Source organism: Tauraco erythrolophus, chromosome 28, assembly GCF_009769465.1.
Source record: "Tauraco erythrolophus isolate bTauEry1 chromosome 28, bTauEry1.pri, whole genome shotgun sequence".
Taxonomy (NCBI): Eukaryota; Metazoa; Chordata; class Aves; order Musophagiformes; family Musophagidae; genus Tauraco; species Tauraco erythrolophus.
The window spans coordinates 1,220,341-1,349,226 of NC_141492.1; the positions used below are offsets into that span (position 1 = coordinate 1,220,341).

The window sequence follows — 128,886 nt, forward strand, 5'->3', positions numbered from 1 at the left end:
GCCCACCTCTCAAGCTTGTCCAAATCCCTCTGGATGGCATCCCTTCCCTCCAGCTTGTCATAGAATCATAGAATCACAGAATGGCACAGGCTGGAAGGGACCTCAGAGATCATCTAATCCAACCTCCCTGTCATGGGCAGCGACGCCTCTCAACTAGACCAGGCTACTCAAGGCTCCGTCCAACCTGGCCTTGAACACCTCCAGGGAGGGGCATCCACAACTTCTCTGGGCAATTTATTCCAAAGTCTCACCACCCTCGTACTGAAGAATTTCTTCCTAAGATCTAATCTAAATCCAGATGTCCTTATCTAGGTGTCCTTAGACCAGACATGTGAGTGGACAGAGCCTGGCTGGAGGGGATGCTGAGCACCGTGCTGCAGGGAGAAGGCTGCGGAGCAGCTCATCTCCTGCTCTTCTGCCCACTCATGCACCCGTGTTGCCATTTTTTAATAATTCCATCACCACTTTCAATAGCTGTTACTACCAGAGCCCGCAGGCTCCTGCCTCCGGTCCTCGCTGGCTGCGCACGCAAGCGAACGCCGGCACGCTGCCATTTCCCGTGCGTGTCTCTGCATCTACCTGCCCCGTCCCGGGGCGCGTTTCGTTACTTTGTGCCTTTTTGCCAAGAAATACCAGACTGGTGTCGTAGATGATCATGGGAACGAATTCAGTCTGTGCCGAACTCTGCTGGCGTGATCACAGACAGCTACGTCCTGCCCCGAAATACGGCACGGGCTGCCAAAATCGGAGTGAAAATGAGGTGGTTTGGTTTCTTCAGGAGGGAAAAGAGAAAGGTCCGTAGTCAGAACAAGCCTTGGTATTCACATCGCCATGTGATGTTGGTGAGGAAACAACATAAAAACCAGGGCAGTGCTCCAGACGGAATGATTGCTTAACTCGGGAGCCACCCGGATGGTCGTACTTGTCCAAGTCCCCTGAAAGGCCTTCCTCCAGCCAGGTGGGCAGGAGCTCGCTTTCGTTCCAGGTTCATTCTTGAATCTTCTGCTCTGTCATTCATTAAAAAATTCCACCTAAGCTCGTACTAACCATGGCAAGTAGGTGATTGCAGCCTGGCTTTTCCAGGACATTTGCTTTCTTCTGGTGATGGCAGGGAGCTGTGAACGAGCATCACGCCTAAAGACGGGCCTTTTTGGCACCAAAGAGCCACAGCTCCATAATTTCCTCCTAGATCTAGCCTAACCCCATGGATTCAGAGACGCTGCCTTGGATTTACACTGGCAGCGCTCCTCCTCGCCTGCAACCCGACGTCTCGAGCGAAGTGTCTGCAGTTCAGCAAAGCCCTTGCAGGCTGCGGGCGTTAACGGCGACCCGTGAGCACAAAGCACGGCGGCGTCTCTCCTCTTAGTGCCACACGGACGGGCCCTGCGCGAGCTCCCGGCCGCGGGTGCCGAAAGCGGAGCGACGCTCCTGGGGAGCTTTTGTGTTCGAGCTATGGAGGGGAGGGGAAATTTAATGGCTTGGCTGCGGACCGTCAGCCCGGCTCCAGCATGGCCGAGCGGGGTGCTGGCGTCACGGGCTCCGGGTGCTCGGTGGTGTGGGGTCAGCAGAAGCTGGATTTATGGAGAGGGAGGGGATACTCAGCCAGCCACAGCCGCGGGTTTCTTGTAGTTTGGTCACGGCTGCGGGGAGCCTCAAGCCTGATTTTAAATAAAAGTCTTATTCTGTGCTGTTTAAGCAGGACAGAGCTGAGGAACAAATGACCAGCAGGGACGTTTTGGGAAAGGACTAGAAAAAATTAAAGATCATGAGCTTTGATGGCTTCTAATTTAGCCCAGGAGGACGGGAGCCGAGAGCCCTACGGCTCCTACAGACCAGCAAACAGGGTGGATGTAAACAGCGATTTATTTGCCTCGTTGCAGCCGAGTTGCCTGCACTGGACAAAACCTGGTCTGCAGGATGACGTTAAGGGTGGGGAGCAAAAAGGAGAGAAAACTGAATAATTAAGAATGTGGCTTTGGGAAAGGGAGTTTGCTGCTATTTGGAGGCCTAAGTGGTTTGGTTCTTGCTACTATTACATAATGCATTTCATTTGGCATGACTTTATCCAAGCGGGGAGAGGGAAAGCTGGAGCAGAAGGGAACTGCACTCAGAAACCACCTCCCCAGGTCCCAGCCTTTTCTGCGCTGCTTTTAATTAATAGCGTAGTTTGGAGACCAGCTAAAGTTTGGGAGAAGGAAAGTCAACACCAGAGCTTCCAAACCTCAGCGAGATGACACAACACATCTGCCAGGATCCCAGCGAGAGCCTGACAGGGGCAAGCAGCACGGAGCAGGCAGTCCTGGGCTTGGCAAGGGGGATTTTTCGTAAGAAAGCAGAAGCCAAACCTCTCCAGCTTCCCTTCACTGTCACAAAGAAACTGAGACGTACGTGGTGTGAGGCAGGGAGGAGAGAACAGACAAGCCTGGCCCGTATGAAACATTAGCCCTTGGTTTCTGAACTCTGCTGAATTTTGACTTGGGAATTTCTTGTCTGATAACCAAGTGAGAAATGGGGAACCAGTGGAGGAGGCACTGGGAAACTGGGAAACCCCAGCCGAGAGTCTAAGGGGGGGCGAGGGGGGTTAGGAAGTTCCTGCTATTTTTGCTGTCGCTGCAGTACTTTCTGCTGTACTTCATACTTTTATGACCCTCCTAACCCTGAAAACCCAAAGCCTGCCTGGCACATCTCCTCCCCACGCCGGCACAGCCGGTGCTGGGGCTGAGCCTCCCCGCTGCCGTCCCGCGGCCCGGCAGCTCCCGGCGCAGCCGCCGAGGGCTGTGAGCATCCGCCCACCATGGCAGAGGGATGCGAAGGCACTTCTCTACACACGGTCTGATTGCTTTGGAAATGGCTGCCCAGTGTCCCTGGGGCTTCGCAGTGTTATTAATGGTGTCAGGACAACCCGGAGCCCTGGGGAAGGTGCTAAAAGCGGCAGGATCTGCTCTCCGGCCGGGTGCCATCGTCCCAGAGAGACCGGCTGCTGCGAGGAGCAGGGGAAGAGCCCCCCACACGGGGCAGCTCCGGCAGCAGAGCCCTCTCGCTCCCAGTGCCCTGTGGTGGTTGCAGGGTGCCCGATTGGAGCAGAGGGAAGTGGCTCCTTCTTTGGGTGAGATTTGGAAAGGGAGGAGCTGGGCTGCATCTTCAGAGCCCACGGTGCCAGCACGGGGGGACCGAACCTCATCGGATAAAGGCACTAACGAACAGGCCTCTGCTCTCCTGCAGGAACGTCAAATGGAAGATTTGTGATTGTTGGGATGTTATTCCCAGGCTGTTCCAGCACTCCACACCCAAAGCTTCGCTTTCCCCTGAATCTGCTTTTGCCTCAGTTTCCCCTGACATGGCTGTTCCAGACTGATAGAGCAGCAACCCCCAGCAGCGGCTCTGCAAGGGACAAACATCGCGGCCGCTTCCCCCATTCCCAACTGGCCCTTCCAAGGACAGTTCGTTTGAAATGTCGTGTTCAAACACAATCGCCTACTTGTATTCTCCTCGGAGGTACAAACAGCTGTAAATCTTCAAAGAGAATAATGATTAGCCCGAAGCGACGCTGGGCTGTGAGAAAACGGATCATGGAACAATTACTGCAAGCAGCCGAGACTAAAAGCAGCATTTAATGAGATCCGACATCTTCTGTTCCCGCTGACCTGAATGCTGCTCCTTCTGCCAGGCAAAGGGAGCGAAAACCTCGGAGGTTTGTAAATCGGAGTATTTAGGTCACACGTGGATTAGAGTGTGATCAGATTGGCTTTAATGTAGAACTGCTCTGAATACCTCTAGATCGTACAGCGCTGGGGGATCGATGCTCCCGACGGCTTTTAGCGAGGGGACGAGGTGAGCTCGGCGAAAGTCTCTCTCTCCGGCAGCACCGCGGTGTTTCGTGCCGGCAGCACGGCGGGTTACGGGTGTTACCCACCCGTGTGTGATCCCAGCTGAGAGCGGCACAGCTGGGAGCCCTGCGGGCGGGATCGCTGCCTGCAGCCCGTCCCTGCGCCGTGCTCATCCCTGCTCAGCCACGGACGTCACGGTGCAGGGGGAGATGTGGGGCAGAAGGGCCTTTCCGCACCCTCTCTGTTCCCTCTTTGGCTCTCATTTCATTTAAGAGCACATCTGCACAGCTCTCGACTGGCCACAGATGTGTTTGACGTGGTGTTTTCTGCCCCTGCCAGCCTGAGCTCTTGTCCTGGTGCTGAGTGGCCCAAGCACCGGCCAGTCCTGCAGGGACCAGGACTGGAGGGCAGGACCATGGCTGCTCCTTGTCCTGCTCAGCTCTGCCAAGCTGCAGCCTGTCCCCAGCATGATTCCTCCGTCGCCACTGGGAAAGATTATGAGACAACCCAGACCTTGAACTCGATTTGGACACTGCTGCCAGGTGGGTCTGTGTCTGGCACGGCCACTGCTCTGTCCCTCGGTGGCCACCTGGCCAGCTCTGGCTCAGGGCTGGAGAGCCAGAGGTGACATGGGAGAGTGTTTCTCTGACGTCTGTGATCACCTTTGCCATCCTCAGCTGGACAAATGTGCCTGCAGGTGGTTAAGCTGATGCTTGGTCTGCATCATCATGCTCCTGAAGACCCCGTGGTGGTGTGTCCTCCCAGCCTGGTCCATGGGCAGGATGTCCCCTTGCCTTTAAACAAAGACCCATAGTGTTTCTGTCTTGCCGTCCCACCAGGCTCGCCCACGGCTTAAAGCCTAGGGTAAGAGTCAGAAGAAGGTCCTCAAAGATGCTGCAAGCTGTGATTCCTTAAACCAGAGGCTGGCCTGAGATGGTACCTGTCCCGCAGAGCTCCTGTCTGCTCCCTCTCCAGTTCCACGCCATGGCAAACCCTCGCCCTGGGAGAGGAGAGAAAAGATGCCCTCAGCTGTGTTTTCCTGGCTAACCAAATCACCAAAGCTATGGGCAAGGGCCCAGCTCTGGGTTCTTGCAGCAGTTCTCTGCTCTCAGGTGCTTTCCATTAGCTGAACAGAGCAGAGCCCCGACCTGTGAGCAGCCAGCCTGGGCATCACACCGGGGCAGCAGAGCCCGTCCAGGTACCAGCTGTGGGTATGGACTTGTGCAGAGGATGCTCCATCTCTCTCGCTGGCTCCCTCCGACATGGGCAGCATTACCCAACCCCACTGCAATGCCGGTGGTGTGAAGCCACAGGAACATCCAGAATGTTCCAGGCTTTCAATTAGCTGCACCTCCCCAAGGAGACCGCTCAGCTCAACATATCTAAAATCTCCCGTGGTGATAGATAGGATTTGAGTGGAGAAGCACAGCTGGCAAAGAGAAGACGTCTCTTCGTTTCCTGTAACTTCCCGAGTGCTTCTTAATAACGCTGGTGCTCGTAAAGGTCTGTGGCTCTTGCAGTCACGCAGAGAGATGATCTCCCGGGCTGACGCTGATGTGTTGCTACCTCGGGGTAAGGAGGCAGCAGCTGTGTTTCAGCACACAGACATTGCACAACCGTTCGGGATGGGAAGAGCTGATGTATGCTGGATCCAACTGAATGAGGAATTTTGGGTCAGCAGAATAGCGTTGTCAACGCTGGGACATGGCCAGGTTGCTATGGGGACACCTGTGCCTTAAGGCTTTTGATCGTGCGAGGAATCAGGATGCTCTTTCACCTGATTTCCCTGAGAAATCGTGTTTCTGGGATCCTCTCTTCCAGCCACCCGCCCCGCTCCCCCCTCCGATCGCGTCTCAGCCCAATGGTAACCTCCAGCCACATCCAAGAGAAGGGTGGAGGGCTCCGAGACCTGGAGCACCTACAACAAGCCCGTGCAACGCCTGGCCTGAGCGCCACGAGCATCTCCAGCAGGTATTTGGTGCCAGCAGCTGCCAGGCAGCGCATCGGGGCTCAGCCGGCGGCGTGGGGGGCACTCACTTCTATAGCCCCGGATCAGCAGCACCCACTGCCACCCACAGCTCTGCAAGGAACGATGCCAGTGTGGAGGTGATGGGGCTCTTGCTGGGGCAGGGACTGACCTCCAGAGCTGTCCCTGCCCAGGGGAGCTGGGCTTAACAGACAGCATAGAATCATAGAACCATGGAATGGTTTGGGTTGGAAGGGACCTCAGAGATCATCCAGTTCCAACCCCCCCCCGCCATGGGCAGGGACACCCTCCACTCCACCAGGTTGCCCAAAGCCTCATCCAGCCTGGCCTTGAACATTTCCAGGGATGGGGCAGCCACAGCTTCTCTGGGCAACCTACTCCAGTGCCTCACCACCCTCAGAGGGAACAATTTCTTCCTTAGATCCCATCGAAATCTCCCCTCTTTCAGTTTAAAGCCATTGCCCCGTGTCCTGTCACTACACACTCTTGTCCAAAGCCCCTCTCCAGCTTTCCTGTAGCCCCTTTAGGCACTGGAAGGTGCTGGAAGGTCTCCCCAGAGCCTTCTCTTCTCCAGGCTGAACAGCCCCAACTCTCCCAGCCTGTCTCCAGAGCAGAGGTGCTCCAGCCCTTGGATCATCTTCGTGGCCTCCTCTGGACCCGCTCCAACAGCTCCATGTTGGGAATCCCAGAGCTGAGCGCAGCACTGCAGGGGGGGTCTCGCGAGAGCAGAGCAGAGGGGCAGAATCCAAATTCCTGTCTTTCAAAGCAGGTCAAGAGCCAAAACCTGGCTACGGGAGGGCTTGGAGGATAAACACGTCAAGGGCTGGAAGGGTGTTTTTGATTCCCAGGCCTTGGGAACCAGGGCAGGTGAGTCTGGTGGAGCCAGGGATGAAATGTGGGGGCAAGACCTGCAGGCAGCCCAGTGATCCGGTGGGTTTGGGCCGAGATCCGGGGCAGCAGGAAACCCACTCGCACAGCCGGCTCGAGATCCACCTCCCCTTGTACCCGCAGCAAGAGGAACCAGAGTTGGGCTGGGGCTGTGGTAGAGCAGAGGCTCTGGGAAGAAGGAGAATTGCGTGGAGAAAAGGAAAATTCATCCTCAGAACTAACCTGTGCCAAAAATAATCGGTGACTAATTTTATGTCGTTATGATTGCCTTTTAACTGTGCCTTATTAAAGGCAGGGAGAAAGGAGATGATGTCCTGGTGGGAGGATAAGTGAGCGTTGCCATGGAAGTGAGGGGATGCTGCAGCACAACTTGGTCCGTCTGGACCACAAACCACAAAGCCACAGCAGAGCCTCGGGGGCGGCCAGTGTGCTGTGGCCAGAGACGTGTCCGTGTGAATCCAAGGCGAGCTGACAGCCTGGGCAGTCAGAGAAGATGGATTTGCGTTATCAAGCCAAAGCCAGAAGTCAATATTTAGCCTGGACATGGAACCCAGCCCTGGAGCAGCCGAGCCCCTGTCCATCACGCTGCTGCTCCATTGCCCTCCCGAGCTCTTCCACCAGCAGCTTTCTCTCTGCCTGTTCTCACAGCCAGATCGTGTTTTCCCCTCTTCTCTGAGCTAACCCTGTCCCAGAGACACTTTTATCAGTCTCAGGGCAAGGGAGAAGCTGGGATTTGAGGGGTTCATGGGATTAGGAAAGAATTTACTGCTGGGAATCTCTTTCCTCCGTCTGCCTGGGATAAATTGTCGGCTGGAGATGGAGGCATTGCTGCTTGGTGGAGAACTGCTCAGAGCTAAACATGTGGAGGCAAGAACACTTCAGGTCCCTCCCCACTGCGGGAACTGGGTGTTGAAAGGTCCTGGAAAGGGTGGGGAGGGCTCTCTGTCCTGCGGCCCCGCGCCGGGACGAAGAGGGAGGGTGTTTTGCCTGGGCTCTGTGCGTGCAGACACTGTCCGTTCAACCCCCAGGTTCTTCCCTGGGAGGACCGACTCGCTGATGGGAGGCAGGAGCAGACTTTCGAATCTGCAAGCACCACAGGAAACATGATTAACTGGGGGGAGATGGGAATTTTATTCGGCCTGTTTATGATTTGCTGCTTTCATTATGTCCCTGTAGAGCAAACGCGCCTTGCCAAGTTAACAGCCCTGACCTTACTGGAGCAGGAATAAAACTGAGAAAACTTCCCTTGGCATGTGCGCCCGCAGCCCTGGCACGGCGTGGGGGGCTTTGCTTGCAGCTCCATCCCTTCCTCCATCTGCCTTCAGCTTCTGCGGTGCATTATTTATACCGCGGGAAGGTTGACAGCGTGCTGGGTCCTGTCTCTGCCAAAGAGGGGAAATCCCTGCCCTGGAAAGCAGACAACTGCTCTTGAGTTCATTTGCTGCATGATCCTAAAGCAGGACCATGACTCGATCCCACCAGGTGTCCAGAGCCCTGGAAGAAGGCTGAGTCCCCTCTGGGAGGCCAATGCCTTACTCCTCCTTTAAATCTTGCGATCAAAGACCTTTCACACCTCTGCTAAAGAAAAATACCGATATTGCAGATGTGAAACATCACGATTTTGGGGTGTTTTTTAAAATCTGAAGCCTTTCAGAAGTCCCTCTTCATAGGAGAGGTGTCCCTGAAAAAGGACACCTCCAAGACAGGCTGCACCACGTCCGCCGGGGACAGGAGCTTCTGTCCAAGGCTGAACCTGCTCGTGCTGAGCTGAGGGCTCAGCAACGTTGGCTGGGCAGGGCCAGAGCCTGATGGTCCTTTTCGGCTCCCCAAAAGAGAGAAGCTTCATCTCCTCACTACCTCCTGCAGCAATGACCACATCCCTCCCTGCCTCCCCAAGAGGTGCCGGTGGCTGCGGCGGGGACCCGGCTGCAGGAGCAGGTACCGCAGGGAAATCGGAGGGGTTGGAGCGAAGGACCTGCTCTAAACACTGGCAAAAAGTGGTTTTTCACCCGGATTGTCCAAGCACTGCTGGTCCAAGGGGATTGCTGCTCCGCTCTCCTGCATCACCTTCTTAATCGCACCTGGCGGGTTTCTGATCTGCCCCTCTGCATCCCCGGCACCCGTCAGTCCCGCCGCTGGCTCGGAGACCCCGGCTCGGGGAGCAAACAGCCCCTTCTCCCCTCTTTGTGCTCTCTGCAGAGGGACGAGCCGCGTCCCCCTGCACCCCACGTTTCCAGCTTCAGCCTCTGCTTTCCGTGCCTGGGGCTAAACTGCCTTTTCTGGGGCTGAAGCGCGGGTGCTCCGGCTCCCGGTGATTGGGTGCTATTTTGCTCCGGCACGGTTCGGCAGCTGTTGCTGTATATTACCCCGGAGAGCCGGAGCCAGCCGGGGGGCTGGAGGCAAGGCGGTGGCGGTGGTCGAGCCCCAGGTATGACTTTCTGTGGCTTTTAACCCTTTCAGTTGGATGCAGGACAGCCCACGGGCAGTGCCCACGAGGCAGCGGTCAGCCTGCTGCCGGCCAGCGGCAGACCGGGGGCCACGGGGCGCGTCCCGGTGCTGCCATGCGAGCGCACACAGGGAGAGCTGGGCAGGCGAGGGGACTATTTTTGGAAGTTTCTTTGATGTGAGTCAGCGATAGAGGCAACCTCGGGAGCTCGTGGGGGAAAAGTCCTGGCGATGGCAGAGAGGAGCCAGTTATTCACTGTCTGTAGTTTTGTGCGTTTACGAGAAAATCGGGGGTGTGGAGTGTGGCTGTGCGGGAGCGGGAGCGCGGGCAGCGCCGGGGAGGGGATGGACAGGTCGAGCAGTCGTATGGGAGGTCTCCTGTGCAGGGGTCAGTGTGAGCCAAGGGCTGGAGCTGGGATCTGGGGCTCTGGGTGATCAGCCTGCCATGAGCAAGCCATCCCTGGCATCAGTGGCCATCCCTGGCATCAGTGGCCATCCCTGGCATGCTTGACCTAGCAGTGGCTGTGCATCGGCGCTGGAGCTGATCCGATAGGAACCAGCCCCAGGAAACCTGGTCCTGCAGGCGACACAACGCATCCTGGCTGGGCCTGAGGATCTCAAGTGGGCTGTAGAGCCCCAAAATGCCTCCCTCCAGGGCACAGGCCCCCATCTCCTGTCCAGGGGGAACAGACCCGAACACGGAGCTGGTCATCTCATGGGAGTGAGTTAACACCCATTGGTGCCAGGGAGAGGGTGGCTGCCTGCCCGGCCACGGCACAGCCGTCGTGGAGCCCTGCAGCCATTGCAGCAAAGCCTGGAAACTGGAAACATGCCCAGGGGCTGGAGGTGGTTTGGGCTCCTCTGTCCGGGCAAAGCCAAAGGGAAGGAGGCATGGGGACAGCCTGGCACCCCGCGACGGGGAGCTGAGCTCAGCCAGGGACCTCAGCGAGGACGTGGCAGGACAGCCATGTGCTGTGGGGCACTACTGCCCGCTGACCGCCCAGCGTTCATTTTATCCCTCTCGGTTTACTGAAAGTTCCTTGAAGTGACATGGCAGCAGGTCCCCAGGAGGTTTTGGAGAAAGACTTGGGATGCCCTGAGGCCACCGACAAGCTGCCTGGGTGGGCAGAGAGTGCTTAGAGGTGGCCAAGGAAGGACGGGAGAAAAGGTACCTTGGCTCACCATGAGCACTCAGGAGGTGCCGGCCGTGGCACTGGTGCTGGAGTGGTGGAGTGGAGTGGTGCTGGAGGCCTGGCAGGGAGGACTCAGCCGCAGAGATGGCTCTTTGTGGTGCGGTGAAATCACGGGGCGATCTCGGACATCGAGGGGCACCTGCACGGTGCTGACCCCGCACGGACACCGGCCGTGGCCGCAGCCAAGAGGAACGGACGCTCGTGCCCTCCTCTTGCGCTCATCGTTGCTCAAAAAAAGCGTGTGTAACTGTGTAGCTCAAAAACACAACAAGCACTTGGAGGAAAAACTCTGTAAGGAAAAATTCTCCATCTTTGTGCTTTCCTTGGGGCTGGGAACCCCTCAGCCAACGCAAGCGTCCTGGGCAGCTCCCTCACTTCCAGCAGAGAAAGGACCAGACTTGCCATCACTAAACAAAACCAAATACTTTTTTTTTTTGCTTTCCTGTTGAAAGCCAAGACCTTTCAGGACGCCATTCCCAGCCAAAAACTTTCCTCTAATTTATTTGTTTTGCTTCCAAGATCGTGTCTTAGATTTCTTCCTGGGAACTGGTATTTTTTCTCAGCGTTCATTCTTCTACTGGGGAAAAATAAAGAAAATACAGCTCAAAGGAGGCAGAAATTCCTCCTTCTGGTGAGGGCTTGCAAGGATGTGGCAGCCAGGGCTGCGCTTGGAGGTGCCGAGAGGGCTGAGGCCACATGGTGTTGGGTCCATGTTGGGGCATCGTCACTCCCAGAGCTCACCCCAGACCCGGGGGCAGAGGAGCCCTCGGGGAGCCGAAGGAGCCCAGCACACTCCCCAGCCCTTCGTTGCGTCGAACTGCTGCGGAACCCCGGGGACCCTCTGGTTTTCTCTCCCACTTCACATCTGGAAAAGCCCCAAGAGTCACCCCGGAGCTTTGCGGTCCTCTGGGGTGCCTTGCAGTCGCCTTTGAGCTCTGGTTGCCCCAAGGGCCCTTGGCAGGGAGGTCACCATCCCCCTGGGCTGCAGCTCCCCAGGAATATCCAGGATGGTGCCGCTCTGGAGCTCTGCAGCCCCTGACGTGCACGGTGATGCTCTTACACCCCAACCTTTCCAGCTGCTACCACGATGGCTGGGGGCTTCCAAAAACCTCTCTCCACGGGTGACCTACTGCGCTGATGGGGGAACCGTGGCCATAATGTCCCGGTTCTGTGAGCAGGAGGACCGTGTTCCCCCAGCCCCTGGGGATTCCCACCTCTCCGAATTGGCTGCCTAACAGACCGCGCTGTGCTTGTCGTTAACAGATGCTGACGTGCCTGTGAGCAGCGACGGGGAGAACGGCAGAGCCCATGTAAGTGTGCGGCATCCCAGGGCTGGGGGGCTGCCGGGGAGCGTCCCGCGCCGGGGCGGGGGCTGCACAGGTGCTGTCCCACGGCGGCGCCCAGCGCAGGAGGGCTCTGCGGGGCGTTGCACCACGTCCGTCCCAGGGCAGCCGAAGGCCACGGTCTTCAGCTGTCACTGTCACTGATCCGTGCCGGTGGTCAGCTCTCCCTCATGGCACGGATCTGGTGCTGCTGTCACAGGCCGGCAGCCACCCCGTCCCCAGCAGCACCGAGCCCAGACCCTGACACGTGCCCTCCCTCCCCTCCCAGCCCACTGACCCCACGGACGAGCATGCCCCGGCTCCGACCCGCTGCCCTCAGTAGATCTATGCGGCCGTGCTCACCCGGGCTGGGCACAAATCCAGCCCCGAGAGCTTCTCTGGGGTGGGCTCGCTCCAGCGCAGCCCGGGGGCAGCAGCCACCAGCCCCCCCGTGTGCGCCGGGGCCGCACCCCGACGCCTGCGCTGCAGCATGGAGCCAGCTAGTGGCTAAATCCATCTTAGCAGACACAAAAAATAAAACCCCAGCGTGGTTTTAAGGCTGCTGATGCAGATACACGCACCGGGGTTACGTGCTCGAGGAGCCGGGCACGGGCCGGGTGGGTGCTGCTCGGGGCCCGCCGCAGCATCGGCTCAGCCCCGGGAGACCCGGGTGCTGGGAGCTCCGTGTTCTGGGAGGGGGCACGCACGCAGCCATGACCCCCGTGCTGCTTGTTTTCTCCGTGGGGCTGAGCGATGCTCTTGCCCCCGCGGCCACGCTCGTGCCCGTCCCCACAGGGGCTAGAGGAGGCGAGGACCCAGCTTGGCGTCTCTGAGCGGGATCCAGACGAGCTCGAGCTGAGCATGCCAGAGCCAGCGCCGCTCGGCGTGGACAAGAAGGCGGCGGAGAAGCGGGTGGAGAAGGTGGGAGCCAAAGGCAGCGCTGCCGGGCCTCCAGGTAGGCGTGCAGGAGAGTCCTCCTCTGCCCTGAAATGGCCAGCCTTGCCCCGGGTGGCCACAGAGACAGAGACCCTGTCCTGGGTCCCCAGCAGCAATGGGACAAGCTCTGCTCCCTACGGTCTCCCAGGAGCTCAGCGGCATGGAGATGGGGCTTCTCATCCACCTGCCAAATCCCGCTCCTCCTTTTCCTCCTCCCCCTCCTCCTCCTCCTGCTCCTTCTCACAGGCAGAGGTTTTCCTTGCTTGAGCCCTGGATGCTGTAGCATCATCATGGCCCCAGCACCTCGGACTCAGCCCCTATGACACTCCTTTTCCCCATCCCTGCAGTGCAAACACCTTCCTCCGCGCCCCCAGCTCAGAGCCCTTTGACACTTCCCAGCCCTCCCCAGTAAAGCTGTTTTCCTTGGGGTTCCACAGTCCCCAAGAGCCTCCCTGTGCAGAGGAAGGTGGAGCCCCCCAGCCTGGACCCCGCGGAGGAGCCGCTCCTCTGGGAAGGGCTCACTCTCAACAAATGCATCCTGGTGGCCTCCATCGTTGCCTTGCTCAGCGTCACCTTCCAGGTTCTCCAAGGTGAGCCGGGAGGCAGATGGAGGGGGATGAGGTGGCCAGACCCTGCTGCCACCTCCTGCCTCCTCCTGCCTCCTATTCCCTTCTCTCTTCCAGCTCCGTGCTCCAGGGAGGGAATCAGCCACGGCAGGCAGGACCCTTCGCCACCTCCCCTTCATGGTGGGTTCAGATGCTCTGGGCTGCCCCGATCCCCCAGATCCAGCCTGAGACATGTCCTAGGGTGGGGTGCTCCTGGGACCACACATCTGGGACACCACACGCCAACAGCCTCATGCCCTGCTGACACTGACCTATCCCTCTGCCCTCTCAGAGATGGTCAGCGCCGAGGAGGAGGAGGTCCAAGAAGTGGTGACAGCCCAGCCTGCCCAGCCAGAGGGCAGCATGTTCCAGGACGATGATGGTGATGACGATGATGACGATGACGGTGATGATGACGGCGATGCTGACGACAACCTGGTACGAGTCCGGGATGGGGGGAGAAACAGCATCCTCAGGGCACATCCCATGGTGGAGAGCATCTCATCTCCAGGGGGAGGGATGGAAAGGGGTCCTGGTCACTTGGGCTGTGTCATCAGTGCCTGGTCCTCTCCGTCCTCCCCCCAGGCAGAGCCCTGGATCTTCAAGAAGTGGTTCGGCCGCTCAACACCAGAGGACAGGGATGAAGAGCCCACAGATGTCTCTGAGGTACCACTGGCTGCAACGGAGGTAAAGAAGAGCCAAGAGAAGAAGCTGGAGAAGGAGGAGAAGAAAGAGGAGAAGAAAGAGGGTAAGAAGGAGGAGAAGAAAGAGGAGAAGAAGGAGGAGAAGAAGGAGGAGAAGAAGGAGGAGAAGAAGGACAAGAAAGAGGACAAGAAAGAGGAGAAGACCCGAGAGAGCCGTGCTGCACAGGTGGAGCGGAGCAGCCGGAGGGAAGCGCGAGCCAAGGACAGGGTGCTGAGGGACAAACCTGGCAGAGCCCCCAGGGCCCCCCGGGAACCGGAGCAGCAGCCCCAGAAGAAACGGGGCCGGGAGGGGAAGGAGAGACGGCGGGAGCGGGACGAGCCCAGGAAGGAGGGCTGGAAGGACCGTCCTGGCAGGGCTGTCGGTGGCAGGGAGAGCCCGAAGCGGGACTGGCGGCAGCAGAAGGGCAGGAAGCCCTGGGAGCCGGTGGCCACCCCAGGTAAGGATGGCACCGCCAGGCCCAGGGAGGGCAAGAGGCGCGACTGAGGCCGGGGCGACCGAGGGGCTCGATGATGCTGATCCAGGGGGGTCCAACCCCACCACTGCCCCCAAGGAGGGCACCCTGCCGCTCCCTGCCTGCGCTCAGAGACACCCCTGGGCTGGCAGCGTGGGCAGCGCAGACAGTGCTCCCGGATCTCCGAGGTGCAGCAGAACAGCCCGGGAGCCTGGCACGAGCCTCCCCGGGGATTTTGGGCCCCCCTGGATTAGATGCACAAAGGCAAACCGAAAGGACCAGGGGAAGGAGCTTCTCTTCTCCATCCCCACCCGAAATCTCTCGTGCAGTTCATTTTCACTCGTGGTCCCCGAGGCATCGGAGCGGCGCCGGGGGCACCGTGACCCCAGCGAACAGAGTTTGTCTCCAGACTGTGTAGCTCTTAAATTCAGTTAATTGTTTTATTCAAAGCAAATCAAGAAAGTAAGGTATTCTGGGTTAACGAAGCCAGGCTGCCGCTGTCCTCGGAGGGACGTCCGGGGAACGACAACCCCGACCCCGCTGGGCCCTGGTGCCATCGTCACAGGCTGGCACGGAGCTCGCTGGTAACAAAACCGGGCTGGAGAGCCCATCACCCGGGAGTCCCTTCGGGCCTTGCCTTCACAGAGTCGCTTTTAGGAACGAAACACAAGTGCAATATCGCGCAGCGCTGCAGCAACTACAGGAGACGTTCACAGCCCCAACCCACGGCAGGTTTAAGCATTTGCTAAATCAATAGAAGTTAAAATAAACTATTTCCATTTTTAATAAGGTATTAAATTGAATGTTTTAAAAGAAAAACAAACAAAAAAAAATGTGTCGTCCCTGGTTATGTTTGTGTGTTCTCTGTGCCTCCCTCCTCCCCGGTGTGCAGGGGCTCACGACTAACCCGGGTCCCCATGTGGGCTGGGGGCCAGGGCTGATGTGTGCCAACGTCCAGCTGTGCCCCTGCCACCCCCGTGGGGACACTGCGGTCCCAGCACCGGTGGGGGCTGCAGCCAGGATGAGCCCAGGGGCTGCTTTCCAGGGGTTTGGACCCTGCGGCAGCCCCGGCGGGTCCCACCGAGGGCCGGGCTCGGCTGGGAAGATGATCTGGGGCCAGCGGGGACGCGGAGCAGGTGCTTTGGCAGCCGCTTGCACCCGCTCCCATTAATGGTGTGAGCAGCCCAGGAGGTGTAATGGGATCGCCCCCATCTCTCAGCCCTTGCCCCCCGGCTCTGGCAGCGTCCCGGGAGCAGGGTCAGTGTGGGGCGATGCCGACGTGACCCAGCAGGGAGCCCCGAGCCACGGCCAGCGGCTCTCCATGGCCCCCGGCTGACACGGGGGCAGGTCCCTGGATAAAGGCTGGGCCCCGCGAGGGGATTTTGCCTCTTGTTCTGCTTTGGCAGGTGGAGCCGCGTGGCCGGGGGGGGCCAGGGATGGGCCATGGGCTGGGAAACGGCCAGAGGATGCTGCAATTTGGGGGGGGCTTGGAGGACGCAACAACCGCCCTGCCCAGCCGCTGCAGGAGCAGAAGGCAAGGGATAAATAAGCGTCGTCCTGGCCAGATCTGCCAAGCCTTGCTCTCCCGCCGCGGCCCCGCGGTGCCCGTTTCCCACCCCAAACCTGCTGCAGGTCGGAGCCACGCTGCAGCACGGCCCCACGGCCACCTCCGGCATCCCCGGCATCAGGAGCGGGTGCAGGGAAACGCCACAGGGACTGGCACAGCTACAGACGAACCCAGAATCAGAGCGACGCTAACGAGCCGAACCGTGCGGAAAGGACACGCGGGGAGCTCCCGTCTCAGCGAGAAGTGCCCGCTCCCGAGCTGCGAGGGCAAAATGGGGAGGGGGGGAAGAAAAGGAGAGCGAGCAGGGAGGCAGGCGGGGGGCCTCTACCGACAGCCACACTCCTCTGCCACCATGTTGGGGAACTTGCGGACCTCCAGCCCATCCGCAGAGAGGCTGATGATGAGCTGGTCCGAGTAGCGGACGGGCACGCAGCAGGGAGCCCGCTGGAGGGGCGAGCCCCGCTCCTGCATGCCCAGCAGCAGCACCGTGTGCGAGTAGTAGCTGGCGACGCGGGTGGAGAGGGGCAGCTTGCAGGGCCCCTCGCAGTTGTTGGCGGCGTAGACGGTGGGCATGACGATGAACTTGCGGTCGTGCAGGTCGATGGTCAGCTCCTGCAGGCGGCAGTGGGCCTGGTGCCGCGCGCTGCGGTTCTGCCGCAGCACCTTCCTCCGCTCCTGCCAGCGCACCCGCACCGTCTGCAACGCCTTCAGCAGCAGCAGCGTGTGCAGCTTCCCCGAGCCAGGCGGCCGCTCGCCGGCTTGACCCTCACCCGGCCCTGGTGGGTAGTAGCAGAAGCTCAGGAGATGCTGGAAAAGCCCCATGTTGGCTTGGAAAGCCGGGATGTCCCTCAGCTCCTGGATCACCGCCTGCAGCTTGCCCATCAGCAGCTGCAGCACGGTCCCTTCCGGCTGCCAGTCCCCCAAGTGCTGCTCCAGCATCACTCCGCTGTCCTGGGGGAAAAGCAGCACCGAGGGCTCCTCCGACTGCACCAGACGCTCCAGCGCCGCCTCCTCCGACAAGTTGAGCAGCTGGTGAGGGAGAGTCTCCATCACCTGGAAGTCCAGCCAGTGGTGGGAGCTGGGCTGGGTGGGCAGCTCGCTGGAGGGGCTCAGGACCTGGCGGATGAACTGGGTCAGGATGCCCAGGAACTGGCTGCTGCCGCCGGGCACTGGGGATGAAGCGTTGGCCTGGCTCGGGGTGGTGGGGGACAGCAGCTCTTCGGTCCCAGCCTGGGGTGGGCTGCGAGGAGAACACAGGGAGGGTCATGGGGTCCTCTTGTACCCCAAGGCTCCCACCAGGCCCTGCCCCACATCCTCCCGCCATGGTCCCAGGGCAGAAGGGCTGGGGCTGCCCCTCTCCCCTCCCTGGCTCCCAGCCCCTGGGTTTTTCCACGGCTGCGGTGAAGGTCACGGACCTGAGCTGCGGGTACGGAGCCACATCCACCATCCCGTCGGCAGAAAGGTAGGAAGAAGGAGCCAAAGCTGTCTCCTCCTCCTGCCGCGACTTGGCCAGCAGAAGCAGCACGGGGGTCATCCTGGTGAAGCACTTGTCATCGGAGCCAAAAAGGAGCTGCTGGGTCTCCGTCGGGGACAGGGGCGCGCCTGGTGGGGAGAGGAGCCGTGAGGACGGTGGTCCGGGGTCTCCCACAGCCCCTCATCACAGATAGACCCGAAAGGATCCCAAATGCCCGAGTCAGGACTCAGAGGGCACAGGCACCACCGTCCCCCACCGCCGTGGCCTTCCCGCATCCCTACCTCCCTCTCCGCGCCGCCGGATGCCCAGCGAAGCCTGGAAGCGGAGCTGCTCGCTGCTGCGGGTGACGGATGCCACGGCGGCTCCCAGGACCAGGTACCGCGTGTCCCTGGCGAGGCAGAGCCCCTGCGCGGGGGCAGAAGACGCAGGGACACGGGTGAGGCATCGCAGCGGGGGGGACACGCAGATGACACCCCCCCCCCAGCTGTGGTCCCCGCTGTCGAGGGTCCCCCAGTCCGCGGCGGCCCAAGGGGCAGCGACACGGGATGGCGGGGACCGGGGAGCACCGGGAGCAGGGCGGGCGGGGGGTTCACTGCCCGCCCCGGAGCTGCTGCGGGAGCCGCGGGGTGCAGGGGGGCCCGCGGGACCCCCGGGTGGGCAGAGAGCCCTGAGCGCGCCCGGCCCCCCCCAGATCCCCGGAGCCCGGCCCGGGCTGTGCCCCCCGGGCGGTCCCGCGGGCCCTGCCGGGAGCCGGGGACGGGGCAACAGCACCATCTTCAGGCACTGCCCAGCCCGGGGAGGGGGCAGAGGGGCAGAGGGGCTGGGCGGGGGGGAAGGGGCTGGACGGGGCAAAGGGGCTGGGGGGGGTAAAGGGGCTGGAGGGTGGTGGCAAGGGGGCTGGGGGGCGGCAAAGAGGCTGGAAGGGGGCAAAGGGGCTGGAGGGGGGGGGCAAAGGGGCTGGAAGGGGGGGCAAAGGGGCTGAGGGGGCAAAGGGGCTGGAAGGGGGCAGAGGGGCTGAGGGGGGTGGCAGAGGGGCTGGAGGGGGGCAAGGGAGCTGAGGGGGGCAAAGGGGCTGAGGGTAGCAAAGGGGCTGGAAGGGGGTGGCACAGGGGCTGGAGGGGTGGCAAAGGGGCTGGAGGGGGGCAAAGGGGCTGGGGGGGAACAGCGAAGGGGCTGGGCCAGCAGAGCCGACACCCCCCTCCACCCTTCCCTGCTTGCACTCAGGCCGGACCCCCCCGGCCGTGGCCACCCACCTGCTCCCGTGCCAGCCCGGTGCCGGTGACCAGCAGCTGCTCGCGGTGCCCGGGCCCCCCCGGCCCCTCTCGGCTGCCCAGGTAGAAGAGCAGCGCGGCGAAGCGCAGCTCTCCCAGCGACCGGCCCACCTCCGCCTGGAAAACCAGCTTGAACCACAGCCTGGCCTGGGCTCCCCACCTCACTGCGAAGGAGAAGACAAGGGGTCAGTGGCCCCTCCGGGGGCCAAGGGGTCCCAGGGGGTGGTGGGTGAGGAAGGGCTTCAGGGTCGAGAACTGGTCCCAAGTGGTGGCCAGAGCATCTGGGATGGGAGCTGACGGGGGGAGGAACACGGCAAATCCCCATCCTTGGTTTCGAGGAGGGGGTCAGCGGAGCAAACCCTGCAGCCCCGGCGAGTGGGGGGGCTGCCTCACTCCCAGAGCGGCTCTGGCAAATTTTCGTGGGCAGATCCCCATGGAAATCTCTTCTCCCGCGGCAGCTCGGGGACATTGTGGCCGCTGCGTCGCAGCCAGCGGTGCTGCCCGGGCACGAGCCGCATCCCTGGCTGCCCATACTGGTGAGTTCAGCTGAAAACCCAAAATTCAGGAGAGGAGGAAGAGATTTCAAGGAGAGAGGAACAACCGTGACCCTCTTGCTGCACAGGATGAACGCCGAGGGCTCGGCCAGGGTGCCCTCCCGCGCCGCGGTGCCGGACGGAGGGGTTCACACCGCGGGTTGTGCGTCAGGCTGAAGCTGCGCGGGGCGGCACCGAGCGTGAGATCGGCGTGTGCTGCAGCCGACTGCGAGCGGCCGGGCTCACGCCACAGCAGGAGCAGCCAGGGCCGCTCGACTGACCCTCTCCTCTCTTTTCCCGATCCGTCGGGATGGGGTCCTGACCCGCATCATTAAGGCAGACAGTGAGAAACGCTCGGAGTCTCGAAAGCAGAGCAGGAGCCACCGAGACCGCGGCAGGCAGGGACACAAGCTGTCAGCAGCACTAAAGCTTCTTAAAAACGTACCCAGAAAGACATTTTACTGCACCACTTTGCTAATGTTGAAAGGAACCCAACCCTGCAAATTAAATTCCGTGTTTAAATCTCTGATTTAGGTCAAGAAAACAGCATCAGCCTCCCCAAGCCCCGTCCTTGTCCTGCTCCGCTCAGCCTCGGCACAGGGATTTCACACCAACCTTCCTCCAGATGCAGCACGAGGAAGCGGTCCTGCCCCGGCTCCACCACGTGCGCGTGGATGTGCTTCAGGGGATGGAGACCAGCCCCTGCCTCCTCGGCCGGGCAAAGCCCAAAGGTCTCAAGATGGCTTTCGTCCCAGCTGGTGCGTTGTCTCAACAGCTTGATGAAGGCACTTTCATAGTGGGTGAGAACACCCACAACTTCCAGGTGCGTGGGGGTCAGCCCGTCCTGGTCCATTTTCACCCTGCACACGGGCCCCTCCAGCCCCCCCAGCGGCCACGGGTGCAAGCTGGAGCTGGACCAGCCCATGTCCCCATCCTCAGCCTTTCCCTGGAAGCACTTTGCACCTGGGTCAGGCTTAGGAAGGAGGTGAGGAGCAGTCATCATCCTGGATCTTGTCGCTGAGCTGCGTCTCATTCTTTCCTGTAAACTTGCATTTTCTCTCTTTCTCTCTTCCGCTTCAAGTCCCAGCTCCTCCGGCGGGCTCAGCTCCAGCCGGTTAACTGGGGAAGCCCTTTCCTCCACGCTCCCCTTTCTCGGAAGTGCTGCAGAGGGGAGCAACAGCACCAGGCAGGGCAAAAGCACCCTAAGAGCAGCCTTCATCTTCCCACTTCAGCTGCTCCCAACGCAGTCGCTCGAGCCGCTCACAAGCATCTCCAAACACTGGGGCGGAAGGGGCGGACGGCGTCTCCCTTTTAAAAACCGGTGGCCTTGAGTTGACAACGCACAACACACCTCCCTTGAGAAACTCAAAGGCTGTCATGCTGGAGAGGAGGGAGGGATGTTTCAAAGCAACTTTTTTTGTTCTATTTTTGGGTTTGCATCTAGTATTGGAAATGTAAAAAAAAAAAATAAAGCTGTTTCCCTTACTCGTAGGGACGTACGTCCTTGAATTCAGATGTTTTCTAAAGGAGGATGGACGTCTAGACTTGGATCTTCATGGGGACTGGCACATACTATTCCCATCAGCAGTGAAACACCAGGAGGGAAGAATTAGCCAGACTAGGAGGAGGGGGATAGAGACAGATAAGGGGCAGAAACTAAGTAAATGTGTGGAAAGCCTCCCCCCTCGGCTGGCACCTCGCACGCTGCAGCACGGAGAGACTGTTCTTAACACATCTCCGGAGCCCCAGGCTGCTCCAGCCCGAGGAGGAGGATCTCAGGGGGTGCAGCGGCAGCCTGATGACTTTAAACACGTAAGAGTTGGCTTTGAAAGTCTCACAACACACATATCCTAAGAGCTTTTCCCTCTACAAGATGCCAATACTCACTGTAACGCTTGGAATTACCAATGCCTCCTACCTACTCCACCCCAGAGAAACCTGCCCCCCACCCAAGCTATCTCTGTTTTTTGGCAGTGGAAAAGTACCTGCAAAACCAGTTCCAACACACACTCAGACCCGTCTCTGGGCTTCCAAGACTTTGCAGTTCGGAGCTCAGGATCTGGCTACAGCACATCATGAACGGACTGTGCACCCGAGCCGGAGCGGGACGGGGGCACCACACGAAGGTCGGCGAACGCCTACCTCTCCTCTACAGGAGCTGTGGCAAAGGACCCGCACCTGGCAAAGCGGAGACCCACACAAGCCGACGTGGGCACCGGGCCCCAACGGTGCTGCTGGCATGGTGGCGAAGCCAGCGAGGGCTGGCCGCTGTGCCCGGCCCTCGCGTCTGCGCGGCTCGCGGTGGGACCCGTGTCAGGCCAGCAGAAGAGGCGAAGGCTTCGATTCCTCCAGCAAAGGGGCATGTAGCTGCCGGGCCCCATGGGCCATGGAACGAGCTGGGCAGTGGCCAAGAGCGAGCCCGGCTCAGCCAGCCCAGCCTCTGGCAATGCCGTTACCCGCCCGGCACCCTGGCATCCCGTGCCGAGACATCCCAGTTCAGTGAAATGAATCCTGGGAAGGACAGAGAGGAGAAAGCTCAGAACTACTTTTACTTTTTAATAGGAACCAAACGATTGTTTGAAGGAAACCTTTCCTATAAATAAAACCAGAGAGGGCTAAAGCTTGCCAAAACCAGTCTGCTAGTGGGAGGATCCACACAACAACAATCCTACGTGACAGCAGGTGCTTCATAACAGCACAGACATTTAATGAATTATAATAAAAAGCTGAGATTTAGTATCACTGCAGTTTTGGTAATTTGACCAAACATTTCCAGAGATCTCTGGCTCTGCCACCGACGCTTTGTCTGGCGCGAAGAGCCCAGCGAGCAGCGGGCAGGAGCAGCTGTGTGCCAGGGAAGGACGGTTTGCCTCTCTGGAATTGTCAATGAAATCCTGTCCGGTGCTTTTCCATGGCTCCCGAGCAGCAGGCCAGCCCCATTTCCTCAGCAGAGACGTTTCCAGCTTTGAGCTGGCAACACCTGAGCTGCAGTACAGTGCTCTGGCACCGGGAGGAGAAAGGTTTCCAAACACAGCAGAGTGATGCTCTTGCTCCGAGGGCTGGAGCACCTCTGCTCTGGAGACAGGCTGGGAGAGTTGGGGCTGTTCAGCCTGGAGAAGAGAAGGCTCTGGGGAGACCTTCCAGCACCTTCCAGTGCCTAAAGGGGCTGCAGGAAAGCTGGAGAGGGGCTTTGGACAAGGGTGTGTAGTGACAGGACACGGGGCAATGGCTTTAAACTGAAAGAGGGGAGATTTCGATGGGATCTAAGGAAGAAATTCTTCCCTCTGAGGGTGATGAGGCACCAGAATATGTTGCCCAGAGAAGTTGTGGCTGCCCCATCCCTGGCAGTGTTCCAGGCCAGGTTGGATGAGGCTTTGGGCAACCTGGTGTAGTGGAGGGTGTCCCTGCTCATGGAGGGGGTTTGGAACTAGATGATGTCTGAGGTCCCTTCCAACCCAAACCATTCCATGATTCTATGATTCTCTTCTGATTGCAACCGTAATTCAGCAGGAAAACCAAACCAAACTGGATTTAGAAAATCCTGCTTGCCCTCCATTCTACCCACTGCTGTGATTCCTGGGGCTGCAGTCACAGAATTCCTTCCGTGTGTCTCCGACATCTCCCCAGCACCAAACGAACAGCTTAAGAACTTCGGTCAAACAGCAACTGAGGAAGCGGCTGGGAATTCACGGGACACGTGTCAAGCAGCCTGCGCACGGGCAATATGTTAAGCCAGCACGGCTGGGCTGAGGTTGAGGCAGCTGTTCAGTCAGAAGTAGGTGAGGCACCGAGAGATTTCCAATTCTCTGCCTCCTCTTTGGAGAATTTGCAAAACTAAACCAGATTGGGAATGTTTTATGTATCTCAGAGCTAAAAAAAGCAAACGCACGGCAACATTTTTAACCAAAGCACAGGAAAACAGAGAGAAAGGAAAACTGAAAACCTTTTAATGAACCTACAGGATTGAGTCACATTCCCAGGCATACAAACCAAATATTCCTCTGAACCAGCTGTGAGCTGCGTATAAAAAGACAGGAGCTAGAGGAGTCCAACAGGACCGAGTCCAGGAGGGGCTTCAGTTGGAGGGAGGCGGAGGGGGGATAGTGCCTGGCCCCTCCGTGGGGAGGGGGGGTCTCATCATGGGTGGCAGAGGGGCAGGAGGGGGTACACCGGGTGCTGGTGGCAACTGAGGCGGCACTGGAGGAGGTGGCACTGGTCCGGAGGGAGGCATAGGAGGCAGAGTCATGCCTCCCGGGGGAGGCGGCGGCATGGAGTCCGGCAGAGGCGGCCTCGGGGGCAAACCGTTCATCAGCGGGGGTGGCGGGGGCCGCTTCACGGTTGGCGGCCCTGGAGGCAGGTTTGGGGGAGCTGGGGGCTTCTCCATCTTGAAGTGGAATTGAAGGAAGAACTGGGGAAGGGAGAAGAGGAAAGTGAAGAGAAGGAGACAATGAATCCTCAGGACAACTCTGCGCCGTCGCACAAGACGGCTGCTCTGTCCGTGCTCTCTGCCTCCAGGAACACAGCTCGGATCTCTCCTGACCTGCTACCTTCCCAGCTCTGGCAGCACCCATGACTGGCACCAGTACTGGCCAGTAACTCCTCTAAGCCTGTTGTAAACACTAAGCTACCCGTGGCGGGGTCAGTACCCCCACTGTGCCTTCATCCCCTGCTCCCACACGCGATGCCCAGTGAGCACATCCTCGCCACAGGCAGCTGCGAGCAGGGAACACGCGGCGAGGAGCCACGGCGAGGGCCCGGCGTCGTGCTGCTGCCAGCACCTGAGGACTCTGCCTCTCCGGTGAAACCCTCACAAAGACCACAAAGACCTCTCTGACAGCTGCCTTGAAGGAATGGAGATTTTGGCAGCAGAGCCAGCGCAGAGAGCATGGATGTGCACTCTCCCTGCATTGCCGTTCCCCGCGAACGGCTCTTCCCTCCTGCTCCCTCTGTAACCCTGACGAAAGACGGTGCAGTGCTCCAGCTACCTGTTTGGTCTCCCTGTTCCAGTGGGTCCAAAACTTCCCTTCTGCTTTGTCGATTTCTCTGCTTGGCACCTGCAAGAAGAACGAACAAGGAGTTATTATTGGCACCACCAGATCAGCTCGAGGGCCGTTTTTAGCACCAGAGCCTGCAAGATAAGCACAGTTGTTCCAGGCCTTTGAGACGCGCTAGTCTCGGATGTTACTGGATAGATACGGGGGCAGGAAAGAATTAAGTTGCCTCCCTACTGGTCAAGGACAAGTGTCCTGGCAAAAAACCTTCTCTTAACATCTGCACGAAGGCTGAGGAGCAAAGCCCAGCAGGCTCCTTTCTGCGCCAGGCACTGGGAATTCAATGGCTCCCCAGAGCTCAGCACACAGCCTAGTTTCCGTGCCAGAGTCCTCCACCAGTTCTCAGCAGGGTTTAATGACTTCCAGTCATGTCTTCTTGCCTCCCCTTTCCACTCCATTAACCCCTGAAGGCTCGAACGGGAGTCCGTAATGATGCTCACTGGGAATTAATGTCTTGGAGAACATGGGAAGGGAACTTTCCCAATAACCAGTTAACCCCAGCTCCTACCTTGAAAGCTATGGTTTCGTAGGGCTCCGCTGCCATCAGAAGGTACTGCCAGCGCCGGTCAGGGGGCTCGATCCTTTGCTCGTAGGCCGACATGAACCGGTGACGGGGCATGATGCTTTCTGCAATCTCCGGGTAGTCGATCTGCGGGGTGTTTATGGCGGCATTAAGGAGAACATCCCCTTTTCCCTCCCCCTTCGTACAGCACAAACCCCTCAACTATGAAGCGTATCGAGAGATCAGCTCCGAAGAAAACTTGGAGCCACCGGAGGAAACAGCTTGTCAGCTGCCATCATGGATTTGCTTGACACAATCAGCAGCAGAGGAATGGCAAGGTAAGGCCTTTTTTTTTAAAAAAAATGTATTTATTTCATGAATCCTGCAAAGAACTGCACGTTTAGCGGCACTTTTACTGTGATAACCCAAACACCAGGAATATTAACAGTGCCCTACCTGGAAGAGAAGGCTCTGCTGGCCTGTTTCTGGATCTCTCTGCTTGGTCACTGTGAAGAAAGAGAAGCTCAGTACATGGCAGAGCAGGATGAGAGCAACATTATTTGTGCCCTAGGAAACACACAAAGCTTCCAACAACAAAGGACTGCATTCTTTTCCTCCCATTTATCAAACAAAATGCCACATTGTCTTTAATGGAAGTTACTCGGGATCTCCACGGAAATCCAGGGGCCGTGGGGCAGACACTGCCCCGCAGAACACAGCTGGCAGATAAAGAAGCCAAGCTGCACACTGAAGGCCAGAACAACACAACGAGGAGCTCAGAGGAGAGACTCGAGCAACGAGTGGTTTATGGGCATCAGTGAAAGATGGCACAGCAGGACGAAAGGAGGAGCGAGACTGAAACAATGTCATCATCTCCGGCGTGACGACTAAGGGCTGAAAGACTCAGACGCACCAATCCATGATTAAAATGGTTCTCACTCGACTGCCAGCAAGAAAGAGATGTTCCATGTAATTCAAACAACAAAGGACATCACGAGATAAGCCCAGATCTGCTCAAAAGTCTGATGACTAATGCCCACCCACAGCTCTGCACGTCAGGCAAGCTCCAGCAGGCACCAGGTGGCCCCACGACAGACACCCCGACATACCCTTGTAACCCGGTCGTCCGATTTTCACAAATTTCTTCACTTCCACTTTGACTTTTTCTGGTGCGGGCTGGGCAGGAGCTTCCTTTGCCTCCTTGGCGGCTCGACGGGCCCTGGATGAGTTGGAAACATGCCAAACTGGAAAGGTTAGCCATACCTGTTTCTAAAGGATCCACTGGGAGCAGTTTAGGTCCCTCTGCACAGAACACTCCGTGCCTCACAGAAAGCATGCCAGGAAAACCTGCTCTTTCTCTTCCACAAGCACCACTACGGGCTGGTTGTATCCACGCCTTCCCCTGACCAAAGGCTGTCACCTCAATTATCCATCCACCCCCCAGATGACCTTGGTGCCCGTCTCCACAGACGGATTTGAGAAGACTTACTTCTTGAAATAAAAAAGAAAAAAGCCCACAAGTTAAGTCATCTGAACCAAAGCAAAATGGATTTCTTAAAATTAAACTTAAAAACTTCTCCCAGCCTGTACTCACAAAACCAGATCCTTTTAACTCGACTCAGTTTGCTCTTAAGACTCTCTCCCTTCCTTCAGAAATCCCACAACTTTTGAACTTGAGCTCAAAACGGAGCTTCTCAGCAGCATTTTTTGGAGCAGACCGAGTCTGTACCTGCTGGCTGGTGCCAGGCTGTTCACTAGGAAACACACACAGCCCAAGAATATTCACGTGCCGCGATATGACAGAGGTCAAGATGCACAGATGCACACCACCACCATCGTTTGGAAGTGCTGGGGTAACAAAGAACAAAGCTGGAAGGACTTACAGGTTGGTCTGGTGCTTCTTGCCCTGGGTATGTGCCAAGTAGCTTCCCTGAAATCAAACCCAAGGCAGAAGGAAGTTGAGTGAAGACAGAACTGCTCCTACACGGACAGAGCCCTGTCACAGAGAAGACTATGTCGCACGTTGACAAGGGTATTTGAAACCTCAGCAGAGAGGAATCTTCCTCAAAAAGAAGGAATATTTTTGAGAAGAAATTTTTGAGGAACATTCCTGCTGAACTGCCACAAGCTCCACACGCACCAGTCACTGGCCCCCCGTCCCCTCCTCAGCAGCCAGCCACCAGCACCCCCCAGTTCTCCTGCCTGAAGCTGCCAACATCCGAAAAACCTGCTGCCGGGGCGGGCACAGCGGGGCGGCTCACCTCGTTGTTGTGCAGCGTCAGGCACAGCTTGCACTCATACGAGCCCAGGTGGTTCTTCATGAAGTACGGGTCCTGGGGGGAACGGGCAACAGGTCACAGCAAATTCCAACCCTAACCATTCCATGATTCCCTGGCTCTGCTCTGGGACTGCGAGAATTCCAACCCCAACCATTCCATGACTCCCTGGCTCTGCTCTGGGACTACAAGAGCAGAAACGACAGCAGCTTTGTGACTCCTCTCCCTGAGGAGACTAAACACGCAGCACAAGTTGGCGACTGAACTGCTGGGGAGCAGCACAGGGGAAAGGGACATGGGGGTTCTGGTGGACAGCAGGATGGCCATGAGCCAGCAATGTGCCCTGGTGGCCAAGAAGGCCAATGGCATCCTGGGGTGTATTAGAAGGGGTGTGGTGAGTAGGTCGAGAGAGGTTCTCCTCCCCCTCTACTCTGCCCTGGTGAGGCCGCATCTGCAATATTGTGTCCAGTTCTGGGCCCCCCAGTTCAAGAAGGACAGGGAACTGCTGGAGAGAGTCCAGCGCAGGGCCACGATGATGATGAAGGGAGTGGAGCATCTCCCTTCTGAGGAAAGGCTGAGGGAGCTGGGGCTCTTTAGCTTGGAGAAGAGGAGACTGAGGGGGGACCTCATGAATGTTTATAAATATGGAAAGGCTGACTGTCATGAGGATGGAGCCAGGCTCTTCTCAGTGGCATCCAATGATAGGACAAGGGGAAATGGATCTAAGCTGGAACACAGGAGATTCCGCTTAAACATGAGGAAGAACTTCTTCCCAGTGAGGGGAACAGAACACTGGAACAGGCTGCCCAGAGAGGTTGTGGAGTCTCCTTCTCTGGAGATGTTCCAAACCCGCCTGGACGCGTTCTTGTGTGATCTGATCTAGGTGGTCCTGCTCCAGCAGGGGGGTTGGACTCGATGATCCTTTGAGGTTCCTCCCAGTCCCTGACATGCTGGGATTCTGTGCGCAGCTCCCTGAATCGCGGGCGCCTCTCTGCTCAGCCCTGCCACAAACTCACCTGACTCCCACGTTCCCAGGAACAGAAACGTTCTGTTCCAGCCCACAGCTCCCCACTAAATCCCCGTTATTTCCCTCAGGCAAAGCTCCAGACCCATCCCCACGACAGCCTGTGGGGCAGGTTCCAGGCGCCCTGCCCTCCCTGCGTGGCGGGGCCGGGCTCACCTTGTTGATGTCAATGGTTTCCAGAGCCAGCTGCCGGAGCCTCTCCCGGCGGTCCCGGTTGCTCTCAGAGGCAGAGGCTACGCCCCCGCTTCCAGTTTTACCTCCAGGACGATGCTGAAAATCCATGATGGGAGCTTCTGTGTTGCAGTTACTTACGGAGAAAGAAAGAGCCTGGAAAAATGGAGGGAAGCAACGGGAGTGGTCACCAACGTGTCTCCTTGCCCGGGGACACCCCACGATCCAGACCCGCCAGTGGGGACAAGCCGGGCACCACCGCCAGGCTCTGGACACCCCCACATGACGCCGTTTCAGTCTCGTGCCACTGACTTGGCACGTCGAGTGTCACAAAATGATCCCAAATAACATGGCACCCCGCCCCCATCCCGAGCCCTTCCCCTCCCTCAGCCTCTTCTCCCCAGACACTTGTTCCTCCCCAGCACGCACAGCCCCACCAGCACATGCCCACCCCCCCAGGCCCGGAGCCCCTCTCCACCACCTGGAGCAGCACTGCCTCCCACCCCAACATGTCCCCCGAGCCATCCCCATGCTCCCTCAAACCCTGCACAGCCCCCCCACACACTGTCCCCCACCCCCGGGGGAGGTCCCAGAGGCCCCCCCCCTCACACACGAACCCCCCCGCGAGGGTAAGACCTTTGCAGACAGACCAGGGAGACCCTCAGCCCCTCGGTAAGGGTCACAGTCCCCCCTAAATGCTCCCCACACGGGTCACAGCCCCCCCAGACACCCCCAGCGAGAGTCACAGCCCCCCCCAAGCGCCCCCCAACACCTCAGCAAGGGTCAAACCCCCCCCAAACACCCCCAGTGAGAATCACAGCCCCCCCTAATCCCCCCAAACACCCCCAGTGAGAATCACAGCCCCCCCCAACCCCCCCAAACACCCCCAGTGAGAATCACAGCCCCCCCAACCCCCCCAAACACCCCCAGTGAGAATCACGGCCCCCCCAACCCCCCCAGTGAGAATCACAGCCCCCCTCACCCCCCCAGCGCCCACAGCCCCCCCCAAACACCCCCACACGCCCCTCCACACGGCTCCCCCCCCCTCAGGGACACTCAGGGCCCCACAGGTCCGTCCCCCGCCCCCCCCCCCAACAAGGCCCAGACCCCCCGGCCCCCCCCGGCCGTACCGCCGCGCTCGGGCCCGCTCCTCGCTGCCGCGCATGCGCGCTGCCCCCTACCCCCCCCCCCCCCCCGACTTCCGGCTTCCGGCGCGAGCGCTTCCGGGCGGGCGGGGCCGGGGCCGGGGCCGGGGCGATGGCGCGGCCGTAGCGGGGCGGGGGTCGGGCCGCGCCATGCGGTACAACGAGCGGGAGCTGCTGTCCCTCGCCCGGCAGCCCGCCGAGAAGGCGGCGGAGGTCCGGATGAGGGCGCCGAAGAAGGGCAGCGGTGAGGGGGGCGGGGGGGACTGGGGGACAGGGGCTGGAGGGACTCGGGCAGAGGGACTGGAGGGACTGAGGGAGAGGGACTGGGACTGGGACTGGGAGAACTGGGGGAGAGGGACTGGGACTGGGAGAACTGGGGGAGAGGGACTGGGACTGGGAGAATTGGGGGAGAGGGACTGGGACTGGGAGAATTGGGGAAGAGGGACTGGGACTGGGAGAATTGGGGGAGAGGGACTGGGACTGGGAGAATTGGGGGAGAGGGACTGGGACTGGGAGAACTGGGGGAGAGGGACTGGGAGAACTGGGGGAGAGGGACTGGGAGAACTGGGGGAGAGGGACTGGGAGAACTGGGGGAGAGGGACTGGGAGAATTGGGGGAGAGGGACTGGGACTGGGAGAACTGGGGGAGAGGGACTGGGAGAACTGGGGGAGAGGGACTGGGAGAACTGGGGGAGAGGGACTGGGAGAACTGGGGACAGGGGTGACTGGAGGGACTGGGGGAGAGGGACTGGGAGAACTGGGGGAGGGGAACTGGAGGGACTGGGGGAGAAGGACTGGAGGGACTGGGGGAGAGGGACTGGGAGAACTGGAGACAGGGGTGACTGGAGGGACTGGGGGAGAGGGACTGGGAGAACTGGGGGAGAGGGACTGGGAGAACTGGGGGAGAGGGACTGGGAGAACTGGGGGAGGGGGACTGGAGGGACTGGGGGAGAGGGACTGGGAGAACTGGGGGAGGTGGACTGGAGGGACTGGGGGAGAGGGACTGGGAGAGCTGGGGGAGAGGGACTGGGAGAACTGGGGGAGAGGGACTGGGAGAACTGGGGGAGAGGGACTGGGAGAACTGGGGGAGAGGGACTGGGAGAACTGGGGGAGAGGGACTGGGAGGACTAGGGGAGAGGGACTGGGAGAACTAGGGGAGAAGGACTGGAGTGACTGGGGGAGAGGGACTGGGAGAACTGGGGACAGGGGTGACTGGAGGGACTGGGGGAGAAGGACTGGAAGAACTGGGCACCCTGGGGCACAGGGGTTGTGCTACTGGAGAATCAGGACTGGGAAACTGGGGGTAGGACCAGGGCAGGACTGGGAATACTGGGCAAAGGGGGTCAGGACTGGCTGAACTGCGTGGCCAGGACTGGGAGGACTGGTGTGTATGACTGGGGAGGACAAGTGGTGGCATCTGGTCCAGGGTCAGGCCCGGAGCGGAGTTCTGTGGCAGGACTGGAGAAGGGGGGACAGTGGGGCTGGGGGGGGCCCACGGGGAGCGGAGGTTGGAGGAAGTGGCCCTTTTCCTGGAATCTCCGGGAAATTTCTGCGCGAAGCCGCCGTTGGGTGTGAGAGGAGCTCCCGCTGTGTGGCGGCCTTGGGCACGGGCCGGAGTGACGGGACACGGGGCAACGGCGTGGAACGGAAAGAGGGGAGATTTCCATGGGATCTAAGGAAGAAATTCTTCCCTCAGAGGGTGGGGAGGCACTGGCACAGGTTGCCCAGAGAAGCTGTGGCTGCCCCATCCCTGGCAGTGTTCAAGGCCAGGTTGGATGGGGCTTTGGGCAACCTGGTGTAGTGGAAGGTGTCCCTGCCCGTGGCAGGGGGGTTGGAACTGGATGGTCTCTGAGGTCCCTCCCAGCCCAACCCATTCCATGGCAGTGACACGGTGCCACATCAGTTCTGCATCAGTTTGGTGGAAGCGGCACCATGCTGGGCACTGGCAGGGGTGGAAGGGGCTTCCCTCTGCCGCCCCCGTGCCCGCTGGCCTGGCCCTTCCACCCACCTCAACAGTTGTCTTCTTTGCAGCGTTGAAGAAACGTCTCGTGAAGCTTGTTGTCAACTTCCTCTTCTACTTCCGGACGGATGAGACGGAGGTACGGCACCTGTGGTGGTGGTGACGATGATGGTGGTGGTGGTGACGATGATGGTGGCGATGGTGGTGGTGATGATGATGATGGTGGTGGTGGTGTTACGTAACCCTTGCTCCAAAGCTGCACCAGGGAGAGCCTGGAATGTTTGTAGGACTGGGCCGTATCATGCCAAACTGGGAGGGGAAGCTTCTGTAGTGCTCTGCTGGGAAAAGAATTGGCTGTTCCCTCTGGTTTTATGCCTGGAATTTCGCTCACGTGCGAAGCCCGTGGTCACGGGAGGTTTGGGGCCAGCCCTGTCACTGTCGTTACTCTGGGCGTGTGGAAGCCCTGTTTGGGTCCGGGAAGAGAGGAACGAGGGGTGAGATCTCCGGGTTCTGGTTCTGGTTTTGCTGCTGCTGGGATCCGGTGGGTTTTCATGAATCCCTGGATAAGTGTTGCTCAGGATTCCCTTGTTGGAGAGTGAACACAAAACCAATCTCAGTAATAGGTGTGGCGAACGGCGCTGGGTGCCCACTGGTGCTGCAGGCAAAGGGGCCGGAAAGCTTTTAGTGGCATTGCCAGACTCGGCCCACTATAAACCATTGACTCTGATAATCCCTCTTTCCAGGAACATCCCTGTTTCCAGGAACACCGTCTTCTCCTCCTGTGGAAGTGCAGTCACTGACGGCTGTGTTGCCAGAGCTGCAGCCGCAGGTCCCTGGGTGGGGCTGAGGCGCCGGGCAGCCGCCCTGGCACGTGTTTGCTGGGGTGGCACAGGGCTCTGAGCGCCCGGTGCATCCCCCGTGCTGCCCCCCGGCGCGTCCCCCGTGACGCCCCCTTTCCCGGTGGTCGTTCAGAAGCGCCCCTGTGTGTTCCGACGGAGGGCAGAGGATGTTCCTGGATGGACCCAAAATAGTGCAGGAGGTGGGCGCAGGGCGCTGGTGTGGCACCCTTGTGCCAGAAACATCTCGTACGCCAGGTGTGTCAGCACCTTCCCTGCTGCCGTGTTGGCCTCCCGCGTGTCGGTTCCCTTGGGCAGCAGAATTCCCGTGGGGGTGGCATCTGTCCATGGCTCATGTCACCCTGTGCTTCCCGTGTCTGTGTGTCTGTGCTGGCGCGCGAGGAGCAGCTCCCGTTGGGGTGTTTGTCCGGAGCTGCTCCGCACCTCTGGGGTGGCTCCAGGACTGCGTGGCGGGAGCTGTGCCCGTGGGGCAGGAGCTGTGGCGCAGTGGTGCATGGCGGGAGCCATGGTGCGTGGCAGGAGCTGTGCCCACGTGGCGGGAGCTGTGCCTGCATGGCAAGAGCCGTGGCATGTGGCGCAGTGGCATGCGGCGGGAGCCATGCCCACGCGTTGGGAGCTGCGGTGCGTGGTGTGAGCCATGGTGCTTGGCCAGAGCCGTGCCCGCGTGGCAGGAACCGTGGCGCATGGTGGGAGCTGTGCCCATGCACTGGGAGCCGTGGCACATGGTGGGAGCCGTGCCCGCGTGGCGGGAGCTGTGGCACAGTGGTGTGTGGTGGGAGCTGTCCCGTGCGTCGTGTTAAATCTTTGGTCTTTGATTCCCTGCGCAAGGACGTTCACTTCCCTCCCAGAGCCAGAGCCCAGGTGGAAGGTGAGTGGGCAGAAATGTTTAACCCCTCGTTGACACGTGCAAAGTGTCCCAGGCTGGAGCAGCGCAGTGTGTCCGTGGGTGCAAAAGCTCCATGAAAAGCTCGTGGAATGCTGGTGCAGTCGGACGGAGTTCCCTCAGAAGTGGCACCCGGCCACGAAACTCCTTAACTCGGCCAACTCTGCGGGTCAGACCACTGCCACGTGGCTCACACCCTCTCTCCGGGTCTTTTGCAGCCCATTGGAGCCCTGCTGCTGGAGCACTGCCGGATCACCAAGGAGGAGGAGAATGTCTTCTCCATCAGTGAGTTCCACAAACACGTTCCCTGTTCGCTGGCCCATCCGTGCCCTGTCCCGCGGACAGCGGGACTTCATCGCTGGCTGGAGCAGTCCGACTGGCACAGCTGCATGGGGGCAGAGGCACAGGAGCACCGGTCGGAGCACGGTTAATGCCTGTGGAAGCCCCTCTCGGGGAGGGTTTGGTGCGGACAGATCGCTGCTCCTGTGCTGCGGCGTTTTATCGGGAAAAAAGCGAGCCTCAGATAAGGCATCCGTGGGACTGGTCTCGCACCAGTCCTCCCGCCACGCTGTTTGTCCTTGTGCCGATAGCTGTGGCTCCAGCTGGCCCGTGGTGCTCGGCCTTCCATCCCACAACTCATCCTTGTGGGAGAGGCATGTGGCAAAAATAACAGGATGTTTCTCCAAGGCCATCCCCGTATCTCTTGGCCTGGGTGTCGTACAGCTGCGTTTCTGTGCAGAGCTTTGTCTCCCCTTTCGGTGGGGAGAGGGGATGTTCCCGCTGTCTCCGAAGGGCCCTCCCAGAGCCTGAACACACCGACCTCTCTGAGCACCACACTCTGAATTCCTGGGGCTTCAGGACTGTCGGGAGCTCTGGGAATGAGGATTCCTGAGAAAAGTGTTCAAACGGCCGGCAGCCGTGTCGGGTTGTGCCCCGCATGGCAGCCCGGAGGGGACCAGTCCGACCCAGTTCTTTCTCAGCAGCAGCCCACATCTCTGTGGGCCGTGCGCTAACGAGCACAGCTCTGGGACCAGTGTAATTAATTAGCTGTCCTGATTCTGTCTTGGTGAAGAACTGGGGCTGCACGGGGACTTGCTTCCCACTGGGCACAGTACCAGTTTCCCAGCCTCGAGCAAAGACAGGTCAGCACCTTCTCCAAGGGCGATTTAATTCCTCAGATGGCTGCCCTTTGCGGATATCCACATCGCTTCCTCGGGCCATTTCCCACTCGGATTACTAAATCTCCGGTGACTGTTTGCAAGGAGGCTCAGGGAGGTTCAGTCCTGGATCTGCCCGTGTTGGTTCTGCTCAGTTCGGAGCCGTCGCGCTCAGTTTGAGAAGCTGTTCCTTCCTCTCTGAAGTCTCTGGCTGCCATAAGCTGGCAGACACTGTAGGCAGCTGCTCCAGGCCGGCCAGGAGCCACCCAGAGCAGGAGAGGGGCCTGAGGGGGTTACCAGCTTGTCCCCAGCTCGTCATCGTTGAACAGAAATGCCAACTGTGGCCTGGCAGAGTCTGGGGAGGGAGATAGGAGAGCGCAGGCAGCTCTGCCAGGACCTCTGTTAAGCCTTTTCCTTACCCCGGCAGGTTTCATGGAGGAGCCAGAGAGGAAATACTGCTTCGAATGCGACAGCGAGGAGCAGTGTCAGGAGTGGATTGAGGCACTCAAGCGAGCCAGGTAGGCTGAGCCACCCGTGCCAGGTCTGCGTTGCGCGCTCTGTGCTGTTTTCTGGGATCAGCTTGTGGTGAACCCCGGGAGGAAGCAGTTATCTCCTCCCGAGCAAGCTTCCGTCAGCTCTAAATAGCATCCGAAACTTCTCCACATCCTTTTCTGCTCAGCCTGCTGCATGGTCTGTTCCTGTCTTACAGCTATGAGTTTATGAGGAGGAGCTTGATTTTCTACCGGAACGAGATCCAGAAAATGACAGGGAAGGTGAGTCCCAGGAAGTCGGCCTGCCAGGTGGTGACTGATGGGTTTGGACTGGGGCAGGGGCTGGTGACCTCAGGTGTTGCTGCCGACTGTCCTGCATGAGGCTGTTTGCTGCCATGTGGGTGACAGAGATCCTGTAATAAGCCAGTTCCTGAAGCTGTGGTGTCCACAGCTGGACCTGAGAGTCTTCGTTTTTGGTTTGAGCGGGTCCAGAGGAGGCCATGGAGATGATGCGAGGGCTGGAGCACCTCTGCTCTGGAGACAGGCTGAGAAAGTTGGGGCTGTTCAGCCTGGAGAAAAGGTGGCTCCAGGGTGATCTTATTGCAGCTTTCCAATACTTAAAGGGCCTACAGGAAAGCTGGAGAGGGACTTTGGACAAGGGCATGTAGTGACAGGACACGGGGCAATGGCTTTAAACTGAAAGAGGGGAGAATTTGATTAGATATAAGGAAGAAATTCTTCCCTCTGAGGGTGGTGAGGCACTGGAGCAGGTTGCCCAGAGAAGCTGTGGCTGCCCCATCCCTGGCTGTGTTCAAGGCCAGGTTGGATGGGGCTTTGAGCAACCTGGTGTAGTGGAGGGTGTCCCTGCCCATGGCAGGGGGGTTGGAACTGGATGATCTTTGAGGTCCCTTCCAACCCAAACCATTCCTTGATTCTGTGATTCTTCCTCTGCCGAGCAGCCTGCGTTGTGCTCAGCTCTGGCTCTCCTGTGTGCCCTCTTCCAGTGGCAGAGTGGCCCGAGGTTTGTGCCTGGAGACAGGTCTGGCCTGAGCTAGCCCAGACTCCCACCGGTTCTCTGGAAGAGTTCACAGCCATCCCTGGCAAGATCAGAGCGTACGTGTGTTGAGATGCTGCTCACCCCTCTGCCAGGCTCCTTGGAGCATCCCTGCTGGAGGTGGCAGAGGTGGCTGCGGCTCACCCACGCACTCCAGTGCCAGTGTGGACCGAATGCAGCCCGTGAACCTCGGCTGTCCGCCGTGCCCAAGGGCTGCTGGACCTCCTGCACCAGAAACAGCAGCTGGGGGTGAATCCAGCACCTGCCTGGAATTGGCCCCAGGCTGCAGTCTGGTTGAGGGACAGTCCTGGCCTCCCCCCTTATCGACATCTTCCCTGTGTTCTTGCTGCAGGACCCCCTGGAGCAGTACGGGATCTCCGAGGAAGCGCGCTTCCAGCTGGGAACACGCAAGCAGTAATCCCCTCGCCTGGGTCGAACCGGCCACTGGCCCTGGGCTTGCCCCAGAGGGTCCCTCCCGGGCCCTCCCCAAGAAGAACAGCAGCAGTTCCCCGCAGTGGTGACCAAGTGACTTTTTAATTTATTAGCCAAATAATTTTGTATGATTTTTTTAAAAGGGAATTCATTGCACATTCCCACTTGCCCCAGCTGTGGGGGCAGCTGGTCCTACCTGCTCCCTGCAGACGGTGCCCTCGAGCTGCCGCCACTCTGCCAGGGCGGAGGGAGGGAAACCAGCCCGGCTCCTCGGGAGAGCGGAGGTGGCAGAGGCTGAACAGAGCTCCCAGCACCTCCTTGTCCTCCAGTGCAGGTTGGCAGCCCTCCGGCCTGGAGCTTCTGGGACAGACTCGGAGCCATCTCTATCCCTCCCCTCCCTGTCCCTCCTGCAGGGAGCTACTCAGCTTTCCTGGCTCAGGATCTTCCTGCAGTCTCCAAGGGAGCCAGCCAGGGTTGTTCATCCCCTTGCTGTAAGGATGCTGCAGCTGACTGCACGTCTCTGCTTGCAGGGTTAACCCTGCCGTGCCCTCTCCTGCTCACTGCGAAGCCATCTCGGTTGCCGAGACCTGCTAGCAGAGCCTGACGGCCGGACTGTTGGGTGAGGAGGAGCAGGAAGCTTTCCATCGGCACAGGGAGGGCTCAGCCCCAGCCCCAGCTGCCAGGGAGGCAGAATCCCCTGCCCGGTGTCGAGGCAGCAGTGTCTGTACAGCCACTAGCACCTGCCTGTTGGGGTTGTTTTCTTCTTTTCCCTTCTCTGGGCAGGTGGTGCTAATTCCTAGAGGCCTGAGGAAGCCCCACTGCAGACCACTGGAGCACTCTGCATTGGAGGACAAAGCTGGAAAGCACAAGGGAGCAGAGACAGGGCTGAGAGGTCTGTGTTGTGATCCTGCCTCCCTGGGCTGAGCTGTGCAACTCCTCAGCTTCCCAGAGAGGAAAGCCAGAGGAGGGATTTGTAAAGACAGGAACTGCTCTGCTTTGGCTGGATGTTTGAGCTCCAGGGAGCATGTGCCAGCTGGGCATTAACATTTCATTCCCTGAGCCATCGCTGCAGCTTTTCTCTTTGTGAGCGTCCAAAGGGAAAGACCAGAAAACTGTGCCAGGGTCACAGCGAGCTGCCAGGGAACAAGGGCTGCCTTCCCTGGCGCTCCCGTCATGGAGAAGCGTTAAGGAACGTTTCTCCTCGAGGCTCTGCATCTTCTCCCATCGCCCTGGCTGCATGAAGGAAAAGTGCCCAGAGATGAGGGATGGGAAGGTGCTCCCCACAGCTGTGCCCAGCGCTGGTGCCCTGACTGCCGCAGCAGCAGAGGACACAGCTGGCCGCAGCGGCTTCCCTGGCACTAAAGCCGGAGAAGCTGCAGGAAAGGCCCCTGGGAAGGTCCCAGGTCCCACGGTCAGACGGCTGGTGCCAGGAGGAGCTCGCTCACGGCCGGGGCCGGTACACGCAGCGCGAGGGCTCGGCCGGAACGCTGGGGTTTGCAGCGCTGGGCTTCGCTCTGCCTGGCCCTGGAAAAGCGAGGGGGTGGCGCAGCCCGTGCTGCCCCCTGGGCTCGAAGGGAAGTTGCAGATCTCTCCATCTTTGGTGAGGGACGAAGAGCCCACATTGCACGGTTCAGTGGCCTGGCCAGCCCTCCTTACCTCATGCTGCCGGGTACCCGGAGAGTGGCAGATGTCACTGATGCTCCATTTTTAACCTCAAAGCCAAGGTTTTTCCTTTCCCTCCCCAGAATCTCCCTGTCCCTCCCTTGGTTCCAGGTGCTTGCTCCAGAAATTACCAAAATAAGCAGTGGGGCAGCTGTCCTGCATAATAAGCTGAGGGCATGACAGGGTGGCAGCAGAACAGAGGGTGCTTTTGAAGCCAGATGGCAACTCTAGTGGAAGCAGTGGAGAAGGATTAAAAGCAGGAGAGCTTGTGCTTTAGGGAATTAGTGTCCTCAGATGACCTTAAAAGTGCATTTTAACCCTACGCTGCTTTGCCTCAGCACTGGGGGCACATTCCTGACGTGCTGGTGGGGCCCGCAGCAGCTTTACTGTGAAAAAGAGACTGGTCTGTCTGGTCGCTCAGAAGAGGCCGGATGGATGGATGGACGGATGGATGGATGGAGGGAGGGAGGGACACACTCCAGGCTCAGCGGCCGATAAGCAGCGCTGCAGCCGCGGCTCCCACCGCAGGTCCCACGGCTCTCCGGTGTTGCCTTACTGGCAGCGAACGCTTCCATGGCTCCTGCCAGCCAGTTCCCGAGGCAGGACATCCTCATCCTCCCTCTGCTCCCCAGGGGTCAGCATTAGTGAATCCGTCAATATGCAAAGTCAACCCAGGTAGAAACAAAACACCCCGGGAATTTTGCCAACGTTCCATCATTTCCAGCAAACAAAATCCTCGTGCTGCAGCGTGGCTCTGGCTCTGCCAGCCGCCCGCCGTTGTCAGCCGTGTGCCTTCTGGGGCCGCCGCGGTGTCCTCTCTTCCCGGCCCTTTCGGAGGCAGAGCTGGCACCCGCCGCCTCCGCTGTACGGAAAACGGGCGTTTTATTTGGAGTTGTGTGAGCAGGAGATGATCCCGACGCTCGCCCGAGAGGCAGCAAGGCCATTTCTCACCCGAGTGCAAGACAAACGCTGTGACGAGTTGTGCGGCCCTGCGGCGAGCCCGTGACTTGGTCAGAGCCGCTTCTAGCGCCAGGACAGCGGGTCGGGTTTGAGGAGCAAGGGAGGATGGTACTTGGAGACACTTTGGGATCTGCGTCAGCTGCTGGTGATTTACGGACGATTATTTTCGTACTCCGGTCACGGTGCTTCTGCTCTCAGCAGCCTGTTCCAAGGAGCTGCGTACCGGCTCCCCGAGAGCGCGCCGCAGCCGGTTCTCTGTTGTACAGCAAACACTTCCAATAAAAACGTGGTTTTAATCGTCGTGGCGCTCAGAGCTGTGCTGAGAAACCAAACCCTTCGCTGGGGAGGGGTGGCTGGAGCTCAGGGTCCAGCACAGCCCCGGGGGGAGCGGGCGGCTGGCCGGGCCGCAGCGCGGCATCGCAGCAGGATCCCACCAGAGAGACGGCACCTTCGCTCCCGGAGGGAGGAGCAGGGCGGCAGCTGGAGGGAAGGCGCCGGCTGCGGATGGCTCCACGGGATTTTTAGAGGCTTTTTGCTAACGGAGCCAAGCGCTCGGCAGTAGCTTGAGTGACCAACGCGTTGAGGAAGATGAGGTGGGTCAGGCTCCTGCTGCGACCCATTTCCAACATCCAAAAACCCATCTAGAGCCACGAGCTGTGCAAGCGTTGGGTGAAGCTTCATCCCATTTTAAGAATCTTACAGCAAATTGGCTTAGGAAGCGTTCTGGCCATCACTTCCAAAGTTTAAATACACGGCCCGGCTGATTCCAGTTCTATTACACCAGTAACGTTACTGGCTAAAAGGGGAAAAGGGGAAAGGTCGCTAGGGTGGGTTTGTAATGTCACTGGTGGGCTACACCCCGAGAGCTGGACTGTCCCCAGCTCTGCCACGGCTGAACGCGCCGCCTGGGGCGGGACGCGGGGCCGGTCCCCGCCAGGACCCCGCTGCGGTGGGGGGGAACATGGTGGCGCCTCAGTGGGCACCTCGGGCCGTGCCCCGCAGCCGCCTGTCCTGCTGAAGCAGTGAAACGCCACAACAGCACGGTGTATTAAAATACAGACACTTTAATATAAAGACAAAACTTCAAAGCATCGTTTCAATTACAAATCAAGGTAAAGACACAAGAAATTAAGTGGAGGGAGGGGAGAAAAAACCTCATTGCGGAGAATTAGAAAGGCAGGGTGGAAATATATATATTATACATACATATATACACACCAGAAGAATTCACACTACTTCTATGGAATAATGAAAGGAATGACAGGACGACTTACTGGTATTAAAAAAAAAAAAAAAACAAAACCAAAACCAACAACAAAAAAAAGATAAATTAGGGGAAGTTTGAATTTTAAATAATTCAGTTTAATAGGCTAAATTATATAAACTAATTCCTATTCACTAGGAAACATCCCATATCACTGTTCTAAGAAAATGGGTTTTTTAAAAAATCCATTGAAAAATGGATTTTTATTAGTAGTTAAAAGTTTACTAATCAATTCCTGAGCAACAGCAACCTCATAATCTACTGCATTCCCCATCAAAGTCCCACTCAGCGAGGGCAGGCTCTCACTTCTAAAATGTTTAAGTAGAACAGAGACCTAAAAAGTTGGTTTTTAATTTGAAATCGATCACTTAAAAGATTAATAGGTTAAAAAAGCCAAGCAGGATGGATCAACCCATTCCACCTTTACTCAGTAACTCCAGCCACAAGACCTTGCTAAAGAATGATTTGACTGCACCAGAAAAGCAACCAGATGTACCTTGAAAAAACCAAAGGATCACAAACTTGAGAACTTCAGGGTTAACATCGTAAAACTTTGTATTTTAAGATGTTAATTTTTTTTTAACTATCAAAACTTGAGAAACCTCTTCAGAAAGAGGGTCGCAAACAGCAAATATACTGGAGAAGTATTTCCCTTTTTCGTCTTGGGTTTAAACCCTGAAGTTCACAATAATATATTTTATTGCAATACTCAGTCTAAATAGATATTTATATATTTATAATGCATAAGGATAAATAAAATATGGCACAACAACATTTTTAAAACTGGTAATCCATCTTTTAGTGAAAACCTGATATGCAAGCTACGGAAATGCTGGAGCAAAAAAAAAAGAAAAAAAAAATCTTTAACAGTCATAAAACTTCAAATACTCGTACACTGACTACACATCCGTGCTTCCAAAAAATCCAATTCTTGTGATTTTTCCCCAGTGCTGCAAAGATAGTTCACAAAAACACTGTCTAGTTTCTTCTCCCCAAACTGCAGTTGTGCAGGACGTTAGTGGTGGTTTGTGGTCCACTGTACAACGCCCACTCCCCAGCTGAAGAAATCACCCCTTGGAGCTCCCGGCGCTTAATCCTCTTTATGCTTTTGGCTCCGGCAAAACAACAAAAGCAGAATTTGTCAAGACAACCCCCTGTGTGAGCTGGGATAACTCCCTCCAAGACAAAAAACCATCAAGAACCTTCAGGATTCCCTACCCTGTACTGAAAGGGCTGATTCCAACCCAGCAAGCGAAGGGGTTACCCATCCCCCTGAGCCGCCGTAACGAAGGGCTCGTCTGCGAGCGGTACCGGTGACGGGCACCGGCCAGGGACGGCGAGTCCGGGCTGGGGAAGCGCCTCTGTTACTGGTGCTGGGAGGTGATGAGCACCAAACTCCAGACCTGACTGGGGAAGGGCCATGGGGAAGTCTGAGCCGGGAGGGGAGTCTCTGACCAGCAGCTTGAAAACGTGCTCCCAGCACCGACGTCTCCTCTTCCAGCAATGAGGCACAACCTGGAGCGGGGCAGCGGCCGCGGGCTGACAGCGCCTTTCGGAACGGAAATGCCAACCCTGCCAACGTGCAGCGGCACCAACGCGGCAGCGCTGCTGGGCAACACCCCGCTGCAGGAGCGTCCCGAGGGGACGGGTGCCACAGGTCCTCGAGCGGGGACCGCTGGCGTATCCGCAGGAGTCACAAAGAGGTGGGCTCTCTGGATCAGCTCGGCGGAGATGAAAGCGCGTGCTGGCCCTCCAGCTGCTCACACTGACCCTGTCCCACCAAAGCCATCGCCTGACCAAGAGCCAAGTCCAGCCCACCGCAGATACCAGCTCTGCACCCACTGCTGCTCTCCGCTGCGACCGCTCGGCCGCTCCTCTGCTCGGACCCTCTGGCAAGTGACAAAATAACGGGCAGGGGGAGCAGATGCTGCTTTCTAAATACGCAATCCTGGCAGGAATCAAACCGCGCGGGGCCCTGGAGATGAGCCCAAGCAGCCTGACCACGGCCTCCTCACTCCAGAGCAAGAGACCTTCTCCTGGAAGGGGAAGCCCAGCAGGACGGGATACGTCCTCCTCTGCGGGGAGGGCTGGGATGGGACAGAACCTGAGCACCACGGAGAGTAAATCCACCGTGATGCAGAGCACCCGACGTGCAAACGCTGCTGTAGCCCCACTGCATTCCGTGTGAATCCGCGCTGCAATGGACGCAGGCGAGGCAGATCTGGCTTACATCCATCTCCTTCCCGCTCACACCCCTCCCATTTATTTTTGGAGGCAAAGCAACCATCCCAGACACATCTGTACAGAGAATCCCGGAACAGTCTGGGTTGGACGGGACCTTTAGAGGTCTTCTAGTCCAACCCCTGAAGAAGGGGTTGAAGAAGAAGTGTCACCAACACCTCTCAGAAGGAAACTCCTGCCCACGCGCCTGCCCACGCTGCACTGGGCCACGCGGTCAACCCCGACCAGCCACGACGACCAAGCTCTGTTTTGAGCTGGCAGAGTCAGATGCAACGTGAGAGCTTATTGAGCCTGAACCCATCTGCTCAGCAGATTTCAAACGAAGAAGTTACTTGCTTGGATACAAGGTTCGATTAAGACAGGAAAAAGCTGCTCAACACTTGGACTTGAGATGAAGTAACTGAGTGTGACAAACGGCTGGGCGAGTTTCAGGCTGAGGAGTGTCAAGTCCTGGGGATCTGAAAGCTCTTGATCCACAAAATCAGTAGATGCCTTCACCAGCACGCGATGCAACCTTCCTGCCTGACGTACTTCAGCGACCGTAGGTGCAATCGCAGATGCAGGCTCACCTTCATCCCCACGTGCTCGTCCCACCAGCCAGGCCTGGCACAGGGGGAATTCAGGCTTCACAAGCCAGGCTGAGCCCGCACCCAGAGCCCAAACCCCAGCCAAAAGCAGGGTGAGCACAAACCACGTGCTGAAAGATAAAGCAGCTGTCGCCACTGGAAAGGAAGGAAACGAGATCGAAACACAAGAAAAATATTTCTACATTTGTCTGGCCAGCGAGACAGGAGTTCCTGCTATTAGAAGAAAACTAGTCGGAGACGGTGCTCTGTGTCCAAATGTCATGTGCCTCCAAGATGCGCTGCTGCTGTTGGCAGCCTCCCCAAAAAAGCAGCTTCCTCTTCACCTCCCTCTCCTGTTGCGGAGAGGTGAAGATTCCTCCCATCATTACGGTTGTCCAGATGGATCCACACCTTCCTGAAGGAAACAGCCTCGTTTGCACGAAAACAAGAGGCGACACAGGAACAGCTCGACTTCCCCGTCCCCCTGCACACCACCTCGGTTCCAGCACCCCAAGCCTCTACATCTTCCAGCCAATGTTTTCCCACTTTCTCCCTCGGCTACGCAACAAGCAGAGCCATCTGCGTGCCCCACGCACCCCTGGCTGACGCAAGAATTGTTGCCGAATGACTAATCTGCAGCAAGGAGCGAGTTTAGGTTTAGTGCTTTTGGAGCACTCCCAGCTTCCCGGCACGGTGGGTCTCGGCGGACGGAACCCGGCGAGCGTGAGCCAGAGGCAGCAAATCACCAAAAAGGCAGAGCGTGCACGGCTTGTTCCCCACGGCTGACGTTTAGCAGCGGGGCGCAGGTTTTGCTCAGCACAACCCTCAGGAAATTCTATTTTTTTTTGGCAACGTATGTGCTACAAGATATATTTTAGCTTCCTGACAAGTCCCTCGCTAGCAGGAGCGGCGTGGAGGAGAAGGAACATGTGTGACAGCCACGGAACGACTGGGCCCGGCAGGATGTGGTCACGCAGAAGGAATTGCTTTTTGGAACGGGCTGTTTGGCTTTGATTACTCAAAGTATCTCCAATTATTGAAAACAGGTTTTGGACCTCTGGCACAGCGCTCCTACGGTAGGGTCATGAGGGTCTGATCCTTGCAGCCGTACGGATCAGATCTTAACAGCTCAAAGAACTATTCCTTCAGCAACCTGGAAGGTGAACGCTCTCCCCATTTTGCAGACAGAGGAGAAACGAGTCGAACTTGCCTGAGACTATGGCGACGCAATAAAAGATACGGGAGCGGGGAAGACAACACCACAAATCTCTTGCCAACAACATGGCAAGAGTTGGTTGATGGTTGGACTCGATGATCTCTAAGGTCTTTTCCAACCTAGAAATCTATGAACATCTCCCAACCTTGAGTCCAGAACCTGCGCTTGGCTGGCGCCCATCTCACACTGCTCCCATCTCACACTGCTCCCATCTCACACTGCTCCCGGCGAGCATGGCATTATCGGGCACCTTCCTGGAAGCGCATCTCAGTGGGGATTACTACGGAGATTTAGGTCAGAGCTGCCACACAAGTGAAACGCATTATAATTACGCCAAGGCATCGGACGGTGAAGGTGCCGATGGTGCCAGGCATGGGTGGAAGATGCTGGCAAGGCCAGAGCAGCTCCAGACTCCTGCAGTTGTCATAGGCTGCCAAGATGGAAACGTCAGGTCGCTGGGAATGACAGCACGGAGGCGATGCAGAGGTAGGTGGAGGGCTGGTCCCAACGGAGCCCAGGAGGCTGAAGCAGATGCTCAGCAGGTCGGCCAGCCGACTGAATCCCTTTCAAGTATGTCCCAACTACGCGTTTATTCCTGGGTCAGCGTCTGGTTTCCTTTGGCCTTCCCAGATGACAGCTGGAGAGCGACAGACTCCAAAACAGTGAGCAGTTGAAAACATCTCGATAGCGCACGTCTGCTCAGCTACAGCGAGCGGGCTTGAGCTGCCGATTTCCAGGACTGCTCGGGAGCAAGTCCTGCAACACAACCCGGCTGCTACGTCACCGAAGCACCCGCCACTGCAGGTGAGACTGAGGGACAGAGTGGGTTTTGCTTCTCCACAACACTCCAGAGAGCAGATGACAAGCTCCTTGCCCAGGGCCTTTGCTCCGAAGGGTCATAGAATCATTCAGGTTAGAAAGGACCTTTAAGATCATCGAGTCCAACCATAATCCTAACACTAAGTCCACCACTGAACCATGTCTGACAGTTCTGTCTTGCTGCCCAGACACCAATTCCTGAAGTACCATGAACCTCGGGGCAAAGCAAGTCACCCCTGCAACAAGGATGTGGCCACCGTCTCCAGCCGAGGAGGAGTGCCGGGAGCCAGCTGCGCGACACAGACCTTGAGCAGCTGTTGGAAAGCACAGCAGGTCGGACAGAGCTCTGCAAGTTGGTTCCTTCTCCAAACAGGTCAGGAATCTGCGAGTGTCCTGTGAGCACCTCGGGTACGAGCACAAACGACCCCTCCCCGTACAGAACAGGCGACGGCAGCCGAACGCTCTTGCTGGATGTCTTCTGTCATCTTGAGATGAAGGGGGGCACAAGAGGTCCAAGGAACACCATATCTTGGTCCCTTTTCAGAAAAGAATCTGACAAAAGCAGAGTGCTTCTACTTGTATTTCCTCATCTCTCTCAGCGGGGATATAAATGATGGGGGGAGATGTAATTAAGGCTGCTGTCCCTCCAGCCATCGCTCAGGCACAGCCCACCAACCTAAAGCCTTCAAAGACCCGAGCGCTCTGCCGTTAGCTGGGAAGGATGCTAAGGCAGCTCTGCAACTCCCAGTTACCCACGGATCTGGAAGAGGCTGGAGCTGCCCAACTCCCAGCTGCAAAACATCTGGGTTACATTGTCTTCCTGGATTCCAGGACATAAACCGTGTACGGCTTCTACTAGAAGCTACTGGATGTTTCTCAGCTATCGCCCTCTGAGCATTTTTGCCCTTTTCCAGGTTTTCATCTCGCTGTTAATAACTCAGCAGGGCGCACTGCTGTCAAGTCCTCTCCCACACACAAAGCAGGAAAACAGTTCCAAAACGTCCCTAATTTCCAGGGCTATCAATCCCTTCCCTTTCCAGTGAATAAGAAGGCAAGGTTAGATCAACAGTCTCTGCACACAAAGGCTGCCTACGGAAGACACACTTTGGAATCAACAAAATAACTGCACTTGTCCTAAATCTCTACTAAAATTGACGGGGACGAGGCACCGAGAAAAGGGCCAAACTGAAGCCTGCAGAGGGCAGGAGCTGCTACAGCACCTCTCCCCCACCGCCCTCTCGAACACGGCCAGCACGGCGCTCACAACCTTCCCTCCCGGATCCAGGTAGCAGGAGAGGGCCCGGGAAAGCAGCGGGATCTCGCCTACTTCAAACACAGAGCAGGAGTGGAACAGGGAAAGGCGCTCAGCCCAGCTTTTTGTGACGGCGGGACACACCATCGGGCGGCCGGTAAAGGGCTCAAGTCTACGGCGAACGCCCGATTGCTGGAGGTGGGAGACTCTTTGGGGAGTCCTAGAGACCTGGAAGGGATTTAAGGACAGTGAGTGTCCCCCCGAGCACCGGGACTGGCAGGCAGATGTTTCCCAAAGCCTAAACGTGTTTTTCATCCAGCCGTTTTGCTGTTGCAATTCCCCTTCTTTTCCTGTAGTTTCCTTTACTGGTGCACGGTCCAGTCTGAACTACAGACCGGAGTGGTTTCTACTTAAGGGATCAACCTTCTCCTAACTTTGTGCACTCGAATAAATAAGTTTTTACAAGTTTACTGTGCATTGTACGATCTAAAAAATGAATGAAATAAAGTAGAGGAAATTTATAATTTTTCATCACATCTCTATAAAATACAGCCGCTGCTGGGAGCGGCACTTTCTGTACACAGAACACCAAGTCACAACACAATGAACTGCACCAGTTCCATAGTGTGGCAGCACGGTAAGCCAGATCGTGGTGTTTTTGTGAACTACCATGTAGACCTACTCAAAGCAAATACAAAAGCAAAACGCACTTCGTCAAGAAACGTACACGGCTAAGCCATTTCTGAATCAAGTATCAAAACCCTACTAACAAAATACATCGTACTCGGAATAAAAACAACAAGCTGAGAAAATCTGCGACCTGCACCAGGACAGAAGCACTACGCTCAGTCCTCCCAGTGTTGGGAAGAAGGGCCTGACCAATACCAGTGATTACGCACCCTGTTCATATGCCAATGATGTCCCAAAACAAGTTGCCAGACTAGCTACCAAAATTCACAGTGACTTGAGTGCCACCAGCAACTGCAAATGGCCCAGTGAAGTAGTTCAGACGGGGCAGGGCTTGAATTTCTCCTGTTCCAACTGTGCCTGCGTTGGCTGAGCGTGCCCGGGCCACCCCGGGTGCTCCGGCTGCCGCTCCAGAGGGGAGCACCGAGTCCTCGTTTGTAATGAACACAATCCCAAACCGCCCAGTCGACGGAGCGCCTGGCTCGGTTCGAACGAAAATCAAACGCTAGAGGGTAGACTGCCTTCCTCTGTAGCCCCCACTGCTGCAAACCAAGTGGGTTTTGGCATATGAACAGAGCCAGCTGAATAAATAAACTGCAGACCATTCTGAGAACTGGGTTTGGCGTTGGTCAGCCCTCCAAATTCAGCACCAAGGGTTCAAGCTAGAGGCACAGTTCTGACGGATGAAATAGCACCGAGAGGAGGCTCTTTACATCTCTGCTGGTGTGCCAGTCCTTTATTAGTCAGAGAATTTAATAATAAGTTGTGTTTATGATTCTAGGTGGAATAAAATAAGTCAAAATTGTTTTCACTTTAAAAAAAGATAAATAGTTTATCTAAACTATCAACAATACAAACTGGAGCTTTAAGCATTTCTTTTGCCTTTTTTTTTTTCCTTTTTTTTTTTTTTTTAACTCAGATTCACAGTAAATATTTTCTCTGTTGTTTAGGTCTTTTTATGTTTTTATTTTGTCCAGTAGTAAGAGAGTAGAAACCCCTGCACAGGCCAGGTGAGCACCTTTCAGTGGAAGCCGAGTGAAGTTGGTCCACGTTGTCCTTGCATAGGTCACATTGGGTTGAGGTAGAAATCCTAGTTACCTGCACAACAGGAGGAGAGGAAGAGACTCATCTAAATAAAAGTCAAAAAGCTACTACTTGTTAGATGTGTCAATCATTTCTACATCGCTCCAAGACCTCGTTAGCCAGCAAAGAAGGAGCAATTCTTGACCCAACCACAATTAGACAGACAGATGCCTCCGAGAGCGACACGCGGCCCCTCCCGGCTACTGCAGGTTTTGAAGCCTTCTGGCAGCGTAACTATATTGAACTCTGGCCTCTTGCGACTGACCTGGAGTAGAGGGAAGGGCAGAAAAAAAAAAGTATTCCCCCACCCAGTGCTTCACCTCTTTCTAGCACACACTAACCTGCTTTGAATTTTTTATTACCCTGGGGGAGAAACATTAGGAGAAGTAAAGCAGCTGATTTTAGCCCCCGATTTCAGATTTCAACCTTGGATCATCAAGGACTCTGAGCACACGTATTCACGTGGCAGGCAATGAAACTGCTCAAATATTTGACCTACGGTCAAGAGTTACACAACTACGGGACGTCTGTCATACACCGTCTCCTGGCAGCATTATTTCTGCTCCTTTGCTCCACAATCCAGCTCTGCCTCCCAGCTACTTTTCTCCATACGTCACTTTTGTGCCTTGCCTGTTTTGCTCAGAACTCTTTTGGGACAGGACCCATCCCATCCGACGGTATGGAGTCCAGCCCAGTACGACCTCAGTTCCAGGTAAGGCAACTGCTTCAGCAGAAGACTTTCACTGTTCTCGCTTGAGTCTCTCCTGTATCCAAACCCCAAGCCTAACCCTCCTCACCCCTTCTCCACCATCTTTTTTCTCTTCAGGGTCTTTCAAGCCCGTTCCGTAACCGCTCCACGCTGGTGGTCTCTGCTGGCACACAGGGACCACGTTACTCAAAACTCTTCCTCAGCCTCACTTTCTCTTACAGAAGGACAGAGGTGATACTTACGTGCCTCACAAAAGCCTAACGAGGATTTGTTTGTGTCTGTGGAGCAATTTGATGATGAAGACACTATACACAATGCACAGTCAAAAGAATCTCTCAGGTATATTGTAATTGAGTCAAACGTTTTATAAGCAGCAAAGAGCATCATTCAACCATAGATTGTACGTAGCTTTGGTATCAGTGAACAGCAACAACATCAAAGACCTACAAGTGAAGCACGGAGCAAGGTCCGGGGCCTAACACACTGATTTAACTTTGCAAGCACACGTGGTTACATCAGGATGCCACAGAGTATGTTCATTAACAACAGTACCCAACTCTGTGGTGGTACACTTTATTCTGGAGTTACTCTAAAGACATTTGCATACAGTCTCCGGAAACCCTCCTCTCGTCTACGGCCCCAGCCTTTACGAAGCACGGACCACAGTTAACCCTGCAGATTGTTCTCATTCACGGTCTACCCAGCAAGCCAGTGATGGCCACGTGAGCACAGATACAGCATCGGATGGAGTCTGTTGCTGTTGGCCCTAGCAGGCAAATCCCATAAAGCTGACGTGCACAGATAAGTTACAACCCTTCTTTGCTACCCGCGGTTGTGTTTGCCACGGAAGCAGAGGGCACGTTAACTGCAACGCAAGACCAGTGCATTTGCTCTCTAAGACAAAGCTGCAGCTTGTGACCTAGAGATTTTTAACTTTATGATTATTCAGAGCAGCTGTTGTTGACTGACAGTAAAAACAAGACCACCACATCGCCACACACAGTCGCGAAGCGGCACCGTCACGCGTCCTAACGCTGTGCGAACGCGGACTGGTGAGATGCAACAGTCTGTGTCGGAGGGCAAGAAGAGGGGAGGGGGGAATCAAAGTAGGCAACAGCCACTTCCAATAACTGTATAAAACCATACTTAAAAATAGACATTTCTTCCTGATAACTGATCTTCAGAAATAAACGTTTCATGAAGTGATCTCAACCTGAACGTAATCCTAATGTCAGCCGAGACAGAGCAGAGCTACCAGTGTGAGCGCTCCTTGTCGAGAAATCCTGACTCCCAGAACAGAAAGCCTTAAGACTCCCCGTCCTCTGCCATCCCATTATTTGCTTCCCACACTTCAGAGGTTTCTGTGTTTCACAGAGCCCATCCCCAGCCTATCTCTGAAAAGGAAGAAGCATCATTCAGCACCTTGTACAAAACTCCTCGTTTTTTCCCTCTAGCCTTACCTTACAAAATAAGAACTGTTAGCTAAGCAAGCTCTTTATCGTGGCTTAACCCCAGAAAGGTGCGAAGCATAAGGAGACTGCATGCCAAGTGTAACCCACATAGCAGACGTGCCAGCTGCGTTGGACTGCGCGATCACGGGCGCGGACTGTGCCAGCGCCAAGCGGGGCAGAGGCGGGTGATGGACTGTAAAGGAGGGGCGGGAGGTTTTGTGCTGGAGAGAAGCTAGCTTAATAGACAAAGAAGCGTTAGCAGATTGGACAGAAGCAGCAGAAGAGGATGGCAAAAAAGCGTCGCCAGGTGGGATGGACGGCAGGTTCTGCAGAAGCGCAGGCTCGGGGTTAGAAGCGAGTAATGGAGGAGGTGGGGGCAAGGAAACGTTAGGAGGGGGCGGAGGGGAATGGAAAACAGATTGCACTGGCGCTCTGTTGAGGTGCTGAGCAGATCTAGTCTCACTAGATGTTACTAAATTAGAGGAAGGGGGTGGGAAGGATGAGGATGAGGTGCTGGCAACAGCCTGCAGAGGGTTTAAGCTTAGCACTGTGCTGCTAGAGACAGCACTGCTGCTGAAACTGGCTCCAAATTGATGAGGAGAGGAGGCAGAAGGCACCGCATGGTTAAAAATACCTGCAAACAGGAGAGAAAAACTCAGCTTCAACAGATGGGCTTTGTACAGTCTCAAGTGACAAGAGAAACAAAACCAAAAAGAGAAAAAAAAAAAAAAAGAAAAAAAGCAAAATCATAATAGTTACAGCCCCATACAAAAATACGCAGCATGAGAAGGCAGCAAGCAATGAGAGATAATGGTGCAGGCCAGGAGGTACAAAAGATTCCACTTACCTTTCCTACTGCCAGCCTCTAAACGTCACGAGGCAAAATGGCCAGACCCAAGAACTGTCAGTTCTACACCACGCAGGTAGACTTTTGATGAGATTACGTGGTCTCTAGAGCTGTTTATCTGAAGACTCAAACTGCTGCTCTTCCCTCCCCACCCTCCTGCTTCCCCGCTTACAGGGCAGCAGAGGGGAGACTGAATTTCCAGCAAATCTACGTGCTGAGAGACGTGAGAGTTAGGATTTCCCGACATGGTGCCTGAACGGCTATGGACAGGTAAGAAAACTGCCTCGGACACTTAGTAACGGCAGGTTCAGACTATCTTCTAATCCTGCCAGCTTGTCTGCGCTTTGGGCCACGGAAGCCAAGCCTGTGCAGAATCTCAGAAGTGCAAGGTGCATATGGCATTGCCCTTCCTGGCAAAGAAATGCTCTTCGTGTCCACTCAAGAGCCAGAATGCTACGCAATTCCCAACACCATCTCCTCTGAAGAGGCACTGATGTTTAGCTCTTCCTGGATCATGCTAAATCCATTCATGGCCTAATCTCAACCTTCACTCAAGTTGACAAGTTAGAGATCCTTAACTTGGTACCAGGACAAGTTAAATCTTTTACCTGCAGGCAAACCTACGTTGGCTCCAACACAGCAATATCTGAACAAGCATACATTATGGAATCACAAAGTCTGGGTGTATTCTTTCATTAAGGTGATACAACAAGCTCAACTAGTAGACAAAGCTCATGAGATTTCACTGTGGGGAACTGAACTCATCCTAGCATTTCCGAGAGAGAGAGAGGAGACTGGTTATGTGGGACAGATCTGCTTCACATCCTGCAGAAATTAAACGGTTTCAGCCCTGGAGAGGCAGCGTCAGACTTTCCTTTAGGCCCTGTCTTAGACCAGAGAAAGAGTTCTGCCTACCTCCAACTGTTCCACCTGTAACCCCAGGAGAGAAGTTCCCCATAGTGTGAGAATTAGTCAGTCTGGTTGCAGCTGATGACACGTGGACCAGACTGGCAGCAGCTGGCATTGAATTAAATAAGGACTGCAATACTGAGGAATTTGTCACCGAGTTGAGGTTTGCTTGCAAGGCCATGGGGCCGAGGGGGAACTGCGATCCAGTGGTCAAAGTGTTTAGGAAAGGATGGTGCGTCTGAACAGAAGATGCTGGGTTGCCTGCTGAAGAAACAGCAGTAGAAAGGCTTTTACCATTCAGAAGGCCACCAGATGAAACAGCAGCAGAAATAAAAAGGTTGTGGCCGTTTTTAAACTCCACATCTCGGTCCCTTCCTTTGCCGACCTTTCCGTTATGCTGCAAAGAGTTTTTTTCCGAAGAACCCCCAGCACGAACGCTCATTTCGCTCATCTCTTTGCCTTTGACCCCCGACCGATTTAAGTCTTCTCCTTTCGTGCCACCGAGGCCTTCGAGCTGCCTCTTGTTCAAAAAAGGATTCGTTTCCGACACCCCCACGTCTTTGCTTCGCTGCGCCTGGAAACTCAGGGAGCAGCTGGAAGCCGTCCCGTCTGAAGCCTTATGAGGAAGAGGAGCACCATCGATAAAGCTGTGCAAACCAATGTCAGCCGACAGGCCGCCGTTGTACGAGAACCCGTTAGCGGAGTTTGTGCCAGGGCTGAGCCCGTCTGCCCCCGACGAGGGCATGGCCATGCTTTTCCTCGCGTGTGCTGTGAGCTTGGCGTCGAGGGCAAGGCTGTCCTCGGGGGGCGGCCTGAAGGCAAACAGCGAATTCTGGCTCAGAGATGAAACCGACTGCAAGGGACTATCTGTGGTTTTGGTCAGGTTGATGTCAGATATTGGTGAAAAAGTAGATTTCCATTTACTGCTGTTCATGCTTTCGTTGCTTTGTGCTTGTTTCCTCCCAGATAAGCTGCCGCCTAGTTTGGAAGAAAATTTATACATGTCAAAAAAACAGCACTCACTGATTCTGCTCATCAAGAACAGGGTTTTATCTTTCAACACCCACATTTTATCAGTCTGTAATTCTATTCCTGATCTGAAGGCAGAAATCTTTGTGAAGTCATCTAAAAGTTCTTAAAATTTAGTTTAATGCTCCGAATAAGTTTGAGAATGCCGAGTTCTTCAAATTTAGTTTAATGCTCTGAAAAAGTTTGAGAATGCTGAGTTCTTAAAATTTAGTTTAATGCTCCGAATAAGTTTGAGAATGCTGAGTTCTTAAAATTTAGTTTAATGCTCCAAAAAGTTTGAGAATGCTGATCTACTTTTTCCTCAGTCTTTGTACTCCAGATCTCTCCTCAAACCCTTAGCCAGCAAAAAACCTGGTCAGATCTTTGGTGACCTGTGACTACAGAAAGAACTGACCTAAAACCTGTAATTATCAGCCACTTCACTATGATTACGCAAAGCCGTGGCAGAACTGCACTCTGCTCAGCAGCACAGAAAACTCTGCTACTAACCACTTCAGCCAGTGGCAGACACCCCTTCCCGAGGCCAACCAGTACAACAAATAATGAACGTTCCTCACACCTACCATTTTCAACAGTCTTCTGTGGAGATTTGCTTTCCAATGATATTGTTGCAATTTTCCTCTCAATTCTAGTGGGAAAACAAAAAGGTTACAGCACTCATTGCAGGCCTTTGGTTGCACATTTACCCTCATAACCTGTCTTCCTCATGTTCACATCTTGACTAGAGTATATAAAGTCGAGTCAGCTGCACAGCTGTATGTTTAACTAAAGGAACTTAAAAGCACCAAAAAAAACTCCACTCCAAACTTTAAGTAGAAGCTATTACAGAATTATTGCTCTTTGCCACGATTAGTGCACGTTCAGAGGACTTCACTGTTGCTTTTCTTTCACAAGTAGCTCTTGATCACATTTCTGTAGTCGTTACTTTTCCAGCACCTTAAATAAGAAAAAAAATTGCACCCCATGGGCAGGCAAAGGGTGGCATGTACTCAATTTTGAGAAAAACTCATCAACAGTTTGGGGCAGGAAGTGAAGAATTTTGAACGAAGCTGAAACTGGGAGCGAGCGGGAGACATTCTTAGTTAAAGATAACACACACAGCCTCAGTGCTCCTCCAAAGCAATGCAATTAAAAAAAAATAAGAATCATTTCTACATTACTTGTTTCAGAGGCCAGACTCTGTCAGCCTTGCAAACACAACAACGGTACGTTCCCACACTCAAATCCTACTGCCTAAATACCTTCCCTGTTCACAGTTCCAGCCATGGAAGAGTCTTGGCATAACGGAATCGGTCTTCAGGCCAAGGCAACAAAGAAGGCTTAACACACCTCTCCAGTTCACCACACTGTTACCAGCTCTCAGAGAAATCTCATCCTGAAATCGATGCCTGTGTATTCACCTGCTGCTATTGTGCTCATCTTCAGATCCCTGCTCTTCGTCGGATGTCAGAGGAGAGTAATGAACGCCGTTGGTCTGAATGAGGGGCTTTTCCTTTTTCAGAACCGGGGGCTGGTCGTTGTCCTGGTAAGGAACAGGAGAGTTCTTCAGGGAGTTTTCAGGAGAGGAAATGGCTGTTATTTCTAAAGGCTGGTTAATGTTATTGACCTGGGCAAGAAGGAAAGAAAGCAGTTACAGGTAAGAGTATCGGTTTAGAAACAAGGCATCTTGTTAAGGATATTAAAAGCAGGCTTCCCTTGCTCAGCTTTAGGATGAGCAACAGTTGCCTGGTCAGCACTGCTGTCGTTATACTCCACTGGCCTGCACTACAAACCGGGACAAAAGATAAATATAACTCGGAAAAATATCTAATTTTCATTCTTTGATTTCAAGCACAGAAACAAAGACATGGGATAATCGTGTCTCTTTTCCAACTACCACTGCAGGACGACATGAACACAACTTGTACAGCTGGCTTAATTATGCAAGAACGCCATATGCTTCTGGCACTCATGCTATTTAGTCAATCTTAGTTTAAACTATTTCCAAAATATTTAAACTACAGCCTAAAAATCAACTTTGCTGCAGAAACAAGCTCTTTGTCATAAGGGAAGAGTTTATTTTTAATTTTTAATGCCTGACAGCAAAGAACTCTTTGAAGATGTTCTACCTATGCGGAAACAGTTCCCCAAGTTTTCAGCGAGTCTCTCGCCCCTCAGAAGGAACGTTTTCACAAGGGTCTTGGCGCCAGTTCTAGCTCCAAGGGCTCTGACCGCCTGCGAGTACGCTAAAGAAGCTGATTTCTTATTTAAAAGCTTATTTCTGATCCAAAGAGCTTCCCCAGGCCCTTCTCTCTTGCTAGAGCTGCTCATTTTTGCCCTTACCATGGAGTTGATATTGAGCGGCGAACCTGATGGTTGCGTAAAGAGTCCAGACACAGTAGGTAAGGATTTGCGTTTAGGGGAGACCCCGGAGTTCCCGCTGAGATTCCCAGTAGAGGATCTCTTCCGACGGCCTCGCTTCTTCCCGTCCTGCGCGTGTGCTTGGCCACAGTCCAGCCGAGCGCTCGTGGGCAGAGGACTGTGCTTGGTGGAAGGGGATTGTTTTACATGTCCTGTATTAGGAGAGATTGTAAAGATGATTCTTCTCTTGGCCTCGTTCTCAGGATCTGAAAACGCTGCATCAGACTGAAGATCCCCCTTTGTTCCTTCGGCAAACATCTTCTGAGCATCTGCATATTGCAAAACCCCTACCAGGCTCTGGGAGGTGCCATTTAACCTGGGGCTTGTTGAGTGCTGGTGAGCAGGGGAGTTCTGCCCAGAGTTCCTTGACTGCATCATTAGCAAAGGATGTTGTGGAGTGGAACTCCGAGACCCTACTGAGTTAAACAGACTCCCAGAGTCGTCCAGAGCTGCCTGATCAACACTATGGTTAAGATGGGCTGGGCTGTTTGTAAGATTTCCATTGACTGCCACGGAGCCAGAAGAGTAAGAAAAACCTGTTGAAAGGGAAAGTATACATCATTGCTTCTGCTGAGTGATAGTTCACAGTGCTAGATTTCGGGGATGACTGGCAGTGGTTTCGGCTCTACCTGCATTAGATCAGCCAGCAGCCGTGTGTTACACGGGGACTGCACAGCTGCTGTGGACACACTGCAGCTGAGAACGTGGCTCTGCGTGCTGACGGTCTCAGGGGTTAAGGATTTTCCCTACTCTTTTGCCAGTTCAGGAAAATTCGTGTATTAAATGGAGATATCCTATGCACTACCCGCTTTTCAAATGGAATTCAAATATAAGCTTCTTTTGAGCTATTAGGCTTTTTGAAATTGGGGCTCCCCTACTCTCAACAACTCCCTGTCGCCTAGGAAATAGATGGCCAAACTCAGTTTCCTTCCCCAAAAGAAGAAACTTCCTCATCCTTCAAGGAGGAGCCCACCTCCTCCTCAAAATTAAACGAAAGCCTGTGGCTTAGGAAGTGACAGGGGATCTTCAGAGAAATTGTGGCAGAAGAATGCCACATGGGAGAAAGCTTGAAAAGGGAATTAAGCACTTGTCATGGTGTGCCATAAATGGGTTTAGTGCTCTAGCAAGACCTTGTCTCTGGGCTAATTGAAACATAGCAATCTTTTACAACGAGGGTTTTTTTAAACACTTCATTGGTTTTACAGAAAACTGCAGCCAAGCCCTTCTTTGCAAAACAGATGCTAGAAACAACACAAGCCCCTCGAGGTGGAAACATTAAGAACAAACACAGTCTCTGATGAGAGATCAGTTTAGAAGAGCTTCTGTATGCAAGAACCTACTTTTCCTGGTCCACAACATTTCCATATCCTGAATAGCTAAAGGCCACAATTTCAACAGATGAGCAAGTTCAGAAGCATTGTCTGCACTTAAAGGTATCCCTGCCCTCTCCTGTTGGAGCTTTCTTCCTGCCCAGATACTTGTGCCTTTACAGCTGCTCGTGAGGCATCATTGTGACTCACAGTGAGACACTAATTTTGCTATTAAACAAACTCCAAAAATAAAACTTTTAAAGCCAGATCATCAGCTCACAGCACAGCTAGGCAACACTTTGCTAGTTTGCCACATTGTAAAGGTAAGAATCTTTTAATCCACACAGAAGAATTTCCAAAAGCAGTTATTTATTTACAGTGCAAGGTGCTGCAGTTCAGGTAAAGGCACGTCAAACCAGTACTTTATGCCAGAACGCATCCAAGCTGTAGGCACACACTGGCTCACAACATCACACCCATGATTCTTTGGTCTTGTTAAAAACCACACATTTACCCAGCACTCTACTGCCTGAATGACCTGACAAGAAGTGCTCAGCAAACTCTGATACGTGCACTTGGGGGTGCTGCCACGACAAGACAGGGCACCTTTGCGTAGATGAGGTGTTACCTGAGGTAGCCAAAGCCAGTGGCTTGTTTCCAGCAGCATTGCTTATGCCATTATGAGAACTAGCACCAATCTGCTTTTCAAGTGTCGATGAGTCTCTACTCTGGTGAACTGGGCTAGGTGTGCTTCTCTGAGGGGAGAGAAACAGGCGTTTCAGTACAGGAAGTAAACACAAAAGTCAACAGTTTAAACGAAATTCACATGCATTAGTAAATCTACCAAGGAAAGTAGCTCTACTTCCTACATGCCCTAGATTTTGCTTGTTTTGAGAAAAACATAGATCAGCGTGTTATGGGACAAAAATAAATGCCACGATTAATTGTACTGCAACAGTATCTAGCACACAGCAGACACCACGCTGAGAGCAGGAGAACAGGCTCATCGCCCCAGCAAGTTTAGACTCAGGACAGCACTGCAGAGAGCAAATGCCCCAGTCCCCTGGCTCACACGCAGATGGCATGGAAACACATGGTTGTACCCTGTCCCCAAGCCTGTGCCCACAAAGTTCCCTAAAACAACCCCAAATTGAACACGAAATGCATCAGGCTGTGCTCTCTGGTACGCTATCCGAGGGTACGATCCACAAGTGGTGTTTTCCTGAACAGACAAAACAACTGTGTCATGGCAGCCAGAATAAACGATGTGCTGAAGGGAGAGATGCCATCCAGAGCTAACGATCCTCTCCGAGGACACATGACTTCTGCTCAGAGCTGGGCAGACTGTAGCTGTGCTACAACTAAAAGTCTACAGCTGGAAAAAGATAATGAATTCAATGCTATGAAACAACTCCAGCTTTCCCAATATGGGATTGTAAGGCAAGCATGTGTGGACTGATTCTAAATTCACAGCTCTCATGTGAAAGCAGCAAATGCTTCTCAGCTCTCTACTGTAACACTTTTGTGACAAACATTGGTCAAAAACTGGATCGGGCTTTTTTTAAGCTCCTCTGCCCCTGAGAGTGGCATGGACCTATCAGGCTTTGAAAAAGAGATGGTCTCAAAAGCCCTGTGGTCGCTCTCTGCTGCGGCAGAGCAGTCACTCGCACATAAGGTGTTACAGCCTCGAGGTGCTGTGCGAGCCCAGCCTACGCACGTACGTGACAAAGAGACAATTCTGAGATGACCAAACCGAGGCAGAAGAATTTGTTTCGCAGTGTCATGCAGGAAGGCAGAGGCTAAGGACAAACTGACGTGTGTGATTCTCTGCTTCCACTGCCACAAACTCTCGGACTCTGCGCCGTCTCCACCCAGCCAGACGTTCAAGACGAGGATCTCTTGAGGCACGTACTTTACTTTCCTTCCTGGCTGAAATACCACCACCCCACAGACACACGAGAAGAAAAATCTACAGAATGACTAAGAGCCAAGAGGATGCATCCCAACAGCAGCCTCCCCCGAAGCATCACACGCTCGAGATGAGCAGCCCACAACGGATTCTGGCACACAGCACCCCATTACTGCCCAGTGTGACGTTAGTTAGGGATGGAAAGTGTTAACAATCCCTTACTCACCACCTTCTCAACACGGCTAGGTAGGACTACGCTGGCCAGAGGGATACTAACAGGGAGTTTATTGGGCTGCACTGTGCTCAGAGGAATACTGATAGGTAGGCTGGTGATAGTTTCTCCATTACTCACAGAGGTTCTCTCTCTCAAAACCTGGAAATGCAAAAAGAGAAAGTACCATTCTTCAGCGCATGTTATAACTGGAAAGACTTTTTTAAACTAATGGTAACCTGCTCATTTATATTTTGTCTCAGTCTACTGGGACAGCAATAGCCACCAGCATAGAAATACGTAAATTAACGCTACTGCTGGCTCCAAGCACCAGGAAAAGGATGCCTTAGGCAAGCTCATTTGCCAACGTCTTTGTTAGAGCTCTGTGCAAAGCACTCATCTGACAGAATCCATATCTTGAGGCCATCTGTACACGGAAGATGTAGTAGCCAGAAATATTTCCATGGTAACCTATTGGAGGGAACCTGCTTGCTCTGAAACACGCAACATGATTCACAGCTGGACCAATCCCGTGGACAATTTTTTGTTATTTTCATTTTTTTAAATTATGAAAGATTCTACTTTTCAAGTTCAAGTAGACACACACTAGATCAAAGAGAAGTCCTACTGCATTACTGGCACAGTTCATATGCAAACCAGTAACTCAGAGACAAGCACGTCTTCCATGAGCGCAGTATTCCCTTCCTCTAGCCAGCTCTTTTTTATTCCGTCACACCCACTGTACTTTGTTATTTTCCATGCCAAGCTGACCACGGAAAGGTGCATGCCTGCATTCCCTAGTTTGGCCAACTATTTCTTTGTCCTGCCAGGTGCAACATCTCTGCACGTGAGCACAGCAGATCTCTTACCTTCTCGCCTGCAACTGGTAAGGCCGCTGGGGAAGAGGGCCGGGTTTCCTGAGGACTCAGCTTTATCCCGTTGGAAACACCGGGGCTGGGATACGTAAGGCCATTCTCTTTGACATGGTCGGCTCTGGAACAGAGATGTATGATCGTCGGAATACAAAGGCTAATGATTTTTACAGGAATTCCTGTACTGAACTCAAGGCACTCTACCACCTTATTTACCCAATCAGCTGGCACTGCTGGTTTTCTTGAAACAAAGCTTTTAAAAGTGTACAAAACTCCGCTTTTAAAAAGATTTTTCCACAATTCAAATAAGCCACCGTTATTCAAACAAGCAACAGTATCACCCCTCCTTTCCCATCCCAGGAAATGATGGCTCTCACCTCTGGATCTCATGAGTTGATGCTTTTCCATTGACTGCGTGGTCTTGATTCAAGTGTCTCCTTAGTGCTATTTTCGCCGGGGAAAACCTGGTGTAATCAGGTAAGGACAAGCTGGTCATCTTGTCTGCCTTCTGCCTGCTGCTGTGGTTCGGGGTGCACGGAACTATTTCTTGGTCCAGGTGAGAGGTCGTGTACTGGGGGGTGTTCTGCTTGGACGAGGGTCTGCTGAAGGTGTTATGAATTTCATAGGGAGTAGCGTGGCCATTCATGGACAGTTCAGGGCTCATGCCATTCATGTGGGGCATAGGAAACTTCGAGCACTCAAGTTCCAGTTGGAACCTGCCATGATCAGCCTCTGCATCACGGCTCAAATGGGTTTTATTGCGTAGCTGTACTGACAGTGACTCATCAGACGGCGTGTACGACTTCAGCTGCATGAGCTCCTGCTGTCTCTGACTCTTCTCAAGTTCCACAATGCTGATCTTTAAACAAAGAGGAGGACACCGATTAAAGACCACACTTCATAAATCTATCACATCATGGTGTTTTGCCTAGATATGCTTCTCAGGAAAAGCGGCCCCATTTCCGGGAACAATGCAGAACAATTGACCCAAAATTTGAGAAACAAATTTCAACATGCTGCTCTGAGCTTGAGACCACAAGGCACAGGTAAGGGGAACGGCTCAGAGACTCTTGGAAAGCACTTTTCAGATCTTAAAAGCAAATATAAAGTATCTCCAACTTATAGAGTATGGAGTAGCTCAATACTGCCAGTCATTGAAGGAAACAGTCGCTCCACGCCGAGCCATCCAGCAAAAGGCTGGATTAGCTCTAGAGCTGATCTCACAGGGAAAGAAAAAGTTCTTCGGACACACGAGTTTAATTTCTTTTCACTATGGTAGGTGACATTCTGTGGGAACTGATTCCTGAATCAAGATGTCAGAGCACACGTACAAACAAGCAGAACCCTTCTTTTCATCAGGTCATGCTTTTTAATTATATTTAATGGTAAACCATGAATCCTTCTTCCACAGCATTACCAAGGAATCAGGCATCAACTTCCTTTAAAAGTTGCCCACATCCTTATTTTTAAAGTTTATTAAAATCCTCTAATAGAAAGATTAATCTCTGCGGGGGGAACAGAAGAGCCACCACCTAGCTTGTGCTTTCATATCATATTTAGTCAAATACCCTTAACTGGCCCATTGCCCAAGAGCTACCCCAAGCTGGTGACTCCATTTGTTTCTTGCCCTCTACCTGCAATTCCAAACAGTGCTTTTGTTTCTCAGAAATCTGATTCTTCAGCGCCTGCTTCTCCTTCAGCAAATTCTCCAGTGACAATGTTGACCAATCCAGCTTCAGTTCTTCACACCGTGCCTTAAGCTGCAGACACAGGATCAACAGATCAAAAGACGACTTCCACCACCTCACACCACCCAAGGTGCAAGCTGAAAACCAGGCACCTTTCAACTGGATAGATGCAAGAAGCTTCTTTGCCCATTGAAAACTCCTCTCAGCTTAAGCCAAACGCCACCAAAACAGTCCTGTGGTCCCCACGTAATGCGGCAGGAGGTGGCCTGGTTCTTTCTACACACAGTTATGGCCCATCCTCCCTAAACCCTTCCACATTCAGATTTCCACCTCGCCTGCCTCAGCAGTTTGAGTCACACGATGAACACCACAAGAGTTACGGCTACCACGAAGCAAGCACTGCACAAACCTCTTGGCCAGCAGGATCCAGATTCAGTGACAAGTACATACACAGGGGCAAAGCTCTTAAGGGACACAGCCAAGGCCAGAGCCAACTGTCACCTCAGCATTTGTTAGAGGAAAACAAAGGTCACCTACGAAAAGGACCACCTGCATTCTCTCCCCCTTCATTCTTCTCTGTTACAGAGGAGCTACAGCAGCTGGATGATTTTTCATTCGTTAAGATACCTTGAAGACAGGACAGCCCTCAGCTCATGACCTGTCCTCCTGACACAAACAGGGAGCACCACCCTGCTACTCAGACACGCGCGTTGTACACACCAGCTGTAAGCTCTGGTTCCTGAGCTCGCTGTTATCCTTCTCCAGCTGTTTCGTCTGTTCTTTCAGTTGCTGATTGTGAGCAGAGATTTCCTTCTGAGCCTGGATCAGGTCGTTGTACGTTAGAGCTTTAACTCCCAGCTACAAGACGAAGAGCGAGAAGGAAAGAGATCATTCAGTAAGGTCTTAACACCCTAATTCCAGACGACTGTCACATTCAGAAGTGACACCGAGGAGATCCACAGCACTTGTGCAGCTCACAGGAAGTCCCCCAGCATTCCCCAAGGCACTTTGTCATTGCTAGGGGAAAATGAGGAAGGACAAAAGCACCTCACTTGAAGCTGCTGTGCCAGCCATTCAGCCTTAGAACTGGCATTTAGTTTCTCGCCAGCCAAAACAGCACTATTTTTGTAGGGAGCCACCACATTTCCTCCGTGCTTATGAACTTGCATCGGCAACACAGAGTTTGTTCAACCCGCAGGGACGCATCCTTTACTAAAATACCAGTGTCCGTGGTCTGTCACCCCCTTCCCCAGCCAACCCAGCAGCACGCAGCAATCTCAGCAATGAAGAGAAAATGTAACCAGAGAAAGATACAGATTCCACATTATTTAGCACAATCTGCTGCAAAACAGAGGCTGAAAACCTGAAACTGCTCTGGTCTTAACTTATTTTTATCAAAAATGTTTGCATGCACATGACTAACGAGCATCCACTTCCACCAGATCAGGGCTACCTCATCAAGTTTCTGCTGAAAAAGACGTTTGATTTCCTCTTTCTGTGCCTGGCAGTGGGTGAATAACTGCTGTGCTGTCCCCAGCAACTGAGCGTTCTTTTCCTGGAAGAAGGAAGAGTGAGAAAATACATTTTTAGCACCAACTGCAGCATGGTCCATCTTAATAACATGTTTACATCTAGTTTGTACAGCAGGCTGGGAGTGAATCTGAGCTCAGAAGGGAGATGTATGAACTGATCTAAGCTTTGTCTCAGACTTCTATGAGCCTGTAATTGTTGGTGTTCAACACTTGGCGAAGTTAAGTAAACAAAAAAGAGCTTTCAAGCACTTCTTTCTGCTATATAGTAAAATATAATCAGGACAGTCTTAAAATTCATTTTTATCCTCCTAGTGATAAAGAAGTAATAATCACATCCTACAGAACTGAAATGGAACTGGAAAAGATTATCTGTATGAAATCTGTTACTAAACTGGGAACAGAATCTAAATCTCCAGAGTCCCAATTCAGAGTTTTCCTACACAATACTCATGGAAGACACACAGTAAAAGAAAATACCCTGTGGGGGAGGTAGGAAGAAAGTCATAAATAAGCTAAACCACTTGTACTTCTAATGCCAAAATTACTCCAGCGGGCCACCCGACCCTTCCACTCCCAGAACGCTTCCTGACCATAACATTCCTTAACTGGATACTTGCTTACTCATTTCATGGACGTGCACTATGCGAGCAGCACAGGGCAAGGATGGGACTGGCTGGAGTCTCATTTATTCTGCTCCCAGCTGAAAGATGAGTGCAGCAAGAGCAGCAAGCTCTGGAGATGACACTTTTCTCCAACTTTTGCTGCTGAGGCCACACAGGAATCATGCAGAAACTGAGCCATCACTTCCGAAAAAGTGGAGGACAAGGGCGAACAGCACCTTGATCTTCCAAGCGATTCATTCACGAAGCGAAGCAGTAGTGCTGGCAAGTCCCACACGTGTGAGAAAACACAGGACCTGGCACACAGCTCCTGCTGCCACTCACGCCAACCACTCGGGAAAACAGTTGAGTCACTGCAACGCTAAACATTCCGCCACAGGTGATGCTCAAAAAATCATTTATGCCTTCAACAGCAGTGGTCTCGTCCCGCCTTTACAAGCAGTGGAGGAGCTGACAGCTCCATCTAAGGGTAACGTGGTGAACTGGCAGCTCGCAGCATCTTGTTTATTTCAAAATCCTGTTACAGAAACGTTTTTCTTGCACTTGAAAAACGTTCATGCAAGAGGGAGTTACTGAACAGACTATACAGCAGCACCTCATCCAGCAAAGTTCTGCTTCTGCCCTTGTGAAGTTTAACTTGCCATGCTCTCCCTGGAACCATTAAAAAAATATTTTCATACTGAATCCCTCATTTTAATGTCTTAAAGTATGAAACAGCTGTTAGACTCCATCACAAAGTGATTACTTTTCCACTCTCAATCTACACTTCCAGCAGATGGCACAATATTTGCACACTATCCTTGCTCATGCTATTTTCCGTGCCAGGAGATGAGCTAACTTTATGCTGACTTTCCTGACAAGTGCAGGACAAGCAGAAAATATGCTGCTTAAGGAAAGAAGTTGAAAATTCAAAGTACTGTTTGACTGTGAAAACAAATGGGAACAACCATAGAAAAAAGGTTTGCATGAACTCCACATCAGCATCATCCAACTCTCAGTAACGAAGAGGGTGGCACAAGCCAGCCTCTCTTATCTGGAAAAAGAGTTCCCATTATGGAAAACCTCACAAAACAATGCTATGACTTTATGCTGACACTTTCACAAAGTCCACAGAGCAAAGAAAAGCTTCCACGGGGGCTACCAAAAGCTGGAATCGGCCAGAAGTCAAACTTTATTGTTGAGCTCAATGGGGAAAGGTTCCTCCACAGAAGTAGCAGGCACAGTCTCTCTCATGAGAGTTAATTTAATAAAGCAATTAAATTATTCATAACTGAGGAAAAGCAACACAAGAAAAGGTGGCTAGCCAGTAAATCTCCTCCCTCTGCTGGGGAGATGGCTCCATAGCAGGAAAAATGCCACACTTCCCAGCTGCAGGATTTCCTTTGCCTTTCCATGTGTTTCCACCCACGACTTGGTAAATTTACACTTTGCCCACCCGTGCAATCTTAACACATCAAGATTATCAATGCTAAGGATGCTTCATTAAGTCTCTTAAGTGAGTCATGACAGTTTGGGGGTTTTAATTCCATACTTCAATTTGTTACAAGTTTAATGAGCCATCCTGATGCTACAGTACTCAATTCATTCAGGCTTTCCTGTAGTGGGAAAAGAACAGCATGTCAGAAAAGCCCAGAAAATTCAACTCCAAGGAATTAGTAGCTGTGTGTTTTTCGAGATTGGCCTCATTCAAAGTTGCTACAGCCTTTAGCTAGATTAAACACAATTTAATTATCGAAGAGCAGTTTGACTAGCAGCTGGCAGGATGCATCCAGGCAGGGAGGCCCTAAGCGGGGGCAGGAATGTGTTCAGGCAGTGCACGCTGCCGGGGAGGGCCACCACCACCTCTGGCTCCTGTGGGCCACCACCACCTCTGGCTCCTGTGGGCCACCACCACCTCTGGCTCCTGTGGGCCACCACCACCTCTGGCTCCTGTGGGTCACCACCACCTCTGGCTCCTGTGGGCCACCACCACCTCTGGCTCCTGTGGCCCACGAGACATTTAGAGAAGAAAAGCAGCTGCCAGTCCCAAACGGGAGAAAAGGACAGGGGTCAAGACATCAGCTTCCTGCACAGGTACACACAGTTTCATGTCAAAATAGAGGGAAAAAATCAGAAATACTGAAGTCAGTCTTATTAGGTGGAGGGGCACGGGTTTGCAGATGGGAAATTTCAGCACACAAAGACTGATCGAGTCAGAATAAAATCCCCAGGTACAGTCATTTAGCCTCAGCATTATTCTGGTAGAGTCTTTCTAATTGGCCTGGTGTTAAGAACACACAGTTCTGACTTCCAGCATGTCCCCCCTCCCCTAAGGTATCTAGTAGTGTGACAATTCTGTTTAGAAATATTAAAAATGAGACCTACCTTTTCCTGCTCCAGTAACTGTTGCAGACTTGCTTTATACTGAGGAGTTTTCATGTATGCCATGAACTGCATGTACTGGATCTTAAAAGAGTCTGAAAAATAAACAAGGAGATGATACATTTCAAATGAGAGTAAGTGCAATGCTCCTATTTACCCCTATTTGCTCCCTTGACACCTCTCCCCACTTTGCTCTCTTGCTTTTTATTTGGATGGTAAGTCAGACCAAGCCATTAAAGATCAATTTAGAGCACGCTGAAAATCCATCTTCTGATGCAAGCTGAACTCCTGGATCCATTAGCTACTCATAATAGGTAACCCATTGGAAGTCATGACAATGCATTCCGAAACCAGAGGAACATGATGGGTGCTAATGGTGTGTTTGCATGATGAAAGAGGAGCTGAACGGCTTTTAATGCACTGCAAGTAGAAATAACAAAGGAGATCAGCTGTAGCAGCCAGAACCAGCCCTGAGCTCAGAGCACTCCTTCTCCCAGCCTCACACACAGGGCCCGCTGTACTCCCCCTACCTCCACAGACAGATGACAAGCTCTACACCCACATTCACTCTACCCTCCAAGGAGCACTTGCTCCTCATTGCCCTTCTGTCTCCAGTCTCCTGTTACACCATGAACCTTCCTTCTCCCCAGCCCTCACCACCACGGCCCTTCCATCATAAGCCCAGCTACACGATGAAGTCCAGTCTGCTGCAATCGCAGGCAGCCAAAACAAGCAATATATAGTGTACAGACTTCTGAGTCAAGGTTTACTTCAGACAACTGTCATTCTCCCCGCTTCCCCCTGACTCCGACACGAAATGTCCCTCTAAATCGCTCTTTTTTCCTCTCTTTCTCTATAGTAAGAATCAGTTGTAACTGTAAGACACCACAGCAAGAGAGCAGGAGTTAAGGACATCGCAGATGCCCTTGGTCTCTACATCAACAGGAACATTACATCAGATTCCCAGATGATCCTAGACTGGCTCATGTTCAATGCCAAAGGCCGGAAACAGTTGGGGTGGGAGAGAAACCAGAAGACTCAGAAAACCACCCACCAGGTTTTTTCTTAAATCACCTCTTGCACGTGGAGCACATTTTCCAACCACATCACCTTTGTTGCCTCACAAACTCAGACAGCATCTCATTTACTTTGCTGTAAGTTTTGTAGAGAAAATGGAGCGGTGCTCCCCAAGATTGTATGATTTAGGAATAAGAGAACGGCTTCATTTAAAATAAAGTTATTTCTGCCTAGCCGTTTCCATTTAAAGTTATTTTGGATTCCTGCTAAATCCAGGCTAATTTCCTTTTGTGCCACACGAGAGCTGAAACAATGCCAAAAAACAAACGCAGACCAAGACACCAAGTTCAGCAGTAAGCAAGAGAAGAGACCTCGTGGTGACGCCGACAGGAGTGGGGCAGGGAGGGGGACATGGGGAAGAAGCTGTCCCCCTCTCCTGTTCCATCTGCACCCTTCCCCAGTGGCTCTCTCAGCACCCTCAGATTCACCGAGCGTTCAGGACCCTCAGAGCAGCGGCTCCCACGACAAGCACGGTGACCACATCGCAGCCTTACCTAGCAGCTTCTGTAGTGCAGGTGGGGTAGGTGTCACCAGCAGCTGGTTAGACGAATGCCGTTGCACTTTAGGAGGTAGTTGGTAATATGGACTATGAGGTGACTTGTAAGCATCTAAGGAGAGGAAAAAACACAACCTTGCAGATTATGACAGTGTTTCTGGCCAGCACAGCAGCTTTACCATCGGAAAGCATGTCATCTGCAACGCCAGACCCAGTAACTCAGACCAACACCGCGCAACAAATTGTTTGGAATTACATCCACAGTTTATCCTTAGCTTGTCGCTGCTGCTGCTGTTCTGTCAGCCACAGCTCAGCTCCAGCTTCTGGCCAAGCACCTACAGCCAGCCTCAAGCACCATCTCACAGAAGCGTACCACCATCTCACGGGGAGCTTTGCTTTGGTGGCAAGGGAGAAGTTATGACACAAACCCAAAGAAAACCCAGCAATAGAGGAAGAACGACCTCCAAGCCAGCATGCAGAGCCTCAGAGACTTATCAAGGCTCACGGGGCAGGGGGAGGCTTCTTCCACCGTCAGCCCAGAACTCACCCTGAGGAGAGGATGAAGATGTCTGTGAAACAGTTTGAGCATGCAGAAGTTCTAGTGCAGTTTGGTTCTTCTTGGTCTTGCGCTCTGTATTTGCAGTGTTCATTTTCTTGGGGCGCCCTCGTTTCCTGCCTGCCATTTTCCTTCCTTTTTTACTCAGCTTTTTCTTCCGTGCTTTGGAGGGAGATGGCTTTTTAACAGAATTTGCCACAGCCTTTTCTTCTTCAGCACCAGAATCCTAAGAGATTTTTAAAAGCCAAAAGCTCTTTAGTCATTTCTACCCACATAGGCAGCATTCCTTTCAAGCAAGCATTAATAACTTTATTTAATAGTTTTATGAAAGGAAACTGATGCACTGTAGCTAAATAACTCGCCCATGAAGCAGACTTGCTTGGAATAAAAGCTGTCCCCAACACCCCAAGTAGTTGTGCTTATTCTCTGCTGGACTTACCCAGTACAGAAAAGGAAATCTGTAACTGTTGTCTAAGAAAAGCTGATTATTCACCCTGTATCAACTATATTCTTTAACTGAATTTCATTAAAAAGACAAAGTACATCCAATACTTTGTATTTTTGTGCATGAACAGGCGCTGCATTTCTAACAGTATCATGCAATGGAAGGAGAAAGGAAATGAGTCTTTGCAAAAGAGACCCAGCACACTTTGAACTGCATTCAATGAGTTATGACTCGGGGACAGCTCTGCAAGCTGGTGCTGAAGGTAAGCGAGGGTGGACAACCAACCACTCTATTCATCTTGCAATATCTTTTTTCCAGAATTAGTGGTGCAATTCCCAAGTGCAGCTTTTATTAAGTCACTCCATCATATTTTTGTCCACAGCAACAGCTATACCAGTCTGCACGTTCAGAACAAACACAGTCAGTCCCCCACGGAATCAGGCTCTTCCTGACACAGATTATGGGTTTCTGCACAGCGAAGGAGAAAACACATTCGCTCTATGAAAATGCAGGATATTCACCTTGTTTTCTTGAACCTTCGTTGGAGTAGTTGTGTTGCTCTTATTTTCTCTTTGTTGACGACGTCTAGCTGCCTCTTGTTCCTCCTGGAAAATGTTTTAGAAGACTTAATAATCTGCTGATATATTTATCACTTCTTAACACAGACCACTGTTTCCCATCTCAGTCTTCCACACGAGCGAGGTGTAAGGGCTTTTATCATACAATGCCAAATTAAAAAACCCCAACCTTTTGTTACCAGCAAGGGAAAACGACTCACCCTGCCCCTGGCAACACGCAGTGGGACAAGGGAGATAAGTGCAAGTCGCCCTTTCCACCGAATTACCTACCATCACCTACCATCACCTACCATCACGGGTTTCAAACACGCAGCCACAGGGCAGAGATTAAGCCTCAACCTCTTCCCTTATTCTTCCCCTCCCAATTCCACCCCCCCGGATCACCGGTGTTACAGGTTTTGAGTTGTTTGGTTGTAATTATTAAATATTTCAATAGCTTTACCTATATTGCCAACATTTCGCGTGTTGCTACATCACTTTAAAAATGTTACATGACTTGAAACAGCAAAGCCATTAATTGTCATCTAATCCAATTTTAGACAAGTCTGTAGAGGAGACTGAGAAAATAATTATTAAGTAGCAACTTTTGGGCTTGATTTTCTACTAGGCTTAAGTAAGGACAGGAAATTTCAAAGAGCTCACTGGAAGGTTTTCTTGTATCTTCCAGGTAACGTTTAATTTGCATGAGAATTCTGGCAATTCCAACATCTCTTCAATTTAAGTGAGTTATCAACTAGTCTGTATAAATGGCAGATTTGGTAGAAGTGGCAGGTTTAAACAGCCTCACCATTAAAAGCAGGGAAGTTCAAAAGCACATGGATGCAACTCTGCATTTTTTCCTTTGACTCTGAGAAGACTTCTTTCTCCCAAGTCTGAATCCAGCAGTCTGCAATAACCCAACCTCAAAGCTGCCATTAGTCTGTTCTCAACATTTACTAAGCAAGTCAGTCTGAAGCTGAACAATCACCTGAAGTTTTAAATTAAGTGGCCTCACTTAATTCTCTTACTGGGAATACCAGCCCCATCGGTTATTTCAGACTAATACAGCTGAGCACGGTCTCAAAAATCCTCTGGCATTTTAATTCCACATGTAATAGCACAGACTGCAGCAACTGACAACACATTAGCAGGCTGTCAGGTCTCTTTCTTAATATCTGGATAAACAGCACATCTTATTCGTGTATTTCCAACGTGCAGGTTGGATATTAGGTGAAGCGTTCAAGGCCAGGCTGGATGAGGCTTTGGACAACCTGGTGTAGTGGAGGGTGTCCCTGCCCATGGCAGGGGGGTTGGAACTGGATGATCTTTGAGGTCCCTTCCAACCCAAACCATTCTGTGATTCTGTGATTTCATGTCTCAAATAGCACGTCCCAAAAGGAACGTCTCAGAGCACTCTTCAGCTTCATTTCCATGCAGCTGAACACTGGGACAGACTCAAACTATCGTTTCCTTCCTTAATTTCAGCTCTTTAACGAACGAACAGCTCTTTACAGATCTCTAATGCAAGGGGAAAACACCTTGCAGCTGCCCCACTAATTCTCTATTAGAAAGCTCTTGAACATGACTGTATTAGTGCTCGATGGCATGTGATGACTCACTTCAATTAGCTCCACGCCCTTGTTCCTTGCTTACCAAGAAAATTTGATTTTCTGTCAATTCCATATATCTTTAACCAGTGACTAAATTCCTGATAGTGGCTACTCCATTATTTTGAGTTTTCCACAGAAAATGACTGACACTTACCCTGAGTTTTGGATTTTTGAGACTAGAAAAATAGTTTTCAAGCTGAAAATAGAAAGATAAGATCATCATTTTCAAAGTCACGACAGATGAATACATAAGAACAGAACATTAGCTTCATGCAGAACTGCAGAAATTCTGACTGGTTTTCTTCTGATAAGCTACATCAAGAGGCCATTTACATTCATTCTCTTTAGCTACACAGACCCGTTGTGTAGCAGGATATAATCCAGGCCTCAACAAGGTTTTATCATCTCAGCCACTGCCTATCCTTGTTTTAAAGCTTTGTGTCACGTATCTCCACGCAGTAGAAGGTTGTTTTCCATGAAGCTACTTCACTCTCGTACTCTACTAAAATACTTATCTACACCCTAGCAGATCCTTTAACAGAAGCATTATGAGACTAGAGCAGACTTATAAAAAAAGTCTTACTATCATATTGCAAAAAACTCAGTGTGGAATAAACTATTTCTCCACAGTTTACATTTCTACAGGGTTGTTTTTGTTTTCTTGAACCAAAAAAAACCAAACCAGCGAATGCATCAGCATTGTTATGGAGCTTTGGCTGGTTCTACGGCAACTGAAATTTCAACTAAAGTTGAGATTTACTGCTTGAATATGATAGAACGAAATGGTCTGTACACCACAAAGTAAACTGAAGAATTAAAGACCCACGGAGTCTTTACTCAGTGCAGAAGCTATAGCACAAGACCATTCTGCCCAGTTGCATATTCTGGAGCACGAGAAGGAATCATGCTGGGAAACCTCTTCACCTTCAACGAATGAAGAGATCCAGCACTGTCCATAATGGCACTGTTTGTGTAACACGCTGCTTGAGCATGCAGGATGTTCTGCACATTCAGCCAGGCTGACCAGGGAACTGGGGAAGTGCACCCATTCCAGTTAGGTGTGCTACAGGTCTGTAAATATCCAAACAACCATGTAAACAGTTCCCAAGAAGAAGGAACTGAGGTTGGCATGTTGGTTCCAAAGCAGGCAAAGCAGCCAGAGATCTACTGGCCTGTGTTGATACTCACTATGGTTCGGTCAATAGTATGCAGGTAGTAAGAAACTGGTTTCCCGGTCCATGACACAGACCCTTTCAGTGGTGATAGCTCCACAACTCTCATTATAGTGCCAATATCTAAAGGAAGAAAGCCAAGTCAGGGAACACAAGCTTGCTCAGTTTGCCACTCAGTTGTACTTAGCTGAAACTAGCTGTGCAACACGAAAGGCACATTGGAAACTGAAATTTTGGATTCAGATCGCAACATCCCAGAATAAAGCACTGCACTAAGTTTAAAAACAACTTATTCTCTTGCTACATGCACCCTACAGAAAACTTCAGAGATTTGGAAGCTCTGCCCTTCATTTCTTGCGAGATAGTCAGCCATCCTAGAGTAAAATTATGGGCTAGTGCAAGCTTTTAACAAACAGAACTTCCCTGTGTCTCAGACAGCTTTTAGGAGGAACCCAGCAACAACATATCTGCAGTAATGGGCAGGACTTAATTAGATAGGACCAATAAAAGAACATCATTAGATCCAACCCATGTAAACTGTAACTGCTCTATATTTGGACTGGGGACAAGCACGTTTTATATTTGCTTTCTTGCCTATATTTGTTTTTTCCCTAGAATTAATAGGTATGGGATGTGTCTAAGCATTTCCATAACCACTGAACACTGAGTGAGTGGCATGACTGAGGAAGAATTTATGGCACACTTCTAATTAAATTAAAAAAGTTACCCAGAAGAGTCAAAAAGCAAGTTTTAGGATTCAGCAACGTCAGCCACAATTTTAACCACATTTTAATACTTGTTTTGGTTTGCCCCAACTCTTTCCACAGATCCATTTCTTGTTCCAGATGGAACTACTAAGGACAAAACTTGTATTGAGAAAAAAGTTTGCCTGCTTCTTAAAGCTTTATCTTTTCCACTATATTTTTTAAATTATTTAACTGTTCATACTTTAGATCAAAACATTACATAGGCAGGCAAACCACGCGACTCAAATCATACTCAGGCACAAAAAAAGCCCGTTGAATAAAAGTCCTCTGAAAAGCCTTGCAGGGCAGCAAGCACAGCAGAGTGAAATCACCTTCTCCGCGTGCCAAGGGCACCGGCCACGTTCTGTGCCACGAGCTCTACGTGGATGACATCTCCCTCCAAGTGCCACTTGGGCCACTAAGGCTGGAACAAGCCCCGGGCCCAGCACATCCCACACGTGCTCATTTGGTATCGGTATTTCCCAAACACAGCAGGGTCACAGAATGGGATTAAGACCTAAAATTGGTTCCCAGAATTTTCACTCACTGTTTGTCACATACAGTGGTAATTTATTTTCAGGAACTCTTATCTGAATCCCTGGAAGAGTTTCCTATTGGTGGAAGCTACTATCTATTTTTATGCTAAGCAATCTCATTGATCCAAATCTTACTTAATCTCTATATAATTTTAACATCAACATTCACTTCAAGCATTACATAACAGTTGATGCACAGAACTTCAGCATTCTAGAAAACTATTCTCACTGAATCCGCACTTCTGCCTCACCACCACTTCTTTTAATAACTGCACTCTCCCAAACCTAGCAAAGAGAGAGAGAAGGAAATGGTCAGAAGCCAGGAAAGAAAAGGTTTGGGAGGCCAAAAAAAAATTATTTACATAGGCACGTTTCGTAAACGAAATGTCAAAAGTGCCTCTTAGATTGCATCTAGTTCTAGTGCTGCAGAAGAGGTACCAGGCTTTACTCAGGTGCTCTTTGTCTTATTGGCAAACTGACAGACTGATCTCAGCTCTCTGGAGGTCTCAGGATTTCCAGGAGTACCATTCCGCCTTTTTTTCTCCTTTTATTTTCAAGTACGTGTCAAAAAAGGATTGGTAAGCCAGGACCCAATGGTTAATAAGGTTCCAAACAACCAGATGCCACAGAAAACAACATCCAACAGGAGGGAAAAGGGCAGTTTTGGGTGTCCAATGCACAGGACATTCACAACAATTCCAGCTTAGTAAAAATAACTCACAAAGGCACTATTTCAGTGAAATGCCTTAATGACAGTCTTCAAATTACTATTCTTGAAAAGCAGTTTGCTGTGAGTGTCAGGCCAAAACCAGAAAACAGCCTGAGATTTGTAACTCAGTATTTTACTTGCCATGTTTGCACAAGGAGGGGATTAAGGCATTTTTTTAATTAGGGAGTGTTTTGGACTGGACACGTAAATACATGTAAAACTCTGCTTGGATTGTTCTTTTGCTTTCAAAATTTCAAGGATAAAAACTGAAAAAAGGGTCAGAAGCAAAACCAACAGCACGGGGTGTTGGTAATCTCACAACCTCATTAAACTGCAGTTCACATACTTGCAAAGGGTGCAAACATTGGCAAATATCATGTCTACTATGGCCAGAAGAGAAGAAAAACACAAAACTTTTTGGCAATAAAACAGACACAGCGACTGGGCGTTTAGGGGATAGGTCTGTTTGATCAATTTACAGTACAGAAGACAAAGCATTCAAAGCTCAACATTTCAGCTTCTAAGCCTTACAAATCATGAGTGGTGGGATTTACTTGTCCAAATTTAGACAGCTGGGTGTAAGGAACCTGCATGCAAGCTGGTCACTGCAGCTCTTTGTAGTTAAAGAAATGAATCACACCCTTCAACTTTCTCTTCAACTACAAAAGATGCCCAGCCAGGGAAATATTGACATGATAGACATCTAAACACAGCAGGATGAACCCCATAAAAACAGTTTCTGTTTGCCTCAGTGTTGGGTGGGGTTTTTCTGTTTGTTTGATGTTAAATACATGTCACTGTGACACGTATGCTATAGTAACACAACATCATTTTTCTGCTTGCTTACATAACTCTTCAAAGAGCAACAAAAACCCACTATAGACATGTTCATATAATGAATGCACCATAATTGTAATGAAGAATAAAAAGAGCAATCATACCACTCAAGTTTCGACTGTTAATTCTAAAGTTTAGAGGTGCAAAAGGTTTTGAGGACACAATTCTCCCACCTGGAAAAGAAAAAAAATAAAGTCAGCTACCACCACCGTTTCTTCTAGAAACGACAACTTATTAAATATCACTCAGTACAGAGCCCTAAAGAGCAGTCCTAATAAAACCACCGCATGTGTATCATTACAAAAAAAAGAAAATTAGTTAAAGCTCATTCTGACAGCATCCAAGAAAGTCATTGTATTAGTCCCCCAGCTGGCTGTGAGGTGACACCTCAAGGATCCCTTCAAAATGACAGCTCTCAAAACACTTCAAAAAAAAGAGCGCATTCATTCTCAGTGGCACCCTGTAAAAATTGCTATTAGAACAGCCCTATCTCTTCCCACTTAGTGCCTTTCCTACACAAGCCCCCAAGCCCTTTCATTTAAAGGAAGGCTCAGCTCCATTTCGGCTGTTTGCGGCCCTTTAGCCCAGGGCACAGAGCCTGAGCACCTTCTGGCAAGAGAACTCAGGTTTCTTTATTTTATAAAGATCTCTTGAACCTTCCCCACTTTGTCACTTCTCTCAAGCCACCACTAAACAACAGTTCAAAAAAAATTAAAAAAAAAAAAGAAGGCTCAACCACTAAAATTAAAGACAACAGCTTAAGTTTGGGGCAAGTTTGGGGCTTTTACGGTTTGCAACAGAGCCCAGAAGTCACATTGTTTACTTCAGCACAAAGCTGTACTATGGGAAGCCACAGCTTCTTTGTTCATGCCACGCATTTTTCCTTTCCAGAAATAGTTATTTTTGTATTTCTGCCATAACCAAATAAAACTGTTACTTATCCAAGAGGTTAAGAGGAAAGAAAAAAAGACACCCTGGGCAATGTAAAGGCCACAGCGGGGTTACTGGGCAGCCCCGGGCACTGGTGTCTGCAACGCGACTTCTCTAGAAGCACACGAGACATCCAGTGACAGTGTCCCCCCCAATTTGAATCCTTATGAGTTAATACCAGTGCTAACTGTGACAACTTTAAATGGGAGAATCCAGTAACTGAAGCCAGTAAGCCATTATGGCAAGGGGATACACAAAGCTGTGCCTGTGCAGTCAGGAAGCTTTGCAGTCTTGGCCATCGCACGTTTTGGTAACAGGTAGGGAAGGACCAGCAGTTCCTCCTCCCCCAACAGAGCTCCACAGAGTCTTCCCATGCCGAGCTACCTCCACGTAACCAGGTAGGTCAGAGTAGACAGTACGATGGGAAGTAAAAATCCCAGGAAATAACCACTGTGGTGCAGACACTTGCCCGCGAGGCACAGAACGAAACCCACCGACTTGGCTTCTGATGGCTGCAGCTAAGCCCTTACCACCAGCAGCTCCCACAGAAAGCAGGAAACCAAGGCAAAAAGGTTTTTAAGTCCCATTTGTTACCTTCCTTCATGTTCGCAAATCGCTCCTTCAGCTGGTGATCCACCTCAGGACCAAAGGCAAAGTTATTCACAAAAATAACACTGCAAGATAATGGTCTCGTTAATGAACAGGGACAGGCAAACGGCTCCCGACTACACACGCACGGCCACCCCCCGACCACAAGTCACGGTCCCCCAAAGCCCTTACAGCCCCCGACTACGCTGAAAATCGCCGCGTCCCCGAGTGCACGGCTCCTTCCACCCAACGGAACGCTTTCTCCGTGCACAGTGACCCAGCACAGCACCTCACAGGCACGACCCACGGAATTCCACGGAAAAAATTGTAACGGCTCCTGCTCTGACAGTTCTCAGCACACGGCTGAGTCGTGCACCATAGGTTTGAAGGTAGAAACAATGTGCAAAACGTTTTCACCCCTCTGCCACGGTGAGATCAACCACCAACACAGAAACTACCAACACACTTACAGCAGTTAACCCACACGTGAAAAGCAAACTGCAACACAACAAACGCACATTTCAGCCCATTACTTCATGTGTGTTTAAAATATTACAGCAAAATATCAAAATATATTTTCTCTTCTAGCTCTAAATTCTCCTGCAAGGCAAAAAGAGAGCTGACATGTCTCAGCACGTTTTCGCTGTCCTAAACCCAGCACTTCACCCTGACCCACAACAGAGGATTTACATCTTTCTTTCTGGGTTAGAAAATTCGATGAAAGGGGGTTTGCTCCTGAAAAAAAAAAAAACAGTCATATGGAAACAAAGAAACCTGCACACAGGCAGAATCACACAAATGATAAAAATGTTTCCAAAGAAACAAAAGATGTCACATTTTAAAAAATAAATACTCCTTTATTGTTAAGAGTCTGGGCCTGGTCTAATGGTCCCTGGTGCCCTACCAGCTTGCAACAAGAGTCCTCAACATCTCTTGGAAGCCACTGGGCACCCTGCACACAGAACTGTGAAGGCCACTCTGGCGTATTTTTCAACACGAAGAACTGATTTCTTTGCAAGAGGTCTGTTTGAAAACTCCCCTCCTAGTGCCTCCACACGTGAAACACGTTCAGCAAGGACACTGAGTTTAAGAGCAGCAGCCAAAGCTATTAAAAAAACATGGACGAAAAAAATGTTTATACACCAAGGAAAAAAAAAAGTTACTCTTGCTACGCCTTGCTCTCGGAAATTTGGGAAACCCTGCCTGGCAAGCAAGGCTAGCAGGGGTTTCTTCCTCCTCCTTCCCACTACGTGCCAAAAAAGAGGCCTTGCAAAAGAGCCAGGCATATTAATGGGACTAGAAAACATCCAGGAAAGGAAGGGAAAAAGCCATGGCTTGCCAGATAGATTTTTTCTAGTGTTCATTCTGGCACAGTATTTCGCATGCCCATGGCAGAAGAACAGGAGCCCCTGATCCACCTCCATTTCCACCCTCTTGTCACACGCCTGGCTACGCCACCGAACAGGCATTGCCAGGAGTGCCACGTGCTGCACGGCGTGCTGACACCCCAGCACGGCACCGCGCGGAACCGTGCCCTGGTACCAACAACCCTGCCCTTCGGAGCCGGGCCGTCGCTCCGTGCCCGCGGGAAGGGCGACACCTCAGCTCGCTCTCTAAGATGGGATGGCTCCGAGGTGAGCTCATCAGACAATCTGCAGCCTCATTAGACAGAGCAGACGCTGAACAGTTGGCACACTCGGAACAAACACCTAACAGTCGTGAGCAAAAAGCCACTTCTTTTTGAATTTCTGTGTCAGAGAGCAAAGCACGGTGGCTGCGGATCAGCTGGCACACAATTAGCTGCATACCGTACAAAATAAACATCCACCAGCATTTCTGCATGCAGTTAGATGTATTTCAGCTAAAAATAACCCCCCCAAAATTAAATTTGTTCCAAGGAAAGTTGCCCAGACAGCAGAGGAGCGTGCATTTGGAACAGAAAGCAATAAAGCCGAACCCCACTGTGCTGCAAGGCTGGGACGAGTCTGTCCACAAATTAAAAGGCACCTCCAGAAGTTTAACTGAGGTAGATCATAATGCAAAAGTCATCAGCCTGGCAGACGCCTTCGCGATGGAGTACTCTTGAAAGATTGTCTTGGAAGCAATCCATAAACTGCCACAACGCTGGAGACTTTCAGGGAGCCCTCTTTGACAACTGTCTTCCGTTCCCCCACATAACAAAGTGGCCCAGAAGGTCACACAAAAATAAAGACTTTTTTTCTGTCCATAAGGCTAAAAGTCTGCAAAGCCTTTAAAAATACGGATTATTTTATTGCTTCTAACAAATTTACTCCCTTTTTGCTACCACCAAAAAGGAGTCTAAGCCTCTGTTAGACTCCAACCTTCACATAAATAAATCTCCAAGACAATCAACTTAAATGAATTCTCAATTAAGTTGGAACAGACTCACTTGGGTCTTTTGCTTTTTTTTTTTTTTTTAAATGGAAAGGGAGCCTAGCTGTATGCACCAACAGCCAAGATAACTAGTGTTCTGCCAGAATCACTGACACGAACTACAAGGATATGCAAAAGAAACAGAGGTTTATACTCCTCTGTATAACCAGAATTTATCTTGGATACACCCCTGTGGGTAATATCGTGGGACGTGCATTTAAACCCATTCTTCTAGTCAGAAAACAGGATCTAAAGAGGCCAGTATAAAAGCTGGCAGATAGACTTCTGGTATTTGCTATGGAAATTCTATATAAAAAGCTGGCCAGCCTCCCAATTTCCATTATACAAACTCCGAAATATTCAGTTCATAAAGCAGCATTCAACTGCTGTACCGTACCTTGTGTTTGCAATTCTCTCTCTCCATTCTTCTGAGAGGAAGTCACCTCTTTCCAGCTTAAAAAAAGACAAAGAACACAAAAACACACACACACACACAAGAGTTAACATTGTTCCTTTCTGCTCCATCTCCCTTTTCCTTTGGAGAAGGCCAAACAGGCTGTACCACCTCAGTGGTACTACTACAAACAAGGCCAAACTGAGTCTTTGGGAACCACGGAGGAGACGCAGCACCCCGCGCTCAGCAGCTGGCTCTGCCCGTTCCTCAGCTCCCAGAGGTGCCACCCTCTCTGCTCCCACCCCAGCCGCTCTCCTGCCACGGGATGAACGGGAAAAGGTCTCCAGGAGCCCTGTGAAGACTGTGCTCCATGGAGAAGCCAGGAACCCCATAGAGCACCCATGGCAGAAAGGATCAGCGAACGGCTCCTCGAGCCCCCGCGGTTCGGTCAGCCCCTCCGGGCAGCGGGGGAACCGGAGCAGAGACTTGGCACAGCGCCGGCTGGAAACACTGGCTCGTAATTCAGGCTCTTGTTGCAACAGACAGACAAGCATCTGATTTTTGTGTGGCACTAAATATAAATCTTGAAGGCTTCCAGCACTTTCGAGCTGGAAATCAAGTAACATAAAGGCCTTACTTGAAAATAATTATAGTTATGACTTTAGTGACTTACACAGTACCTTTCTGACGAAACCACATCAAGGCTCAGGTTTACGCTCACAACTACAGAGCCGTTCCTCAGATCAATGTTTTCTCAGTTGTGCTTTTGAAATGAGAGAGTAATCTATGGGCCATACTGTTCTGCTGTGCCACAAGTAAGGCAGAGGGTGGGTTGGGGGAGGAAGATAAGAGGAGAAGAGAAAAAATAATATGCAACTATATAATCAATGATGATGACACGCTTTGAAGGGCCAAGTAAGATGATGGCTTATGAGAACCTCAGGAACATCAAAGCAAAGACAGTGACTGCTTAGCATCCTTTTTCTGCACATATTCCTTTGTATGGGAAGAAGTGAGCGTTTCACATGCCAGCACTTATTCTCCTCTAGTGACAACTCAAACAGAAGTGCCTGCACTGCAATGCAGACACACTGAAGCCACTCCCAGACCTCGCTGGCTCAGCCAGGATGCCTGTCTGGGTGAAGCAGCAGAACCCGGTGCCTTCCAGTGCAGCTCTCCCTTCCCAGCGGAGCAGCCTGACGCCACTCGGAGCCGCGGGAGGGACGACAAACGGAGGCAAACCTGGCTGAGCCGCTGCGAAGGGCAGAGCCACAGCTGCCAACACGAGCGGGTCTGCTTCTCGGGAGAAAAGGAGGGGAAAAAAAACCAAAAAAAGTCCAAATGCCCTGCTGCTACACACTGAGCAAAAGGGCTGAGAAAGGCAAACGTCGAGACTGCTCAGGCAAGAGACCAAGAACTTTGCAAAGAGTCTTAAGTGTCAGAAACTAAACATGCTGAAAACAGCAGGTTAGAGTTAACTAAAGTTAGTCACAAGCATCTGTTCTGCCAAACAGCTGGCTGAAGTAAGATTTCGAAACAGAATTACTACCTGTATTCTCATACCTGCTGGGAGGGGATGCATGTTTTGATATCCCCACTGTAATAAAATCAAAGCATGTGTTGGAGACAACTCAGAGAGACCCAACCTAACCACATCCTAGTGGGTCTTTTCAAAATGTAAAGCAGAAACTCAATAGAACATCAGAACAGTTCTAAAGTGTACTGAGTTCTTCCTCACCTCATGTACAGAAACATTTCTTCTGGAGCTCTGCATGCCCTATTTGTGAACGGAGACCCTCTCTAGATTATATTTAGAGATAATTTTGTCTCAAAGTCTTATCTGTGCTTGTAGTAAACAGTTTCATGGTTGAGTAACCAAGACACAGTAGAAAACCCACATTCAAGGCAATTATATTTATTTTACAACGGCTTTTGCAAGTCAGCTTCTATATTGCAGTCCTCCACACCACACAGTTCCTAGTGTCTACATGAGGTTTTCATACACTAACAGAAGAAAAACATTTGAAAAATAAGGAAGAATGATTATAAAGCCATAGTCTAGCAAAAGAACAAAGAACCAGCGTAACACAAAACTATTTTGAAATAATAAGCTTCATATAAAGGTCCTGAAATGCAATCTAAGTGGCTGTTAGACTTTATTCGGATCTAGTTACACTCTATGTTTGTCCTGCCTGCGTGGTTAGGAAGAGCGCGGTTCTAACCGAAATCTCCACGCTTCAACCTGACATTACACACGGAGGGAGGCAGAACACTTCTTCCCTCGCCTGCTTTTGCAAGGCACAGCCATGTTACAGCTCAAATGAACCACAGCCCTCTTTAAACCCATCTATTTTTGTATTTTAATGCTGCCCTAGCTCCTACTTAGCCAATGGTTGAGGGAAAAATCTCACCAGGAAAAATACTGGAGTACAGAAATAACCAGATGGTCAACGGCGGTTGGGAGAGGATGGGTTATTTTTTCCCCTCTGGAAGCGAGGCAGTGATTCCTAGATCAGCGGTCTGCTGTGCTCAGAACAGCCACCTGACTGACTGCTCCCGACAACCAGCTTCTTCACCTACTGTACTTGGGGAGCAGTGATCAATAAATGATGGCCAAAAAAGGGGAAAGGAGGGCTTTCCCCATCAACCGGCACAGGGAATCCAACAAAACCTCCCCCAAATCCCAGTCAATTCTGTGGTTTGCAGTAACTTTGAGAGTGAAACAAGAACTGGTAAGGAAACTCCTGCTAACTAACTCCTGGCTAAGGGCTGCAGTAGCTAAACCAGTAGAAAAACACGGTCCATTATGGTAGGGAGGGAGAAGGTGGCATGTCGGTGCAAAGCAGCAGTGACAGCTCCGGGGACGCACTCAATCTCTTCCCATCAGTGTCCCCACCCCCATCGTGTTCCTCCTCTCTCTGAGAAACTTAATCTCCTTAGTGAATAATGAATGGAAGGGACCATCTGTAATGCAGATATTTTCATCTGATTAGACAATGCAGGAGCCGTGCTTTATCTAAAAGGATAATTAGCTCAGTGAAATCCGCTTCAGAGAGCTGCCAGCCTGCATTGTTTCTAAATTTAGAAGCCAAAACAGGTTTTTATTTAGGTTTTCAAAACAGATAAATTTGCTCTATAGAGACTGCGGAAACACGCTCAATGGCTCCCGACTGCTGTAACTCGAGGAAAACAGGCAGGTCAGCGCCCCAGGGAAGCGGCAGGAGGCACACTCGGTGGGTGCTGAGCATCCATCACGGAGCAGAGCACCAGTTGCTGGAGGTCGAGCCCCTCTGGCGCGGAGGAGGGCTCCGTTCTCGCCCGGCGCTGCGCCGGGAGGCTCTCCGGTACGGCTCTGTCTGACCGGCTACACAAAGCCATAAATTCACACGCAGAATGGCTCATTCCAGCAGCCTCCGTGCAAACACTTGGCTCACAAAACCCAGTCATTTCTGCCTGGAAAAGTACACATGGTTATTTTTAGGTTCCTGTTCTTTTCAAAAATAACTGGGGGCATGAATCCAAACCTCCGAAACGTGGCATCATTTCAAAGCCACAGGGGACGTTTGGAGGGCTTTTCAAATACCAAAACATCAAGTTTCCCGCTGAAATAGGGCGTTCAAAAATATCTGGGACAAACAGATATCCTGCCCTTTCCCCGGCTGCAGTGTGCTGTTGATCAATGGAGGTTTGTAAGTACAGGTGATGCCAGTTATCCCCACAAACCTGCAGCTGCCATCGGGCAACAAGAGACAATGCTGCTCCTACACAAATCATAGAATCATAGAATGGTTTGGGTTGGAAGGGACCTCAAAGATCATCCAGTTCCAACCCCCCTGCCATGGGCAGGGACACCCTCCACTACACCAGGTTGCCCAAAGCCTCATCCAACCTGGCCTTGAACACTGCCAGGGATGGGGCAGCCACAGCTTCTCTGGGCAACCTGTTCCAGTGCCTCACCACCCTCAGAGTGAAAAATTTCTTCCTTAGATCTGATCTAAATCTCCCCTCTTTCAGTTTAAAGCCATTGCCCCGCGTCCTGTCACTACACGCCCATGTCCAAAGCCCCTCTCCAGCTTTCCTGTAGCCCCTTTAGGTGCTGGAAGGTCTCCCCGGAGCCTCCTCTTCTCCAGGCTGAACAGCCCCAACTCTCCCAGCCTGTCTCCAGAGCAGAGGTGCTCCAGCCCTTGGAGCATCTCTGTGGCCTCCTCTGGCCCCGCTCCAGCAGCTCCATGTCCTTCTGCTGTTGGGGACCCCAGAGCTGTACGCAGCACTGCAGGTGGGGTCTCAGGAGAGCAGAGCAGAGGGGCAGAATCCCCTCCCTCGACCTGCTGCCCACGCTGCTCTGGATGCAGCCCAGGACACGGTTGGCTTTCTGGGCTGCTAGCACACGGTGCCGGCTCATGTTGAGCTTCTCATCCACTAGCACTCCCAAGTCCTTTTCCTCCGGGCTGCTCTCAATCCATTCTCCGATTTTGCTCCAAAGACAGATTGATTTCCAGGCAAATAAGCCAGACAGGGCACCCCAAACTCAACCAGAGCAATCCTGCAAGCTCAGAGATGCCAGGCTGTGATCTATGCACAATAAAAATCACAAATCACCTCTAATCCACAGGGAGGAACCACAGAGCATCTTCGGCATTAGAAGCTACTGGGGTTTTCTCTGAGCAGACAGCACATAAATCGGAGATGTCCATCCAGCCAAAAATCCCAGCCTTTAGCAACGCTGACCTGTGTGGTCCTGCACTTATTTTAAGACTTGCAGATGATTTCCACCCACTGCTAAACCAAGCTTTTATGGAACAGGGGAAGGTATTCTGTTATAACAACCCTGAGTAGACAAAACCAAAACAAATCCTTGTCTCAGCAGGAGTCCAACGCGTGACCTACTCTAAGCCATGACTGAAGAATAGCTTCCCCCTAGAGAAGAGTACAACAGGTAGCAGGCACTGAGGACACACTGAAAACTTTCTTCAAAGGCACTCTGGGAAAAACACTTTAGCACTTTCTGCTACGTGGCAATCTCAGCATTGTGCCCCAGATACCTGGATATGGTTCGGATTTTGAGGCCACAGGAGGATATTTACAGTTAGAAACCATGAAAACCCATCTGCCTCTTAATTGCAATACCACTTTTTAATTTGAGGACTGCACATGTGCAGAAATTCCCCAAGAAAGACTCTCTAATTATCTAGGCCTAATGACCTTAGAAAAATCTCCTGTTTCCTTCAGACAATAGTTTTCTTGAAAAGAATAGGATAAGACTAATCTTGGAAACTTCTGAGTTCCATGGGAAGAGAAATAAGAAGATAAAAGGAGTTGAAACACAGTGAGATGTGTTGGAAGTAGGACATCCTAGTCCAAAAAGCTGAAGCAGCTGATGATGACGAAAGAAGCCCCAGAGAAGCATAATGCAGTCGCTCGGAGTGCGAAAGAGAAGACTAGCCAAGGATGTGATGATCGCTCACTGATCAGGAACCAGACATCAGGGAAGCTGAAGAGCAACCAAAACTAAGCAAGCATAGCACAGGGATGTTAACACTTACAGCAAGTTGAAACATATCCGTTGAAAATAAAAACTAAGATTCTGATCAGAAAATGTTACTCTCATTTGGTTTTTTTCTCAGTTAGAATCATGAGACTGAACAGCCCGTCATTTAAAATGAAACTCCGGTAATTTAACAGGATTATGAGATACGATTCCCTACAAGAGCTGGAGATCAGGGGACTTATAAGCCACCACATGATGAGCAACCTTTGTCCACTCCCCTCACATCCCAAATAGATCTTCCCACTCGAAAGCTGCAGCAACCACCCATCACCAGCAGCTGTGGCTCGCGAGAAGCCTTAGGCATCCAACATGCCTCAGGACACTCTGCCAGTAGCTACTGGAGAAGTTTAACATGCAATTATCGTCTGAAAGTGGCTACACAATGACATTTTGTTTCACTGAAAAGATCTGCATATATGTGACTGTGTATTTCGTATGGAACCATTTCTCAAGAGAGACTTTTTTTCTACCATTGTAGACAAAATAGAACGAGAACGGAGCTGGACAAATCAGGGTTTATTTTAAATATTGTCACCGGACCTTTCTCTTCAGAATTCACGTGTCCAAGCTCAGAACTTCCAGCAGTAACAAGAATATTCCAGTGGGGAAAGTGAGGAAGTGAATCCGTTGGTCACAGGCCTGGTAAGGGCCATCAGCTTCTGCCTCACCAAAACAGTGTCAGCTAGAAGACAAGTCTAAAGACAAGCAGCAGACCACTTTTCAGAGAGAAAACAAAAATCCATTTGTACTGGAAACCTAAAATTGTACCAGGCTCTTGGCTGTTTAAAAAAAAAAAAAATAACAACACACCACACCACCAAACAACCAAACAACCCCTTAAAATCAAAACAACCAAAAAAACCAACCAAAAAAACCCAACCCCCCCACCCTGCAGGCCCAACTCCAGGATTTATTCAGGATTTATTGCTGCCTGATGTACCACAGTTTTTACTTTTACAGCAAGGCAGCTGTTATGTGCACGAAGTCAAAAGCACCATCCACATTATTCAGACAAAGCTGCAGGTGGGATCAGAGACTGCTTCCCACTGAACTTCTGCCAAGTTTTCCCCCTCCAACACTTTATTCTTCTCAAAATATTTTTTTTTATACATATGAAGGCCTAAAACATTAGGGTGGAATTCATATGTTAAGCTCCACTGATCACAGACTATTTCAATTTGTGCTTATTCTGTCTCCAGTGTTTGGAATTTTGGGACCCCACTAGGCATTCCGCAGGGACAAAGTTGTTTTCCAGAAAGATAAAGACGCCAGGATTTTAATCCCATGCCTTCCAGTGTCTTCTAGCTGCATTAGGAGAAAAGTTTGCTCTCTGTTTAATGACAGTCACCTATAGAAGATGCTGTCTAAGGAATTACAAAAGAAAAGATACTGTTTGGTAAGAAAAAGCAAATGTAAGCCCAGGATGTTTGATGAAGGAATAAAAATAAATAAAACCTGCCCTGTGTGTCTACATGTAAAAGATAAACACCTATCTTCAAGCATCACTACGACGAGGTGATAGGAAACCAACTTTCCTTAAGACAAGAAGTGTTGCAAGTGTTCAACACTTCCCAGGAAAGCAGACCCCACACTCCAGAAAGAGAAATTTTACTCCAAACATTTTTCGGAAAAAGAGAGTTATAAAAGCCAAAGAACCTAGTGAAGAATAAGTAGCTTTGTTGTGATACAGGACCAGACTCTGTCACTGGGAATGCACAATATGGAAATGCTCGCTGCCTACGGCAATCAATATGCTTTCAATATTTCTGTCCAAGTTCCTCCCCTGTTCTTTAAATGACACAGCTCATAAGCAGAGTATCTCCAGCACCGATTCCTTTCATCTAATGCCAGCTGGGTGACACAATGGAAAAATGCCATATGGCCACTTCATGAAAAGCAAAGCATCCGCAGTGCTTCCACAGCAGGAAAGAGTTAGCAGCCTGGTATCAATCCTGCTAGAAACTAGTCCCACAGCAGACCCAGCATCCCTCTGAAGAAAAACACACTATGCAGGAAAAGCCTTTCAGGAAGAAAGTGCTCAGAGACAGGTGGCACTACCACTTCTCCAGCCCGCTTCCGGAGGGAGAGTCACAGCATCCCTTCGGTACAAGATAAGCCCTCTGAAGAGCACCAGGGATTCCAGCAGACAGAAAACTGGGAAATAAAGACCGGCCATCTACGACCTGCCATTTGATTCCATGCTGCTGGAAGGCTGAAAGCCATGTGGCTCAAACCATCCCAGTAACATAGCAACAACGGCTCTGTACAAAAGGAAAATGAAGAAGCAGTTCCCCAAACACTTGCTCACACTTCAACTGCAGTACACGTTGCTAGCTGCAAATTCTGAGCAGGAAAGAGTGACCCAACTTCTCCAGGCAAGCAGGGAACAACCCTGATCCATCCAGCCTCTTCCTTGACCATAGGAAAGTGGCAGGAGAAGCAGAAACACATGTATTTTCAAAACTCCCAGTGAGTTCCTATTGTACCATGATTCCATGTTTCCTCACTGGAAAGTGATTAACTGGGAAGCAGATTTTTCTTAATGACATGTAAGATGGGGAGAGAAGGAAAAGGGGAAGGAATGACACAAGGCAGTACATGACTTGGCACATGCTTCACGCTATCATTACAGAGCGGAAAACACATCCACAATGATTAGGTAACGTTTGGAGGAAGGGGAAAGCTATTTCAACATGTGTCCCTAGCCCCAAGGAGAGAGATGCCCTGTGATGCCCCATTTACTCCTCCTGCTCTAGCTCTACTCGGAGCATCTCATTCCAATCCTTTCCAAATCAGAACTAATCACTCACCACCCTTCCTGAGCCCACAACCCACCCCTCATCTCCAACTACAAACCATCTATCCCGTTAATTAATCCTGCAGTTTTGTGCTCTAATCTCACAGTGCTGGCATTCACCCAGAACTTCAACTCCATGATCCCCCAATCCCTGCCATCCCACCCCCTCCACCTCCTGTCCCAGCTGACCTTCACCTTCACCTGCCTGCAGAACCAAAGCTTCAGCTTTGTTTCTAGCCAGAGATTTCAGAAACACCCCAGGAGGAGCTGCCATGTTCAATAGTCTACGCAGAACAACCCCCACATCGTGGAGATGGGGGTGGGGAGTAAAAGGAGACTCAACACAAACAAAAGACACATGGCCGTCTCCGTTAAAACAACAATGTTTTAGAAGAATAAATCTTCCAAGAGCTTCTGAAAAGACCTGAAAGCACTCCCAGTAACACCATACCACATGTCAAGCGAGACAAACAGAGGGCCCTGGGAGGATGCCTTGGAGAACACCATCCTCGGGATCGAGATAAAAGCCAGGAAGCAGGTATGACTCATATTGCTGCTTGGCTGGTGAAAGGCTGAAGAAGACTTTGCAAACTCGGTACATCAGCATGGATCACAAAATTTTTCAGCTGAATTTCACTCACTGTGTATTCTGCATGTTTTTTCCCATACCATTTCATCCACTTTCTGAACTCTCTGTCCATCGTCTAGAAGAGGGAAGAAAAACAAAAGCAGCCATTAGGACATCTTGTGTTACCAGTTACATCGCAGTAAAAGGAGATGCAGCTCTGACTGTGTCCATTGAACTCTGAGACTTATTTTGGTTCCGTTTGGGGTTTTTTTGCCATTAAAACTCAAAGGATAGGCAGACAGACAACTACTGTAGTTCAGTTTCCCTAAAAATACCCCTGCTTCACCAGAGCCAGGTGAAAACTGGGATCTTCTTCTCTTCTGTTTTCAAAGTGACAAGTTCTAAGCAAGGCAACGCGAGCTGACACTGCTCAGCATGAGAAATGGCGCAGCCCTAAGTAGCTACTGTGCCGTGGTACACTGTCCCATGGCGAGTGGGAGGCACCAAACACAGCCCAGTAGAAGCCCAGAGAGCAAAGGAACAAACAGGACACAGCCAGCCTGCTCGGGTGCATGAGAAAGCAAACGGAAGGAGCATCGCTCCTGCCAGGGCAACCAGGAAGAACGCTTCGAACGGCGCGGGCTGCAGAGGATGGAAGGCTGCTACCACCCAACCAGGGGCAGTTCTCCCTTGCCCAAACATAGGAGAAAGGAATCAAACACCCCATTCCTCAAGACGGCTTGGTGCCTTACAACTATGCATCGCCACATTCACGAAATCTTACCCCCTCTCTACAAAGGGACAATGTGCAGCACAGGTCATTACTTAGCAGCAGTGAGGGTCCACCGACCCACAGATTTGAAAATGAAACTCAAGTGTCTTGGAAAACTAAGAAAAAAAAAAAAGAAAAAATCCTGATCTTTAGGATTTGACTTCACACATGGGAGGGCCCAAATTTGAGAAAGCAAATAAGGGAGAGGAGCATAGCAGGAATTCTGGCTTCACTGACAACTTGGGAGATGGTGGAGATCTCCATCAGCAGGAGAATAAAACTGTGTGTTAACAGACGTGTGTAAAATTCTTTACATTTCAAAGCACTCCAAAGCTTAGAATAACTCGCAAAAACCTTCAGTATTTTCACATGTTGTACGAACTTACATTTTAATTTTTTTTAAGACAACTTCACTAAATCAAACCCCTAACATTCTTCCTCTTTAGCTGAAGCTTTTCAAAGTCATCTGCATTAATTACCACAGTAACCGCAGACGTGTTGCCACAGCCAATCTTAACTGGAAACTTAATCCAGTCCCTTCCACAAACGTTTGTCAGAGGTGGGGAGGAAAACTGGTGCATTACACACGGCACGAGGCCGACGAGCTGCACACATTCCGACTCTGCAGCAGCGGTGTAGCTGCACTCAGAAGAACAACACAGTTTTGTTCATCCAGTAATCGTGTGAAATATTGGTGTTTTCTGAAACTGAAGGTACCCCATGAGTTACTACTCCTAATATGCAATTTGTGGGTAATTTTTTCGTTTGCTAACCATTTCCACTAAAGCCTTGTGTTTGCACAAGACACGAAGGGGTATTAGTGAAAGTGAGAATTTGACCTTCCCTCTTTAATACTGATCTTTAAGTTTCCCAGTAAACACAGACACGAGTGCAGGCCTTGCGAGCGACTCCATAATGAAACCAGAACATTCGCACAGAGGGACTGCAAAGAGCACTCCAGTTGGAAATTTCCACTGGGTCATGGCAGGCGAAACAAAATGGATTTTTAGATCCTTGTCTGATCCTCTTCGCCACTGTGTTTATGCGTTTTTGCTCACACCACTGGAAGGGAGGATCAAGGATTTATTTTTCTCCCCTCCCTTCATAAGGTATAATTTTCCAGCCCGTAGAGACTGAGTCAGCTTGTTTCAACAATACAGAGGGATAAGTTTCAGTTCAGTCTACTGAAAAAAGTAAACTTCTTATCGTAAGGCATGACTAACCTTTATTGTTTGCTTGTAGCTCATTTGCCTTCCAGGTTTGCCTTGGAAATGATTATCTTTGTGTGTCCCCATTGGCACAGAATTAGAAGAAGTGCAAAGAAAACTGCCTGCCTGACTAAACATTATGGCTTTCTTATAGTAGGACTTCATTTAGGTGCCTACTAAGCAGTTATGAACCAGATACCCACCGCAGGCCTCATCAATTTGCCTACAACAGTTTAATTACTAAGTTGAACTTCAGCTTTAGGACACCAAAAAAAGGGCACCGCTACCATGAGCAAAAACACAGCCTTTAAAACCTTTAAGAACCACTTGTGTGGTGAATTCATTCCAGGATTTGCTTAACACCACGGCCTCTGCAGCCGTGTATCAGAGCCATTTCAGACACGGAGTGGCTGCAGGTGTTTAGGTGAAGCTTACACCGCTCTTCCTTTCAAATAGCTCCTACGCCATTACTGGTAAAACAGCTTTACACCTCCTGGTCCTGAAATCACTTCAGAAACCAACTAATGCTCCCTCCACACACCCCACAAGCACTGCTAGCACACGACTAGACGTACGCTTCTTTCCCCAAGCACGCCACGCTCCCGCCAGGTTTTACTGACCCAAGAACAAAAAGCAACCGGGACTGAAACTCTGCTTTTCTTCCTGCACAGCGCTTAACAGTAATCCTGAACCACTGAGCCAGCCTTCAAATAAGGCATATCCACATAACTCACTTCAAAATAACCTCACCTCAGCATATTTGGCTGGAATATCAGCTTTCTCCACACCATAGTGATGTTTGCAGTTTGTGGCTGCAGCCACTTGAAGCACCACCTGACCCACACCTGCAGGAAAGAAAAAAAAAAACAAATCTAAGAACAAGCTTCAGTAGAAAACCACCGCAAGGGGAGAGAAGAGCTTTTAGAGCCAAGGCCAACAAGAAAAATGCAGGTAATCCGTGGCACAAGGCTTCGGGGTACAGCCTCGACCCCCGGTTGTGTCGCAACTCTGCCCACCTCTCAGCTGAAAAGCAGCTTCAGGGCAACGTGCATCGCTAAAGTAAGTCCCATTTCCCTGCAAGGCGTGGAACACAAAGAACCTGTTTTTCAGTAAAAAGGGTTTACATCTTACCTAGAAAGTAGGCAGTGCAATTTCACTTGCATTACAGAAAAGAATTTCTAGCATTGTAGCTCTGAGGTTTACATTTTTCAATATATTGAGAACTTTCTATGATAACAGCGTAAGACTACAACATTGACAGCACTGTTTGTACTGATAATTATTAATGGCTACGGCTATTAAATATTACAGGCTCATTTTTACAGATTCACACAGGTTTCAGAATAGCTGCATTTTAATTTTTTTGTTCACAAATTTTACATGCATTCCATCAAATCTACAGGTTTTACATTGCAATTCGCTATTTAAGTAACGGAAAAACCAGTTAGACAAACCCTCCCACATCCCTAAATACTTCTTGGTCACATATCTACACCATTAATTTAAAGATTGGCTAAAATGCTTGTCGTAGTCTAGCAATATTTATACTGGTTTTCACCATGAAAGGCAGCACAAAAATCTGAAAACATGTAAAGCTTATTTATATATATGAGCTACTTTAGAATACTACTTCAGAAAATATTATAGGGTTCAGCAGTCAAAATTTCAGAAGTAACCACTATGCTGGCAAGACTAAGCAGCACTTAAAAATGCATGAACTCCCCATCACTCCAATTGCTGCTTGCATCAGATGCCACCAGCAGCAATTAGCTGTCGTTTCTACACCTTGCCTGAATGCGCTCCCTCTCCTCCATCCCAGCTCATGGGAAAAAGAAAAAAAATTCATCAGATTTCTCTGTGTATGAGCAGCCCACATTTCGCACACGGCGGAGCGCTGTCATTTCACGTTTGTTACAGCAGTCACTTCAGATCATCTGAAAACTTGCAATATTCATCAACGGCACACCGGCGCGTCGCTTTTTGTCTACGACTGACACAAAACGCATTCTTGTCTCACCAGGGCACTTCATCATCCTGCAGATGACCACACGGGAGAGAGGAGTGAATCCAGGAGGAGAGCCCATTTGCACGGAAAACATATTGCTGTTTTCCATCCCATTGGCTGCCGGCAGGACGCGGCACTGGTAATTGAAGGGGTGGAACTGCTGCATTTAAACCATTACCACCATAATGCTGTCTGGCACAATGAGAACGGAGTGCTGACAGGGGCTGTTGTTGTTGGCTTTTTTTGGTTGTTTTCTGGGGAGTTTGGGCCAGTTCCTGTTTTGCACACACACGCGTGTTTTATCCACGTGCAAACACGGATGTACAGATTTCTGCAGGGAGGAGCACACGGACAGTCACGGACCCGGGGCAGAACTGTGTCGCTGTTTCTCATTTCTGAAGAGCGAGCAGGACAAAGGCCGGAGCGGCGATCACGAACTCGCTGCGCTGTCAGCTATCACATGATGCAGCACAAGAAGTTATTAATCTTGCCTGTCTTTGGCTTTTCTTTTTGCAAGAACTTAAGTGTATCACGATTCCAGTTTGCCTAATGGTGATGCATACCTCCATAAATTTCTCCCGCAACGAGCAACATATTCCTGGCGTCGCGCACAGAACTAACACGAGCAGCCACAGCGCCCTGCTGGGGGTTTAGCCCTGCTGCTCAGCCACTGCTGTGTGCACGTAGTTATTGGAACAGAATTAAATTTACTGATAGAAATAATGTGTCATGACAGTGTTTTCATTCACACTGCACTCAATACCGCACGGATTGCAATTTACAAAACGGTTATTCCCTCGGTACAGGCTCGGCAACAATGTTCTGGTTTTAATTGTTTCAGCACCCAAGCGTTAAAAGTCAAAGACTTCTGAATTTAAACTATTCCTTTCGTACAGGCTTTTTAGACTGAATTTCTGCACTGCCAGTCAATCTCCAAGATTAAAGTGGGGAGCAGGTCAGCAATAAATCCCCGATTTGACTTCTGATGATACCGGGTGAGAGCATCTAACATTTGAGCTTGTTACATAATCAGCAGCACTCCAGGACTTCAGATATGATCTTCCTTAACCTTCCTGAACAAACCATTGTGAGCATCTATGGCAATTCCTTGCTTCCAGATGGAAAACAGTTTGCCAGACCTGATGCCTTTCCAAAAGTCACATTTGTACATAAGTCATTGAAACAGGAAATTTCAGACATAAGTTCCACTCAGAGAGGAAAGGGGGTTAAAAAAAAAAAAAAATCATGGGAGATCCCTGACTGGAGATAATATAAGTTTTTCAGGGGAATGGCAGTCCTGCTGTATTTAAATTTAAAATACATTTGTTTTTTAACAACTGAATATATTTTAAAATATTTTTCCCCAGAAGTACCGGATGATACCAGCAACAAAACGAAAACATATTTTATCAACAACTTCACAACCCATCCAGTAAAAGGGGAAATTCTTATTACTCCTTTCCTGCTCTGAACCAGATTTTAGCGACAAAAAGAAGAACATCATCTTCTTACTCAGTATATCTGTTCCACATGTGTTTGAGTCATATCTGGTTTCTTTACCAACTGGAAACATCTATTTCCTTTTCAAACTCTAACCTGCTCATGATACACAGTTATAGTTTGGGGGGTCTCACAGGCAGCTGAAAAGGATGTCAGAGAAAAAAAACTGCTTAATTCTGATTCCACACCAAGTGTTTCACACTGGCATGGGAAAGGGCAAGAAATGACATTTTCAGATATGAAAGGTATGAACTGAATCCACAGATGAAACCTTAGAAATGGAACTGCTACTGTTATCTTTCAAGGATCATTTTTAATATTGTTTCTTTTTTATAAGTATATTCTCCAATAGCAACAGAAGCCAAGAGTTTTCTATAAAAAGGGTTATCACATTTGTAGACCCACATTTCACTAACAACACATGGAAGAACGTCTGAGATGTCTGTTTGGTCTATTTAATCTTGTCATAAAAAGCCAGAGCATCATTGGGGATTATCAAGAAAAGGTGCTTACACTGTAAGACAATCCTTAGTCCTGGTTTACTTTCAAAATAGCAATTTCCCTTTTATTTTTTTAAGAAAGGAAAAAATAATGAGCAGAAAGAAAAAAAAAGAAAACCCACTTCAGTTATTGGTCACTTACCACTGCCCAAGTCAACAAACAAATCATCCTCTGTCATTTTAATTTCATCTATCATTTGGGCCACTAAGTCAAAGGAAGTTTCTCCGTAAACCTCTGGGGAAAAGGGCTCGTAGTTGTTGAGTTTCTCTGGATCAGTCACCGAGTGGTTGTACACCTGCTGCAGGATGTGCCGGAGGAGCCCGTTGGAGGGACGAGTGTTCAGTTTCATCGGTTGGGTGGTTCCCTTCCACTAGGGGCAAAGAGCAGGAAGAAGACATGAACCCAACGTGAGGACAAGCAAACGTCACCAGAACAAGGCAGCACTGGCACAACATAGAACGGAGAGAAATTCCCTCCCACACCCTCTCTCACAAGCTGGTCCTCAGGTGCTCCGTAGAGATAAAACCAGTGGACGACACTAAAGGAATCAGGCAGCTCTGCTTGGTCTGTAGCCTGGCTCACCTCAGCTAACGGGTAATTTCAAATATGCTTGACCGAAATAGGTGGTAAAGGGGAAATTAAAGAAAGGCAAAAACCAGAAGGCAATGTAAAGCTTAGTACTGAATATATCAGGAGCAGGCATAAAAGTTTAACTCGTTTATTATTTACTGGTCACCACTGAACTGGCGTGGACTGTAATGTCAACGTAAGAGCAGTTTCATTTTCTTTCGGGAACTGTAGGATGGGAGGGATCATATGTACTCAAACAGGGAGCGGCAGGATAAAGATGGAAATCAAGCTTCCTTTCTTCTTCAGACAAATACCCTGCCCTAAACATAAAGGTTGCTAAGTTTTAAAAATGTTTACCTCTCCCTTTGATAAGGGGAAAAAAACAGAAAAAGGAGGACTCCAGGATTTCTCTTAAACATTCCTCTATTTGAGATTCAGACGGCAAGAAGAAAATGAAACCAGTCCGGTTTGCCATTTCAGACAGCAACTGCAAATGCTGAAGAGCTTCAAATTTTTAGCTACAAACCAAGATACACACGAAGGTGCCTGAAACCAAACAAGCACAAGTTTCTGGGAGTTGCAGGACCAGACAGTGAAGGAAAGCCTGGCAAAAAGGTCTTGTTGCCATAATACTGCACTCTTCAAATAATTCCCTCAAGCACAGTAGAGGAAAATCCACGTATACTTTCAAAATTAAACAGAATAGTAACATTAAGTCATTGTCCATGTTTTGCTTCCTCCAATTCAACTTCTTCTAGGGGTAAGAAAACCAAAAAGCTCGTTAAATTTGTCTGAAAAGAGATTACATCCTCGATTTGCCAGAGTGATCCCACAAAACAGAGCGGCTGAACCGAGTGGCAAGCAAGGAAATTCCTAAGCCAGCGATCACTTCCACAACACACAGGAGAGTTCATATGGATTATTTAAGTACCCATAAGCCACAGATTCCCTCATGCAAAATTAAATCTATCTGATAAATCCCTGTGAAACATCTACATGCTAAATGCAGAGAAACCTTTTCTCCCCCCTAAAGGCAACCCGGCTGTTTCCAAGTGCCAAAACCACGGTGCCAGAAGCACACACTAAAGAATAACAGCTTACAAATCTGCAACCTAGGGGGGGAGGTTGTTTTTTTTCTTTTCTTCCTATAAGCATGTCCCTCCAGTACTAACCCCTCAACTGCCCAGATGCGATCAAGCAAATCAGGTTTAACACCAGACTTACTAACGCCCCAAAAGAATGGAAGTGCTGAATCCTGGTGATGCAACTAGAGTAACACAAACAACCCAGCGCCGAGCCAGTGGCCGCTCGCTGGACATTGTTCGCTCTACGTGGATCCAAACCAGCTGGGCAGAGCCAGTGGATACGTACCAACTGGTGAATGCTGTCAATGGCTCGGTTGTACTTGTCGCAGAGCCTCTGCATGCTCTCGAAGCTGCGAGGGGAGAAAGAAGGCAGGGTCAGTTCCAAACGGCGCTCCGAAAGGCAGGGCCGAAGGCGCAACCTTGGGCTTTTTTGTCATCGTACATACGGGAAGTAGGTGGCTACTCAGAGTTTGCTTCTTGCAGTGCATGTAATCACAGACACTTAGCACTTTGTATACAGTTTCCTTTAAAAAAACTCTCCAGTAGACCAGGGATACATGACAAATAATATCAGTTTCTTTAACTAATCGAAAAAGGACTGAACTCAAAGTACGATTTATTAGAAAGTTTTGTATTCTCACAGTCCATTACTTCCTTTCCATATCCTCAGCTGCACAGAAATTTAAGATGTCAGTAAATTTTTCTCCTTTGTTCCATCATCTCTCCATGATAATCAGTCCTGAGACAAGTAAATGTTTTCAAGAAATTAACTCTGTGCCTGAAAATGCAGACAGACCCAGGACGCAATCTAAAAATTCGCCCATCAGAAAAGCAAACCGATTGCTTCATGGGTCAGTTGGGATTACAGTCATTTCAGGCAGATGCCTTAATAACAGAAGCTGAGAGGATTAAATAAATTCATCTCAGGCCAGGGAAGAAAAGATATTACTAGGAACATCATCTGTTACATAATCAGACCCACAAAGCGGCAGCAAAAAAAACAATTCAAGGAGTTACAGGAGCAAGATAATTAAATGATGGCCCTCCCCAAATCAGGAAGGGAGTGGAGGGACCAGGGGGCATCAGAAAGAAGCAGCTCTCCAGTCTCCTGTGATCCTCGTTACCACGACACTGGCTAGGACACCCCTCCGAGGAGTACTGCTGACTTCCACTTCAAGCTTTCCCTGCCCGTGTTTAATTCCATGTTAAGACAAAGCGAGAGGCTGAAACGGGTTTTTGTCTGCACAGCGCATGCGTTTCTATAATCCACTGCTTTTCTTTCCCATTCACCTGTCAGTCTAGCTGCTTCAAGCAATTTTTCTGACAAATATTTTCAAAGGAAGTAAAAAGACTAAAACCATTACCAAAATTAGAGGTTTATGACTTCTTTGAAAAGCTGCAGAGAGGTAAGTGGGCTGTGACTTTTGGCAACAGATGGGTTTCTCTTTTATTCGGTATTGCTGCCAACCACGCTGATGCTACCCAGTCAAACATGCCCAGCGAGGCTGCCAGAACTACAAAAATTACAGTCTTTCTCTTGAAAGCAACTAAGGGTTTTGTAAACTGCAGCTTGAGGGTCATCTCTTTTCCAGTCTCAGCACAGCCAAGTCAACACACGGAACCTCAGACCTCTCCACAGATATACTGCAGGTCAGAATCCATCCCTCCCGGCCTCAAGGCGCATGCCACACACTACACATTCTAAGCTCTTTGTGGAATAGGTATTCACATGTAACTACAGGCACCTTAAAATTACTTCTAACTGCCCAGAAAAGCGCTAAAAGTTTGCTTTTAATTTAGCCCCCCCACCCAAACAGCACCCCACTTGCACTGGATCCTACCCAGAGGAGGGATGGGAAGGTTAACCTCCCACAGTCACGGCGGGCAGAGGACACAGCACTGACAGCCAGCTCTGGCATGCCACTTTCTAAACAGGAATTATTCCTTACTCCAAAAGTAAAAACCTCAGTGCCATTCAGATTCCTCACGCTGGACGCAGTCCAACAGCGCAGATACCAATCATTGTTTCGGAGTGAGTAATTCCAACGTACACCAGATCTCCACTTTCTGCTGTGCGGAGTTTCCAATTATGTCCTTAATCCAACAGCCTTTGCCAATATTTCTGTTACACATTTCCTACCAAAATAACTCTGCCAAGTCTGAAGCCAGTTCTAAAAGAAAACTTCAGTTCGTAGTGTCTAAGAATAACCAGTTACAAACTGATTCACTATAAACGGTGCTGGCCTGTCCTCCTGGTGTGAAAAAAATATTTATTCCTCTCACCTTTTTGTATCATAGTCAATTAAAACATAGTTTTCCATAGCAAGCTTGAGATCTGGGATTTCTTCACAGACCCACCTGGAACAAGAGAAGAAATAACAATGAAAAACATCTCCAGTTAAGTACGGCAGCCTGTCTCGGCTCTGGACCAGCATTACAGTATGTCAAGGCAGAATACTGCAGCAGACCTGACACATCACAGTATCACCAGGAGTGAGGCAGATGTCACAAAATACTCACTGGAAAGCTGCACCTGTGTTGAATACACAGTAAGGTGTCCACAGACATGAGCAGTAGCACAAAGCTCTTGAAATGGCACAACTTCAAAGTGTCTAAGATACCCCAAGCCATGGCTGATGCTAATCTAACGCACAACGTAACGCAGAAGTGCAATCTTTTGAAAGAATTCTGATCTGTAACAAGCTTTGACAAAGCTGATTGTGGAGCAGACACTTCCTACAGCACCCCAAAGCAATGTCACCAACCATTCGCTGAAAGGATAGTCTCCTGGTGTAGTGCTCCAAACTGCTCTTACACTTGACGTGACCCAACCCAAAACAGATTTGCAAAGTTATTTTTTGAAAAGGCCCCTTTTCCGTGCTGGGTTAACACGGCTCTGTATGTTGTTGCCATTAGAAATGGAAAGCACGCACCCACTTGCGGTGCATCTGACAGTGGCATCTCACAGAAGAGGACGTCCTCGCTCTTGGAATGCAGGAAGATTAATTCCTTCCAAAGACAACTTAAAAGCCACATGAGCTTTGCACACACTTTCCTCCAAAAGCATCAAAATGGGAAAGCACTATCACCATCAAAAACCCTCAGAGCATGTCCCAGGATGGATTTCAACAGGAACAGCAGAGTTTTTTCTTCATGTACCTTGACGCATGCTTCACTGTTAAAATGGTAAGGGGGAAAAAACGACTGGAGATCCAACAGCTCTGGTTCCTTCTGGCTGATTCACTCTTATCAAATAAACATATAGGCAAGTAAAAACCAGAACTTCTGCATCTCTGGCTGACTCTGACTACCATCTCCTATCTCCCTAAAAACTTTACGACTAATTTCTGGCATTTTTTTTCTCTCTTAGATTAGGGAAATGGACAGTTAACAGCTGTTTACCACTGGCTTGAAGAGAGAAGTACTTCTCTGCATTCTTTTACCCACCACTTTCATAACCACCTTGTGGCTACTTAGCACAAGGCAGGCAAAGGCAGCAGGAAAGCCTTCGAACATACTGCATTCACCGCAATCATAGAATCATAGAATCGTTAGGGCTGGAAGGGACCTTCAAAGGTCATCTAGTCCAACCCCCCTGCAAGGAACAGGGATATCTCCAACTAGATCAGGTTGCTCAGGGCCTCATCCAACCGGGCCTTGAACGTCTCCAGGGATGGAGCATCCACCACCTCTCTGGGCAACCTGTTCCAGTGTTCTACAACTCTCATGGTAAAAAATTTTTTCCTAATATCCAACCTGAATCTACCTCCCTCTATTTTAAAACCATTACCCCTTGTCCTATCACAACTGGCCCTCCTGAACAGCCTCTCCCCATCTTTCTTGTAGGCCCCCTTGAGGTACTGGAAGACCGCTATAAGGTCACCCCGGAGCCTCCTCTTCTCCAGGCTGAACAGCCCCAACTCTTTCAGCCTGTCCTCATAGGAAAGGTGCTCCAGCCCTCTTATCATCTTCGTGGCCCTCCTCTGGACCCTCTCCAACTGGTCCATGTCCTTCTTATGTTGGGGACTCCAGAACTGGACGCAATACTCCAAGTGAGGTCTCACGAGGGCAGAGTAGAGGGGGAGAATCACCTCCCTCGACCTGCTGGCCACAAAACATGCCCAAAACACAGGTGTGAAATGGTATTTTAGGGCAACTGCTTTCTAACACAGCTTTCCCCTCGCCTTCAGCAGAGAAAGCACCAGCACCGATGACTCCAGTAAGCACTTCCAGCATCGTGTCTGTTTAAATCACCTCCGAAAGGGTCTTCTCAGTTATCTTACTGGCAAACAATGCCACAAGCTCCCAAGGCACAGAATCTTACCAACACCAGCACAAGTGAACTGGAAGTAGCAGTGAAAGAAGTCTTGTGTCGAGGTTTTATAGTTAGAAAAAGAAATTTCTTCAGAAAATGTTCTCAGATCACAGGAAAATGCTACGATTCCATGTACGTAAGTGACATTATCAACACTACCACACGAGCACTTGGCTCTCCCACTGGGAGCAGACAAGGCTCCCTGCCTTCTCCTAGGCCATATACGACGGACCAAACTTCCCACTCAAGTGGCTGTGCAGACAAAACTCTGTTCTTTGTACCTCACCTGTATCTGCACCACCCAACCACTAAAACCTGCTGCAGATCCAGCCCTCAGACGAGGGAAGCCTGTATGGTAAGGGTCTAAAACAGTCAACTAGAAGGGCTTGTAAACAATCTCATGTGGATAACACGTTAACATCCCTCAGGGGTTTGGAGAGTTTGTGTTAGCATTTCCTAAAAGTTGTTCTACAGCAAGTCACCTCCTAATCCTGCTGAAACAACAGCAAGTTATGTCGTAACCACTGCCCGTGTTGGGAAATGCTCAAACTTCCCATTCTTCATGGGGTTTTTTCACCTTTATCCTCCCATTTTCCCCACATCGGTCCAACTCTATCAGCAGAATTACGAGGAATGCTAACAGAGCCACTATTCCCAAATACTGCAAATGCTAACGATGCTGCAACACCACAGCAACAAGGGGAAAGGGAGAGGGTGGGGAAGAGGATGTGCAAGACCAGAACTTAACACATCACGCCGATGACGTTTCCTTAATTTTGCTTTTCTGAACACAGACTGCCATAAGCACCAGAGGCTGAACATCACTACTCATTTTTAATTCTGTTCAAAAGAGAACAGAGTATGGCACATAAAACAAAGTCTGTTTGACAGGGAGATTTGTATTGCAACAATATCAATTCAGCTTAGAAAATAATTTAGAGCTGCTAAGTTATAACTGTAACTGCTGCCCTCCTTCCTATCTTGTCTGAAGACATCCATTCACTGAGACGCAGTAGGACACAGCCATGTCTGCATTCAACACTTACCGAATTGTCTCGATAATTTCATGAGCAGCATCATGGTGTTTGTCCTGAAATAAAAAGAAAAGAAGAGATGTTTCCAATGAGACATCAGGAGTGCTGTTTTTCAGAACATTACAGGAATCAAAATCTTTTTAAGAATATAGATGGCAACGATACCAGGAAAGGAGTCTTTGATTGCCACATAAGCCATTAAACCCATCAAAATGAGCCCTCTAAGAAAAAGTAAGGCTTAAGGAAATACCTTTTTCAAGTTTCTATGGACTAGCAGAAGATTTACATGAAGGAACTGTCATTCTACTTATTTCCTTGTCATTTCCTGAAATTGGGAATTGTGTAGCTGATACCCTTGGGGATTATTGGTATGCAGTAGGTACGTGACTGCAAGTTCCACAACGACCAGCTGATTTCACTGACCCAGCATCTGGTACATGCTCACATCTCCATATGGGCAGCAAGATTCTAGCACAGTGAATGGCTTTCTAAAATAAAGCAGCAAAAACAGTAGGCGTGGGTATTAGTGCAGAAAAAATCAGCACCCAACAGAAAAAAAAAAAAAAGGAGGCCTGGACATGCAGACCTTTTCAGGAACTGAAAACAAAAATACATGCACAAAACACATTAAAACTTGTGCATTACAAGCACACGCTAGACCGTGAGGCACAGATGTTTGATGACTCTAACTTGGGAGTCTACTCGGCAGCACCAGAAGCACAAGTGAGTTTAGCAAGCCATTCCAAATTCGTACCAACAAAGCCCTTGGAGCTCCATGATTATGCACCACGCCACAAAAAAATTCAATTTTAGGAAAGTTACAGGAGTTCCTATATGTACTGTTGTATCCATCTTGTAAAGCCTTAGTTACCAGAGTCCATCTGCACAAAGCTGAGATTATATTTAGACGTTTGTTTCTTAAAGTGGCTTTGACCTTTTAATTAGGAGTCCAGTATCTAAGGACCTTCTAGAGCTAGAACTGCAAAGGCTCCCTCTCTCTCAAATAAATTCCTTTGCCTTCTGCTGCAGAAATATTTCTGTGCAGTTACCAGTGGGAAACTCTATAGCAAAGGGTAGGGACAGGCAACAGGAAGCAAAGAACTAGGGGCAGGGGAAGGGAGGGAATGGAAGAAGAGAAACACTAATGGATAGATGACAGAAACCGGTTGGGATTATTTATATTTCTTCAAGACATGGAAAGACATGATAGAAGTCAATTAGAAGCCTTTTCCATCAGCATCACAGCTTCCATCTTTGCGTGAGGAAACAGATTTCCCCTTGTATAACCAGTTTATACGCTCAAGATCAATCAGTCTTGTAGAAGTTCTCCTTGCAAGGAAATTCCATACCGCCCTTTAGATACCTGGATAAAAATGTCACGATTAAGAGACAGAAAGGCAGGCAAACATTTCTGAAGTCCGTTATCGTAAAGGTATGAAGGAACACTTCCTATTTTACGAGGAAAAGCTTTTTATTTTCAGAATACAAAGAGTTAAGCCCAGATCCAGGAGCCACACAGGAAACGAACCAAAAACACAAAACCTTCCCGTTACAATATCAAAAAGGAGAAGTGACCAACACAAAAGTAGTCAGAACATTTGGGATCAGATACCCAGTGGCCCAGAAGCCGAGTGTCACCTTGGCCACCATGTTTGGTACCGACATGCTGTGCTACCCAAACGCCCCGAACACCGCGAGCCGTGCCGAACCGACGTGAACAGGTTGTGCCTCCTCCAGTCTATGGCGCTGACGGAGGGCCTGGAGCCAGGCAGCCCAAATCCACCAGAAATCAACAGCACCAATCAACAGTCACCCAATTTAAGCTCACAAGTGTCAGGTAAGTAATTATATTGCTAAGTCTTGGCCTAGAAAACACAGAAGCGACTGAACTAAAATCTGCTCCTGACTCTCAGTACACATAAAAGAAGAAAAAGCACACAGGAGGAGGACTTGTCTGTAAGTATAAAAATAACCCAAGACACTCAGCTCACCCGTAAACATCCCCTACAAATTTTCACCTTACCCTACACGCGGAATTATCACACAGTAGAAAGCCCCTGGGCTGATCTCGCTCTTCCAGTAAAATGTGTTCCTGGACAGTAAGAATATGCTTTATCAACATAAGCCCATTATACCGGAAAAGCAAATTCATGCTTATTCTGGCATAATCGTTTTCTCTGAAGAAGTGACATTCTTCATTGATGGTTTTGGACAGTGTCTGTGGTAGCAGAACACAAAGAGAAACCCCTTGTTCTACAGATCTTCATGAAAACACCCCTATAAATTACCCAAACTGCTTAGTTAACAGATTCCTTTGTCTTGGGTTAAAAAGTGAAAAATAAATAAAAAAAAAAAAAAACAAAGACAATGCACATCTACAACTACAGATCATCCTGTTTTAAGCAAGTGGTTTCACTAATGCAACCTCAAGCGGAAACTCCAGCCAGAAGGAGCCTTTCTGAGTTTAGTTTGTGTCATTATCTATGAATAATGATCTATTATTAATCTATTTAGTTTGTGCTCATTATCTATGAATAATGAAGATGAAAACAGTTCCACGTTTACTGCTGCTAAACTTCTCATGTTGAAACACCAAGTTTACTACACTTTGTAACCAACACGCTTGGTCTGGGTAACAAGCTCCCGAGATCTCACGCAAGTCTTGCAAACAAAATCAGAGATGATCTCCCAACATTCCTTCAAAGTGGAGGAGGCCAAGGGAAATGGAGGAGGGAAGAGAGGGGAACAGATCTAAAGGAAATACAGATCAGTCTCCCTTCCTTTGGAGAAAGAACACCATTTCAACATTACAGTTGTAAGACTTAATAAGAACAGACACTAAAAAGCACCAGTCATCCCATCTGGACCCGTGCAATTGCGTACGACACCGATAGAGTCTTCAGCAACTCAAAAGGCAACTTGAAGAGAAACCTCACCAAAACCACAGACTCCACTCCGACCAGCATCAGCCTCTGTCATCATCCTTGCAAGCAGACGCACTGGTTTTGGCCAGACACGCAACTGAGCTCAGCACAGCAGTTTTAATTCAGATTTTTTTTTTACAGACCCAGTGGACGAACACTGGAACCAGCTGGCTGGGAGGGACCGGCAGCGATTACGGATGGCTCTGCTGCAACCACAGCAGGCTGACAAACCTTGCACCCGCCTCAGCCAACAGCCAGCCCAGCACACTCGAAGACGGCCTGAAGCTTCTCAAATTCAGACCTCTACTATTTTGATTTCATTTTTCTTTACTTTTTCCAGGCTGCAGTGACCCATGACCAACACCAGCATGCCAGCGATGTCTCTGGTGCAGGCACATTATACACCACGTCGTGGCACGCTTTGGCAAAGTGAGAGCACAGCTTTATGCTGCATCTGCACCCGCGTCCGCAGTGCGCTGTCAGCAAAACATCCTGGTCAAGAGCCTGCTACAAACAGCCTGGCCATCAATCACGAAGCGCTGTGCAGAAGCCTTCTGGATGAGCCTCAAGAACGCAAGACGTGTTCTCTTTGCAGTCACGAGATGATGCCACGGTACTCTCTGTCACGAAGAGGAGTTCCATTCATCCTCCGACTCTGCTCCAAGCTGCTCTCCCTCCCTGCTCCCGACGCACTGATGGGAAGCACACTACGTGCCGCACGTTGCTCTGGCTGTACTTCTGCACTGATCTTGTATTTATGTAGTCTGAGAGGCCCTCGGAATCGTCTGAGCGACATAAATGGAAGCTGTTCCATGAGACAAGACCTTATCTCTTTAATGTGGTCTACACACTAAGTATTTAAAGTAAATAGTTGCAGTCTAGAGAGTGCCCGAAGCTATTAATAACAAGTTCTTAAAAAAAAACAAACACACATTAAAAGTCAGTTATTGCAGTCAGTTCTCTCCAGCTGAACTTTATAATAAAGAGTTCTTATTTTCAACCTAAATGTTCAATTTAAAATTGAAACGTGAGCCCCCAGAGAAAATTAAATAGTTTTTGCCAAGACACTTCATTGGAAAAATAATGGAAAGAAAGCAGACGCTTTTTCAAAAGTCACTTATAAGAGAATCCAATTTTCTATGGAAAACAGCGGAGGACAGTTTCAGCCAGCACGACTGAACAGCTTCGCAGTTCCGACTCTCACAACAGATTTCTTCATCCACGTGACTACAACTCCAATCACAGGAGCTGAGAGCTTGAAGCCAGAAGCACACCCACTGCTATTGCTTTCAGCACACTGGCGCCCAGAAGGCCCATCGGCACGCACGACTCCTGCTTACACACCACGGCAAGCAGACAGAGGCTCCTGTGGCATCAACGGGCTGCGTTAACCATCGTGTCCTTTGGGAGATGGACATCAGCCCGTAGACCAATTCTGAACAGTTTGATCTTTCCCTCCATCTCTTCTCCAAAAGTTCCCTATCCTGATTGTTCTCTTTCCCGACATTTAGGCTCAGTTCTCTGATCACAGGAGGGTAAAAAAAAAAAAGAAAAAAAAAAAAGGATAATGAATGTTTCTTCATGCTCCAATGCTCAAGTCAGACAGTCCTCTCTCTACAAAAGACATTTTGTATCTTGCAGATATGAGAAGGCCTACACAGGGTTTTAAATGTCAAGTAAGACAGTGCCCCAAAACTCTTTCCAAATATGTATTTTTGTGTAATCATTATCATTTCCATCAATCACATAGTCTGTGTTTGTTAACCCAAATTAAAAGAAACTCATCAATATGGCCAGAACGGGTAAGTTCTCAGTAGTAATCACTGCTATCACCAGAACACCTACAGAAGAAAACGAAAGGACCCCCAGTCACACTATGCACCACATGAACAGTACCAGACACATCTCAGTTATCTGTAGATAACTTGGTGCTACAAAGCACCAAATTTCTAAGAAAAACAGCCAAATCAGAAGTTTTTGCAGCAGCTACAAGAGCAAGGGAAAGTGAAAACAGCAATTTGTTACGTTTTTGCCACAACACAAGCTAGCTGATAGGAAGGTTTGTAATTCACACTGAATACAATGCACTACACCTTCTTCCGCCATGGGTGACTGTTGTGGTTACACCATTTTTCAAGTTAACATGCCTTATGACATCCTAATGGCATTATTTTGAGATAATTCAGTAATCCAGTACTGTATCCCAGACTCTCGGGTGTATTTGCACAGGACTAGTTATCTCACAGTGCAACAATTCGTACTCTAAAGTCAAGGTCTAACCTAAAGCAAGTGATTCAAACGTTTTATGTTTCCTCCTCAAACGCAAAGAACACGTTCAATTAAACTGGGCAGCCATCATTCCCTGAAACAAGGAACACCACCCTAGTGCCCTTCCAAATCCACATCTTTTTATATTGAGGTCCTTCTTAGGAAACCATGCTTATCCTCGAGGATAAGCACAAGTAGGTGCCTGGGTGTGAACACTGTATTTTTCTAAACCTCATTTCCCCATGTGCAAAGCGGGATCCTTGTGAGATCTGATCAGTCTACATGGTGCTACATGCTAAAGGTAGCCAAAAGCCCAAATCTACAAACCTGAGAGGAGAAAAATGCTTTGAAAAAAAAAAAAGGAAATACAGCTCACACGCCTTCAATCAGCAGCTCTCAACGCACCACACCAAGAACTTTAAGACCCCTTGTCTTCTCCTCAGCTAGGAACAGTTTTGTGCAGAGCTTTGACTACCCAAGACCAAACTGTCCCACGCAAAAGCCATTCTCACCTTTGCAGAGCTAGCTGTGCGTTCGACTCGCTAGGCTGCGCCTCCTCCCCCAAACCAGGAGAGGTGACCAAGGCAGCTCTCCAGAAACGTGCAAGCAAGCCGTGGTCAAGCATTTGCAAAGCAGGAGGAAGAGATCTCCTACAAGCTGTTCACTGTCCACCAGATGAATGCAAACAATTCAGAGAAAACAAAACCTGAAACAAGCTAGTTAGAAATAAATCAATGGCAGCACTCAAGTGCTTTTTAATGACTGTCCTTAGATCCATATGCTTCCAACACCTCAGCCGTGTGACGCTGGCTCCCAGGTCCTGAACACCGACTCCACTCACGTTTTAACAGAAGTTATTTTGCTTTGCCAAATCCTGATCTGTTTAACTCGCAAAGCAAAAGAGGTCAGTCTCACCAGCCTCTGGTTTAAAGAGCAGCTTGGTTGCCTGTAGTGGCAGCTTTCTCCCCAGGCAGTGGTCCATAAATCCAAAGGAGAGGATGTTACAGCTGGAGACAAGATGGTTAGCAGAGATCAAAAAGATGGATTAGGAAAAGCCAATCAATCTTGCAGAAGACTAGTGGGACAAGGGCCTCTTTATTGTCCCCTAGGTTTCCTCCATCTGTGGAGGATGATAAGCATGTCTCTAGACATCAAGAAAGGCAACGTGAGTTACTGCAGCTGCAGCTTCCCCACAGGAACCAGGAATGCATCCAGCATCCTCCGTGGCACACAGATGCCCTCTCGAAACCACTGCCTTCAGCCTGTCAGAAGTCTGCGTTCCTCCTCCCCCAGGGTTTAACTTCATTTACACCCTGTCTACAGCTCCTATGTCCAGAGCATGTCCACGTGCAACGCACCTGCCAACAGTGGTTGACAAAAGCCTATGGAAAGCCAAGCCCAAAGTACTTCCAGCTGCTACAGCAGCAAAGAGCTGCCTGCGGGCCAGCTGAACAAAAGGAAAGATCTCGAGCTCCGCAGTCCTGCCAGCCAGCACCTTCCATCACTTCACGTTTTAAGGTCTTTGCCTCATGCTCAAACGCCAGCTACACTTTGAGTAAGGAACATGCCAGGCAACTACAGGCCGGTCAGCCTCACCTCTGTGCCTGGCAAGGTCATGGAGCAGATTCTCCTGGGAACCATGCTAAGGCACATGGAGAGCAAGGAGGTGGTGGGTGACAGCCAACATGGCTTCACCAAAGGCAGATCGTGCCTGACCAACTTGGTGGCCTTTTACGATGGGGTGACTGCATCGGTGGACAAGGGTCGACCAACAGATGTCATCTACCTGGACTTGTGCAAAGCTTTTGACACTGTCCCGTACGACATTCTTCTCTCTAAATTAGAGAGGCATGGGTTTGATGGATGGACCACTCGGTGGATAAGGAATTGGCTCAATGGCCGCACTCAGAGAGTGGTGGTCAACGGCTCGATGTCCAAGTGGAGACTGGTCACGAGTGGTCCATGTTGGGCCCGGCCCTCTTCAACATATTTGTCAGTGACGTGGACAGTGGCATGGAGTGCACCCTCAGCAAGTTCGCCAATGACACCAAGCTGTGTGGTGCTGTCGACACGCTGGAAGGGAGGGATGCCATCCAGAGGGACCTCGACAGGCTGGAGAGGTGGGCCCGTACCAACCTCATGAAGTTTAACCAGGCCAAGTGCAAGGTCCTACATGTGGGTCATGGCAATCCCAGGCACAAATACAGACTGGGCGGAGAATGGATCGTGAGCAGCCCTGAGGAGAAGGACTTGGGAGTACTGGTGGACGAGAAGCTCAATATGAGCCGGCAATGTGCTCTTGCGGCCCAGAAGGCCAACCGCGTCCTGGGCTGCATCAAGAGGAGCGTGGCCAGCAGGTCAAGGGAGGTGATTCTCCCCCTCTACTCTGCCCTCGTGAGACCTCACTTGGAGTATTGCGTCCAGTTCTGGAGTCCCCAACACAAGAAGGACATGGACCAGTTGGAGAGGGTCCAGAGGAGGGCCACGAAGATGATAAGAGGGCTGGAGCACCTTTCCTATGAGGACAGGCTGAAAGAGTTGGGGCTGTTCAGCCTGGAGAAGAGGAGGCTCCGGGGTGACCTTATAGCGGTCTTCCAGTACCTCAAGGGGGCCTACAAAAAAGATGGGGAGAGGCTGTTCAGGAGGGCCAGTTGTGATAGGACAAGGGGTAATGGTTTTAAAATAGAGGGAGGTAGATTCAGGTTGGATATTAGGAAAAAATTTTTTACCATGAGAGTTGTAGAACACTGGAACAGGTTGCCCAGAGAGGTGGTGGATGCTCCATCCCTGGAGACGTTCAAGGCCTGGTTGGATGAGGCCCTGAGCAACCTGATCTAGTTGGAGATATCCCTGTTCCTTGCAGGGGGGTTGGACTAGATGGCCTTTGAAGGTCCCTTCCAGCCCTAACGATTCTATGATTCTATGATTCTACACTTTGAGTAAGGAACAGGAAAAGTCTGCCCTTTGCAGTATTCCATATTGTACAGCCAGACTTCACTCAACATTATCGGATTTTACTCCAAATCAACATTGTGTCATTCCTCTTCCACAGCAACAACCAAAGCCTGTTTCTTACCAAGTGAGACAAGGACCATAAGTCTTCTTTGAAGCACCCAATTGCTGTCGTTACTTTCATGAAGGAATATAAGGACCTTCACAAGTACACATGGATATTAGTACGTCCAGAAAGAGCAGCAGCGAGGGAAGCAAGAGCTACCCAGACTGCATTTTGAAACCCACCTCCCACACAGCAAGAGAGCAGACAAGTTTGAGGTAGTTTCAGTAGTTTGTAAGTTTTCTGTCACACGAAACTAAACGGGAAACATGGAGGGCATTGATGGCCTTCCTAATAGCTACTTAAGGACTTGAAAAAAAGAAAAAAGTTTGGTCCAAAATCCAGAATATACTAAAACTACCGAGTTAACAAAGGAAATAAGCCTTTGGATCAGATGATGCAAACTGCTCCAGGTAATCCTCATATAGCAGGAGTACAGATGACCCAGAATTTGCAGACAAGACAGTGGTGGATCTGGTCGCAACAGGGACTCACGCTTCCATTGCAGCTACCTAAACCACGATAAAACCGTTTTTGCCTTTCCACACAGCAATTCCAGCTGTTGCTACGGACACTGCACAAACGCAAGAGGGAATGGTTCCCCTGATAGTGTGTCGGAGGAGCTGTATAAATCCATTAACATGCAACCATTCTGCAAGAGTGTCCAAGGCAACAGCCACACGGGACAGTTACAGCATGGTGACCTACTGGCTCTGCTCTATGTAAACCAGACACAGCCCACACGTAAGTAAGAAGCAGTTGTATTATGCAGAAAGACAGACTAGTTAAAAAACAATCCAAAATGTTTACAAAGGAATATACAGGGGAATGCAACTGTTTTGGTAAAGTGGTACCTTGCACTGGTATATCCCACTGCCCTGGCAGTTAATTTTAGGTAACTATAAACCATTCTCACAGTGTGACGGCTGGAGGCAGCACGCGGATGCTGTAGTGACTCCAGCAGCTGAAGAAGCACCATGCATACATGAAAAGGAGTCCAGTGTTTGCTTCTCTGGGACAGAGCAGACTGCTGGGCTCTCACTCAAGTAAACCACAAAGGCGGCCCGACCATCCTTCCACAAACAGTTCAAGCCAGCACAGCCACCTGCCTTGCCACCGCTTCCCCAAAAGCCACCTCTTGGTTTCGGCCAGCAGAGCCTGTGCACGCACGCAGCAGAATCAGGGACGGCCGGAGTTAAAACTAAACCTTTTTGGTGTTTTGGCTTACCTTTCAACCAGACCAGTTCACCACACCAGTGTACAAACACAGTTACAAGAGTGAGGGCAGCTTAGACCCAACAGCACATTGACAGAGATGGCAGGAGTTATTTCTACTTGTAGACGTATCAGCTTCAAACCTGAACTTAACCATGAACCACAGCCTGTGTTAATAAAGAACCAACCCTCCATGCAGCAGTAACTGGAGAGGTGGAGGGAGCAGAAAACAGTCATCTGCATCCACACTGCCAGCAACAAACCTCTATGTGAAACTGCAGCAAAGGGTTACTGCTGGTAGAAATGAGTACCCAGTCCTAAAATCGCTGTAGCCACAAGTGGCTACCATCTCTTTCTCAAGCCCACAGCCTTCCCACATCCTTGGTGGGTGCAGGGAGGACGCTCGTGGCACAGCCTCGCTCTTTGGTCAGCATTTGCTGTCCCAACAGCTGATCCCCACCTCCTGCAAGGAAAACTGGCAGGCACCTCGCAGCCACTGGTAGGCATGCTGCCTTAAACAACCACTCTACATTCTGTAAATACACTCAGTCTTGGACAGCTCAAAAATTCTGCTCCTGCTTCACAGGCATAAATATTCTACATAACAGAAGTCAGCAATAAAACTTGTATACTTTCTGAAGCTCAGAGTTCCTAAAGAAAGACGTTTTGTGGGGTACAAAAGAAAAACATGAATGGTTATGGCTTTCCCCCCAGTGAGCTTCCACTTGTGCGGCAGAGCAACGGTAGGAGCTACACTCAGTGCAGGTTTTGAACAGGATATGTGAACTTCCCAGCGCTGAACATTTTTAAAAGCTTCCACTCTGAAGACTTGTAAAGGACCCTATGTATCCCCATGTATTCTTCTTATGTTGCAAATGCCTGTTGGTTCTATCAGCAGGGAGGCAGCCAAAGTGAGACCAACACAGACTCCAGTCCCCATCTCCAGAGGGTCAGAGGCCGCCCCGCACCAGCACCGCGTCTCTCAGTACCAAACAGCTCTGCTGCCAACAGGCAGGCAAACAGGAGACAATCACCTGCAACCACAGAATCCCAGCATGTCAGGGATTGGGAGGGACCTCAAAGGATCATCTAGTCCAATCCCCCTGCCGGAGCAGGACCACCCCGTCCAGGCAGGTTTGGAACATCTCCAGAGAAGGAGACTCCACAACGTCTCTGGGCAGCCTGTTCCAGTGTTCTGTTCCCCTTACTGGGAAGAAGTTCTTCCTCATGTTTAAGGGGAACCTCCTCTCTTCCAGCTTAGATCCATTTCCCCTTGTCCTATCATTGGATGCCACTGAGAAGAGCCTGGCTCCATCCACATGACAGTCACCCTTTCCATTTTTATAAACATTAATGAGGTCCCCCCTCAGTCTCCTCTTCTCCAAGCTAAAGAGCCCCAGCTCCCTCAGCCTTTCCTCAACCCAGTGGAAATCCAGCCGAGGAATGAAAAAGCAGTCTTAAAAGCTCAAAATTTTTTGGAATTTCAGAAGTATGTCCTGTCAAAGACTAATAATATTGCTGAGCTCTAAGAAGTAAATGACAGTTTAATGCCAAAACCTCAGGAAACTGCCCTCCACACTACACAGAAAATATAAGGCTTCTCAACCACAGAAACAGTATTAGAACCCATTAATTTTTACCAAGTAACTTATTCAGAACCTTCTGTAGTGTTTTGGTTTTAAAAGTTTCCAATGCTTCAGTAGTTCCTTAGATTTTTCATCGAACACTAAAAAGATCTTTCACTGTACATTTTTAGAAACTCGCATTCACTCATGAAATGAAACAAAACAAAATACTCAGAACAGGAACTTTTTCGTTATTCATAGATCTGTTCATATCTATGAAGCCATCATTTCCTGCTGTAAAATATACTCATTCTCTTCCTATGCTCTAAAAATAGTACCTGCTCAATTTGGCATCTATAGCAGCATGTGGCAAATATCATCGTATTTTGAGTTTTGCTTCTTGTTCCTCTTCAGAGTTAGTCTTATGTTATCTTTAATAATTACTATGAAAGTAAATATATCATGTTCGCGATTCCTAGTACGAACTTCTCTTGCTTCCATGGATCTTTCTGTTAGGAAGGAGAAAATAAATTAAGCAAAAATATTTTAAATATGTTGACACATTTTAGAATTATCCACCTCTGATATATACACTGTAAGGGGAAAAAAAAAGCACCCCACTACTGGTCCTTGCCTTGATCATTGCAGTAAAAAGCTTTAACCAGACAGTCAAAGGTTAACTCAAAGCAGGAAGAAAAAAAGTAAGGCAGTATGAAAGGGGAAAAAGAAAGAAGGAAGAGTACAAAAGTAGACATATGGATGTCTGGGGAGAAGGGTGATTAAATTTCCCATAAATCTTGCATACCAAGAGGTGAGATATTTTGCCTAAATTCCCAGGAGAAACACAATTCAGTCACATATCCGAGACTTGAAAGGATAATCATCTCCATATATATTAAGGCTGCCATGAAGGACAAGAGTTGGAGTTGCACATGGTGGCACGGATTTCCCTTGGCACACTAAGAGCTTTCAATACTGTGTCCAACTGTAACTGATGGGTGAATTTTAGGTAGATAAATTTGAATTGCCAGAGCTGGAACTCTGGCCTGGACAGGAATATTAATCCTCACTCATCTGCTGACAGAAAAAAAAAAAGAGAAAAAAAAAAACAGTGCCATCTTGAACAGCTACTCTGTCTTTCAACAGTTACATTTCAGATAATGCAGTTACGTGAAAAATAAAGAGTACTGTGCTCTTGAGATGCAATAGAAGAGAACAACTGCAGCCTTCCAGTACCTAATGGGGCTACAGGAAAGCTGGAGAGGGGCTTTGGACACGGGTGTGGAGCAACACGACACGGGGCAATGGCTTTAAACTGAAAGAGGGGAGATTTCGATGGGATCTAAGGAGAAATTCTTCCCTCTGAGGGTGCTGAGGCACTGGCACAGGTTGCCCAGAGAAGCTGTGGCTGCCCCATCCCTGGCAGTGTTCAAGGCCAGGCTGGATGGGGCTTTGGGCAATCTGGTGTAGTGGAAGGTGTCCCTGCCCATGGCAGGGGGTTGGAACTGGATGACCTTTGAGGTCCCTTCCAACCCAAACCATTCTGTGATTCTATGAATCTATGAACTTTTCCTTTTCACGCAGAAATACTAGGAAAAAACATACATTAACTCATTATTTCTATTGTATCCAACAGGTCAGAGCTGGGAACAAAAGCCAGTCTGAAAACAGAACAAGTCCTGATTGTCACTCATGGCAAGTCATCCTTCAAAGGGTAAAGCCCAGAAGAAAACTGCTGTTCTGTAATAACCACGTGCTGCGCAATTAAACGCCGCACGGTTATGGTCTTCCTCACCTTGTGAGGCCACCTCACCTCCCAGCAGCACAGTGCTGGGCTCCCTTTGGCGCTCGTGAGAGCAGAAAAGAGTGAAAAAATGATGCAACTGTGCCAACTCTGTCATTTGCTTCTGTTTATTTGCTGGGTAGTAGAGAAATCCCAGTACACGTGAAATGACCGAGTCAATTATTTCCCAGTTTTACACTACTCACTCACCCCACTCTACACTTTTTTAGAACTGGGGAGGGCAGAGGGGTGTTGAGAAATCGGAAGTCTGCTAAAGTTTTCGAACCTTTTCTTCACCAGAGAAGTTTCTATAAGCAATTAGTCATCCCCACAAACATTTCCCAACAAGCTGCATCGACAGCATCTATTAGATCAGAGAAAATCCCCTAACCTCCGCCACCGCTGCCGAATTTCTGCGCGATTACTCAGGGGGTGAGGAGGTTTTGCCTGGCAAAGCCAGCTCAACGGTTTCCTCAGCTCGCCACCCCCTCCTTTGTACCGGCACGGCTGCCCTGGGAAGGCAGCATGAGTCAGATTACAGATCAGGGCGGAGGGGGGGCCGGCTGTGAAAACACTGGAACATTTTTTTCCAGCCCAGATATTTTCAGCGATCCAGTTCACAGAGCCACCCCACACACAGCTTCCCAGCAGCACAACAGAGGGTCTGCCACCACGCCTGGGAACTGTGGACGGCGGCTGACGGGGCAGCCTCCCCATGCCCCCCGCCCCGGCACCCCACCTTCTCCCTCCAGCACCAACTGATCCAAGGGAAAAAACCACACGCACGTGCAAAACGTGAAACTGTTTTCCGCCAGCTCAGCCTGCCAGAGTGCAATGGAGCATTTGTAAGGAAGGGCTGGATGTGGCTGGGGGGCAGGAGGCACAGGACCACCCCTCGGCAGCGGCGGCGGCTCCAGCAGGGCAGGTGCCACATCGAAGGGACCAATTTCGGGACCTTCCCAAACTGATGTCACCCTGCTGTGCTGCGACACTCAACTTCAGCACCGCTCCCACACCTGCCTCGCTGCCTGAGAAAAACCATTCGGAGCAAAGCCGACTGACACGCACGGAAAACAGCATTAAATTCTTAAACAAGGTCTGTCGTTCATCTCTACCGTTGATCTTTGATTTCAAAGGTGACACTCCCCGCCCGGCTGTGATTTTCCTTATCACTGCCTGCCCTTGAGCTTTTTGTGCACAGCACATTCCTTTGGTGACAGAACGGTATCAGCTGTATCACCGACCCTGCGGAGAGAGAGGGGGAAAAAAAAAAAGGAAAAAAGAACCCACACCCCACACACTGCACCCTTCCACCTGTACAAAGTCCAGTATTATCAAGCTCGTGTCCCAGTACACCTCTCGCACAGCTGCAGGGTGATGTTCTGACAACACTCGATCAGCCAACGACAATTTTTTGCCATCACAGCTGAGTAGAAAGTCAGTAGCAAAGAGAAGGAACACAGACAAACCAATGAATTATTCAGGCCAGTTGCTAATTTGGAGGCTTAAGCTTCAGCAGCTCACCGCAGAGGTATCTCACCCTGGTAACATTTGCACAATGGCACAACCAGGATTGTCCCCTCCTGGAACAGAGTCAAGGGCCTGAGATTTCCAGGCTGGAAGATGGGAACGAGATTGGTAAAAGATATCCAGAGCGTAACCCTGCCGGGATCCGCAGCGGCTTGCCTGTCAGCCGCAGGAGCCCCCAGGCACTATCACGACAGGAGTGCCTGGCCCTTGAAGTCAAACAGGGAGCAAAGTCAAACAAAAACCTGACACACACGGAGGTTTGCAGTTATCTTTCAGAGAATGCTATTCAGCAGGCAAAGAGCGGGAAGGCCGACCAGGCGAGGAGAGCAAGGCAAGACAGGCAGATGTCTCAGTCTGAAACTTGAAAGGACTTGCTTGCTCTTTAACACGACAGGCAGCAACATCTGCAGCCGTCCGGGTGAAGGACGCAGTGCCACAACAGCGGAGCCAGCCCCAGGCCCACCCTCCGCGCATCACCTGGCTGTGCCTCCTCGTCCCGCTTGATCAGCCCTGACACTGACTTTGGTCACATCGCAAACCCATTCGGTGCCAGCCTAAAGGAGAGGAGATAAATGAACCACGGTGTCCTCTTATGGATGCACGTGCTACCAGAAAACAGGCTTTTCCACATTCACAAGCTGGCACGCTGCAATGGGGTGCAGCTCAGCAAACTTTGCTTCTGGTGACAATCAGCTTCAGCAGCTCCGACGCCTCCTGTTGCTCAGGTCCATGTGAAAGCAATCCCTCACCGGTGCCAGAGACGGATCAGCAGGACCGTGCCGGACCAGACTGTGGCACTGATACGCATTTTAAAAAATAACAATAATTAAAAAACCCACACACCATTTTTCCCCACACCCAGCAGCCTGGGACTCCTTAAGCAGGAACTGTTGTCAAGAGGAGTTCAAAGTACAACCCCAGACACTGCACAGATTAGGCAGAACTCATCGTGGTGTCAAAAATCTTCATGTTCAAACCTAATAAATATTCAGTAAAAGCCAGAGACAGGAGAATGAATCAATTTAAGGACAATTCTCCGGAATAAACCTAAACACAAGGGGACTTCACCCCTGTATCCATCAGATCTAAGTACCAAGCTGTGAGTATCAATACTCCAAGTATGACTGCAAATGCCATCCCCTATGGCATTAGCCCATGTGAGACCACCGAGATCCATTAACTCTGACCCCTTACCCACGTGAGCACCTAACATACTTCCTTTATCCAGCCCTGCACCTCACCTAATACCAAAACTAAAATTTTTACCGCAGTCCCGCTGGCCTCTGACAACCTAACGCCAGTCAAAAACGGGGCAGGTATGTGGGAGTCAAGGAGTTAAACGGCATACAAAGAATAAACTCACGCCAGCGCTGATTAAGCGGGGCACTCATAAAACAGAGGTCAACATCAGAAAATATTTTGTGAGTCATGAGGAGAGATTACTCACCAGGCACTATTCAACTTACTCATCGCAGTGTGCTCCCCGTGCATTCATTAGGAAAGCGTGGCCTTTCCTTTGAGGAAGCAGAAGGCGGGGGAAAGAGTCACACTTTCGGTTTTGTGTGTAAGCCAGTGGGAGGCTGCATCTGCACCGCCACTGCTCCCTCCTCCCACGGCCCTAATTAGACTCGGAGGGAAATACATGTTTCACATCGCCCTCCCAGACTCTTTCAGCATCCCAACAAGCACCAGTTTGTCAGCTGAGCTATTATGCGAACTCAGCAGTCTGAAGAGACCCCACTTTTCCTATTATATGTGAAATAAGCAGCAGTCCTGCAATACACAGACACGTTATTAATCCAGGCACCCATTAATACGAGGGATTAGAGCCTTTCACGCAGCAATACCGACGCCGCTAATTTAAGATGTAGTAAGAGCACAAAAATAGCCGCGCTGCTCAATGCGGGGTTACATCACGCAGCAGTGCTCATCCAGCAGCAGGTCTACTGTATCACTCAGCCTCTGACGTTGGGAAAGATGACTCCCTGCCATTCCTGGCGCTCTCACCAAAAATAATTAGCAAGGACTGTGAGCTTCCCCTCCCCTTTCTCCCCAGCTCTCTTTGGAAAACATGTCTCACGGCATACAACAGGAAGCAGCAAGAACGCTGCTAAATAAATCTACTTGAAATATATTATTTCCCCCCCTCAGGTATCCCACCTTGCTTCCTAGGAACGACACAGCAGAAAGAGTGGTGAAACTAAGAAACATTCTGCTTACGTCAAACCGAGCCGAGCTCGAAAACCACAAGGGTACACATACCCTGCTGCCAACTCAGGGCTGAGCCAACCAGGGAAAGAAAGTCTACAGTTCAGCGGAGTACCATGTTAGCAGGCCAAACGCTGCCATGCACAGGGAGGAGGATTTATTTCTAAAGCTCCAGAGTTCACCCGCCGCTGCAAAGGCTGGAGCAGCAAGCAGCGTGCGCTTGTGTCCGCACGCGTGCCCACGCACGCTTCCGTACCACGCGGCGTGAGCTCTTCACCAAAACTGCAGCATGGAATATCGACTGGCTCCAGATGAACCATCCACTCCTGGGTTCCTGAGGGAAAATTCACAGCGCAGAGGTCGGTTTAACGGCAGGACGCGCGGGTTTTGCGGTATTTCTTAACGCACGTGGACAAACTCCCCTGCCCGCTGCATTCAGGATTAACTAGAAAAGAAAATGTATGTTCTCTGCCATCTTCGGAACCGGCTGCTCAAGTTTTCCTAAATTAACCAAATCCTTACTTCCCACGTCGCAAACAGCATTAAAATGCGCATTTTAAGGGGGGAGTAGGAGGGGGAGGTTGGAGGTTGTGGTTTGCTTTGGGTTTTTTGAAGCCTGTAGGAAGTTTTGTGAATACACAGAAAACCTTTCCTTCCTTCCAGATTAATCCCTAACCCATGTAATCTTTAACCCATACTCCACGCAACCCGCTTGGAGACACGAGTTAATATTTGGCGACACCAAAAAAAAAACCACCCAACTGAACCGGTCATCGTTATACTTTCAGTTTCTGTCAATTTGAGCAGAGCGCGCGCCCGCCAACTCACACACCCGAGTGACAGGGCTGCCCAAACAGGAAAGGCTGCGTTAACCGGTGTGTGCTGGAGGCTCCAGCTCCGGGAGCAGCCGATGAAAACAGCACGCCAGCATACATGGAGGATGTTTTGGAAACCGTGGATACAGCAACGGCACCACAAGGCAGGCAGCAGATAGGGGCACGCTGCTGTCTCCCCTGCCACGACCGATATATTTCTAATCGTTCACACACAGGCACGTTACGATTGCCAAGCGAGCAACAATATCAGCAATATCGGCTGCCCCAGCCCGTGTCCCAGCGTGTTCTCCCCGTGCAGCAGCACACGTACAAGAGCAAAGCCTGAAACACAAGGAATAATCAACAGTGCTCAGGCCAAGTACAACATATCTAGAGAGAGGATTTCTGCTTTTACAAACTGTTCTCAAAGGCGCTACAAACAGGGTAAAAAATTGTTCAAGGATTGGTAAGAAACCTACACACACACACAAAAAAAAAAAACACAAACACCATCCTCTCGCGCCTTTCGCCTCTCGTGAGATTTTCACTCGTTCGAACACGGACATTGTTATCAAGGTCACACATCTCTCAGCCAGGGCTCAGGAGAGGCAGGAAAAAGTCAGGCAAGTTCGAAGAACCCACCGCTCGGTAACCGAACGGGGACGAGTGACATTTTATTTGAAAGCATGCGGATTACGGCTGCCATCAACTGACAAAGCTGACTTGAATTCTGCTCAGACTAAATAAAAGCGAAGCTACAAGGGCACCGCTCGAGGGAAGCGCAGGCAGGAGCACCGACCCCAGCACCGCGACCGAAGCAAAGCCCTGCCCACCATTAACGCTTCTTCTCGATCGATTTCCACTCCCGCCACCGGTTTGGGGGGTCCCCCCGACCGCCCGAAGCCACGGGCAAGTTCGGTGCTATTTAGCAGCCAGAAAGCCCTCTCGATTTCCCCCCGCGCGAAGCAGCTCTGGTTATTCACCAGTTACACGAGCCGAGCTGAGGAAAACACGAAAACTTTTCATTAACCAGTCCTCCTCCTCCCCGCCCTTAAGTTTAGTCGACCAATTATAAAAAGAAATTGGGGATTTGACTTCCCGGAACGCAGCAGCAGCACCCCGGGCTGGGGAGGCTCCAGCCCGGCAGCCCCTCAGCCTCCAGCCCGCGGCTCCTGGGGGTGCTCCCGCCGGGAAGCGCCGGGTAAATAACGCCAGTTCCTCCCGCTCCCGGGAAGGACACGCGTTAGCAGATCGATGCACGAGTGACAGAGAGCGCTCGGGGGGGGCGCGGCGGGCCGGGGCCGGGAAGGGGCTGGGGGCCCGCGGGGCTGAGCGGGGCCGCCGCGGGCGGCCGGGCCCGGGGATCGGGCGGCGCTGACAGGGCGCGGGGCAGGTGGCGGGCCGGGGCCATACTCACGTAGACGGGCAGCGGCCAGGGGTAGACGGCGGGCTCGGCTCCCACGGGCGACTTCAGCCGGAGCTCCAGCCTCTCGCCCATGTCGGCAGCCGGAGAAGGAGGCGGCGGCGGCCCCGCACCATGCTAGAGGGGCCGGCCGGGGTGGGGTGTGGCGGCCGGGCCCGGCCGGGGGCGTGTGCGAGGTGCGGTGGCGGCGGCGGGGGGGCGCGGCGGGAGAGGCGGGGAGAGGCGGCCGGTGCCGGCGGGGGCGCGCGCTCCCCTCGCCTCCCTCTATTGTCGTTAGCGGCTCGCGGGGCTCTCCGGCGCCGCCGCCATCTTGGGCCGGCGTGAGGCGAAGCACAATGAGGCGCCGGGGCCGGGCCGGGCCGGGCCCGACCGACGCGCCAGACGCGGGGGGCGGAGGCGGGCGCGGCCTCGCGCTCCCGCCCCCTGTCCTCAGCTGCCCTCCCCGCGCGCGCGCGCGCGCGCCCCCTCCCCCGCGCGCGCCCCCGTGCCGCGCGCCGGCGGGGGGTGGGGGTGGGGGCGGGGGGCACCCGCGCGCGAGCTCCGCTCCTCGCCCGCGGGCGGCGCGCGAGGGCGCGGGAAGGGGACGGGGGGGGGGAGGGGGGGTGTCACGGGCGCGAGGAGGGGGCGGCGGGGCCGGGCCGGCGCGCGGCAGCCGCGCGGCGGCACGAGGCGGCGGTGGCACGCGCGTGCGGGGGCGCGGGGCTGGCACGCGGCGGGGGGGGGGGGGGGGCGCGGGGCCGGAGCGCTGCGGTCCGGCCGCCGTGCGCGGCCGGAACCCTCCGTGTGCACGAGGCTGGCACGCAGCGTTCGTGTTGCCGTGTGATGGTGCAAGGCTGGCACACAGCCCTCGGGTGGCCGAGCAAGGCTGGAGCGCTCCTGGTGACGGTGCAAGGCTGGCACGCAACATTCATGTTGCCATGTGATGGTGCAAGGCTGGCACACAGCCCTCGGGTGGCCGAGCAAGGCTGGAGCGCTCCTGGTGACGGTGCAAGGCTGGCACGCAACATTCATGTTGCCGTGTGATGGTGCAAGGCTGGCATGCAGCCCGCGGGTGGCTGTGCAAGGCTGGAACACCCCGTCTGACGGCGCAAGGCTGGCACGCAGCGTTCATGTTGCCGTGTGATGGTGCAAGGCTGGCACACAGCCCTCGGGTGGCCGAGCAAGGCTGGAACACTCCTGGTGATGGTGCAAGGCTGGCACACAGCGTTCATGTGGCCATGTGGCGGTGCAAGGCTGGCACGCAGCCCTCAGGTGGCCATGGAAGGCTGGAACGCTCCGTGTGACAGCATGAGGCTGGCATGCAGCATTCATGTTGCCAGGAGCTTCCCATTGCATGTGGGCAAGCGTGCCAGGCTGGTGCAAGGGGCTCTGTGTGACTGAGTAGGAGCTTTACTCCCAGTGGGATCGGGAGCCCCCAGCAAAGCCAAGACACAGCCTGGCACCATGGCAGCACCCTGGTGTGTGCACCAGTGCCTCCAACAGGGACGGGTGGACGGGGTCCGTCAGCTGCAAATGCCAAGCGTGGAAAACGTAAGCGCTGCCCTGGGTGCAGAGAGGAGCTGCTGCGCCAGTAACTACAGCCTTACAACATGGTGCAACCCGGTAGTAGGACTCAGTGCACCCCAGCACGGCCTCGCTGCTGGGGCTGGTGCTCTGCACCCGGCTGGCACTGTCTGACCAGTGCGGCTGGCGCTGGGCACGGCAGGAGCCGGGAAGTGTCCTGGGCGAGGGCTGGCGGCCCGGGCCCCTCTCACCCCCGTTGCCCCTCTCCCCAGCCGGCGGTGCTGCCCGAGGAAGCTGCCCGGGGGTGGCTGGGCGCCATCCTGCATCCCTGTAGTGTGCTGTGGTGCCCGGAGCTGAATGACATCGTTTTGCACCTCTATAGGTGCCCAGCAGTGGCCAGGAGCAGAGCCATACCGTTCTGCATGTCTATAGGCGTCCAGTGGGTACCGGCCTTTTGGGTGCTAATTTCACTTATTTGGGGCCATACGGGTGCCCTGGGGTGTGGGGACACCTGGATGCCCTGCCACCCCCCCTTGCCACCCCACCCTGGGCTGCGGGCCCTCCTGCTCCGGGGGCTCCCCCGCCTGCGGGGACGAGGGAACTTGGGCCAGAGGAAGCGTCTCCCCCACATTCCCTGCAGCTGGTGAGCCGCGCAGGACTGGAAGCACGGGCAGCCGTGGCGGGCGATGCAGGAGTCCCACTGCCAGCGCAGGGGGCACCTCGCCCCATGCCTGCGCCTTGGCAGAGGGAGGGTGCACCCCGACACCCGCTGACGGCTCAGCCGCCCTTTGCGGAGGTGCCGGCTCCTCGCAGGGCGCGTGCCTGCCCGCAGAGCCCCGGCGCGGGGTCCTCCGGGGTGCCCATGCTTGATCCCCCCGGAGAAATACCCGTCCCCAAAAGGCAGGGGCCACGCCAGAGGTCGGAGCGGGACCAGGGGAGCTGCGGTCGCTGCATCGCGACGGCTTGAGCCGGTCCCGGCTGCCAGACGCAGTCCTGGCTCCGGCAAAGGAGGGTTTCGAGCTGGGCAGCGTCGGTGCCCCCGTAGCTCTGGCACCTGCACCCTGGGGTGGGTTCGGAGCCCCGCAGCCGCTCGCTCGCAGGTGATTTTTAGGTGGTTCTCGGCCCGTGGCACACTGGCACATCACCAGGCTGCAACGCCCAGCGCATCGCGGCTCTCTGGCCCCCGGCTCCGCAGTGGGTGACTCCAAGGGAGGAGCACCCAGCATCACCGCAGCACCCACCCCCTCACTGCCCACCATCCCGCTGCCAGACGGGGCCAGGGAATGGCCTGCAGGGCAGGAAGGTCCTGAGGAAACGCCCGCAGCCCAGTTGGGTTTCGGTGAGCCCGGCCTCCCTGGCACAGCCTGACCTGCAGCCGAGTGCAGCAGAGCCAGGCGGCTTCGGGAAGGAAAACCAGCCTTTCCCCATGGAACCGTGCTGGGAGCTGCTGCCCTGCGATGCCCGCTTGGGGCCGGTACCACCCCCGCTCGGTTTCGCGCTTTCTCTGCCAAAAATAGGCAAACACGGCTCGTGGCAGGACGCTTTTGCCATCTGTCTCTTCTGGCTGTTGTCCTCCAGTTTATTAATCTCGTTTTCCTTTTATCCTGGCGGAGGGGATGTGGGTCGGCCACAAACACGCTGCGGAGGCCGAGGGGCTGCCCGCCGTGGAGCCGGGATTCAGTGCCAACCACTCTCCCCCTGCACTGGGCAAGGCCCCCCGTGTTCGGCACGTGTCTGCAAAGGCCTTTGGGATCCGGCTCCCTTCGCCTTGGTGGCACAGACACGTCCAATATTTGGGCCAAAAACCGGCACTGGGGTTGGGGTCACCGCCGGCAGCCATGTGCTCCTGCTGCCATCGCCCCGCCGGCGCGGCATGGCAGGGCAGGGGGATGCACCGTGCCTGAAACACGTCCTGGAGCCGCCGCGTGCCGGAATGGGATATTTCCTGGCGAGGTCTTTGTACGTTGTTTAACACCTGTATTCCTTGACAGGTCGCTGCCTTCGGCTGAGACGAGCAGCCGTTTGCCATGGACGCCTCGGGCCGGGACGTGTCCCGGCTCCTGTCCCCACAGCACGTTGCTCCCTCATCCAGAAACGTCTCCCAGTTCAAACTTGGCCGCTCGGCTCTTTGTTTCCATTTTTTCCCCCTTAAGTGTCCGTACGTGCAGAAAGCTACGGAACCAGGAACACTTCTCTAAAGAAAACACTAAAATCATCAAGTCAGCAGTGCTTAAACTGCTCTGACTGCCTCTTAAATAATCAATTCATATTTAATTAGCTTACCACAAAAATTCCATTAAATTTAAATAAATAGACATGGCAGGAGTTCTCCGAGGCACAGCAGGCTCCGTTTAAAGAATTCTCTTTGAGTTCGTTAGGTTGGTCTTTAATCAGTTTGTCGTCACAAGCCCTTGTGTGGCCCGAGCTGGCTCCTGGGCTACTGATAAAGGGGAATGGAAGCCACAAGGGTTTCCCGGACGGACCCAGCCCGTGCCCGGCCATCCGCCCGCCATGCGGCGCTTCGGCGCCGGCACCGATGTCTTTTGGCAGGCAGCAGGGAGAAGGTCCTTTCTGGAACACCTGCCCCAACCAGGAGATCCTTTCTGCACTGATTTCTCAGAGTTTTACATCCAGGTGAAAAGCGGGAAGTGAGCAAGGGCGATGGCTTGTGCTCTGCCAGTTCCCGGAGAGGTGGGAGCCACTCTGCCCCCGTCGACAGCTCTGAAATTTTGCTGGTTTGGGTCTTTGCCTGCTTGCCCCCGTGCTTGCCCATCGCTCAGCTCTGTGCTGCAGCAGGACCCACCAAGGCTCCCCAGGATGATTTTTCAGGGGCATCGAGGCCCCGACCTGCAGCGTCGCCCACTCCAGAGCCACAAGACCGGCTTCGAAATCAGCAGCTCTTGGATTTTACTGGTACAGAGGTTTGTAGGGGCAGAGATTCCAGTCTCCTCCCTGGGTTTGCTGGCCCTGCTGCATCCCCCGCTGGCCGCAGCTCCCGGCTCCGTGCCGACGCGATTCAGAGACAAATCGTTATTTTTGGCCACCACCAGGTCAACCAGGTGTGGCTGAGGAAGGAGTGGGGAAGCGCTGCGTGTCTCCCCGCACGCCGCTGCAGTTCTGGGGCACTGGAGAAGGGAGGTTTCCCTGGCAGGTGCCCCAGGTACAGCATGTGGCTGGTGCCCAGCCCTACGGAGGCTTGCGGGCAGCCGGCCAGCAGCCCCTCTTGCCCCAGTGCTCCCAGGGACCCCCCTGGGGATGGGCACTGAGCGGAACAGGGGAGACGTGGATCCTGACTCCTGTGGGCATGGGGGGGACACGGGGAGGACGTTAATGCACAAGTGATGCTCCGTGCACCCCCTGCACGAGCCACGTGCAAAGGCATCACCTGAGCTCATTCCCACACCGGCGCACTCGCAGGTGCATCAGCCCTCATGGCCAGTGCAGTGCTGGCAGGGCGAGTGCTTGCCCACGGGGTTGGGAGCTGGGGTGGGCGCAGGGACTCAAGGTGCACGTCGGCTCCTCCGGGAACTTGCCTTTTCAGCGGTGTCTCATCTCGAGTAGTGACCCAATTTAGTTGACAATGACAAGTTAGATCACGAGGCGGGTTAATGCGGGCAAGTCTGTTCCCATCGGATTAAATATTCCAACCGGAGCCGTGTGCGTTTGCCCCCGTAACGGTGGGGCAGGACGCTTACGGGGGCAGGACGCTGATGGTCCACAGCTCCCTGCTCCCTGACACCAGCTCCCTGCTCGGAGCACCCAGCCCTGCAAAAGCCTCCCCTCATTCTGGGTGCTCGTATCTTTCTGGTTCTTTCTAATTCGGGCTCCCCCAGGACAGGGTTACTGGTGTCCTTCGTGGTACGTGGTTTTTCCTTCTCTCCCCCCGATGCCTGGAGCGCGGCCAAGCTCTGTTCACTGTTTCGTGGTAGGACCAATAAAACTCAGGCTCTGCAAACGGCTCCCGTTGCACAGCTCCGTTTCACGGAGCAGTTGGAGCTGTTTAACCCCAGCTGGAATTGCACGTCTCGGTGCCCTGCCAGCCTTCCGACGGCCTCGTGAAATAAGGCAGGAGGTTCGACAACGCGAACGCAAACCCGGCCGCGCGGAGCTTCCCTTTGCCTCCTTGCAAAATGGCCCACGTGCAATTTTCCAAGCCCCGTTTTAATTTCCCGGGGTCAATCCTGCGTCGCGCCAGGGAGTTCCTTTCCACATGATGGAGCAGCATCTGTCCTTCCCATCTGTCCTGGCACCTCCCTGGGCCAAATCTCTCCAGGGATGCTCTGGCTGCAGTTGCCACAACAACAAAATGATGCAACAGTTTCCTCTTGAGATGCAGAAGCAGCGTTAATGTCGAAGACCAGGGCGGGCGAGAAGTGTCATGGCCGCACTGGTGCCAGCAAAGGTCCAGGTGGGATAAAGCCCTTTTTGGTCATGAACGTCCCCAGTCTGGTCCTGGAAGTTGGTCTGTTTGAGCCCAATTTGGGGGCTTTTCTCCCCACTGAGAGGTGGCTGCTGCTGCTGGAGCTGCCCTCCCCTGGGGATGGGAACCGCTGTTGATCAGGAACCAGAGCCCCAAACTCACCGGTGAACAAGATGGAAAAGCCGGAGGGACTGTCAGCATGCCGCTGTGCCAGGGACAGCCGAGGTTGGCCAGATCACCGGCTCTGCTCAGCCCTCCTGGGCCAGACTCGAACCCCATCGAAGTTAACAAGGATGTTGCCACTGGAACAAACCCAAACTGCTCCCATCTCTGGCATGGCCGGGTGCACGGTGCCCTGCAGAGCTGCGTTCCCCTCGCCGCGATGGCCACATTCCCTTTGCTGCGATGGCCACGTGCCCACAAGGGCTGCGGTGCTTGCCCTGGTGTCCCTGCTGCTGCAGCCGTAGGGCACCCGCTGTCCATCCCCATGGGTGCTCCGGCTGCCTCGGCACTTTTCGGCCCACTGACCGGCCAGGAGGACCTCATTGGCAGCCGCTGTGGGCTGGGGAAAGCACTGGGGCTGGTGGGACGTGACACCCCTCCCCCCGCTGTCCCCTCCACCCAGCAAACACGGGGTCCCATGTGTGCATCAGGGCATCACTGAGCCCGTCCTCTCCTGCTGCCCGACCCCGTGCACTGCCCTGGCTGCAAGTGAACCCTGTGCCCCAACCGTCCCCTCGGTCCCCATCCCCTCGGGCTGCAGCGACCCCGCCAAGCTTTCCCCTTTCCACTGATCTGGGGCAGATCCACACTCCCAGGATTAAGGGCTCAGCCCCGCAGCCCCAGGATCCTGCTCCTGCCTGGGATCACTGTCAGGCTGGGCTGGGCACTGGGAGGATGGAAAATGCCCCCCTTCCCATCAACCTCCTGTGGGCTCCGTGCCTCCGCACTGGGCAGCCCGAAGGATGGCACCTCTGAACCGGAGCCGTGCCCGGCTCTGTGCTCCCGGGCTGGTGCCGGCCACGTGGGCTTGCCCATGTGCTGGTGGGTCGCTGCGCGGCAGCACCCGGGCCTGGCCGGGAGCCAGGCTGTGGCAGGATGCGGGGGCAGGAGTGGCCCCCCCGGGGCCAAGGGTGAGGGATAAACCCAGTGGGCGAGCAGTGACTCGGCCGGGCGTCCCGGGAAACCCCAAACCTGTCTGGGCTGGAGTTAAAACCCCAAAGGGGTTTCCCTCGCTGCGGAGGGCAATGTGCAGGCACAGAACGGTGGCTCTCACCTCCGCTCTGAGCCCACCACTCTGCGGCACATGCAGCCCCCGAAATCTGGGGATGAGGCATCTCCCGGGTGCGCGCGTGCCCCCGTTCTCACCCACTTGCTTGCTTTTTGCTGGAAAACGCAGCTCTGCAAGGGTGCTGGCACAGCTGTTGCCAGCCAAGGCTGACTGGGCATCGCAGTGCTGGACTGGGGTTTGCTCAGGGGCTGCTGAGCTGCTGAACCCCCCAGCCCAGCCTGGAGCCAAGGAAACCCATGCCAGCTCCCTCCTGCCCAGCCCTGGCAGGTTTCTGTCAAAGCTCTGCTTTGCCACACACAAAAAAATAAAAACCCCAAACAATTTCATCCTTTTAGGCTCTGCTGGAGCTTGAATCACCCAGTGCCACAGTCCCGACACATGCCCCAAGCTTTCCACAGAGGCCAGTGGGCACTCCCCAGCATCCAGCTTGTTGAGCTGCGCCCATTCCAGCCTGGCATCATTTGCAACCAATTTCCAGCAAGGAATTACTCCTGGTGGTTTTGACCATGAGGCCGCGGTATTTAATCCTCAGGCTCCATCTCTGCTCCAGGAGGGCACTGTCGCTGCCCCATCTGGCTCTGCATCCCCATTCCAGAGGGGACCATGGGGAGCTGAAGGTGCTGGAGGGTGGAGGGTGAGGGGGCCGTGCCAGCTGCGCGTTCAGCGTGGTGCCAGACCCGAGTCGTCCGCTGCGGGGCCTGGAGCGGCCGAAAGCAGCCGCGGCGCATGCAGCCGCCTGAATGGGTCCCTTGTCCCCGCAGCGGCGGCTGGCCGGGTGCCCGCGCTGTGCCTGGCCCTTGGGGACACCAGCTGCCCTCGCATCCCGCCCCACAGCTCACCCGTCACCCAACACAGGGCACCCACCACCCACACTCTAACATGGGTGACCCAAAAATGGGGTACTCATTACCCCCACCCAGACAGAGCTCCCTCGTCACCCAAACATGGGGCATCCATCATCCAATAACGGGGCACCCATCACCCAAACACAGGCACTCGTCACCCCCACCCAGATATAGCTCATCCATCACCCAGACATGGGGCACCTATCACCCAAACATGAGCACCCATCATCCCCACCCAAACATGGGGCATCCCTCACCGAATAACAGGGCACCCATCATCCAAACACGAGCACCCATCATCCCCACCCAGATATAGCTCATCCATCACTCAGACATGGGGCACCCATCACCCAGACATGAGCACCCATCACCCCCACCCAAATACAGCTCATCCATAACCCAAACATGGGCACCCATCATCCAACATGAGCACCCATCAACCCCATCCAAATGTGGGGCACCCATCACCCAATAACGGGGCACCCATTATCCAAACACGAGCACCCACCATCCCCACCCAAATACAGCTCATCCATAACCCAAACATGGGCACCCATCATCCAACATGAGCACCCATCACCCCCACCCGGATATAGCTCATCTATCACCCAATAACGAGGCACCCATCACCCAAACATGAGCACTCATCACCCCCATCCAAACGTGGGGCACCCATCACCCAATAACGAGGCACCCATCACCCAAACATGAGCACCCATCACCCCCACCCAGATTTAGCTCATCCATCACCCAGACATGGGCACCCATCATCCAAACACGAGCACCCATCACCCCCCCCCCCAAACCTGGGGCACCCATCACCCAAACACGGGGCACCCGTGGCTCAACCACGCAGCCCTCAGCTCCCCCACCCAAACGCGGGTCACTCCCTGCCCCCGACACGGGGCACCCCCCGCGGGTCCGCCGCCCCACCCCGGTCCCGCCGCCCCCCCGCGGCTCCCCCGGGCCGCCGGCGCCATCTCGCGGAGCCGAACGGGAGGCGGCGGAGCGCAGCGCCGGGGCGGGGGGCACCGGCCGGGGGCTGTGCCCGGACAACACGGGCACCCCGACACGGGCATCCCCACACAGGGCACCCGGGCATGGAGCGCCCCAGCATAGTCCCCCCCAAAACGGGCACCCCAGCACAGGGCACTTTGACACGGGCACCCTGATATGGGCACCCCAGCATGGGCACCCTGGTAAGTGCACCCCAATACAGGCACCCTAAGACGGGGTACCCTAATATGGGCACCTGGGCATGGGGCGCTTCCGCGTGGGCATCTCAAA

General features: G+C 51.6%; 5 protein-coding genes across 7 annotated transcripts; 2 read left to right on the forward strand and 3 right to left on the reverse strand.

Annotated features, from left to right (window-relative positions):
• Positions 1–12,415: 12,415 nt before the first annotated feature.
• On the forward strand, positions 12,416–14,391 carry JSRP1 (junctional sarcoplasmic reticulum protein 1). Its single transcript, XM_086627881.1, has 5 exons — positions 12,416–12,617; positions 13,036–13,188; positions 13,282–13,344; positions 13,496–13,641; positions 13,789–14,391. Exons 1-5 carry the CDS (start codon positions 12,416–12,418, stop codon positions 14,389–14,391), a joined length of 1,167 nt encoding a protein of 388 aa, XP_086484007.1.
• A 1,859-nt stretch (positions 14,392–16,250) lies between these two features.
• On the reverse strand, positions 16,251–20,423 carry AMH (anti-Mullerian hormone). Of its 2 annotated transcripts, XM_086627794.1 has the most exons (6): positions 20,346–20,423; positions 19,820–20,294; positions 18,654–18,835; positions 17,682–17,805; positions 17,342–17,528; positions 16,251–17,166 (listed from the first exon to the last, which is right to left on the reverse strand). In XM_086627794.1, the coding sequence occupies exons 1-6, from the start codon at positions 20,421–20,423 to the stop codon at positions 16,251–16,253; spliced, it is 1,962 nt and encodes a 653-aa protein (XP_086483920.1). The 2 variants fall into 2 exon arrangements, with proteins under 2 accessions (XP_086483920.1, XP_086483919.1); XM_086627793.1 differs by having other exon boundaries at positions 19,820–20,423.
• Positions 20,424–23,134: 2,711 nt separating this feature from the next.
• Positions 23,135–31,408, reverse strand: SF3A2 (splicing factor 3a subunit 2). 2 transcript variants are annotated; one of them, XM_086627766.1, is made up of 9 exons: positions 31,381–31,408; positions 28,214–28,384; positions 27,019–27,090; positions 26,641–26,687; positions 25,867–25,976; positions 25,214–25,263; positions 24,764–24,904; positions 24,190–24,258; positions 23,135–23,612 (listed from the first exon to the last, which is right to left on the reverse strand). In XM_086627766.1, the coding sequence occupies exons 2-9, from the start codon at positions 28,337–28,339 to the stop codon at positions 23,280–23,282; spliced, it is 948 nt and encodes a 315-aa protein (XP_086483892.1). In that variant the 5' UTR covers positions 28,340–28,384; positions 31,381–31,408; the 3' UTR covers positions 23,135–23,279. The 2 variants fall into 2 exon arrangements, with proteins under 2 accessions (XP_086483892.1, XP_086483891.1); XM_086627765.1 differs by lacking the exon at positions 31,381–31,408 and adding an exon at positions 29,359–29,391.
• Positions 29,524–39,112, forward strand: PLEKHJ1 (pleckstrin homology domain containing J1). Its single transcript, XM_086627767.1, has 6 exons — positions 29,524–29,617; positions 31,404–31,471; positions 33,291–33,357; positions 34,657–34,747; positions 34,939–35,002; positions 36,127–39,112. Exons 1-6 carry the CDS (start codon positions 29,524–29,526, stop codon positions 36,190–36,192), a joined length of 450 nt encoding a protein of 149 aa, XP_086483893.1. The 3' UTR covers positions 36,193–39,112.
• A 5,198-nt stretch (positions 39,113–44,310) lies between these two features.
• On the reverse strand, positions 44,311–119,647 carry DOT1L (DOT1 like histone lysine methyltransferase). The gene is made up of 28 exons (XM_086627839.1): positions 119,535–119,647; positions 100,767–100,810; positions 97,689–97,763; positions 95,692–95,755; positions 93,892–94,120; positions 90,495–90,589; positions 87,838–87,900; positions 78,855–78,910; positions 76,070–76,149; positions 74,650–74,718; positions 71,734–71,840; positions 70,700–70,741; positions 68,900–68,983; positions 67,925–68,159; positions 67,376–67,489; positions 65,808–65,899; positions 62,745–62,846; positions 62,012–62,149; positions 61,238–61,363; positions 59,981–60,462; positions 59,601–59,724; positions 58,747–58,893; positions 57,240–57,366; positions 55,224–55,837; positions 54,302–54,507; positions 53,465–53,529; positions 51,879–52,850; positions 44,311–50,750 (listed from the first exon to the last, which is right to left on the reverse strand). The coding sequence occupies exons 1-28, from the start codon at positions 119,613–119,615 to the stop codon at positions 50,161–50,163; spliced, it is 5,223 nt and encodes a 1,740-aa protein (XP_086483965.1). The 5' UTR covers positions 119,616–119,647; the 3' UTR covers positions 44,311–50,160.
• Positions 119,648–128,886: the final 9,239 nt, after the last annotated feature.

Bases quoted from the DNA above. Each gene is read 5' to 3' on its own strand.
- JSRP1 (XM_086627881.1), top strand. From the start codon at position 12,416: ATGCTCTTGCCCCCGCGGCCACGCTCGTGCCCGTCCCCACAGGGGCTA. The intron at 13,189-13,281 runs GTGAGCCGGGAG...TCTCTCTTCCAG, and splicing joins CACCTTCCAGGTTCTCCAAG to CTCCGTGCTCCAGGGAGGGA. The intron at 13,642-13,788 runs GTACGAGTCCGG...TCCTCCCCCCAG, and splicing joins GCGATGCTGACGACAACCTG to GCAGAGCCCTGGATCTTCAA.
- AMH (XM_086627793.1), bottom strand. From the start codon at position 20,423: ATGAAGGCTGCTCTTAGGGTGCTTTTGCCCTGCCTGGTGCTGTTGCTC. The intron at 18,836-19,819 runs GTTGGTGTGAAA...TCTCCTTCGCAG, and splicing joins CGTGCTGCATCTGGAGGAAG to TGAGGTGGGGAGCCCAGGCC. The intron at 17,806-18,653 runs GTGGGTGGCCAC...GCCCCCGCGCAG, and splicing joins CCGGGCTGGCACGGGAGCAG to GGGCTCTGCCTCGCCAGGGA.
- SF3A2 (XM_086627766.1), bottom strand. From the start codon at position 28,339: ATGGATTTTCAGCATCGTCCTGGAGGTAAAACTGGAAGCGGGGGCGTA. The intron at 27,091-28,213 runs GTGAGCCCGGCC...CGTTCCCCCCAG, and splicing joins AAACCATTGACATCAACAAG to GACCCGTACTTCATGAAGAA. The intron at 23,613-24,189 runs GTAGCTGGAGCA...TCCCTTCCCCAG, and splicing joins GGAACAGGGAGACCAAACAG to TTCTTCCTTCAATTCCACTT.
- PLEKHJ1 (XM_086627767.1), top strand. From the start codon at position 29,524: ATGCGGTACAACGAGCGGGAGCTGCTGTCCCTCGCCCGGCAGCCCGCC. The intron at 31,472-33,290 runs GTACGGCACCTG...GGTCTTTTGCAG, and splicing joins TCCGGACGGATGAGACGGAG to CCCATTGGAGCCCTGCTGCT. The intron at 35,003-36,126 runs GTGAGTCCCAGG...TTCTTGCTGCAG, and splicing joins TCCAGAAAATGACAGGGAAG to GACCCCCTGGAGCAGTACGG.
- DOT1L (XM_086627839.1), bottom strand. From the start codon at position 119,615: ATGGGCGAGAGGCTGGAGCTCCGGCTGAAGTCGCCCGTGGGAGCCGAG. The intron at 76,150-78,854 runs GTACGGTACAGC...ATTATCTTGCAG, and splicing joins GAGAGAATTGCAAACACAAG to TGTTATTTTTGTGAATAACT. The intron at 53,530-54,301 runs GTGAATACACAG...TTTTCCCACTAG, and splicing joins GATGAGCACAATAGCAGCAG to AATTGAGAGGAAAATTGCAA.